We start from the raw sequence: 108,740 nt of genomic DNA on the forward strand, positions 1-108,740 counted from the left end.
ACAGACAGAATATTGTATGCATAATAAATAAATAAAAAAAAATATGTGTGAAGCCCTTGTCGTGAATAGAACCTAACATATTGAAAGAAATCTTTTTTTTTTTTTCCCCAGACAGGTTTCTCTGTGTAGCCCTGGCTGTCTAGGAACTCCCTCTGTTGACCAGGCAGGCCTTGAACTCAGAGAGATCCTCCTGTCCCTGCCTCTCGAGTGCTGGGATTAAATGTGTGTGTCCCCACTGCCCAGCTGAAAGGAATTTTAAAAAAGAATTACTGAAAAAAGGAGAAATCTCCTTCAATATGGGAACAATCTCTCTAACATCTGGGATTACTGAAGGGGGTGGTTGAATGGCCGCACAGAAGCAGAGTTGTGTCTCGAATGTAAACACTAACAGCAGAACCCAGATTTACTCCTGGTTCATTTTTCATAACTGACCAGCCATTCACTACGTCCCACCCACTGCATATGCTCTGTACAAGAGTTGATCTTCTTAGACCTGGGTTGTTGAGAGTAGCAGTGAAAAGGGCACCATATCACATGGTTGAAAACAAGGGGAGGCTGCCATCCAGCACCTCTTTCCCCATAGAGAAAGTAGAGCACTGCTACAGAGTCACGCCATTGTGGAAGATGGTTCTAAGTTCACCTTTTTATATACATTGGGAAGAAGGAACATGAATGATATAAATCTCATTCCTGTTAAAAATCCCCCACTAAGATAACATTAGGAATCATGGCCTTTGTAAGATATCTAGGTCATAAAGTCTTTGAGAATGAAGTTAATGACCTCAGAAAAGAGACTTCCCCACCAAGCTGGGGGTGTAGCTCAGAGGCAGACTACTTGTTCAGTTGCATGGGATTCTGGGCTCAGTATCCAATACCAAAATAAGAAGAGAGAAAAGACAAAGAAGAAAGAAGAAAGGGAGGAATCTAGGAAGGGAGAAAGAGAGAACAAGGAAGGAAGGAAGGAAGGGAGGGACAGAGGTAGGAAGGAAGGGAGGGAGGGAGGGAGGGAGGGAGGGAGGGAGGGAGGGAGGGAGGGAGGGAGGGAGGGAGGGAGGGAGGTAGAGGAGAAGGAAGAGAGGGCCCAGAAGGTTGCCTTGCCTTTCTATCATGCGGAAGTGTACCCACAGTTAGGAGTCACCTATAGGTGACATGGCTGTATCTTCTTGCAGTGCTTTTAAGAATCAAATGAATGAAGAAAGTGTGGAATATACACATATTAGAGTACTACTCAGCGGTAAAAAACAATGACATCGTGAATTTGGCATGCAAATGGATGGAAATAGATAACACTATCCTGAGCTAGGTATCCCAGACTAAAAAGAGGAACATGGGATCTACTCACTCATAATTGGTTTCTAGCCATAAATAAAGGACATTGAGCATATAATTTGTGATCCTAGAGAAGCTAAATAAGAAAGTGAACCCAAAGAAAAACATATAGTCATCCGCCTAGATAGGGGAAGTAGACAAGATTGCTGGGAAAAAACTGGGAACTTGAAGAACCTTCATCTGGGGATGGATCGAGATAGAGACAGCGACCCAATTTGGAGCAACGGTCTGAGCTCTTAAGGTCCAAATGAGGAGCAGAAGGAGGGAGAACATGAGCAAGGAAGTCAGGACCACGAGGGGTGCACCCACCCACTGTGACAGTGGAACTGATCTATTGGGAGCCCACTAAGGCCAGCTGGACTGGGATGAATAATCATGTGTTGAAACTGGACTCTCTGAAAATGGCGAACAATGAAGGCTGATGAGAACACAAGGACAATGGCACTAGTTTCGATCATAATACATGAACTGGCTTTGTGGGAGCTTAGCCTGTTTGGATGCTCACCTTCCTGGACCTAGATAGAAGTGGAAGGACCTTGGTCTTCCCGCAGGTCAGGGAATTTGGACAATTCTTCAGTATCGAGAGGGAGGGGGAATGGAGTGGGGGGAGAAAAAGAGGAGTGGGGATAGGGGGAGGGAGTGGGGGGGCAATATATCGGAGAAGGGGGAGGGAAATGGGAAACGGGAAGGAAGCAGAAATTTTAATTAAAAAAGAATAAAATAAAAAAAAGAAGTGAAAAAAAAAGAATCAAATTAATGGAGAAATGAGCTCTTCCTACAAGAATTAGTCACATAAAGATTGAACTGAATGGAACTGCATTGCCAAGGTAAAACAATGAGACTCAAGGATGCTAATACACACCCATATGTTTTTCACCAAGTACAGAGGGAATGTGAACCGGATACTGATCTGACCAAGGTAGAGCGCCTTACAGAGTGGGTGTGAACCGGATACTGATCCAACCAAGGTAGAGCCCTTTACAGAAGTGGGTGTGAACTGAATACTGATCCAACCAAGGTAGAGTCACTTACAGAGTGGGTGTGAACCAGATACTGATCCAAGCAAGGTAGAGCCCCTTACAGAAGTACTGAGGTCAGCAATTTCCAACACAAGTCTCACAATATAAGCAATTTTTATCTGTGACCTTACTCATTTCAGTTTGTACAAAGGTGGAAATAAAGAGAATTGAGAACACATGCTCTTCTTGCTGGAAAGCAATCTTTCCATCTGTTCATGTTGGGATTTGTTCGCTATTGTGGTCATGTTGAAGGGTGGGGCTTTTTAAGAAGAGATTAAAATCCTCGGGTGTGAAGCTCAGTAACATGCACAAAGCCCGTGTCAAATTCCCATTGTAAACAAAATTTTAAAAAGCAATTAGGTCATTAAAAGTGATTAATGCAGTTTTGCAGGCTCAGGAACTGGGCCATTTCACTGGAGTGTGTTATTATGAAATGTGAACTCTCCTCCTGTTCTGCCTCTCCCACGTGTCCTCTTGCCTCCCACTTTTCTCTGAAACAAACACTTGAGGTTGTGCTGGCCGACTGTGAAAAGACCTACTTCCTGAGCTAGATGTTAGGAACATCCTTAGAACAAGGAAACTATTTAAATGAACAATCCATACCAGGTGTATCTCTTCAGTAACTTAGTAAGTTGGATATGGGACACTCTATAAATCCACTTTTAAGTCAAGTCATGACTAGTGACAGGTGCCTATCAGAAGGCCAGTTTCTAGTACTTGGGTATTTTTGGCAAAAATCAACAGTATACTAACTTGAATATAGTTTTATTATTTAATTATGAACTGAGAAGCAGACAAAACATATATACATGGCTTTGATTACTTAACACAGTTGACTTAAAGTTTCAGATTACAGAGATATTCACATAAAAATATTCTATAGCTACAAAGTAATAGCTGTAAGCTGGGGACGATAAGAATCAATACTTGTCACTTGGGCACTTATGGTTAATGACTCTAAACTGATTTGGTTAAAAAATACCACGGTGATCATGCTGTGATTCCAAGTTAGTTATTTTGCTGGCTGTGGGGAATTTCATCCCCACACCCTCGACTGTGTGTGTGTGTGTGTGTGTGTGCCTGCATGTGTGTTTGGATTTGAAAACAGATGGAGTACATTTGTGTCATGGGAGTATTTTAATGCAAAATCATGATGACGTCTCTTTCAGTCACAGAAAGCAGGATACCTCAAGCTATTTTGTATCGTTGTGGAGCATATGCCCTCACAAACTCCAACACCATCTGCTTATGTGCCAGCGACTTGAAGGTCCAAGTTTCTAAGTGGATCCCCTTGAAACACAAAGAGGCTCCCAGCCCTGGGTCTTCACAGACCTTCCAAGGGTTTCTGCATCATGGAGGGTCCTCTGTCTCAGCAGTCATAGACCATATGTGTGTTTATGGGAGCATTATCCCGGGCATCTTCTCTTCACCTCTCTCCTCAACTGACCGCTCCTCAATGAGTTATAAAAAGCCACACAAATCCTACCATACTTTCTCTCTTACCGGGGATGCGGAAAGGGGTTGGGAGAACTGTTGCTGAGTGATACCCAAAAAGGTGATGGGATGAGAAACAAGCTGCTAAGATTCATCAGAGCCTGACTACAAGGGAAAGAAAGAACAAGTCTGCATTCTCCACCCTGGCATTCTCAAGGCCATACAAAACCCAAGCCTATGTAAGACAGGTGATATCAACCCAAGGCAGTAGAACTTGACAGTGTTCAGAATCCCATGTGTCTTACTTCTGAAGGACTAATCCTAGAGGTACTGGTGTCTAGAGTTAAAGGTGTGGAAGGAAGGGTGCACGGGCCCTAATCGTGTGGCAATGGTTTTCACCATGAATAGGACTACACTTGAGTGTGCTCTGGTTCATCTTCACCAGTTCAGCAGTCTGTCTTCCAGGAATCTGCTTTGATCGAAATTCCCTCCTTCATCTGTAAGAAAGAAAAACAAACTTAAAGTGAACTCTCACATTCTTGGTTTTAGAGAGAGGAACAGAAGAAGCTCAAGAAAAAGATAGTTGACTCCTAAAGTGAAATCAATTCAATGGTCTATGCTATTAACAATTCTACTACAAATTGGCTTTTGATTTGTTTGGCTTTAAGATTTCACCCTTTCACATCAGAACACAGCTGGTCACTCACAGTTGATACCCAGTGTCTATGCATCTGGGGATGTACTTGAACTCCTGATCCTCCTGCCCCACTTCTCAAGCGCTGAGATCACAGCAATACTGTACAATACTGGGGATTGAACCCCAGGGCCTCGTGCGTGCTAGGCAAACACTCTACCATGTGAGCTACATCCCAGCCCCCAAGATCCAAATCTCTACAACAAATGAAAGTACAATGGGGCAAGTTTAGCAGAAGTGTAAAGAGTTTGTGTGTCTTGCCCTGATTAGCATGTCTCCAGTCTAAACACCTGCCTTCATAGCCATTCACTTGCATCAAGGTGGTGTGGCCTATGTTTCCTGGTGATATGTCTCTTGCAGGGGAAGGATGATACTGGGACATACTTGAAAATACTCATTCATCCTGTGATTTCTTCTGGGCAAGCAATGAGACCAAAGGTAAAGGCACTTGCTTGCTGGATGGGAATGCAAAAATATCAGGTCTAATCATAAAGATTAGAGAGTATCAAGATCATGGTACACTAAATATAAAGTAGAAGGGATGGACCCTGAAGTAGGGTAGAGAGGAGTGGCTGAGGCAGAATGCATGCCCTAGATTTTACTTTCCCCAAGATTGTAAATAATGTACTTCTCTCTAGAGGGAAGGAAAGTGTGGATACATGGACACACAGATGTATGAATGGACACACTGATACATAGATACACATACACCGAAGGGATAGGGGTGGATCAGGAAAACATCCCAGTGCAAACTCCACTGGAATTTAATTTTACGATGTAAGAGCCTTCCAGATGATACATAGAGACTCCGCAATAAAAATATTACAGATTAGTGATTGATATATCATATGGGAATCCAAAATGCCTCCATTATTTAGATTAATAAAGCTTTGCTTTTTTAGTTAATCTCTAGAGACAAGTTGCTCAGAGCATGTCAATCCGTTAGGGCTTGTGAGGTGACATAGCTCATAAGGGCGCTTGAGGTCAAGCCTGACAACCTGATTTCAATTCCTGGAACCAACATGGTGGAAGAGAGAACTGATTCCAAAGTTATCCTCTGACCATCGTGTATACAATGTGGTCAGAATGTACCTCACACCTAAGTAAATATGTGAAAAGACCCATTTCAATAATTAACACATTTACGTGTTTCTCCCAAACACTTGAAATGGGGACCTGGAATGGCATTCCTCCTCTCCCTTAAAATGAACTCTCCTTTCTCTGTTGTAGCCTGGTGGCTGGCTCTGTCCATCTTCCCAACACTCACTCTTACTGTCCACCCATTGCCATCCTTTCTTAGTTCTTTTCCTAAGGACCTCGAGACTTGGTTATTGTTTTGCACCTTGAAGTTAAAGCCAGTCATCTGGACAGAGCATCCTCTGTATATTATCCAGCCTCTTCTCACTTTTCCCATGCCCAAGTGATGATGTCTACTCGAAAACAAAACAAAACAAAACAAAACAAACAAACAAACAAAAAAGAGTTTTCCAGTAGCTATGAAGCCAATCTGTAGACCAAGCTGGCCTCAGACTCACAGAGATCCACTTGCTTCTGCCTCCCGAGTGCTGAAATTAAAGGCATGCACCACCATTGCCCAGCAATGATGTCAACTTTTAATAATAGGATTGGAAACGAAGAGATGGGCTCAGTCATAAGGAGCTGAGTTTAGATTCTCAGAACTCACAGAAAAAGCCAAACATGATGACACATACCAGTAACCCCAATGGTAGTATGTGGAGACAGACAGATCCCTGGAAGCTCACTAACCTGCTAGGGAGCTGAATCAGTGAGTTCCAGACTCAGTGAGAGACCTGTCTTAAAGACTAAGGTGGAGGGTGATTTACAAGACATCTAATGACAACATCTAGTCCTCACATATATGTACACACTTCTGTACACACGCATACACATACTACATATACACACACTCACTACACACCTAATTACAATGGATCCCTAGAGTTGTGGGACCATGCCTATGTCAGGGTCACACAGCTCATCAAAGCTGACAGAACAAGTGTGTACACCCAGTCTGTGAACTTCCAAAGACCTAGCTGATCCATTATTACCAACCCGGTTCTGCCAGTACTTCTTCACGATAGAGGGGTTGAAGATGACATCCACTCCTGACTTAGAAGAAGCTAGACAGGGAGGTGCCGATGACACAGGCCTACAGTCAAAGCTGGCCCTGTCTGTTGGGGTAAGCCATATCTACCTCTGCATACAAAAGTGAAAAGGGATTGGCGATCAGTACTTTCATTTGGTTTAATTTTGCATAGTGAGAAATTGAACTTTGATTATTTCACATTTTTAGGCTTTAGTTATAAAACAATAAAGCTGATTAGAGCTCCTTCAGTTTTAACTATTGGGTGGAGGCAGGAGGATAAGAGGTTCAAGGACAGCTTTTGCTACATAGGGAATCTGAGGCCAGCCTGGAGTACATAAGACACCATATTTAAAAGCAAACCAACAAATAAATGTCACTAAATAACAGGTAAAGGGTCATGAAATCCATATACTACTCCCCACTCTCATCAAGGTCATATTTTTGTATTTTTGGAACTAATTCTACTGGGAAGCACATTGGCTTTATTGAACATGCATTTCTGCAGGTCTAGGCAGAGGCTCAGTAGTTCTTAGTCCAGAACTGAAAGAGGTCACCACATCTGTACCTTCTTGTGGTTTCTGCAAGGAAGCCAGCAACAGGGCTGTAGCCTCTGGGAGAGTCAGCAGTTGAAGATCCGGGTTTCGTCTTTCTGGAGAAACAGAAATGTATGCAGCCTTGGTATTCATATGAACACCCCAGCATTAAATTTCATGCCCATTCAATGTTGTGAACAAATAGTACTCAGATATTTGCGTTCACTGAACCTACATGTAAATGGAGCTTGCTCTGCAGTGTGAGATTAGGAAGGCCTCTGTGAGGCCAACCCTTGATCTGTGAGCAGGGTACACTGCATATTGAGTTTTGAAGATGAAGTAGTCATTTATACAGCATTTTATTTAGTGCTGTCCTCTGTGTGTGTGTGTTGTGTGTGTGAGTGCGTGCATGCTTGCACATGCATGTGCCCACACTCATGTGGAAGTCAGAGGATAACTCTGGGGAGTCTCCTCTCTCCTTCCGTATATGCATCCTCGGAGGGACTAGATTTAGGTAGTAAAGCTTGGTGGCAGGTGACTGCTGCTGCTGAAGTCTCGTTGGCTTCATGACGATCTTCATAAATTGAGATATCATATGTCTCTTGGAAATGGCTTCCAGTTGTTTTTGCTGTGTTTACATTCAGGGATGGAAGAGGAATGTATACCTTATGCTAGGGAGTGTGGGCGGTGGTGGCGCATGCTTTAATCCCAGCACTTGGAAGGCAGAGGCAGGCGGTCTGTGAGTTTGAGTTGAGGCCAGCCTGGTCTACAAGAGTTAGTTCCAGTCTCGGGTACTAAAGCTACAGAGAAACCCTGTCTCATAAAACAAAAACAAAACAAAACAACAACAACAAAAACAACAAAAAAGGAAGACAGGGTAGGAGCATCTGTACTTCCCTTCTTCGGGGCTTAGAAGGGGTTGAAGTTTCTCTCTCATGGCTTAAAGCAGTTGCCTGAGCCAAAGATTCAGGTATGATTCCACTGGAGCCTGAGCTTCTTACTTTACTTCTCCCGAATCAGTTTTAGATAAACATCTGCCCTCTTGGCCACTTATAAGGTAATTAGCTGACTGAAGATACATTTGCTAAATATTCAGAGCTATTTCAAATTCCTCAGGTTACACGCACTATAGGTGTACGGTGTCAGACTCTATCTCAAATTTAAGTTGCCAGATGACGTACTCCCAATTTGATGCAGACATCAAGTTTAACTGAAAGTAACAGAAAGAGAAGCATATTTACCCTCACAAAATAAGATTAATCACACTGCAGACTTGAGGAACATGAAACAAAAACTTGTAAAGTGTCTGCTAGGGTTATGTTCAGCGGTGTTGAAGAATTCTCAAAATCAGTATAGCTTTTATTCTTAGAATTTGCATACAACATTTTACTAAAATCAATTTTTCTTCTTTCTAAACTGCAACGACATTAAGTTCATCAAGAAAAAAAGTCCCTGACTCTCTTTTTCCTTTCTCTTTCTTCTTTCTTTCTTTCTTTCTTTCTTTCTTTCTTTCTTTCTTTCTTTCTTTCCATCCTTCCTTTCCTTCCTTCCTTCCTTCCTTCCTTCCTTCTTTCTTTCTTTTTTTTTTTTGAGGATTTCATATATCATGAATACTGCTTCATTTCCACCCTCTCTCTGTCCCCCTACTCTGTCTGTGCCCCCTCTCAAATTCATGACCTTTTCTTTAGTCATTATTGTTGCCTGCCTATTCTCTCTCTCTCTCTCTCTCTCTCTCTCTCTCTCTCTCTCTCTCTCTCTCTCTCTCTCTCTCTCTCTCATATGCAGGTATCTAGTGTTACTCAGTGTACAAATATTTCGGGCTGACCACTCGAGATTGGATAGCTTAACCTGAACTTGTCCCTAGAAAATAACTGATCCTCCCTCAGTCCTTCATACCTGGTTCTATTTTTAATGACTTAGCTCATTATGTTTGGTTTAATTTTTTTTTGGTCACTGTTTCTAGTAATTTAAGGAGGAGATACATTTGAAACTTCTAAGTAATTCTTTAATAGTAATTGGTGTTTACGAGGAAAAAAGAGCAAGGGTCTTAGATCCATAAAAACCCGGGTGGGCCTCATGAACCAGGACAATCTTTCTGCCGTCTGCACGGCAGCCCCAGCTTCCTGCTTGGGGGCGGGGGAGAGCAGGTAGGGCGCCCCCCACCACCCTTCGGGCTCAGGGCTCACCCACCTGGAGGCGGCCGGTCAGCGAGCTCCTTCCTGCGGCCCTGATCGGAGATGAAGCGACGGCCCTCTGTGGGGGAGACACCGGCTGAGCGCTGACGGCCAGCGCTCCTGGCCAGCAGAGGCCGCAGGTGGCGGCTTGGGAGGCGACCCTGCCTTGGAGAGTAGCCCCGGGAGGGTTCGAACATCCCTCTCCCCCCACCCCGCACAATTCCTAATTTTTGTTTTCCTCAAGTTCATCGGTCGCTTCTCCAGCCCCAGATACCTTGTTTGCAAAAAACCAAAGCAAAAACATCAAACAACAAAAACCAAAACCACCAAGGACAAAAACCAGTAGTTTTTTCAGTTAACCAACCAATGCCCCTTCCCTTATTTCCCTTTCTCCTCCCCTTCCCTTTGCTTTTCTTTCCCCATTCTTGAACCCCTCTCCTCCACTTTCTTCCCCCCCCTCCCTCTCCCTCCTTCCACCCTCCTTAACAGGATCTTCCTTTGACTTGAAACCTTCTATGTAGCCCAAGCTGGCTTCACAGTCGCCGTGGTTCTCCTGCCTTAGCTTCGAGAGTGCTGTGGTTACCGCTGTGAGCCCCGACACCGGGATCCTCTCTAGTGGAATCTCTCTGGATATCAGGAAATCTTTCTCGTTCCCGCCTGCCCTCGCCTACCATTTCTGGATTGTCTGAGATCCCAACTATTTACTGGAGCCAACTGTAACACTATCTCCCCAGGCTCCTGCTCGGTGGCTTCCGGGATTCCCCCCCCGGGTGCCTCCCATCACCTCGGTGAAGAGAATGAAGAGTTTGGGACTCACGAGCGCCCTTCAGGTAGAGCATAGCTTGGGGGGTCCAGTTCCTTCTCTCAAAGAGTCTCTGCAGCCCAGAGGGGAGAGAAAAGCAGTTAAGGAAGGGTAGTGGAATGGAAAGGAAGAAAAAGCCAAGACGCCAGCACAGCTCCCGCCAAAGCTGTCTTCTCTGCATGCAATGCGATTACCTGCGGAGCGCCGCTGGAGTTTCCCAGGACAGACAGCACCAGGAGAAGGGCCAAGGCTGTCATCACCAGGCTGCTGGGGCCCTACAAGAAACACCACCCAAACAGGTCCATCATAATTGCGCCGGATTTTCTGCCTTCTCCTCAAACCAGACAATAAACTCTCCACTCTAGTATATGATCCTACCTTCTAGATAATCCACAGAGAGTAACTTTAAAAACTAGGAATATATGATTTTCATAACTTCACCCAAATTAAGAACTGGGGAATGTTATTTTACTCATCAAAGCCAAACGGTTTCACCAAAGGCATATTTTTCAAATATCCTGTCGCTAGAATGCTCATTAAATATAACCTAGATATAAAGGAACGCTTCTCAGAACAAGTGTTTGTGGCTTACCTTCATGTTCTGGCCTTTTCCAGAGCCCCTCAATCGCTGTCCCTCTGCCTGCGAGTCTGCTAACCCTGTTGCAACCTGGGGCTTTTTAAAACTCTTAGTATGAGTCTGTACAAGGAAGAGGAGACTAAGGGGGTGAGACTGTCAGTCTTAGGAACCAAGCGGATTGATGACTCCTCTGGGGAGATCTAGTTGGCAGAAATAGGACAATGATTGATGAGCGGATATTATTTGTTTAGGAACTGACCACACCAGCCAGGAGACATTCTGACTGGACCAGCATCATAAGCTTTGTTTTCCCTGTTAGCCGCCCAAAGCATTCTGTCATCATCATTATTAATGAAAACAGATGGATAATGTAGGGAGCTATGTCTGAAGATGAATCACCCCAGTGAACATGAAAAGGTTAGGGAACCTCAGAGGAACTGGGCATCAGCCATTCACTCAAATATCTGTCTAGTCAATGATTTAACAAATATGTGTTAAATGTCCACCTCCTCCTTTAAGCCAAGCCTCCCCCTTGGTCCTAAGCTAATCCTCTAGTGGGGGGGACAGCCTCTAAGCTATTGACAAACAGTGCTGAGGTTAGTAAGTAAAGGCAGGCAAGATGACATTAAGGGGAAGTACCTGGGCTACTTTAGAGGGACTGAAAGTCAAAGGGGATTAGAAAAGTAATATTATAAGGGATTTGCAATTGGTATTCTGGTTACTCACTACAGACAAATGAAAAGGAAGGGAGAGACAGCAAGCAGCTTGGTTTCTATGAGGCGGAGAAGGCAGTAACACTGTAGGGGCACAGGGAAGGGGGCTTGGCACTGGTTAGCACATCTGAAAATGTGGTCACAGACGAAAGTCTGTGATGGTAGGCTTGAGTGGCAAGGAATGGAGAGCTAGAAATGATTCTAAAGGTGTAAGATACAGGGTTCGTGGGAAAATGAGAGCTTGAGAAAATAAATCAGTGATGGAGGTGGGTCATCTTTCTATCTGTTGTTTCATTGGTTAAGTAATAAAGAAACTGTCTTGGCCCCTTTAATAGGGCAGCAAATTAGGTAGGCGGAGTAGACAGAACAGAATGCTGGGAGAAAAAAGCTGAGTCAGTGAGTCGCCATGATTCTCCCACTCCAGACAGACGCAGGTTAAGATCTTTCCTGGTAAGCCAGCTTGTGGTACTACTCAGAATATTAGAAATGGGTTAGATCAATATGTAAGAGCTAGCCAATAAGAGGCTGGACCTAATGGGCCAGGCAGTGATTAAAAGAATACAGTTTCTATGTAATTATTTCGGGGCATAAGCTAAGCCATGCGGGCGGCTGGGTGCCGGGGACGCAGCCCTGCCGCTCTTATTACAACAGAGTGGCGCCCAGCGTGCTAATGAACTCCACGTCAAACCTGAGAGGGCTTAAAAAGGAGAGAGAGAAAATTTAAGACAGCTTTTTGCTGTTTATGGGTTGCGTGCTGCAAAGAAATTGTCCTGACTCAGCAGCAGGAAAAAACTGACTGTTTTAAAATGCCGGCTTTCTGGGCTGTGCCGCCATTGCGATCTCTGTCTGACTCCTGCGGGAGACAGAGCTTTTGAATGGAGCATTTGGAGTAAATTGCTATGGCTTGCTTGATGGCAATATGGACTGCTGTGTGCCTGTAACTGCGTGTGGCTCAGGGGCACCAAATGGCTCTGAGGCAGGAGCGGCTCAACTCCGCCATGCTGAACTGTGCTGGTCTCAGGCAGGAACTACCGTAGAACTACCATAATTACCATAATAACAGCGCAGTTAAGGTTTAAACTGAGCAGGACACAGGCAGTACCGTAATACCTCTAAATGTTGCAACTTAGGTTTTTAAGAAGCGCTTAACATTTTATAAATGCTCCTGGATAGTAAAAACATTACAGATTCACAATAGAACAGATTTCAGACATAGAAGATCTATAAATGAGTCACAGTGTTGGATGAGTGTACGTAGGCTTGAGAGAAAAAAAATAGAGAAAAAATAAAGTTAATGCCCTTAAAAAAGGGGGGATAAAGTCCTTAAAGAGACAGAGTACAGATAGTTATAGATTAAAAGAAATAAAGAAAAATAAGCCACGTAGAAATGGAAAATTCACAGAGAGTCTGGATTCTTTGTATTATTGTGTTTTCTTTAAAATTTTTGACTGTAAAGGAGCTAACTGCAGAGAGACATTTCATTATATGGGCTGCCAAGCTAAACCAAAATGGATACAAGGGTATTATGATTTCAGAATATGGGTCTAAGGATATGATACTTTGGAGAGGGTCTTCTTTTGTTTTCACAGAGGATGAGACTCTGTGGATTGCGTCTATACCAATATGGTATGATAGACCACGCCCTCCTGAAAGGTTGCTGTGAACACCTTCAAAAAATTACTTCACTCAACTGACAACTGAGATGACCCTGGCACACAGGTTATACCATGAAAGACCTAGTCAACGACGCCCCCATTCAGCAGGAAGCAGTTTGGAGAGAAAAACTGTGCCCATGTTCCCAAATATGGTTTATAAATGTTCTTTTACATTTAAAGGGGGATATGATATAGATATAAATAATTTACATTGGTATGGATTATAAGGTCAATTTTGTTATGTGTATATGTATCTCTGATCTTGATTAAGGTATTGTGATTGTGTAGTTCATTTAAAAATGTAACGTATAATTAAGAAATATAGGTTGTTAGTGGATAATCATCGATAATAGTCAAGCTTGTAGTCATGTTAGTTAGATTTTCTAGATATATAGAGATATATTTCAATTAGATAGGCATTCTTCATATCTTTCAAAGACTACAGAACATGGCATTTAATGTTTTAATAACTTAGGGCTTTTCATGACAATGAGACACGTCTGCTCCTGGCAGTACCAATCTACTTCAAGAGGAAGATGGGCATTGAAGAGGCTCCTTATGGAGTATGATAGCCATTTGGGCAAGAAACTGCTCTTGCCTGGACTGTTGCATAAACTAGACACAGAGAACCCGCAGAAAAAGGACTGCTAAACTTGCCTAAAGGTGAGATGATCTTTCGGGGTTCCTGATTCATGAAAGAGTCTGCGAGACATTCTACAGGACACAGCAGTAAATGACTGAACTGTCTTTAAAATTTCCTCCTTCATGGAAGAGTCTGCTGGATACTATGGGCCTGAAGGCCAAAGACGGATGCCCCAACGGTACAAAAGAACTTTGGGTGACTGTCCAGGCAGCGAGATGTCTCTGTCATTTCTAGAGTTTGAAGTTTCTTATTTCTTGTTTACTTAGGTAATATTATATCCTTCTGGAGTCTTTGATGGAGTTGAAGAATGGATAGATAATTATAGTTTTCCTTAGTTATGATAAAAGATAAAATAGATATAAATATTTTAACTGTAATTCTTGCTTGATAACTGTTTTGTTATATATAATTTTACTATGTCAAAATGAACGCCTTTCTTTTTTGTTTAAACAGAAAAAGGGGAAATGATGGAGGTGGGTCATCTTTCTATCTGTTGTTTCATTGGTTAAGTAATAAAGAAACTGTCTTGGCCCCTTTAATAGGGCAGCAAATTAGGTAGGCGGAGTAGACAGAACAGAATGCTGGGAGAAAAAAGCTGAGTCAGTGAGTCGCCATGATTCTCCCACTCCAGACAGACGCAGGTTAAGATCTTTCCTGGTAAGCCAGCTTGTGGTACTACTCAGAATATTAGAAATGGGTTAGATCAATATGTAAGAGCTAGCCAATAAGAGGCTGGACCTAATGGGCCAGGCAGTGATTAAAAGAATACAGTTTCTATGTAATTATTTCGGGGCATAAGCTAAGCCATGCGGGCGGCTGGGTGCCGGGGACGCAGCCCTGCCGCTCTTATTACAACAAATCAGCAAGGGTAAGGCTTAGATTCTTGCCTTAAGCATGGATAAATGAAACAGTTTATAGGAAGCAACAGAGGCTTCCTAAGGAAACAAACTATGAACATGCAGAAACCAAAATAAGTATTTGACATCCAAGTAGGAATGCAAAATAGGTGACTGTAAATGCCAGACTTGGGAGCCCAGCAAAGAGGCCATTAACTTAGCTTATGCCTTTCTAAACACTATAGGAACTGTAAGAATTCTTCAAAAGGGGGGGGGGGGGAGACTGGGCGTGAATGAACTATCAACAATAGGAAATGACAGAGCTGTGGAAACAGGTGTTCAGAAACTCAACATGTAAAAATCCAGAAAAAGAGGAGGGAGAGCAATCAGGAAAAAGGAGTCCTTTCGGAGGCCTGATGTCAAGCAGGTCAGAGAGTGTGTAGTGATAGTGAGAGAACAAGTGACGGGCGACATGGCTCAGCAGGTCAAGGGCTTGCTCCACGTCTAATTAATAACTTCACTTTTAGCCCTAGGACTCACATGGTGAAAGGAGAGAACAGAGAACAGGTTCCTGTAAAATCTCCTCTGACTGCATACATGGTGTTCTACACACACACACACACACACAAATGCAGTTTAAAATTTGATAGCTCAAGCTAGATGATGCGATAGCCAAAGATTTGAAATTGTGATGGTGTCTGAAGGTAGAGGAAAAATTGGAATGGGTTAAATACCAACTAAAATATAAGGAAATCAAAACAATCATTAATAACTTGCTAAAAAGTCACATTTTGGGGAGGAGAAATGGCGAGTCAGCGTGTTCTAAGCTGTGGGTTGTGGAATTATGATGATTGGATGGTGGAGTTTTTCTTCTGCGTAGATAGCAAATGCCTCCCTACCTTTGTAGATTTCTGCACCCCCAGACTTCTCTAGCATGCACATGTGTTTGATGGAGCCTTTGGCTGGGACAGAAGGCGCCCCTGGCACAGTGTGCATAGATGTAGGTTCTAGAGTGATTGTGACGGTGTTAGTGGTGAATTCGAGAGCTCAGGTCTGGGGTGTGATGATCTTTCCTTCATGTTTTCTTGTTTAGAGCAGTTAGATTTGTCATTATCTGCTGATAACAATCATTTGTAAGACATAGAAGATAATCAGAGCACAGAGCATAAAGATAAGAGAAAAAAGTAAAGAAATGTGTTGTAGAATATTTGTTTCCCTGTGTGGAAACATGTCACTGTGTTTGGTTTAATAAAAAGCTGAATGGCCAATAGTCAGGCAGGAGAGATAAGCAGGAATTCCAGGCAAAGAGAGAAAGAGGAGGAGGAATCTAGGCTCGGATTACAGCAGAGAAACTCTGAAGTCAGACATACAGTACAGAGCAGAGGCAACTGGGCCACATGGCAGAACACAGATGAATAGAAACAAGGTAATTTGAATTATAAGAGCTAGTTGGAGACAAGCCTAAGCTAAAGACTGGCAGACGCCTGAGACTCTGTGTCTGTCCTAGTCAGGGTTTCTAATGCTGGGAAGAGACACCATGATCACGGTAACTCTTAGAAAGAATATTTACTCGAGGTTTACTCGAGGTGGCAGCTTACAGTTCAGAGGTATACTCAACTATCATGGCAGGAAGCATGGTAGCTGGACATATGGCAGTGTGCAGGCAGACATGTTGCTGGAGAATTCTACATCTATATCCAAAGGCCACAGGAATTGAACTGAGATAATTGGCATATCTTGAACATATACAAGACCACAAAGTCAGCCTTTGCTGACTTACTTCCTCCAACAAGGCCACACATCCTAATAATGAGTGGCATGATTTTTCAAACCGCTTTGGTAGCTCTTTTTTTTTTTTTTCAAACCACCATATTCTACTCCCTGGTCCCCAAAAGTTTGTAATCATAGTAATATTATAATGTAAAAATTCATTCAGTCCAATTTCAAAAGACCCAATAGTCTATAACTGTCTCAAACTTATTTAAAAGTCTAAAGTTTAAAGTCTGTTCTGAGATTCATGTGATCTCTTAACTGTAATCCCCTATAAAACCAAAATCAAAAAGTAGATCATATTCTTCCAACATATAATGGCACAGAATATACATTACCATTCCAGAATGGAGGGAAGAGAGCATAGTAAGGAAACACTGGGTCAAAGAAAGACCAAAAATGAACAGGACAAACTCCAAACTCTGCATCTCCATGTCTGATGTCAAAATGCTTTTCAGATCTCCAACTCCTTTCAGTTTTGTTGACTATAACACACTTCTTTCTCTCGGGCTGGTTCCATTCTCTGTTAGCAGCTCTCCACAGCAGGTATCCCGTGACTCTGGCATCTCTAACATCTTGGGGACTCCAAGGTAATCCAGGCTTCTCCTTCACAGCTTCACTCAATGGACTCTCCAGGCTTTCATAAGGACATCTCTGGCATATGCCTGGCCTCAGCAACTTTTTTTCAGCCTTGGAGGCAAATTTCATAGCCCCCTTCGTCTATTCTTAACTCTAGAATCATATGATCCAAGCTGCCAAGTTCTGCTGTTCACTGGACCTGGAACATGCCCGCCTCATTCAATAACATCTTTACCAACTTCCTGTTTTTGATGGCTTCCTTCACAGATTGGCTGTTCTGAAATTGGATCTGTAGACCAGGCTGGCCTCAAACTCAGAGATCTGCCAGCCTCTGTCTCTCATGCACTGGGATTAAAGACATTCACCACTACACCCAGCTCTAAGCTTTTCTTTAATTCCTTTTCACAAGTTGAAAACTAAGCAGGGTAGAATTTTGCTTTGAGGTCACCACTCCCTGTACGCCATTTGTTAATCTGTTTATCTCCTTGAATACAGAACTTAGCTCTATTCCACTTCCTGGTGCTCTTTTCTAGTCAAAATTTACATTTTGTATTTTCCCTGCTCAGCTTTTTCCTTTTTATTATACCTCTTCATTAGAGTTAAGACTAGTAACCATATAACAGTCTATCCTAGGCTTTTTTGAGATTTCTTCTGTCAAGGGATTACTCTAAAACTCTTCACTTTAACCTCAGACAAAGTTTTCATACAAGGGCAAAAAACAGCCACATTTTTCACCAAAATATCACAAGATCAGTTTGTAGGCAACATACTCAAGTTCTTGACCACTGAAACCTCTTGATCCAGCCCCCACCCCCAGTTCAAGTCACCCAGCACCAGTGTTTTCCATGCTCCTACTGGTATGGCCCATTAGGCAACAGTAAAAAGATTCCCATGCTTTCCTAACCCAAACTCCCAAAGTCCAAATTTCTCTAATCAATAGCATGGTCAGGCTTTTCACAGCAATACCCTACTTCTGTCTTAGTTAAGAGTTTCTATTGCTGTGAAGAAAAATCATGACTGCGGTAACGCTTACAAATGAAACATTTAGTTGAGATGGTAGCTTACAGTTTCAGAGGTTTAGTCCATTACCATCATGGTGAGGAATACGGTGACATGCAGGTAGACGTGTTGCTGGGGAGCCGAGGATTCTACATCCTGATCCAAAGGCAACAGAAATGAACTGAGATATTGGATGTGGTTTGAGCATATATGAGACCTCAAAGTCACCCCCACAGTGACACATTTCCTTCAGCAAGACCATACCTATCCCAACAAAGCTACACCTCGTAACAGTGCCACTTCCTTTGGGAGCCATTTTCTTTTAAGCTACCAGTGTCTAATACATAGAACCTTCAGAAATGTGGGTCAAAAATAAAACTTTTCATTCAGTAAGCTGTATCATCTTCATCATTCATTACAATGACAGAGAGCTGACTACCACAGACAGGTAGTGTGTAGGTGGCAGAAATTCATTATTTAGCTCTACAGGGTAGAAAGTCAGCACGGTGAGGTTCCAGTGAGAGCTTTCTCTGCTGTGTCCTTATATGCTGGAAGAGGAAAACAAATTCCTGTGACCTGTTATAAGGTCCCATTGTGTGTGTGTATGTGGGGGGGGGGGGTGTAAGATGTTCTGTGTACTGTGAATATGTGTTGTTCTCGTTGGCTAATAAAGCTGCTTCAGCCTATGGCGAGGCAGGATAGAGCCAGGTGGGAAATCCAAGCAGATATACAAGAAGGGTGGAGTCTGGGAGACTCCAGCCAGCTGCCAAGGAAGCAAGACATGTAAAAAGAATGAGATACAGGGAAACCCTGTCTCACGCCCCCCCCCCCCCCCCGCAACAAAAATGAGATAACACCACAGCCACATGGCAATACACAGTTTAACAAAAACAAAAGGGGAATTATTTTGACTTACAGTTCAAACTTCCTCCATCATAGTGAGTGAGGAAGCCAAGGTGGTGGAAGCTGAGAGCAGCTGGTCATGTGACATCTACAGAGATTCGCAGCTGGTCACATGATATCCATGGAGATGAGAGCAGCTGGTCACATTTCATCCAGAAGAGCAAAGAACAATGAACACTTCTGCTCACCTCACCTTTATTCACAGCCCAGGATTGGAGCCCAAGGAATGGTTCCACCCACACGGCGTTTCCCACCCTGATAAACCTGATCGAGATAATCCCCTCCAGTGTGGCCCCAATGGATAAATCTACATCAGAGCTCGAGCACCCAAGGCATGGGGGACATCTGGGAAGAGGGACTGGACAGACTGTAAGAGCCAGAGTACCGTGAAGTCTGCTGTGAACAGTCTCTCCAAGAAAAGGCTGCACAAACAAGACTGCAACAACACAGGATCAATGGATGTACTAACATGAAAGGGGGACATTTACAAGGTCCCACCTCTAGACAAAGGATGACAGGTAACTAATGACTGCTGGGAGAAGAATTAGTCTTTCCCAAGCGTGATCCTCCTTATTGGTTGTCCAATCCAGAGTGATTAGCCTGGAAACCATTTACACCACACAACAAAAATGGACTCAGCAGATTGTATTTATATATATTTGTGATACAATGCATGTGTACATAGCAAACATAATCAAAGAAAAAGAGGTTATGACTTTTGAGGGGAACATGCAAGGGGTTTGAGAGAGGGCAGTTTGGAAAGGCTGGAGGGAGGAAAGGGTGGGACAAGTGATATAATTCCATTTCAATTAAAAATACTTCTTAAAAAAAGGAACAACAATAAGAAGGTAACCTTTCACGGCGTGCCAAGGGTTCTGAACCTCACTCATCAAGCTGACAGCTGATCATTCATCATAGCTAGTGGGACTGGAAAATAGAAGTTTATATGTAGGGATTTGTGGACGTCTCCTCCCGTCAGAGCAGCTAGAGCTGCTGAAGCGGTGGCTTGTACCCATTGCCTTAGGGGATAGATTACATGAAGCACTAGGGGCCAGGGAGCCAGCGTAGTGGCTACAGCAAAGCTTGGCAAATTTGAGGGTCTTTAAGGTGAAAAATTGTCTTCTGACTTATATATGTATGCTGTGGCCCATGTACTCTCTCTCTCCCCCACTTCTTTCTCCTCCCCCTCCCCCTCCCCCCCCCTCTCTCTCTCTCACACACACACACACACACAGACACAAACACACACGTAAAGAAATGTAATAAAACATCTTTTAAAAAACCACATGAACGTTTTAGAAAGAAGAACAGGAAAAAGAAATCACGAAGATCACCAAGAGAAACTCCCAGTCCGAGGAAGATTAAGCACACCCTCAGTTTATCTGGTGAATCGGTACTTCCGGTCCAAGGATAAGTACACTCTCCTCAGTATGTCTGGTGAATAGGTAAGTAGGCGTCTTACGTCAAAGCTGCCATTTTCCATTTTGTTGAACAAATGAAGGGAATGACTCTGACAAGTTATCGATATCAGTCTCATCACGACAGCATGCCAGATGCGGCTCTGAAAGGCTGGCAGAGGGCACCACCTCCAGGAAGATACTGCTGTCAAATCACAGGCTTTAAAGACAGAGGCTCTTCTGAACCAAGAGAGGGGGCCCCACTGTTTGGCTCAAAATATGGCAGGTCAGATTACTGAACTTTCTTCTGCTGACAGTATGCACAGGCAGGTTGTCAAACAGGCTCTTATGCCTTCTTTAAAGGAATATTCATTAGAGAACATTTTTGCCTTTGCCACTAACATACCTTGGATTTTGAAGCTTGGCTGTAGGATGCCCAGATTCCATTTGAGAAACAACCATCGGGCACTGTTTAAAGCGACATCCCTCAAGTTACATATACTTGAATTGACTGGATGCCCAGCTGAGGGCGGTGTCGGTACCGGTGCCAGTACCAGTGCTTACACAGTCGCTGAAATCAGAGCTGCCTCACAGGCTCAAGCACACGGGAAGAGGCGCTCAGTTCAGTTTTTCATGAAGAAGGCTCCTCACCTAGGCCTAGCAGCAACAGGATTATAACCTGAACCTTACACCTCTGTGTAAACGCCAGGATTTACAGGTGTGTGCCACCATGCTGAGCTAGACTTCGTTAGACCCTTTGGAATCAGAGCTAAGACAAAGCACTACTGGCCACACTGTAACCAGGGCTGTGTACCTATTGCACTTCTGCCCCGATCTACTGCTGTTGAGAGCTGCCACTCCTATCAGCCTACCCGACGATGAACGGGGCTCACTGGCCCCTTTAGTCATGAGTCATTTGGCAACATGTGGATTGACAGTTATGGGCTAATTTAAATTGCAAGAGCTAGTTACGAACAAGCCTAAGTTCTCAGCTGAGCTTTCGTAATTAATATCTGTGTGTAATTTGGGAGCTGGCTGGCAGAACAAGAAGTCTGTCTACAACCAATCATCTATCAGTCATGACAATGTTACATTATTTAGTCTAGGCTGGCCATGAAGTCCTGGCAATCCTATTTCAGCCTCCCAAGTTGTGAGATAGATACTTAACAGACTCAAGATGTCCATTTACCAGTGACAATAAACTACAATTAATATTGAATATGGGACTTAGTAAATACTTAGCAGGTTAGGGGTGCACTGACCCATTTTTATTTTTATTTTTGCTTTTAACAGAATTTATGATGAAATTACTATGGATGAACATTCACTTCATCCAGGTCACAAGTATTCAAGGGTAATAAATTTCTTTTCCAGAATAAAATATTTTGAATTCTGGAATTAAAGGCAGCAACCGCAATGGATTTCCCTCAAGAGCTCAGCTACACATACTGATAGAAAACCTACAGTGAGCTTGTTACAGTGAGTAGCAGTGACAGTTCTGACTCTTGAGGCTTACAACAAAAAGAAATGAAAGAACTGTCTTCCAATACCCATCCCCTCACCCTACAATAAACCTATTTCTTGAAGAGCAAACAAAATCATATTTTGAGGGAAACTCCCCAAATTAATGCTGATAGCATTTTTTTTTTGTCCTCCAAAGATACTGTGATGTCACTGGGATCAACTAGGAGATACCTGTGGGCAGGCTTGTGAGGTAATCTCCTCAAGGTTTGACTAAAGCAGGAAAACCTTCCAAGAATGATATAATCAGCTGGGCCAGATGGTTGCCAGGAACCAAGTCTGGATCCTCTGCAAGAGCTCCAAACCCCTGGGCCCTCTCTCCATCCACTTAATATTCTTTTATACATATTAATAGTTTCCAAATGTGTTTTTGCTAATTTAGTTGTTGTATGACTGTATTTAAGCAATTTAGAAATTAAAATGTCAAGGCCATTTGACAGACAAACTTGCACTTAGGCCCAATTTTTTAAAGAATGTAGATTATTTAATAATGCTATTTATTTTTCCCCGAGACAGGGTTTCTCTGTAGCTTTGGAGCCTGTCCCGGAATTCCCTTTGTAGACCAGGCTGGCCTCGAACTCACAGAGATCGGCCTGCCTCTGCCTCCCAAGTGCTGGGATTAAAGGCATGCGCTATTTAAGTTTTAAAATTTCAAAGATAAACTTGACCACCAATGAATAGAAAAGTACCCTTTTATTGAGGTAAGACAAGTGTATTTACAATACGCCATTGTTAGAGTATATAATTTGACCATGAGACTTCTAAAGCAGCTGAATTCCAGAGAACTGTAAGGGGAAACATTGCAGGCATGTTTCTGTTACAGAAGGTACATTTGAACATGACAGAAACACTTAAGGCTGAGTACTGGAACTTTTCCTCCATCTGGGGAATAATCAAAGGGTTTTGTTTTGTTTTTGTCACAAAGACGGAGGCTGATTTTAGAAGGGGTGGGTGAGGGAACCCTCAACAAGAGGGCTTACAGAAGTCAAAAGGCTGGTTTTTTAAAAACAGAGCCTCTTCAAGGTTCTGACTAAGAAGTGCAGTTTTGGTGAGCATTCCAGTTCCACTGCAGACTGACCTGAAACGGAAAGCCATCCCAGCCCTCTGCCTTACCAGAGCTTCTCACATCTTCTCAGGTTCAGTGTTTTCTAAAACCAGAACGCTGAAAGGGGATGTTTGCTGTAGTGCAAAAACCACTTTGATAGGGTCATGTCTACGTAGATTTAAATGGCAGACTCCTAACAGTGACACCTATAGCCACTGTAAATCACATAGGCAAAGCATGTAAGTCTACAGGGCACCCCACACAAGTTAGTTCTCAAAGCATAGCATTGAATTCCAGGAAGGTGACTTTTTGATGAACATCAGACAACGCCAGGTCTTTTATTATATCCCATGAGCTATTGAGGTAGGATTCTCCACTTATCGAGCTTTCACAGGTTACACCATAAGGTCAGATGCCAAGTACCAAACACGACAGTAATCCACAAGAATGAACCATCTCACTACAAACCAGTCCTTCCTTCTGCAGACCGGCAAGGCTGGGGATTCTCCTGGCACCAAGAAATTTAAAAACAACAAACATTGTAACTGTAATGTCTTGTAGAAATGGTTTGTAAATAAATACAATTTCAATTATGATTTTCTGCATCAAAAAGCTTTGAGACTGCTAAAAATAAATAGTGCAATCATTAGTGGTAAGATAAGTAGTAGTGCGTCTGAGGAAGTGCTCCCATGTCCAACAGGAAAACTACTGCCCTGGGGAAGGAAGGAAACCATGGTTGCTCCTCTTGGCAGACTAGCAACAGAAGGGAATGAATGACAAGATTGCCCCAAGTCAGCATCACACATCTGAGGAACCATGGCGAGTTTAGTTATGATGTAATAGTTTTTGCATGTCACTGGGGGCATCTTCTCTCCTAACTCAAGATGGAGAACATTGCAGGAAGCAGATGAGGTGCATGCTCATTTTTGGATGTTACAATAAAGCTGAAAATCATGTTACAACAAGAGGAAAATCACAATGAAATAAACAGCACTCTTCACAGTCACAGAATCAAGCTCTTGACATGCTACAGACTTTCAGTGTCACAAGGTATGGAACCAAGGTGGGAAACTGTGAGCACATGTCCTAAGAACACAGCAGGAGGAACTACAGCATGACATGGGAGCATCTGCTGTGCATCACTTAAGATCTCAAAATCTGACCCCAACACCCTCGATAGAGACTACTCCAGTTAGAATGCCGTGCTTGGCGTCTGCGTGCAGCAGATTGTATGAACACACCCAGGCCACACTCAAGAGATCTGCGCATCCAGAGTGTTGTAGAGTCAAGAAAGCACTTGGTCAGCTATGACTGAAGAAGTAACAGCTCAGAATGACCTCTGCGTATCCCCAAAAGGAATATCTTTTAGTTTTGGATTTTTATCTGGCTCCAAAATATAAAGATTCAAAAGGATCATAAAAGTTTTATTTTCATGTTTACAAAAAAAGTGATTCACACATGAAATTGGGCTTTCCCTGGGCTGATACATGGAGACGACATAATCTAATCCAATTCAGGCATCATTATTGGTGACCCAGCACACCTAGAAACAGCTGGGCCATCAAAATAGACATTATAAAAAAAAAAAATCAAATGCCTATCTGTGTTCCTGAATCTTCTAAAACAAAGAAAAGTAACAGACACCATGGTTCTCTATAAATGGCTGTTTCCCACATTGCAGCAAAACTAAGAAACAGCCTTCAAGTCACTAAGCATTGTCAAGGCTTCATCCTCTCCAGCCACGGATCTCAGATAGCCTGACCACAAGCCTGCTGTCACTGCTTCTTCGGTAACTGTTGGAACTTTGAAGGGTGTATGTTTTAGACTTCTGGAAGGATTTTACAAGCTAGTTTGTGAAACTTAACTTTGTGCTGGATATTCTTCAAAGGGTTTTATAAATAGTATAGCATTTAAAGTCTTCAGTTCCCTCGCTGTTATACCATATTGTTGCTTTCTCCAACTTTATCTACAAACTGTAAGGAGAAGAAAGACAAAATTAAAGGGAGCTCAGGCATCGTATAGCTGAATCAACACTAAATGCTGGTTAAAAACATCCAACTTTATAAGACTCGCGGGAAGTCAAGGCATGACTGATAGTGGTTAACTGGATGGTGTCCACCACCATCTTCTTAGGTGTGTATAAAATTGACTTTTCTAAAAGTTGCTTTTGCATGACATGTGATACACAAGAATTTAAGGGTGAAACATGAAAAATGCCACACAATGAATAAAGTAACGTATAAAATGACACTGACACTGCTAGCTCAACGAAAAGACTGAAATGCCAGCCACTCATGCATTAATGAACCCAATAAGATATTTCCACTGACCATTCCTGTGGATCTTCTGGGCCTATGTGGTCTTTGGACAAACAGATTTAACTCAATTAAGTTCAGTAATAAACAACAACTATCAACTAAAATATGTTAAATGAGCATTCTGGACATCATACTGAAGGGGGCAAAGACACTGAGACATTCAGTGTTGCCAACATAAATTTATAACTGTCAAATATGAACTTCAACGAACAGTCATGTAAATGGTTATTGACTTCAGTTACTTCATCCCAAATAGAAACAGTTTGTCTTTGGCATCCCAGATGGTGATGTACAGCTTGCAACAGTGTATATAATCATGGCAATGCTGCAAGGTAGGGCTCTGCCCAGTTCTAGCCAGCAGGGTCTTTGTACTCACTTTCCACATCTGTTGCCTAGGTACTGACTAGAGACCCCTACTGTGCTGGTTGAGCAATTACACAATTACTACCGAACTCATAACCATGGACACAATAAGCTACAACTACAGGTCTTAGTAAATTCAAATGCCATTCTCTATATAAACAATATTAAACTGAGTTTGGTAATAAGGATAAATGGAGCCGGGGTCCACTCCACCCCAAGCAAGGTACCAACCTTTGAAATGATTGTAAACAGGTGTCTGACAGTATTTGTGGATTCACTAGAACCATATATTTCAGTGGTTAAAAAAAATTAGTCTGTGCCAGGGTGCTCTGCCTCTAAGACTGACCTGGTATGGAAAGGACTGGCCTTACAGTGGTGTTCGTTTTCCTGGAAGTACTCGTTAGCTGAGAACTTGGCCAACATTGTGGCCCACCCTGCAGACCAATGGGCTTAACTACTTTTGTACTTCAACCTAGTTGTTTCTTTCCATATTTTAGGTTTACTTAGTTTTCAGACTAAGAAGATGGCTAAAAAGAAGTCATTTAGAGTTGTCATGAGAAAGACTAGGTCTCTGGGGTCAGTTAAATATTATTATCCTTCATTCAGAGACTTGGGAAAAATGGTTGGCATTTCTATTATGAATGGCAGATGTTATGCTGGACCCCAGGGAAGCATGACTAGTAGCCATCTATCTATTTCTACTGAAGGACTCTGATCACAGCTCTGGAGCTTTCCTCTTAATGATTAAATCAGGTAAATGCTACGATAGAGGTGTGTATAGGGAAGGCATGCAAAGCCATCCTGAGTCTGCCATAGGGAGTTGGGAAGGCAGGTAAATCCTGAGAGGGTTTGGAGATCCCACAATAGATGGAGCCTCAGATGTGTCCACAGAATGCACCCTGAATGCAGGAAGGGTTTCACTTATCAATCAGAGTAACACCAAAAATAGAAAATAATACTGAAAATAGCATGTTCAAGCAAAATGTCAGGTTTCACAGATCTATAAACGATTAATTTCTGGTTTTCACGGGAACCAGAATCCATATGACACAATCATCTATATCATAATGACTTAATCACATCAATGAGTCAAGCTCCAAGTAAAAAGGCATCACAATCTATTTATTCAGTCGGATGTATTGCTAAACATTGAATACATACCGATCTGATTCCAGGTAGATTTAGGAGGGATCCTAGGACAGGCACTCTTCTGATAAAGCCAACGACCACAGGAAAGAAGCCCCTGGGAGGCAGAAAACAAGGTTGTTAGACTTCAGTGCTTTCTACCAGGAGGACCCGCCAGCCAGGGGAAACAGCAACTTCAGTCACCAGTTACAACAAATGCAGCTAACAATTTGATTACTGCTAAAATGGTGCCCAGAGTACAATGGGACTTGGCTGTGCTGTGATCAGACCATGGGCTTTCTGTTCCACCGCTGAAGACGGGTGTTGGGGAAGGGGGTAAGCAGAAGAAATGAGCTGCTGAGACTGTATGCACAAAACCATCAATCCAACACCAACAGAACACCTAGCAGAGGGTACTTCTCTCAGCTTGCCAGTTTTTGGTGTGGATACACGCCCACAGAAGCGACAAAGCCTCTAATTAGCTTATCTGTGAGTCAGTGAGGACACTTCTAAGCTGAACAGTTTAAGAACACACAAGAAATAACATGTACCTGGTTCTTAAAATGAGTTCACAGGGACGAGAATACAAGACAGAGGTCAGGAGCTGCCAGTTTCATCTCTGAGCCCACAGGAAGGGAACTGAACACAACCCAGAGGAAGAGCTCTTACAGTCCAACTAGGCACATGTTTCAGAGATATACTTTCTTAGCAGTATTAAGTTCAAATGGATGTTTTTAAAAGTATCTTTAAAAACACAAACGTGACTTCACACGTTGCTGAGGGTTTCATGTATTTGGAGAAAGAACAACAAACACTCTTAGCTCTAGATCTCAAGCCAAGACCCTCTCAGAAAAAACAAAACTCAGCAGAAGCACAAGGGTTTTACCAGAAGCCCCTTTAAACCACGAAGCTAAGGTATTAGTGCAATTCACCAATACAACAATGACAGTCCTTCTATAATGGCATCAAGGGCCAACCTGGGCCATTTAACTTCACTGCTGGAGACTGCAGCTGCCAGCACCCACTCAGTCTCTCACGTTCTCAACTTTTCTTTTGTAAGATGCATTTACCGAGAGCCGCCCTTCCTTCCTTGGCCCAGTGACTCTTACTCTTAACTCCTCTCTGCCCTCTTTTTCTTTTTCCCACTTCAATGGCAGCAGTTAGTGTTTAACTGCCTAACTTTATACTGGGTACCAAGTCTGAGCTCTTTAACTATTTTTCCTGCCTCCAGTTGTTCTTTCTGAAATGCACCCTCAAATTTTTCTTGTATTGATGCGTTTTTGGGCACGTGGCACATACTATGACATATGTGGAGCTCAGACCACAACTTATAGGAGTAAGTTCTCTAACTCTGCCATGTAGGTCCTCGGCATCCAACTCAGCTCTGTCTTCAGGCTTAGTGTCAAACACCTTTAGCCACTGGGTGATCTCACTGTACATATCATTCTGACCATAGAGCAGTCTCCCTAAAGATGCCTATCTGGCTCAACTCATTTCTGGCTTAAAAATCTTTGTGTCCCTGCCTCTCTGTTGCAGACATGGCTCCTTAGTGTAGCATGATTAATACAAACCCAGAGACAGATACTGAGGTTCAACCTGAAAGTCAGAAAAGTAAAACAGCCAGTCACCGGCTCTTACCTCTATCTCAGTCTGAAATGCGAATCCTGCCTCCAGGAATCTCAGAATGAGAATGACAGAGTTGTCTCCTACCGTTTTATAATCCTCTCTAGGGCTGGGATTAAAGCTGTGCACCACTACTGCCGGTTTCTATGGCAAACTAGTGTGGCCACCGGGATTAAAGGTGTGTGTCACCACTGCCTGGTCTATAAGGCTGATCAGTGGAGCTGTTTTACTCTCTGATCTTCAGGCAAGCTTTATTTATTAAAATACAAATGAAGTATCACTACACTTCCCCTTTTTGTCTTAAATAACAAAACATCTTAGTCTAAATCTGACAATAAGCAATTCGTTCAGAAAGGTTTGTAGCCAAAGAGTGCTGTAATTAATACAGTTTTCGTGTGATTATTCAGGTTTGGGCGACTGTGAAATAAATGGGCAGTCTGTCTGCAGGCCCAGTCCATGGTGGATAGTGCGATTCCTGGGCCGCTGGTCCTGGGTTCTATAAGAAGGTGCATTGAGCAAGCCAAGGAAAGCAAGCCAGAAAGCAGCTCCCCTCCATGGTTTCTGCACCAGCTCCTGTTTCTGGGATCCTGCTCTGCTTTGAGTTCCTGTCTTGACCTCCTTCAGTGATGAACAGCAATGCTGTAGTATAAGCCTAATAATAAACCCTTCCCGCCCAACTTGATCTTTAGTCATGGTCTTTCATCGTAGCCACAGAACCCTAACTAAGACAAACTGGTACCAGGAGTGGGTACCTGATCATATGTTTGAGAGGATTGTGAAAGGACCCAAGTCCTTAGGAAGAATCCAGATGATCATGAGTAGATCCCAGATATTAGACAGTTGGAATTCTGTTTTGCTTTGATTTGATTGTAACTGTGCTAATTTTTTTCCCTCTTGAAGAAAGAAGGTATTTTATTAGAGCCCACAGTTGGGAGACTTGGATTTTAAAACACTTTGTATTTTTAAAGAGATTGGCTATTTTAAAGGAACTTTATATATTTTAAATATGTTTGAATTTATAAAGACTGTGGGACTTTTAAAGTTATTTAAGATCTTGGAGATGAGTAAGAAAGAACAGTGACGTGTTTGTGTGTCAAGCTGACAAGGGGTCAGTGGTGCTGGGTGGTTCTGTGTGTCAACTTGCCACAAGCTAGAGTCTATTACCTTACCCAGGCAGTCATTTACATTTTGGAAACATTTTTTATATTGGCTGACCTAAATTAAAAAACTCAGTCTACACAGCAGTCATTCAGGAAGTGATCTCTCATGTTAGCCCAACTACCCAGAGCTCTGCAATAGTTACCCGACACACTGGCTCATTAAAAGAGAAGAAAATAATGGCCTACCTGAACAAAAGAAAGAATCCATAAATTTCGAAGATCATGCCTATCAAAGGCCAACCAATAAGAACCACGAACACACCACCCAGGAAAAATCCAGTGGCCTTCACTTTTTGTTTTTGGAAGAAGAATCTGAATGTTCTTTCTAGACCAATTACAAAAGCCAAGCCAGCCACAAACAGAACCTAGGAGAGAAAGACAACGCAACACAGAAAATGGGTTAAACACCTCATAAAGTGAAGAGCAAGGGGATGAAGCAGTTTGCTTGACATCTGCTATGTCCACTGCCAGAGTCCTGGGTGTACGCCCTGTGACAAAGCCAGGCGAGGGGCGCACATGCTGGAAGTCCTGGCTATCTTCACTGGCCTCATTCTTTGTCTAATCCCATGCAATGGAGAAAGATGATGAAATGGGACAGAGGGACGCCCATCTGCAGCAATTCCTTAGCTTTGCTGGGTAGGCAAGGAAATGGCTCAGTCAAGCAGATAGCTGGTAAGGCCTGGATGGCCAGCTTGTTTTAATTTGCTACTGAATGTAGTCCTCGATTCTGCAAGTCACCTTGGGGTGTAGGGGTTTCTATGGGTGGGTGATTTGGGTGGTGGCTATGCAGAGGATCAGTGCAAAGCCAGGGAGAAGAGCCCAGCAGCAGAAGACACATACACATGGATAAGAAATAGTGTATGAAATACTTCCCCCCACTAGCTTTCCTCAGGAAAAGTACTCTTTACCAATACACACCAGGCCCACCTGTTAAGTACCACATTCCTAGACAACAGCGCTATTTACACAACCAGATGAAAATATTAACTTTGCTATCCTTTCTCTTTTCTATTAAAGTAGGCCACAGACTCCAAAATCATCTCAACATTGTTCAGTAACTTTTCTACCTTCTCACAAGAGGCATTCCTTCCTCCTGGAACCTGACACATCGATAGGGAGTACACAGCAAGCAAGCAAAGTGCATCCTTCTACTGAAGTCAGGAACACCTCAAACAAGTACTCAAAGTTACATTGATGTATTCACTTGTTTACCTGCATGTGGGCAGTGTGTGGAGGTTAGAGGAAGGTATCTTCAAGGAGTTCATTCTCTTCTTCTATCATGTAGGTTCCAGGGATAGGTTGGTGGCAAGCCCTTTTACCCACTGAACCACGTCATGACAAAAGATGTACTTTAAAAGTTTTTAGGTTATTAAAAATTTGCTTATTCGATTTAATCACATGCACAGTGTGACTAAATTGAAAATAGTTTGGTAAATTTACTAGACAAGACGTTAGCAAGTCATCTTTCTCTTCTTTACTTTTTGAGATAGCACCTTGCTCTGTAGCACCAGGCTAGCTTTAAACTTGTGGCAATCTTCCTGCCTTGGTTTTCTACACGCTGAGCTTACAGGTCTGAGCCACCATGCCTGGCTAGATCTTCTGACTCCAATTCCTATTCAGGGGTAGCAGTCACTTAACTTTAATCCAATGTAAATCACACCACAAACACTTAAGAGTGATTGATCAAGTAAGAACCTTTTAAGTTAATCTTCCATTCACACAAAAAGCTGATGGGGTTCACTGCTGTTGCAAACAGTGAACCTAACAGTCAAGCAAGAAGTCACTAACAGATAAAACTGTTTGATGAATTTAAAAACTTACATTTCCAATAGCCAGCAGTGCTTTGTCAAAAAAGAGAATCATTCCAAAGAACAGGAAAAACACTCCAAATCCTGTTAAGCCCATGCCGATTTCTGCAACACAAAGCACACGATTAAGGCAGGGGGAAATCAGGTCCCTGACAATCCCACAAACCCAGTACAAAATCCCCCAGGTCCCAACCCTGCAGGTCAGCTTCTTGATGGCATCACAATGTCTAACAAAGTAATGTAGCATCTGACGTGGGATTCCCCTTTGTATGCTGTGAATACCATTAGTTAATAAAGAAACTGTCTTGGGCCTGTGCAGGGAATAGAGGTAGGTGGGGAAAACTAAACTGGAGGCTGGGAGAAAGGAGGTGAAGTCAGAGAGAAGCCATGGAGTCACCACCGGAGACAGATGTGCTGAAACTTTGCTGGTAGACCACAACCTTGTGGTGATGCCAATTAATGGAGTCGGGTTAAATTAATATGTAAGATTTAGCCAATAAGAAGCTAGAGCTAATGGGCCAAACAGTAATTTGAATAATACAGTTTCTGTGTGATTATTTTGGTCCTGGGTGGCCCGGATGAACAAGCAGTCTGCTGCTACAAGCACCAGCTAGATATATGGCCAAGTCTAAAGCAGGAACAAAATAACATTTCCAATTCTTTTTTTAAATATTTATTTATTAATTATGTGTACAATATTCTGTCTCCGTGTATGCCTGCAGGCCAGAAGAGGGCACCAGATCTCATTACAGATGGTTGTGAGCCACCACATGGTTGCTGGGAATTGAACTCCGGACCTTTAGGAAGAGCAGGTAATGCTCTTAACCGCTGAGCCATCTCTCCAGCCCAAAATTTCCAATTCTTAAGCAGGAGACAGGAAAGACAGGTCTAGACTCAACCTTCGCAGATATATATATATGCGTCTATATGGCTTAACTATTTGTCTTCCACAAACATTACACTACCAATGTTTACACGCTTAAGACTAGAACCTGAAATTACAACCTAGCCCATGTCTTTTACTTGTTCACGTAGAAACTAAGTCTTGTTGATCAACTACTAGAGACCAAGGGGTGCTCTAGGTGCTGAATACAGTGGTAGACACAGTATAATCAAGGTCTACCCTACATATAAAATGCTTTATTGACTTTACATTTTCTAGGTCCAATATTTGAAACTCTTGTTACTGCTACAAAGCAAAATTTGTCCATCACTTCTCAGTCATCCTGCTTTAGTTGTTAGAGGCTAACTGGCAACCTCCCTCCTTCTGCCCCCAAGAACTGCTGTCTGTATTGGTGATTTCTGACTCATTATGTATTATTTTCCCTTCAGCTCTAAATAGCTAAATTTCAGGCCAGTCACACACACACACACACACACACACACACACACACACACACACTTAAGACTGAACCACACCAAGGGTCTGATGAGCCAATACTTTATAAATGTTACCTCTCTCTACATCTCCATGGCCTCATTTTTAAAATCATATCTTTCATATTCTTTCTAAAATTAGCCTCAAAGAATTTATAAGTCCATCTACCATCATTCTAGTTTAAATGTACTTCAGATGCAAATACTAAAATTCCAGGCTAATGCTTTCTTGCTCAAACATTTTAGGAGAATTTACTAAAACTAGAAGCCAGTGAAATTCTACTAAGCAATGAGTAGATAGGGGCAAATCATAATAGCCAAATTATGCAAACTGTGACTACCTTCTTATGTTCATAAATTATCTTCATAACTACAAAAAATCGAAGATGTTTGTCTATGGACGAGGAAACCAAGCTGGTAAAGTGACTGCTGTGCAAGCATAAGGATCTGAGTTCAGATCCCAGCACCCACCTACAAAGCTGGACATGCTTCCTGCCTGAGATTCCAGCAGTGGGGAAGGAGACAGGAGGATTGTGAAGCTCACAGGCAGGCTAGCTAAGTCAGTGAGCTTAGTTCAGTGAGAGACCTTGTCATTCACACACACACACACACACACACACACTCACAGGCAGGCTAAGTCAGTGAGCTTGGTTCAGTGAGAGACCTTGTCATCCACACACACACACACACACACACACACACACACACACGGAGAATGATTGCAGAAGGCATCCAATGTCAATTTGGCCACAACTATGCATGCACACACAAAGTAAAAGTGTTCCCCAATTTAAAAATCAAGAAGGAAATCAAATGGAAATATGGTGGCTATGCACTGAGAACTTGACAGGAATAAGGCACCGTGAGGTGTTTCCCACGGCCCACAAGCAATGCAATCCTCCCAGTATCACAGGAATGTAGGCACAATCACATCACTTTAGGGAGGGAGGAAGATGGAGAATTTACGCTTCCCCAAATCTAACTATGGTTAAGTATCTGAATCAGGTCTATTTTAACCATTATATTTAAATATTTGTACCCACAGTTTAAGAACCTATTTATTAAACGCAAGGGTACAGGACTGCACAGAACGATGTAACTGACCTAAGTGTAATTTCAGTCTAGGACAGCCCAGTCGGTACTACAACTATTCAGTCAGAGAGGGACGAAGCTGCCCCATGGCTCATCATAGTGCATTCGCAGGCCTGGTGACTCTGTCAACAGAGAATCAATGGCTCATGCTTCCCACAAGCACTGACCACTGACTGCAAATCTAGTCTTCTCACTCCACGATCCTACTACAGCCCAGACCAACCACCAGAGGGGCAGCTGCCTGTGGAATCTTTGCCAAAGGAGCACTAGCACAATGCTGCCAGGAACACCCCACTGAGATGGGTCAAAAATCCTCACCACACCTTTTCTCATCTCCAGATTTTGTCCCTGTCCTTATCAATCCATAAGTTCTCTAAGTCAAAACGCCTATATGATGCAACCATCTTCCTGCCAGGATCACACTTGGGAAAACATAATATCCAATCTCGATGGGATGTTAGAATCTTGAAAATCTAAGGTGACTAGAGTAATGAGGAGGGGTGAAGCAGAAAGAGGTCATGTTCGCTAAAAATCTTCAGAAAGTGAACAGTTTTGGTAGAAAAAAGGTAGAAAAATGAAGATGGAGCCGGGACACAGCTCAACTGGTCCACTGAACACTTGTCCAGTATGCTCTGATCTCTGGGGCCACAAAAAAGGCAAGACGGCAAACCTCATCGGAATGATGAGATAGGCAGAAAGGGATGCTAAAATAAAACAGGCTACAAAGTATAGTACATACCAACACTAATAAGGAAACCCTTTACCTGTAGAGACAGGCAGGGTCGCTCATGCTTGTAATCTCAGAACTTTAGAGGCTGAGGCAGAAGGATTACAAGTTAGAAGCCAGCTCGAACACAAAGAGCGAAAGGCCAGCCTTATTTGCATACATAGTGTGATCCTGATTCCTGACACAGAAAACTAAAACACCGCTCCCAACAAAAGTCAACGCTCTGACTGAGGGCAAAGGGACCTTAAAATTGGCAAACTCGGTTGGAACTTAAACGGGCAGAAAACTCAAGTCCGTCCTTGCAAGGGAATTTGGGGGCAGGTTGCTAACAGCAGCGTCGGGAGGAAAATCATCACCGCTCCCTACGCCCGCCAGCCACCCCAGCCTCGCAGGAGCCCGAGTGCAGGCGGACGGTCCTCTTCCCGCCGCCCCGGAAACTTTGTCCGCCGGCGGCTCCACTCGAGCCGCGGCAGGCCGACCGTCCTCTGGTCGGGGCCCCCTCTTCCCTCCCTCCCTCTGTCCCGCAGGCCGCCGCCCCACGCCGCGCTCGCTCCATTCATTGCGGGGCGGAGCACAGGCTGCGGCGGGAGCGCGGCCGACGCGGGGCCCCGGCAGCGCTTACTCTGCGTGTCCGTGAGGGAGATCATGGCGGCGGCGGCGGCGAGGACCGCGGTGCCTCGGGGCCCACGCTGCGAAGCCTAATCCGTAGGAGAGCCACGGGGACGCCGCCCGGGCCCGAGCCGCCACGTCTTCCGGAAACACGCAGCCGCCGCCGCCGGGCCGCAAGGCCGCGCGCCATTGGCTGCAGCCAGACCAATAGGACGGGCTCTTGTTGGGATGTGCGCCGGGGCGCCGCGCCATGCCGCCAATTAGAGAGGCGCTGGCTTGTGATTGGTGGAGGGGGCCGATCCGGAAGGGTGGGCGCTGGGGACTGGTGGCGGGAAGGGGTTTGACCGCCGAGCGGCTGACGGGTGCGGAGGCGCCGAGCCCCGAGCGTGTGGCCGCAGGTGTCTGTGGCGCGGGTGGGAGCCCGCAGTCGTCGCTGCCGCCGCTTTTAGCAGCCCTGACTGCCGCTGCACGCGCTTCTATCTCCTGGTGGAGGACGCGGGGCGGAGAGACGCGCTCCGGGTTAGCTTGCGTTTTTCTCCCGCATTGATGACTGCGGCTTTTGACGGACGGGCCTTTTCATCTCTTAACTAGTTCTTGGATATATTTTGTGCTGAGAGATCTTTTTTTGCCAGGTTACGTAATTGGGCAAGGGACAGGTTTTTGGTAACGAAGTCCATCAAAGGATTGTTTGAAATAATGGGAGGAAATGGACGTAGATCGAACCACTCCTAGCGAAGAGTTTGCAGTTTGGAAAAGGCATTTTGCTTCAGTGAATAGAGTCGATCTCTGCTCTGACCTTACAGTTCGTGGACGGACCTTATCTCTCTAGGAAGTGGTAAGGAGATGCCGGTATTTATGAGGAAATAGTCTTGATTTACACTCATCCTTAAATGCCCGTTAGTGATGTGTGGCCATTCCATACCATTTACTCAAGGCTCAGCCTCTCTTAACAGCTTTTGCACAGGAACGATGTGATTTGATAAAGCAAACAGCCAAGTTAGAATAGAGGGGTGCAGAATCTGTCTTTGGAGTGCACCCTTAGATTTAGCAAGATCTAAAATTAAGCAAAATATAACATGCTCTGTGTGTGTGTGTGTAATGGTGACAGATTGTCATTGTGCAAAAAGTTGTTCATGACAGTTCGGGGAAGTGCATATTCAGGTTTAAGTTTTAACCATTAAAATTTAATATAACTCATGTTTCTCTCATATTTAACTGTACAGATTCTTTTGAACCAATAGAATACTAACTGCAACCCCACCCTCTCTCTGCCAGTGAGCAAAATTTTCAGAGAAGCAGAGTAAGCTCTCTGTAGCAGAGAGGGGTTCCTGAAAATGACCTGCTTAGAGTACTAGTTTCTCTTAAGGGTGAATTTAGTGGTAATTCTCTAAAGCAAGTGCTCAGTAAAATGCTAAGTGATTGGTTTATTTATGTTTTTACTTAGTCTGATGTTTGAATCTATCCAACTTCTTATTTGTATGATAAGTCCTGCCAGGTATGGCTGTGCATGCCTTTAGTTCCAGCACCAGGGAGCCAAGTTAACCCAGGACTCATGGCCTCTGTGAATTGAGGTCATGAGTCCTGCCATCCCGGGTTTTAAGGCAGGGTACAGACAGGCTTAGAGGAACAGTGTGTCATGTTGCTAAGGTCCACATCAACCTGGTGGCAGATCTATCTAATATTTGGCCTTTTTTGGCTATATTACTTTGCAACTGTAGACTTGTTGGCTTTCTATTTGACACCATCATCTATAGGATTTTAAAAAGCCATTTGTGCTTTTTAACTTTTTGCACAGAATAGTGACAGATTGTCATGGACTGAGCATTGTTCATTGTACTGGGTTGGTTTGTATTTTGTTTTGTGGTGCTGGAGATTCAACCGTGAACTTAACACCATGAGTTCATGTCTTGGTGAACCCAAAACCAAAGCAAACAGAGCCAAGACATGACAGAGTGGAGAAAGATTTATTGCCTCCAGGAGGCAGGGAGAACAGGGGTGTTGTTTTGAAAATGATGCTCTCCAGGGACAAAGGAAGGATTAGGGATTGCTTAGGGAGGCCTGATCGTACTCATATGGGGCAGGAGAGCTGGGAAGGACACATTCCTGCACATAAGTTTTTGCGGGTAGGAAAGAAGATTTTGGAAGTGTGTTGCAGAGGAATCCGCCCCTGAAAAATGCCTGCCTTGCCTACTCACTAATGCTTGTGCCAAGCCCAGCAAGACTGCTGTTAGAAAATGTTACCATATTTGTTCTTTCACTTTCAGAAGGTCACTCGGCTCTCCAGCTCAGTCTTAGAATGGCGTCTGCCTCAGGTTAGTGGATGCAAATGTTCTTTGTATGTTACTGTGTCCTACTTTAATTTGCTCTTTGATTTAAAAAAAAGTCTGAAGAATTCTGATTCTAGAAATAGTTTTTAGAAGCTGTTTTATTTAAATGCACAACAGAATTTCCCATTTCAGTATTAGTAAGCAAACAGGTCACTAATGGTCAGTCATTCACACTGGGCTACCGACACTGCTGTCTATCTCCAGAACCTTCTTACCACCCCAGACTGAATGCTGGTCCACACAGCACCTCACACTTCCTTTCCAACCCTGGAGAGTTACTGTTCTCCTTTCTCTCTGAACTTGACGTTTGTCGAACCTCATATGGCATTATGCCTTCAAGATAATGTATGTTAAGGTATTTTTGCTTTTTAAGGCCTATAGTGTTCCTTTGTATGTAGGTGCTATATTTTGTTTGCTCATTCATCTGTTGAGGAATAGTTATTTATTTGCCAAACTTGACAACTATGAGTAATTCTAATATGGTATTTTGTATAGGATCGTCTTAAGTTCCTCTTCACAATGTGTGTGTGTGTGTGGTAAATATGGGTGTATATGTGCCACAGCATTTGTGGAGAGGGCAGAGGGCAATATTCTGGAATCAGTTCTTTTTCCACTGTGGATTCAAGGGCTAGAACTCAGGCCATCAGGCAGGTACACAAGCATTACCATTGAGCCACCTCACTGGCTCTCTCCAGTTGTTTTGAGTGTGTACCTAGAATTGGGCCTGCTGCATCAAATGATAATCCCATGGTTAATGTTCTGAGGAGCTGGTGCTGTTTTGCACAGTGGCTGCGTTGTTTATGTTCCCATCAGCAGTGCATAAGGGCTCTGAGAGTGTTTTTGACTGATGTCTAAGAGACTGAGAACAGGAAAAGAAGAAAATATAACCCCATATGCTCTAGTTAATATGAATGCTGTTGGCATCAGTTTTATTAGTTTTCAATCAAATTTGTAACGATTTGTACTGTTTTGGAATGTGATTTGAAAAAGCAAATATGGAGTACAGATGTGGTACTAAATAATTTCCGTAGCTTATTCCATGTTTAATGCTCTCCATCCATTTGATAATAGGAACCGTGCCACATTGAACATACTGGAATCTAAAGCTCTGTGTGGCTCTCAGAGTAGTTCCACAAGTTCCCACAAGCAGTCTCTCCGTTATCAACCTCACCCAGGTTAGCTGTTTCCCATTATTGCAGGTTTCACGTGATCAGACTGCTGTGATAGTGAGGTCTTGCTCTTGGTTTGATTGACTGTGACCCACTGGCAGGGACAGGGAGCTTATACTAGGAAGGATCTCCAGTCATTTCTGTGGTGGAGTGGTTATGGCCTTTGTTGCATCCTATCCTACAATCTGGAAAACAGGACTCGGTTCTCTTTAGGAAACACTCAGAAGGATTTTTCTTCTGTATAAGACACACCTGCCCCACAAACCAGCATACAACATTACAGTTTGCCTAAGTGTAAACATGGAAATATAACCAGCCAAGTTTTGGCTTTGTCTCAGGACTCTGCAGGTTAGTGATCAGTGGCAATAATTTGTTTAGGTCCTTACTCAAGTAGTCTTCAGTTCATGGTGAAGATGAGACTATCAGGTGCTGCTGAGCAGAGGTTTAGTGTGGTCGTGGTTGGATTCCATGTCTTACTCTACTTACCCAGACTTAAGCTCTCCCAATGAGGTATGATTTAAAACTAATGAAATAGTGGAGCAGATTCATTTTAAGAACTTACTCTGCTTTCTCTACTGTTCTACCCGTCTGTTGTTCTGTATTTGAAAGACCCTTTGAAGATGCCTTTGGTTTGTTGTTTTGTGTTTGATGGGAGGAAACCTCTTTGTGAATTTCAGCTCGGGACATTGCTAGAACATCCACACATGAACCACAAGCTTAGGAACACTGGCATGTGACCCACTCACCTCCACATGCTCTTTTTTTTTTCATTTTTTAATTGATATTTATTGAGCTATACATTTTTCTCTGCTCCCCTCCCTGCCTCTCCCCTCCCCCCTTCAGCCCTCCCCCAAGGTCCCCATGTTCCCAATTTACTCAGGAGATCTTGTCTTTTTCTACTTTGTACTTCCCCTGTGGATTAGATCTATGTAAGTTTCTCTTAGTGACTGCATTGTTGTCTAAGTTCTCTGGGATTGTGGTTTGTAGGCTGGCTTTCTTTGCTTTATGTTTAAAAACCACCTATGAATGGGTACATGTGATAATTGTATTTCTGTATCAGAGTTACCTCACTCAAAATAATGTTTTCTAGCTCCATCCATTTTCCTGCAAAATTCAAGCTGTCATTATTTTTTTCTGTTGTGTAGTACTCCATTGTGTAAATGTACCACATTTTTCTTATCCATTCTTTGATCGAGGGGAATTTAGGTTGTTTCCAGGTTCTGGCTATGACAGACAATGCTGCTATGAACATAGTTGAGCACATGTCCTTGTGGCACGATTGAGCATCCTTTGGATATATACCCAAAAGCTGTATTACTGGGTTTTGAGGAAGGTTGTTTGCTAATTTTCTGAGAAATAGCCACACTGACATCCAAACGGGCTGTACCAGTTTGCATTCCCACCAGCAATGCAGAAGTGTTCCCTTTACCCCACAACCTCTCCAGCGTAAGTTGTCATCGGTGTTTTTGATCTAGGCCATTGTTAGAGGTGTAAGATGGAATTTCAGAGTTGTTTTGATTTGCATTTCTCTGATGACTAAGGATGTTGAACATTTCCTTAAGTGTCTTTCAGCCATTTTAGATTCCTCTGTTGAGGTCTGTACTCCATTTTTTTTTTTTTTAAATTGGATTATGTGTTCTTTTGATGGCCAATTTGAGTTGTTTGTATATTTTGGAGATCAGACCTCTGTCTAATGTGGGGTTAGTGAAGATCTTTTTCCATTCGGTAGGCTGTCATTTTGTCTTGTTAACCATGTCCTTTGCTTTACAGAAGCTTTGCAGTTTCAGGAGGTTCCATTTATTAATTGTTTCTCTCAGTGTCTGTGCTGCTGGGGTTATATTTAGGAAGTGGTTCCCTGTGCCAATGCATTCAAGTATACTTCTCACTTTCTCTTCTATAAGGTTCGGTGTGGCTGGCTTTAGGTTAAGGTCTTTGATCCATTTAGACTTGAGTTTTGTGCATGGTGATAGATGTGGGTCTATTTTCATTCTTCTACATATTGATATCCAGTTATGCCAGCACCACTCGTTTTTTCCATTTGATATTTTTTGCTTCTTTGTCAAAAATCAGGTGTTCGAAAGATGTGTGGATTGATATCCAGTCTTCTATTCGGTTCCATTGGTCCTCCTGTCTATTCTTATGCCAATACTAGGCTGTTTGCAGTACTGTAGCTCTGTAGTAGAGTTTGAAGTCAGGGATTGTGATGCCTTCAGAAATTTTTTTATTGTACAGAATAGTTTTGGCTATTCTGGTTTTTTTGCTTTTCCATATGAAGTTGAGTACTGTTCTTTTGAGGTCTTTGAAGAATTTTGCTAGGATTTTGCTGGGCATTGCCTTGAATCTGTAGATTGTTTTTGGTAAGATTGCCATTTTTACTAAGTTAATTCTGCCTACCCAAGAACATGGGAGATCTTTTCACTTTCTGGTGTCTTCAATTTCTTTCTTCAAAGATTTAAAATTCTTGTCATACAAGTCTTGTCGCGGCCGCCTCGTCCAGCAAGGAAGACGCAACACCGGAGCTCTTCTTGCAACAGTTTTATTCAGGACTTTACTCACAGCAATCTTTCTCCTTCTCCTTCTCTTTCTCTCTCTCCCTCTCTCTCCGGGCAAACCTCTCCCAGCCCTTAAATAGGCACGGGCTGCCAACCCCGGATTGCCACGTGGGCAGTGTCCATAGGTCCACGCATATGCAAGCAGCTGACGATCATTGCGTGATAATAGCATAAGTCAGGCCTTAGCCATATAAGGAGTTGATTATTATAGAGAGCACTCGCTTTCGGGATCGCGGAGGGCAGAAGCCAGCACCATCAGGTGTGGCTCCACACAGCTCTCTACACATCACCATCAGGTGTGACTCCACACGGCTCTCTACAAGGTCTTCCACTTGTTTGGTTAGAGTTACTCCGAGATGTTTTATGCTACTTGTGGCTATTATGAAAGATGTTGTTTCTCTGATTTCTTTTTCAGTCCTTTTATCATCTGTGTACAGGAGGGCTACTGATTTTTTTGAGTTAATCTTGTATCTTGAATAGATATGGAGAGAATGGACAACCTTGTCTTGTTCCTGATTTCAGTGGAATTGCTAAGAGTTTCTCTCCATTTAGTTTGATGTTGGCTGTTAGTTTGCTGTATATTGCCTTTATTATGTTTAGGTATGTTCCTTGTATTTCTGCTCTCTCCAAGACCTTTATCATGAAGGGATGTTGTATTTTGTCAAAAGCTTTTTTGGCATCTAATGAGATGATCATGTGGTTTTTATTTTTCAGCTTGTTTATATGGTGGATTACGTTGACAGATTTTAGTATTTTGAACCATCCCTGCATTTCTGGGATGAAGCCAACTTGATCATGGTGGATGATGGTTCTGATGTGTTCTTGGATTCGATTTGCCAGTATTTTATTCTCCACATTCTCTTGAGATGAAGTAGCAGCAGTATGCCCACCTTCTGCTCTTGTCCTTGTTTTCCACTGTGGCATGCTGCAGTCATTGCCCTGAGCACTTTGCTCTCACCTCCTGTACCTGCACTGTATGGACTAGCTTTAGAAATAGTATCATTTTAGGAGTGTCTCAATACCCAGATTTCCTTACATTCTCTGTCCATCAGGATTTTGTGTACAGGTCGCCAGTGCTGACTTTGTTTTGTGTCTTGACACTAACACCTGGACAGCACAGAATTTGATCAGAGAAGCGGAAGTGCCATGTCTGTTGAAAGGGGTTCACTGCACTGATTAAACCCTCTCTGTGTTATCTGTGTGTCTTATACTAGGTCTGAGGTGGCTGAATGACAGGCAGAATGAGAAGAGGCCTAGAACATGGGAAAGCAAAGGCAAACTGCTGTCTGAAGATTGACTGCTAGTTCTTATCCTGTGACTCGCCCCATGGATTTCATGCAGTTTGGAAGCGGGGGAGACTGTCAGAGAGCTGCTGTACTTTTGTACACAGCCTGGCTGAAGGCTAAGAGAACTGATGGAGGTTGGGTTCTGGACTCCCTGCAGGTCCTGCTGTTTTCCTGAGGTTATCTCGTAGCTGTTCCATGTCAGGAAGGTGACCAGCCCTGATCTGACACTCATCTAGATATGTAGATATGGGAAAGAGGGTCTCCAGAACTGCTCAGTGACGGGGATGCTGGGCAGTGTAGTTGTACCCTGGCTAAGGTAGCACAGCACCACTTGGCCTCTGTCTTACTAAACTTGCAAATGAAGGCAATGGTGCAATTGTGCTTCTGCATGCTGAAATTCTCCCTTGTACCGCCTCCCAGAGAGAGCACTGATTTGTCTTCATTTTCTGAGTCACATCCTCTTGGTTAACTTGAGACTCATAGCCTGATGTAGGAGGCTAGCTGCTGTTAACCATTTTTATGTTAGGATTTTGGAACCAAGAAATCAAAAATAGAAAGCCTTAAGTTTGACCAGTAGGCAAGTCACAAAGTGAAGGAGAAAGACATTGTATGTGTAGTAGGGAAGGGGCCTGCTTTTGGTCCCGGCCACCCAGCTAGCTTAACCCCTGAAATAACCACACAGAAATTGTATTTAATTAATTGTACTAATTAAATTAGTGCTTGGCCCATAAGCTCTAGCCTCTTATTGGCTAACTCTCACATATTAGTTTAACCCATCTCCACTAATGTGTATCGCCACTTGACTGTGGCTTACTGGCATGAGTCTAACCAGCGTCCATCTCAGGCAGGAGAATCATGGCGTCTGCCACACTGCCCTTCTTCCCAGCATCCAGTTCTCTTTTCCACGCCTAAGTTCTGCCATATCAAAAGGCCAAGGCAGTTTCTTTATTAAACCAATGAAAGTATCACAAATACAGAAGGACTTCCTACACCAGTATGCATGGCTTGTTCTTGGTGGTCAGAGTTGGCGTTTTAGTATTGCTGTCTCCAACTTCGTACTTGGGCTGTTTATGGTCTGTTTCTAGGCAAAGACATTTGGTGTGCTTATTGGAGCCAACATTGTCACTTTGTAACAGCTTTATCACAGGAATACGTGGGAATGGTGGAGGTGTCCCAGTGGACCCCTGTTCTAGACACACTCCTAATTCCTGTAATGTGATAGTGACTCGCCTTCCCCTTAGTGCTCAGGGTCACTTTCCCCAGCCAGCTCAGCTGCCCTTGTCTGTTGATTTTCTAGTGTGCAAGTGAGGACCTTGGGCTTCCGGGTTTTGGAACACTGCTCGCTTCCTTGGCACCTAGTGCCTCAAGACCAGCAGCATCCGAAATTTTTCAACTAGTGGCTCAGTCAGCGTCGGAGTTGGAGGGGACACGCTTCCTAAGACTGAGATTTGAGGCTACAGCAGAGGAGACAGTATTCACTGGCGTGGAACTGACCATGTCTCCCTCAGCGTGTGTCTGTGTGTCTGTGTGTGTGTGTGTGTGTGTGTGTGAGAGAGAGAGAGAGAGAGAGAGAGAGAGAGAGAGAGAGAACTCCATCCTTTAAAGAAAGGGTAGGGGGACTGCTCCAGCCTTTACACTATTGTTACCCAGCTGGCACTAAACTGATTTTTTTAAATGTCTTTTGCTATTCTCTCAGTCCAGCTACTTCTAAACATTGAGGGCATGATTTGACTAGTAAGGTCCCGAGAACTGTGTGAGCTGTGGTTAGAGATATTTGGTGTAAAATGTGAATATAGTACACAAGGCGTTTTCTACATTTATGTATGGAGGATTTCACAGAAGCATCTGGAAAGGCAAGCCCACATGCAGAGCAAGTGTACACAGTGAGACACTTCCATCATAGACGGTTCCAGTGTCTTGTCAGTCTGCTGCTAGGCATCTGGTCTTGTCAGAATGGTGCCGAGGAGGAGACCCAGTGAGTGTGTGCCGTCTGAAGACCGAATAGTGACCTTGTATAACAGGTTAGTCTCAGAGAGTGGATGTTGGTGCTGTAGCACAGTTTGTTCTTACCCTTGTACAAGAATGGTTTTGTCCATCTGATGAATTCGTGTCGTTTTTGTTTGTTTGTGGGCGTTGCCACAGGACATAAGTGTCTTCCCAGTTGGGGCCATGTGGAGTTCCTATGCAGTCCTCCCAGACCCCGTACCACTTTTTTTAGGATTCTTCTTGCCCAGCCCTAACTATCCCTCCAGTTTGTCACTGGCAGTGGACCGTATGGATCTGTATGAGCATCGCCTGTGGATCTCAAACTAGAGTCACCTCCTTATTGTTCCTCAGGGCCCCCTGCAATATTCAGACTCGATTTTAGACAGTGCCAGTGTGTCACACAGAATCTTCTTCAAGTTGAACCTGTGTTGATTTTCTTCCTCAGTCTAATGAGAATCTAAGAGTAAGGAGCTCCTTGAGAGGTCACGGGTTCATGAGGTTGATAAGGCGGAAAGATAGTCTTGTATTCCTTGTTCTTGCCTTCACTGCCTTCACTTACAAACCTGTTTGAGCTCACTTTTTCACATACCACCTTGGTTGTAGTGCTGGCGGTCTGCCTTATGAATCAGTGTACTAACTAATAAGAAGCACAGGTCACACGGTAGCTTAGTTTCTCCGAGGAGGCCACATTGATTTCAGAAGGAAGGTAAAAACATCTGTAAAAAAATGTGTGGCAGCCAGGTATGATGGCACACACCTGTAGTTCCATACTCAGGAGGCTGAGCGAGGAGGATTGTAAGTTCAAGTCTAGCCTGGGTTAGTCAGTGAGACCCTGTTTCAGAATGCAGAGAGGATTTGGGCTGTAGATCGGAGTAGAGTGCTTGTGTGGTACAGCCGAAGTCCTAGGGGCAGCACTGCAATGATAAGATAGCAGTCACAACAGTAAGATAATATGTGTAATTGTGGGAGGTAGGTAGGTAGCAGTTCCTGGTTAGCTGTGCCAACAGTGAGGAAGGGAGATGGGTATGAGGCATAGGAAGGTCTAGCTGCATTCAGACCTGCATGGATGGGCTGCTTCCTATAGGATAAACTGGAACTTAGGAGGAGGACAGCGTGGGACTCATCTGATGCTCACTGGGACTCGCATCAGTGTGCTGTCGTGTCCAGGATGCTGTGTCTTGCTGAAGAGCCAAGGCTTCAGCCACGCCAGGTTGCAAACAGACCTACCCCAAATTTCCAGGAACACAGAAGTTGCAGGCCACTTGCTGTTCCACGAACATTCAGCAGGTACCGCAGGAGCTGACTTCTGACCCATGGCAACAAGGGCAGCTGTTAGCACCTGTGGGCCCCAACATAGATAACTATTTTCCCTAACTGGACTGGTATGGAGGTGCAAGGAATAACTAGACACAGCTTACATGGTCATCACTGAAGGGCATCTCAAGGTTCTCATCTCCTGAAGATCTCCCCGCATTTATTATCCAAACAGCTTTTATACCAACACATAAACTGAGCGGGGGGGGGGGGGTGGGTGGGAGATTCACCAGACCTGTCTCCTAGGTAACCAGGTGAATGGCGTTTTGTCACGTCTGCATCTACCTGTCTGCTGTGTATGCTAGTTGTCATGTAGGCTTGAATCAGCATCTCTATAAGGCATACTCCAAATTACAAAGAAAGGAGCAACAACATCCTGACCCTTTGTTAGGGCAGTGACAGCCTGTCTGCAGGGCTACATGACCACCTCAGGTGGGGCCTGTGGCTTTAGAGCCTGGCTGCCACACCATATAGAAATATGGGCCTCCAGGCAGCCAGGGTTCCTGACAAGATTCAGGAGCGCCTGACCCTATGCCTGCCGTCCCAGTGTGCATCTGATGACTGCTTCATTTCTTCCGTTCAGATCATGACAACAAGATTTCATCCCAGGAAGAGGCACTAAACTACACTGATTGCTTGGGCAGATGTGAGCCCATTACCTTTAAAATTTGCCTTGCTTCATTGATGTTGTATCAAAGAGAGTTTCGCTGTTACTCGGTCAATACTTGACTTTAATATGGAGCTTCACACAGAGACTTCATAAGTTCGTCACCATGGTATTGTAGAGCTGGTTCTCAGAGCACTGGTTTTCATTTTGCATATTCCCTTGTCAAGTTGTGATTGTCAGGTTGCTATCATGCCCCTGCATCAGCTGAGACATGAAGCTTTCATGAAGTAATAGTTCTGTCACCAGGTGGCTTGCTTGGAGAGATTTAGGAGATTGTTGGACCAGTTCTGTGTGACATAGTAAGAACGGCAGCCATCATTTGTTGCATGTTTAGCCTCTGACTAGGTCCCTGTCCTGAACGTCTTGTGTGTTTTCCCTCTAACTCCTCCTGGCAGTGCTTAGGTCTTAATGATTGGATGTTATGGGCCTTCAGTGGACGGGAAGATTGAGGTGTTGGCTAGGGTTTTGCCGGCATCACTTAGCAGGGAAGCGGACTAATCCCAGGTCTCTGTGGCGTTTGAACACATTCTCAGCCCTCTGCTCTTCTACTTGTAGGCTTGTACTTTAGACAGTGAGGAGTTTGCAGAAACCAATAGGGAAGCTTACACCGTTCATTCTGTTTTGTCTCTCTGTCCCCAGCTCTAACAGAGGAACTGGAATCTGTAAGCAATGAGCTCCATGCGATTGACATCCAGATTCAAGAACTTACAGAGAGGCAGCAAGAGCTCCTTCAGAGAAAGTCCGTCCTGGCAAAGAAGCTCAAGCAGTGCTTAGAGGGCTCCGACGCCGAGGCGAGCGGCAGCTGTGACTCCTCACCAACCTCATGGAATAAAGAAGGTTTGCCAGCCTTGTGCCTTCTGACTGCTTTAATCTAGAGTCCCATAAGTCCATGTGGGGCAGTCTGTTGCGCCAAGTGTCACAGGGAATCTGCCAGGTGAAGTGGTGAATGGACGTTTAAAAGAAATCCCACACTAGCCCAGAATTGAGAAATAGACAGTTGTTTATTTAGGGGTAAACTCACAAATCAGAATCCTCCGCTTGACTGGTTGAATCACGCTATCCAAAATGAGCAGCCGGCGGAAAAGAGCAAGGGGAAGGAAAAAGGGGTGTCTGCTTAGCTTATATAGGATAAGAGGCCACACCCCAGTAGGTGGGTAATTACAAGCTGTAAATCTTCCTACAGCACCAGTCTGTACCAGGAGATGCAGTGTCAGGCAGACCATTCTTTATCCAGGGCCTGTGATACAATTGGGGTGTTCTCTGCGTGTGGTTTCAGTAGTAATCAGTGTCTACAAAGTGAATGGGATATCAGCTCAGTTTTTAAGCATTAACTAAAACAAAGATAAAAGTTAGCCAAACCCTGGCCACAGTGAACAAGTCTTCTCCCCACACCCCTTTTTTGGAGAAAGTCTCTACATAGCGATAACTGTCCCGGAACTTATTGTGTAGATCAAACTGACCTTGAACTCAGAGATCTGACTGCCTCTGCCTCCTAAGTGCTGGAATTAAATGCACAGAACAAACCATTGTTTATTTAAAATCATGAATGAAGAGCTAGAGAGATGGCTCCGTGGTTAAGATCACTGATTGCTGGGTTTGGTTCCATGTCTGCATGGTGCTTACAACCATCTGTAACTGCAGTCCCAGCGTATCTAACACCTTCTGGTCTCTGAAGGCATCAAGCACTGACATGGTACACAGGCATATTTGCAGGTAAACACCCATACGTATAATGTAAATAATTAAAAATGTCATATAAAACTTTTACTAACTTTGATGGCATATTTCTAGAAATTACAATTTGTGTGTGTGTGTGTGTGTGTGTGTGTGTATTATTTTCTGGTACTGGTGTCTAAATGTAAGATTTATATCCAAATTCCAGAGTTTTGTTAATTTCATTCATGCTTGACACATCAGGGTACTGTGAACTCCCTAGTCACCATTCAGATGGCCTTCCACATGCCTGCCTGAGCACCACCCTCCTCCATGTGGGCTAATTTCAGCTACTGGCAAGTGTTTAATTGGTTTCTGATATAATAACCATATGATAGTCAATATGCTTTTGTTTTGACTACTTAGTTACATTAATCACAAAATTATTATAAATATTTGGTGGTTCATAGAGGTTAAATATGTATGTTTGTGTGATTTGTATTCTAGTAGCTTTGTGAAAAAAGTGGACATTTACATTCATATCTTGTATACAGTCCTGATCATTCTAATCTGTTTAGCCTATTTTTCTCTTTCTAGATTTCCCGTGGTCTGGGAAGGTTAAAGATGTGCTGAAAAATGTTTTTAAACTGCAGAAGTTCAGACCCCTGCAGCTGGAAACCATCAATGTCACCATGGATAGAAAGGACATCTTTCTGGTCATGCCCACAGGAGGTGGGAAGAGCTTGTGCTACCAGCTGCCAGCACTGTGCTCAGAGGGTGAGTACAATAGGTGACTGATATTGGACATAATGTCTCATTAGACTGTCTTTGCTTCATTTGTCTGTTAATATCAGTCATCTACTAACATGGGTACACTGGGAGAAAGAACTTGTTTGAGGATGGGGAGAGATGCTGATGTGGTTGTTGAGATATGGACTTCATGATGCATACAGACATGCAGGTGGGCTGTGTGAGATCACTTGGGGCCAGATGAGCTAGGCTGCCATGTGCAGATGTGCCTGGCGCCACTAGAGTGAACCATGCCCTCTCAAGTGGCATATGGAGGGAGGAGGGCTCCAAGTGCCACCCTGAAGTTGAAAGAAAGAGGAACTTGAAGAAAGCTGAGGAGTAACCAGGTGCAGGAGGATGTCATCAGGAGAACGTGCTGGGATTAGCCTAGGGACAGGAGAGCTTGCAGGCGAGAATTGTGGTGTCTGTGATGTTTGCCTGCAGAAGGTCACCTAACAGTAGGACCTAAAAGTTAAAGGTTAAAGGCCAGAACTAGTCCTTGACCTTGGGTAGGAATTCAGGCAGAGGCTGGCAGAGGCTGCCTTGGGGCACAGACAGCAAGTGTGAGTGAGGCTGAGTGGCTGGGAAGCCAAGCTTCCGAGGGTGGGGTACTCTGGAAAGAATGGCTACTAGGGAAGAAGAGAAAGGTAGTAGTCTGTCTGATGTGCTCTAGCAAACTCTCTTAGGCTGGATATAAATAGTTAAAGTTCTGGAGTCTATGGAGGCCAAGGTCAAGGCAACAGCACATTTGATGTCTAGAATGGACCTGTCCCTTAGGTGTGATCCTTTCTTGCTTTGTCCTCACATCATAGGGACAATCCCTTCATTCTTGTTTATCAGAACGTTGATTCCAGACCTCAGCCTTCCTGACTTACCCTCTTCCCCAAAGGCTGTGCTTTTCAACACCATCACAGTGTGTGTTCGGTTCCAATAAGGCTTTCACAGGTCATCAGTAGTCAGACCACCGCAGGTGTTGAGGATTTCTGAACGATGAAGACTGTGTTTAACTGACGGGTGCATGTGCCTCATGAGGGAGAAGGAGCAAGTGTGGGAGAGAGGGAAACTGATGGGGAAAAGCCCCTTCAGGTCCTAATGCGAGTAAATGTATTTGAGTCTGTCTCTCCTCTGCCAGACTGCTGTGAGGAACAGAGTAGAAATGCAGAGTTGTGTCATGTCAGCATCGTATAGCAGCTTACAGACGAAGCTTGTTTAGTCACTGCTGCTCTCTGCTACGCTCTCAGGCTGACTTGATCTGATAGGAAAGGTGAATCCCACATGTGCCTCCTATTTGGAGCAGCATGACTGTGTTCCTTTGGCCAGTTTGGGATGATTTTTTCTCTGATACAGTAGTTTAGTATTAGGCCTGGCATGTGTTATTTCATTGAGATTTACTATATTAGTTGTTAAAGAGGGTAACAAATTCATAATAGTAAAATCTGTGTTTCTATGGAATTGAAGAAAGGTAGAGATTTCTGTTATCTTAAAAAATACTTATTTTAGTTTTTATGTGTTTGTGTGTGTATGTCTGTATACACATGCATGAGGAAGTCCTCTGAGCTCAGAAGAGACATTGGATCTCTTGGAACTAGAGATACAGATAGTTGTGTGCTGTTGGACAATGGTCTGTACCCTCTCGCTTGTATTTTAAATAAACGTTGATTGACCTAGTATCCCAGGCTTCTTATTAGCTCTTATAACATCTATTAGTCCATAATTCTTGTCTGTGTTAGCTACGTGGCTTGGCACCTTTTTTGGTGAGGCAGTCACATCTTGCTTGTACTGTGTCTGACTTCCTCTCTCTCTGGGTGAGGACTGCAGACTGAAACTTCCCTTTTCCCAGAATTCTCGTTGCTCAGCCTCTACTTCCTGCCTGGTCATTGCCCACCTATACTTCCTGCCTGGCTCCTGGACAATCAGCATTTATTTAAAATACAAGTGACAGGGTACAGACCATTGTCCCACAGTGGTTGTGAAGTACCATGTGCTGGGAATTGAACCTGGTGCTGGGTGACACTCGGCTCTTAACTGCTGAGCCATCATTCCAGTCCAATGTTTTATCTTATGATTTATTTGTTTGGCTTACATTCATCTTATTTTGTCATTTATTTTGCCCATCACCCTGCTTTATGAAGCTAAGAAATAGTTATGCTGATAAATCTGCGTCAGCAGCTGCCTGAATAGTAGGTCGGGTTCAAAGGTACAGAAAGTGAGTAGTGCCGCCCATTGTGGAAGGAGTGTGAGGTTGAAAGTAGCTTTTGTTTTTTCTCTTTTAGGTTTTACACTCGTGATTTGCCCACTCATCTCTCTTATGGAAGATCAGCTGATGGTTTTAAAACAGTTGGGAATTTCAGCTACTATGTTGAATGCTTCTAGTTCTAAGGTGTGTGGGTATGGTGTGGGTCTTTAGATATAAACCCTTAACTGATTTGGGTCTCAGCTGTGTCTGAGCTACCTCTAAGTTACAAGCCCCGAATCAGGAGTCTCAGTCTTCTGCTCACGAGCTAGTTCTGGACACAGTCTGGTTTTGCATGCCCCAGTCATTTAAAATGCCCTTTATACTTACCAAGATGGGGGAGGAAAACAACAACCAAACAACCATGAAAACAGCAGTGTTCTGTGACATGTGAAGTCACAGAGATTTTAGGTTCAATGTTCGTAAGTAAACTCGTGTTGGAACCAGCAAGCTCATTCTCTCACACTGCTTCACACGTGCTCATTCTCTAATGCACTGCTTCACGCATGCTCATTCTCTCACACTGCTTCACACGTGCTCATTCTCTTATGCACTGCTTCACGTGTGCTCATTCTCTCACACTGCTTCACGCGTGCTCATTCTCTCACACTGCTTCACGCGTGCTCATTCTCTCACACTGCTTCACGCGTGCTCATTCTCTCACACTGCTTCACGCGTGCTCATTCTCTCACACTGCTTCACGCGTGCTCATTCTCTCACACTGCTTCACGCGTGCTCATTCTCTCACACTGCTTCACGCGTGATCATTCTCTCACACTGCTTCACGCGTGCTCATTCTCTCACACTGCTTCACGTGTGATCATTCTCTTATGCACTGCTTCACGCGTGCTCATTCTCTCACACTGCTTCACGCGTGATCATTCTCACACTGCTTCACGCGTGCTCATTCTCTCACACTGCTTCACGCGTGCTCATTCTCTCACACTGCTTCACATGTGATCATTCTCTCACACTGCTTCACGCGTGCTCATTCTCTCACACTGCTTCACGCGTGCTCATTCTCTCACACTGCTTCACGTGTGATCATTCTCTTATGCACTGCTTCACGCATGCTCATTCTCTCACACTGCTTCACACGTGCTCATTCTCTTATGCACTGCTTCACGCGTGCTCATTCTCTCACACTGCTTCACGCGTGCTCATTCTCTCACACTGCTTCATGCGTGCTCATTCTCTCACACTGCTTCACGTGTGATCATTCTCTTATGCACTGCTTCACGCGTGCTCATTCTCTCACACTGCTTCACGCGTGATCATTCTCTCACACTGCTTCACGCGTGATCATTCTCTCACACTGCTTCATGTGTGATCATTCTCTCACACTGCTTCACGTGTGATCATTCTCTCACACTGCTTCACGCGTGCTCATTCACTGCTTCACTCGTGCTCATTCTCTCACACTGCTTCACGTGTGATCATTCTCTCACACTGCTTCACGCGTGCTCATTCTCTCACACTGCTTCACTCGTGTAGCAGTTCAGAGTTGAGTGTGCATGGAGAATCGCAGTCCACGTGACAGACTCCTCCTGTCTAGCACTTCATAGGAAACATTTGCTAACATGTTTTGTGTTATGTACTATAAAAGAGCAAGGAGGGACTGGGACATGGTTCTGTGGGGACAGTGAGAGCAGCTTGAATTTAATTCCTGGACCTGTGTAAAACTAGTCATCGAGGCTCCCACATGTAGTCCTGGAGCTGGGGAGGTGGAGACAGGAGGATTCCTGGAGCTGGCTGGCTGACTAAGCCTAGTCTAATCAATGAGCTCAAGGTTTAGTGAGAGACTGTCTTAAAAAATAAAATGGGGAGTGTAGAAGTGGAAACTTCACTCTGACTTCTGATGTTGGCAATGTGTAAATGTCTACACATGCATACACCACACACACCCCCACACACAGCAGAACCTTTAATCTAGTTTAATACAGAAAATGAGTTACAACACATATGTGTGTGATGGACCATCTTACCCTAATCTGCAAGGACAGACCACTTCCAAGCTGTTGTTTGTAAATTCTATTCTCAAACTCTTTAAGAATACATAAATTAGTGTCAGTAGTAAAAAATGGAAAACAATGTTGCTGTATAGTTGCCATTCTTTATCTATACTCTTAACCCCTTGATTTAGTCATATGAACAAAGCCAAGGCCTCATGTTTCAACTGGAAAGTTTTGAGTGTATACTGCTCTTGTTTTGTCTTTCACTTTTGTGTGTCAGTGGAGTAGGGCATGAGCATGCCACAGTGCACACGTACGTGGAGGTCAGAAGACAGCTTGCAGGAGTCACTCTCCTGCTACCGCTTGTTTCTGGAGGATCAAACTCAGGTTCTCAGGTTTGGCACAGACTCCTTTGCTGCTGAGCCGTCTTGCTCAGCATACCTCATGCATACCTCTACTGAAGAGAAGAGAAAGTGAGTGCAACACTGACTGCGTTCTGTCTAGAGTATTAATACTATAGAGTGTGTAGCGGTGAGTGGACCCAAGAGTCTCTATTTAAGTAGGTGTTTGATAACTCCATTAAAATAGCTATAATTTAAAAATAAATACTTTTGTTCTTGGGTGTCTAATTACAAATGTAGTGAGTGAACTTGTAAAACCTACCGTGATGGCTACAGCTATTGTATTTGGTTCATATTTTGGCTCTATTAACAATTTAAAATTGTACACTTTCCTTATTGGAGCATCTTGTCACATTCATGTTTCCTCCTCTTATTTGCCAAGTGACTGGTTTTTATTTCAGCCATCTGGAGCAAGTGAGTCACTAGAATACTGTTTGCCCAGCTGCTACTTAGAGATGTGGCTTCAGTTTTAATGAGCCAGCATCTGCTTCAGGAAGAGCCCCAGACTGTTGCTTTTCAGCAGCGAGCACCCATTTTCACTTAGTGTCCTGGTCCACCAGTCTCATCTACAATGCTTGTGTCTGTTTTGTCTTTAATAGGAGCATGTGAAATGGGTTCACGCTGAAATGGTGAGTAGAAACTCCCAGTTAAAGCTGATTTATGTGACTCCAGAGAAAATTGCAAAAAGCAAGATGTTCATGTCAAGACTAGAGAAAGCCTACGAAGCTGGAAGGCTGACTCGCATCGCAGTGGATGAAGTGCACTGTTGCAGTCAGTGGGGACATGATTTCAGGCCTGGTATGCATCTTTGCACTGGTTCTCGCTCAGTTCGGCATAGCGCCTGCTCTGTTGAAATTCTCCCCTCTTGTGGTGGGTACTTGTTTCCTCAGCCTCATTGCTGCAGCCTCCCACCTTAGCCTGCGAGATAACCGCTTTCTGGCCCATGCAACATCTCTAGCATTCCAGACCCCATCTTCATTTTTCCCTGTTTATTGAGGAATTTGCAGCATTTTAAAAGTATTCTCATTTTTCTGGGTTTTTCAGTATCCCACCCAGCTTGGAGCAATTGAAATTGATGAGACATTTTAGTAGCACTTCAGCTGTCAAACCTGTAGTCATCCTAGAGAAAGTTACTCATCATTATCTTCTTAAAAAAATCTTGGCTAAGGAGGTAGTTCAGTGGTGAAGTGTAGTGTGGAGGCTGCTTGTTGGTTCCCGGCTGCTCAGCAGCTCTGAAATAATTACACAGAAACTATTAATTAAATCACTGCTTCGCCCATTAGCTTTGGCTTCTTATTGGCTAACTCTTACATATTAACTTATTTCTCTTTGTGTATTGCCACGTGGCTGTGGCTTACTGGCTAAAGTTCTGGTGTCTGTCTCCGGCGGGGCTCCTGGGTAGGACTTACTGGCAGGTACACTACTGGAGAGCCCCCCCCCACCCAGTAATTGTTTACTTACATGACGTCACAGAGAGACCTCTTCCATCATGCGAGTTTCTGAAACCTGAACCTCCCAGAAATGTTTCATTCAAGAGGAACTATCTGCATAACACCTGCTTTTAACAGGGCATTAATTTGACCTCTGTAAAGAAATTATTATTATTTATGAAGAAAACGCAGTAAAACCTCTGAATTCAAGAAGAGTGGCAGGTCCTGCAAACTTAGTTATAGCTGACTCTGCAAGTAAAACTGGGAGCCTGTGCTCACCTGTGTGCTGTTCAGGGTCTGATTGACTCTCATTCTCCGAGGGTTCAGAGAGAGATAGACCATGTCATCTTTTTCAGATTATAAGGCACTCGGCATCTTGAAGCGCCAGTTTCCCAACACCTCACTGATTGGGCTGACCGCAACAGCAACCAGCCATGTTTTGAAGGATGCACAGAAAATCCTGTGTGTGGATAAGTGTTTGATTTTCACAGCATCTTTCAATCGGCCAAATCTTTATTATGAGGTATACAGAGGCTACACTTCTTCATTGTGCTTTCTTACATGATGACAGTATAAGCATTTTAATGTCAAGAAGTAATTATTAGGACATTCATTGGTGCTTTAGTTTATCTCTGTCTTGTGCAGCGTAATTCACATTAGGCCAAACAGAAAATAATACCGCATTAAGTGATACTGTCTTTTATAAACAGTTTGAGCAAATGGGGGTATATTTGTTAGATTCTTTCTTGTAAAATGCTTGAGAACAAGGAGGGTGTAAAACCAAGAGCCCAACTGACATCCATGTAACTAAGTAACAGAAACATACATACATACTAATGAGTTTGCCAGTATTTCCCATGTGGGTTTTATCTGATACTTACTCTTGAAGGTAAGATATCCCAGTGGCTTTCTGATTATTTTCAAGTTGTGTTAAGGACAGATTTTTGTTTTCATTTTCATTGCTTTCATACTGTGCTTCATGTTTTTATTAAAGCATCAGGCAATAGAACAGCATCCATCTTCACAAGTTACCTGCTGTTTCTATGCTTCCTCATCTCTGACAAACCAGAGACTGAAAATGAAGAAGAGAGGGTGGGCAGAGGCAGGAATGGGTCAGATGGGTGCATCCTGTGAGGCCAGGAAGGGATACTTCCCGTGAGGGACTCACACCTCAGAGGCTGTAAGCAGGCACAACTCGGGTGGCACTGGTGAATCCACTTCTTAATGAGACTGCTTTTCTAGGTTCGACAAAAGCCCTCGAATGCTGATGACTTTATTGAGGACATTGTAAAGCTCATTAATGGACGGTACAAAGGGCAATCAGGTAATGTTAAAAACAAATCAGCTTGGGGGCTGAGAGTCCGTTTATGAAATGGCATAAATCCCTCCAGTGATGCATGACTGATACCTGAAAATCAAATCCATCCATTTGGTCACTAGCTGTGTGTGGCATCCTTGCCACAGTGGGAGTCAAAGCTGCCTGCCTTGCCTGCTGTGGAATAGGTCCAGTGACAGTGTTGTTGACACGTTAGCATCTGTCCTGTACCTTCCTGAGTGAGCAGCAGTGTTCTGGAGAGAGAGAACACACAGTACCTTGCAGGAAGGGCCATGTACATACTTACCAGGTAAAGCAAGGTGAAGTTAGGAACATCTGTCCTGCGTCTCAGAGCAAAGGACTACAGCCCAGCGGCTCTCTGTCCTCTGGTTAGGAGAACGTAATGGTGTCTGGGAAAAGGAGTTCCTGAGTCAAGTCTGAGAGAGGCTGCAGCTGTCTGTCCCTCTCAGAGGGCCTGCCTACACACGGACTGTTACCCTCGCCCCAAGATGCAAAAAAAGGTGCTTTAGCCAAATGGGCAGATTCTTCAATTTCCCAGCGTCTCACAGAGTTTAAGAAGTGCTGTGTAGTGGGGATAAAGTTGCAGAGACACCCTCTTTTGGTCATGGGAACCCTGGCTGGTGGTGCAGGGTTCATTTCTGCTTAAGGCAAGCATCAAACGTTGATTATACCCAACAGTTAGTATGTGCACAGGGGCTTGGGGCCTTTCTGCCTTGGGACAAATCACTGTCTTGAGCATGGTTCAGATTAACTAAGAATGTGCTGTGCTGTAGTGGGGAGCTGCGGGCTGCGCTCCTGCCACCCAGCTCCCGGCCGCTTGGCTAGCTTATGCCCCGAAATAACAACACACAAACTGTATTCTTTTAAACACTGCTTGGCCCATTTCTATTAATGTGTGTCGCACCTTGAGGTGCGCTTACCAGGAAGATTCTAGCCTACGTCCATCCTGGGTCGGAGGTTCACCCGTCTGTTCTGAAGAGCAGTGGCATGGTGTCTGCCCTGGGGAGCAGCTGCATGGCATCTGGCTCTGAGAGGAGCTGCCCTGCATCTGAGCTCACTTCCTCTTCCTCCCAGCATTCTGTTCTGTTTACTCCACCCACCTATGTTCTAACCTATGAGGACCAAGCAGTTTCTTTTTCAATTAACCAGTGACCTTCCTCCATCACTGCATACGAACCTAACACTCGGCCATGTTTTACTGCAGGAATCATATACTGTTTTTCTCAGAAAGACTCTGAACAAGTTACCATTAGTTTACAAAAATTGGGAATTCATGCGGGAACTTACCATGCCAATATGGAACCCGAAGATAAGACCAAGGTTCATACTCGGTGGTCAGCCAATGAACTTCAGGTTAAGTATATGTATTTTCTATGAAAGCCTAACTCACCTTTAACAATAGTTAAATGACTCAGTTAACTAACCAAGTATTAATACATTTTAGGTGGTAGTGGCTACAGTTGCATTTGGCATGGGAATTGATAAGCCAGATGTGAGGTTCGTCATCCACCATTCAATGAGCAAATCCATGGAGAATTACTACCAAGAGAGTGGCCGTGCCGGTATGTAAGGCTCTAATCTAGAAATAATCTCACGGAAAGTTGGCAAAGGACATGCTTAAGCATTCTGAGTTTTCAATGCTTGTTTTTAGGTAGTAATTTTTAGAACGAGTTTTTTAAAATCCAGATTTATACTTACTTACACACCTGTTGGAATATTAAAAATGGCTTATTATGTGTTGTAAACTATTGTGCTGTTCATGTCGACCACTTGGAGTTTTAATTAGTAGGTTCACATGTACAACCTATAACTGAACTGTTCGTGAACATTTGTTTTTATATATTAATAAGCTGATTTTTGATGATCCTCTTTGTAGTCATTTCAAACCCTCAGGGTAGCTCTTACAGATATCTAAAAATGTCTAGCTGTATTGTGAAGCTCTGTCAGCAATTGACGTATACTTTTGCATGTTACGGATTTTTGAAAGCAATGATGCAAACTGAGGATTCCTCAAAGCACAGGTCGCGATGACTCGAGAGCAGACTGTATTCTGTATTACGGCTTTGGAGACATATTCAGGATCAGCTCGATGGTGGTCATGGAGAATGTAGGGCAGCAGAAGTTGTACGAGATGGTGTCATACTGCCAGAATATAAGCAAGTGAGCCACGTGCCTTCCTGTATGTAGCATGTCATATGTCGTGTGGTCGTCGAGTACCTACTGAATGCACCACTGTTAGCACAGAACACTGTAAAGGCAGAGACCTGGACCCCTGACTGCCCTCCTCTAAGAAAAGAGGCTCTGTCAGTTTTTGAGGTCCTCCTCAAGGCCAGTCTAGTGAAGGCTATGAATGAAGAGTTTTTCCTTTGGATCTGGTGTGTAGTTGCCTATAGAGATTACGGAAAGGCGTGTGGGAAGATAGGCATTGGGGAGGTAAGTTCAGGCATGTCCATTCACCCTGGTGATGAGTCACTGAATAAGCCAGGGTGGGATCAAGTTTCTCATTAGGAAATACGTGACAGTCTCTGCTTACAGCACTCAGCTTCCTTGGGGCCCAGGGCTTTGAACATCCTGTGTCTTTAATACTTGTCACAAAAGAGCTCAGAAGTGTCCAAGTAAACAGTGACCTGCCAGTGATAAAAACCGCATTTACTTTCCAACTGATGCTGCAGTGGTCACAGGGAAAGAGAAAGTGAGAATTTCTTTGTCATAGAAGACTCCTATGAAGACTGTTTTCAGATTTAGCCTAAAATATAAGAAACTACTTCATTATCAAAACATTCTCCTCAAAGTGAGACCGGTGACTTTTGAAGTGATGGTTGTCAGCTGGGAAAGTAGGAGTCTCTTGACACTCCCTGGGTGGGTCCATTGTAGACACAGGTCTGTAAGTGGACAAAGAGGTCAGTTGTGATGGGAGAAGCCACAGTTGATGGCTCTGAAGGCAGACGGGACCAGGAACCAAGGAGTGTGGGCAAGCTCTAGACAGTGTTAAAGGCTGAGGTTAGGGCTTCCAGAAGCATCCACTTTGACTTTGACCTTGTGAGACTTTTATACAAAGGGGAGATAACACACTTGCACTGCCCTAGCCACCACATCTGGGGCTGTTGTGACAGCAGGCCAGCCAGCAACACATGTGCTCCTCTGGAGCAGGTCCTGAGAGCTTGAGTGCATGAGTGATTCTCCCTCTCGTGTGTCTGCAGGTGCCGTCGTGTGTTGATAGCACAACATTTCGATGAAGTGTGGAATGCAGACGCCTGTAACAAAATGTGTGACAGCTGCTGCAAAGACATTTGTAAGCTTGCTATTTACTTAGACTCTTAGAGCCTCAATGCAGCACATTTGTAAGCTTGCTATTTACTTAGACTCTTAGAGCCTCGATGCAGCACATTTGTAAGCTTGCTATTTACTTAGACTCTTAGAGCCTCAATGCAGCACGGGCTGCATGTGGGAAGGGATAGTCCTTCCAAATAGAATTAAAAGACAAACTATGACTAGAATTTTCTAGATTCAAAAATGATACAAAGGTAAGTCAAATGTATATGCACACATATTGTATTACTATACTGAGGACATCAAGGTTTTAAGAAATAAGGAAAAATTAGAATTCCTCTGCATAGAAATTCTGTAACATAAGAAAAGGCTAATGTCATGACAGTCTGTAGAACTGCATAGTCTCTGTTCTGATACAATGCATGCAGGAACTTGTGTCCTGGTGCTGTATCCTTGAAAAGCTGGACCTAGCAGTTCTCCTGGGAGGACCCTGGGTTCTGATGCTTCAGTAGGTAGAGTTCTCTGCACTTTTAACTTGACAGCTACAGACACTAATTTGCCAGTTCACAAGACTGTCTTATAGAGGCCAAACTCATGTGAACCCTATGTGTAAGTCAGGATGCTAGTCTAGTATTTGAGGACTTCTATCCAGAACATTCCCTCGGAGCTCAGACTGGCTTTCAGAGTGTGGTGTAATTGCAGCATCAGATAAGAAAGAGCAGGCTTTCTCCTGCAGGGCACACCTCCCAGTGATGTCTGCAGCATACTGCAGCCTTTGACAGCCAGGTCACCTTTACATTGCCATGATCCCTACATGGCTTTTAGGAGTAGAATTTATTCTATGATAAAGCCTAAGGAACATCGTGGTCTTAATTCTGAGCATGCGAAAAGAAGTTTGTGTAAAGGGCTCACAGTGTAACTTCAGCTGTTCCCATTGTTCTCTGTCCTCGCAGTGACTGAGAAAAGGAATGTAACACAGCACTGCCGAGACCTGGTCAAGATCCTGAAGCAGGCAGAGGCACTGAATGAAAAGCTCACTCCACTGAAGCTCATCGATTCTTGGATGGGAAAGGGAGCAGCCAAGTTGAGAGTGGCTGGCGTTGTTGCCCCGGTCCTTCCCCGAGAAGACCTGGAGAAAATCATCGCACATGCTCTCCTGCAGCAGTATCTCAAGTACACAGCCATTTGTCTTCTGTGTCTTCATGTTTCTTCCCTTGACTCCTAACTGGAGCAGAGTCAGCAACTGCAGTTATTTGATGTGAACTCTTAAGCATATAGAAAACAAGTTACCTAATAATCTTAGACCTAGATTATGAAGTCAGAAAAGTTAAAAAAACAAAAAAATGCCCCCCCCCCCCGAAAGCCCAACTTATTTTCCCTAAGGATTATATTTGTGTTGTAGTGTATTTTTTTAAAACTATACTCTTCTAAAAGTGTTTCCTATGGCTCCTTCAAGTTTTCTGCTTGGCTCCTTTCTTTTACAGAGAAGACTACAGTTTCACAGCTTACGCCACCATCTCGTATCTGAAAGTGGGACCCAGAGCTAGTCTTCTCAGCAGCGACGCCCATGCTGTTACCATGCAAGTGAGGAAGTCCACACAGAGCGGCGCCAGGGTAACTCTTCATTTTCAGTGTGCCTTAAGTCTCTGGGCTGCTTTCCTCAAGGTCTCTACTAGGTTTGGTTGGACACAAATGTTATCAGTTTTCTTCCTGGGTTTTGATTTTGGACAGATAAGTAGTGGAGGGCTTTAGACTGGCGCATTGTAGAGTCAGAGTGCTGCAGCCACTTAAAATGTGAGGGCTGCAGATTAAAGTTTAATTCTGTGAAATGCTTCCCTGATAATACTGGGTGGGATCCTCTGGTTAAGTCTCTGCTGGGTTCAGCAAGATGGCTTAGTGATAAAAGTCCTTTCTGCTGTCCCTGTCAGCCTGAACTTCATCCCTGGAACTGATTCCTGTGAGCCGGCCTCTAATGGAGGAGACATTCTCTTACTCCTGTGTGCTGTTCTCTGACCCCCATGGTGTGCATATATGTACACAATAAATAAATAATCAATTTTTAAAAAACATAAAGTGTGTCCTCCAGAGGTTGCTAGCCACTGTTGAGTCTATGCTGCAGCAGCCTCAGGTAACTGCATGTCCTCTCCAGGGTTTTTTTGTTTGTTTTAATTTACAATATCCCTGTTTTATTTAAGACAGTTGCCCATATGTAGATAGGAACTGACTGATACACAGGGGGAATTCTGAGACTGGAAGGCTCACAAGAAAGCTGATCAGCAGAGCCTTCCTTAACAGGTGCTGCTTTGTCATTCTGCTGCAGGCTGTATCATCTGGAGCGTTGGAGCATGCTGAGGAGAAAGGGGATGTCCAAAAGTCCACAAACAGGCTTCAGCCGTCTGGGGCTAAGAAAAGGAAGCTGGATGATGCCTGAGTGTCACTTAATCTTGCACAAAATAACTGTTTACGTTATTTATGTCTAGATCATTTTTATGCTTAATTTTTGAAACAATTTTGTATTTTATACATATAAAGTTATATATTCAGAGCTTATCTGAAGATATTCAGGATCATTTGAAAATTTGAGATCAGGAATTATATTTTATAGTATACAATAATGAAAAAAAATACATCTTTTATGCAAAGTTGTCTAAGTGTGACATATTTGAGATCAAGTCCATGTAACTGTCATAAGCTCATTTGCCTTGCTGTGACTAGCTAGTTTTCTGGTGTGACTCCCTTTAAAGCAATACTATTCTGACATAGGCTCACCCTTCCAAGATGGTGCCATTTTAGGCTGAGCAATGTAGATGATGTCTGACTGGAAGAACTGCTGTTTTAGCTCAGATGAAAACAGTCACCAGTACCAAGGGTGTCAGCAAGAAGGCCCACCATGTTCTAAGTAAATCAAGACAACAAGCCTCCTGAAGCCCTGGCCTTACTCTGATGTTCAGGCAAAGAAGGATCTGGTACACAGGTGCATTTGTGTGAATCAAGGTTTATTGTCAACGCTGTATTAGGAATGTTCACCTGCTAATTAGTCATTAAACTGAGTTCACTGTGAAAGTTTGGTGACTCCTTCCAACCAGGAATCTAGCTTCTGCATTCTTGATTTGTGGGGCCATTCACTTGCTGCAGGCGTTAGTTTTTCCAATTTGTTTCTTTTCTCCTTATTTTGAACTTACTATTCCTGAAGAAATTCTAATGTCAGTCAAAATAATCCTCTATGTCGATATCTGGATCTAGGAGATCCTCTCCGTATGATGAAAGGTCCATCTGGTTTAAAATTAAATTTTCAAATGTTTCCTCTAAATCAGTTTCACCAATTAAGACAGCTCCCATCATGCGTCCATTCTGCATGACGACTTTGACATACTCTTGTCCTCTGGTGCACCTCAGCATTAACTCGTGATCTGAGCCTAGGCCTTGTGCATTGTATTTTCCCAGCAGCACAACCTGCATGAGGATGAAAAGGTCATTTTTTGGAGTAGCTCCTTCCAACTCCCCACAAATAACATAATATCCAGTTATCTGGGTCAAGTAGCTTAAACAGAAAAAACAAAAAACTATTTTGTAGTCTCGCAGTGGGAGGGGCCCAAAGAAAGTATTTGAATAGCATGAACATACTCTGTATTATTATAACATTGTCACACAGCCTACAGTCACATTAAAAATGTCATCATTAATATTTTAACACTGAAAGTAGAAAATATATGTGGATGATAATGCTACCCAGTCTTTAAAAACGTTGTAGGTGTCTACACACACAGACACACACACACACAAAGTGAACCACATTTTCCTGGAGTCATGGCTTAAAGATTTACTATGCAACTGAACCAGACCCTTCCTCAAAAGTGTAGGTGTGTTTTCTCTTTTAAGTCTAGTTTAGGAAAGAGACCTGTCTCAGAAGGAAGAGAACTAAGAATGGCAAACATCTGTCAGAGCTCCTGTTTCTTTCCTGATATGTGTGTGTGTGTGATTGCATCATGGGTGTGCAAGCACCATGGGGGCCAGAAGAGGGTGTTAGACCTCCTGGAACTGGAGTTATAGGTGGTCATCTGAAGTGGGAGCAGAGAACTGAACTCACATCTTCTCAAGATAGAAAACTGCTAAGCCATCTTTCCAGTCCCCAAAATAGCATTTTTGATAACATAGTTTAAACCATAATTATTCGAGAAAAGAGCCACAGTTGCCATACTTTCAAGCAAAAAGGGTATTCTTACCTTATAGTTAAAGAATTTTGTGACATGAGCAAACAGTTCAAAGCTGAAATCCATGTCGCTAGACTGTCCCAAACCAGCTGCAGCCATGCACTTGGCTGCATACCAGCCCATCTGCCGTGCCTGGGTCCATAGTCTCATCTGCAATAGTGGGAACGGTACTTCATACTACTTTTGGTTATCATCTGAATAAAACGTATCATACATGTGTGTGCATGTGTATGGGCACATTCGCGAGCATGAATGTGAATGCACGCATGCCATGTGCATGTATGAATGTCAGTGGACACCTTGAGTCCCTGCTTGCTTTCCACTCTGAGGAGGGGTCTGACTCTCAATAGGCATGCTGGGTTATAGTAGCTTATGATGACTCCAGCTTTTACACAGTCTGTGAACTCAAACTCTGGCCTCCAGGCGTGTGTAACAAGAGCTTTTATACCCACTCTACTCCATCTTCCCCACAGTTTTAGTCTTAGAAATTCCCTTATGTGCACTTCCAGTGACTTTGTTCTAGATCGTGTGAACACCAGTCAACATGACTGTATCACAAACACATCATAATAAATTAACAGTTTTATGCCGGGCCATATCCAGAGCCATCCTGTCGGCCGTGGGTTGAATACACCTGACAGGAATTCATTGAACCTGAAATTCCCCTAAGTCTGCATTGTGGGTGATATAAAGCTAATTGTTTTTCATGCAAATCAGAATGTAGAAATATGAAATTCACTCAGAATAAGGGATATCTGCTTATTTTGAGCTGTTGTTCCCTTGTATCAGATTATGACTAAAAGTTATAATTTGTCCTGGAGGGGTCAAGCAGAAAAGAAAGGTAACCCCACAACTCTTTCTAATTAAAAACATTTCTATCTACTGCAATAAGAAATGACTTTAAAGTGGGAATCTGTTACTCATCCACAAACCACCAGTGATGGCTTCCAGCTAAAGAGGAGAAAAGCTGGAACAGAAACTTGGGCTCACTGGTAGCAATTGCTTTATTTTTATAGGGAATCGCATAGACCCATGGTCATAGGTGCAGGCTCACCTGCTGCCAGACTGGGCTCGGCTGCCAGCATGCAGTACAGATGTCTCCAGCAGCATAGATGTCAGGAAGTGACGTGCGCATCTGGTCATCCACTTTCAGGCCACCATCTTCTCCTAGATCAAACTAAACAGTCTGTCATTAGCATTAGGATGACAAAAACAGGAAGTTTAAGCAAGTCAAGCCTGGGCGTGTTAACCAACCTCTGATCAGAAAGATAAAAGCAGCCACAGAGTGTAGACACCTGGCCAGAATGTCCAGGGATTCTCTTCTATCTGGGACCTCAGTAAGTCCCAGAATTTTAATAACAAAAATATTCAATAGTCATGTTTATCCCAACTCTAATCAGAGGAACATTTTTTAGCAATTCTAATGCTAAAATGCTAATGTAACAATCTGTAAGGTTTACTCTGAGAATTCATACAGGGCAGTCTCCCATCTGCCTGTTGGACATTACATCTTTAGATAATACTTAAGCTGGATTGTAAGTATTTAGGGATGCTAAGTAGAAAATACTGTAAATCAAGTCAGACATAAGCCACAGAGTTGCTGCCATCTTAGGTTACAGTTAACTAAAATGATGCCTGAAAAGTAGATATGATAAAGATTAGGAAGTGGACAGAATTCACCTTACATTGTTTCCGTGGAGGAAAGGGTGTACATTTGGCGTGACTCCCGTAGCACTGACAAGGAAATCACAGCCGTAGATCTTCCCATTGGTTAGTTCCACATACACAGGCCACACTTCTTAAAAGAAAAAGAAGAGAATTCAGTTCTCAAGAGTCATCTTGCAGTTACTCTCAATATCGTGTGAACGGAACAGAAACAGAAAGGGCAGGCGGCTTTAGGACACCTCTTGACTACAGAGGTCCTCTGGGACAGCTGAGTGCAATGACATTGTTTTGTGTTTGGCAGCTTCAAAAGCACAGTGCTCTAGGGGACTAAACACAGTCCTTTGGACGTGGGCAGAGACATTAGCAGTAAATTTAAACTGATAATCACTTTCTAAATTAATTGTGAAGCAATTTGATTAGTATTTCATGTCACTCAGCATTTAATCCCGCTCTTCTTGATGTTTCTCCTCACTGTCCACAACCCCACTCTACCATTCTTTTTCCTAGAAAAGACTAGAAGATTCTAGAACATTAGCCGCCTAACTGCAGTGTTGATAATTCAAAGACTGCCTGGAGGAATTCTTAAGTGGTGTAGAATGAGACCAGGAATCTGCACTTAGTTCCAAACACACAATTTTAAATTTGATTTAAAAGTTATGTTACTTACAGTTGTGTTACTTATGAAAGCTTCTATTTTGTTTTGGTCTGTGATATACTGACTAACTCACTAGGTCAGGTTATAATGGTCCGAATACTGTGAACCCAAATAAAATGGAAAGCCTCATAACATGGAATTTATTAGAAAATTTAACCAAGAGCAATGAAATAAGGGCCTGAAGTTAACTAATAGTTTTTTTTTTTTAACCACTTTTTATATGAAAATGTGAGTTTAAAATGTAACACCAGGCAGTGGTGGTGCATGCCTTCAATACTACCACTAGGGGGGGCAGAGGCATGTACATCTCTGAGTTTGAGACCAGTTTGGTCTACAGAGTGAATTCCAGGACAGCCAGGGAGGCACAGAGAAACCCTGTCTCAAAAATTATATATATATTTATCATGATTAATTTAAGGAGTAATATTTTTTCTTTTACCTTTATCAACTGTAACTGACTTATGCTGATCCTTTGGAAAAGTCAAGGGCTTTTTCTTCATAATCTTAAACTCCTCTTGAAGGTAGATTTTCTTGACTTCACATTTGGTTTCAATGTGAATACTGTGTGAAAACTGGACAAAATGAATACTGGTCAGCACAATCCAGGCAGTGCCTGCTGACACACAGATATCGTAGTAATAAGTATGGCACGCTGATGCTCCCAAATACGCCTCTCAGAGTCTGTGTGCAAAGGTGAGCAGAATCCACCCAGCACTTGAAATGCCAAGCATGACGTGGCAAGTGGATGAGGCAATCTGGAAATCCACGAAATTCTACAGGTTTTACTGCGTTGTGGCCAGCACGCCTCCTTCACGCCAGGGAGGCAGCAGGCAGCAGTGTTCGCTGAAGGACTCTTAAATGGATGGTAAAACTGCAAACTTAGAAGTCCCAGGAATTCTGGAGAAAATAATTTCACACTATTCTTATCCCTAATTAGACTCCATTTAGCCAGCTCCCCTTCTACTCACCAAAGCCTGAAAAGGTTTCAGTGCAAATACAGACACATTTATATTCTTGGAATATTTGAATGACAGCAATTTTGTAACTTAAAAAATTGAAAGTATCTATTAAGTAAAAGCAAGTTACCTACTTACTCAATGAAAATATGACGTATTTGTTTTGCCTCCACCTAGTAACCCTTGTAAGCACTTTGTAATGGTGCTGCAAACATCAAAGGGACCTTTAGCAGAAAACTGAGAACTGTGATTTATCCTTGTAGTTTGCAAGTAGACATCTCCAGCTCTGCAGTTAGAGGGAAATATTCGCTATTTTGGGTGGGCATCTGGAACAGTGGGTTTGAAGACCTTTCCTACATAGTACACTTAAACTCAGGTGACCCAGAGATTTGGTGTTTGGGTGAGTGGCATTGGTTGATAGAAACATACCTCTTCTGTTCCTTTCAGATCCAAGTCTCCGTGCCAGTCTGGTCCGAGGGCACTGCCCACGTTTTCAACTTTAGCTTTGGTTCTGTTTTCCTTTCTCGCTCCTAAAAAATGAACTCAGATGATTTTAAAATGGCTGGACATCTCTGGAGCCTTTGGGCAACGTCCTGATTCTTAGGCAGACATGCAGCATGGTGGCACGTCTCTGTATTTGCTGCTTTGTTCATTGAGTGTTCTGTGACAGTGACAGAATGGGTGACCTTTCACTTACACTGTGTCAGCACCCAGTGTGTCTCAAGGTTACACACTTGCCAATGTAAGAGTGTGAAAATTAGCTATTAGAGTCTAAACGCCATCAATCTGTAGCCTCTCCAAAACTTAGAAAATTCACTTAGAATTTTATGAGCCCAAAGCTTGTTTGAAGTCTATTAAATAAACTAGTGGGTATTGTTCTCAGTGGATTATTTAGAAAGTAGTCTTGGGCATTGCTCAGTTGTAGCAACTGTTTGACAAGATGCAAATGGCCTGGTTAATTCACTTAATTTAAAATGCCTATGCGTATTAAATATCTATTTTTTATTTTAAAATAACTAAGGAAAAGTTGTTTAGATTTTGTTTTGAGATTGGATCTTACTTCATAGCCCTGACTAGCCCAGAACGCACAGAGAGCCTGCTACTGACTCTTGTGTGCTGAGATTAAAGACGTATGCCATCATACCCTTTGTACATTTCTTTTTATTTTTGCTGTGTGTGGGGATGCTTTGCCTGCATGTATGTCTACCACTTGTGCTCTTGGTTCCCTTGGTGGCCTGAAGGAGGTTCTGGATCCCTCAGAACTAGGGTTACAGATGTTGTGGGCATCTTTGTGAGTGCCGGGAGACTTGGATCTCCCAAAAGAGCAGCAGTGTTCTTAACTAATGAGCCATCTCTCCAGCCCCCAATATATTGTCTAATCTGAAAATTTCATATGGGACAGTATGAGCAAGGAAGTCAAGACCATGAGGGGTTCACCCACTGACACAGTGTGCTTGAGCTAATGGGAGCTCACCAACTCCAACTGGACTGGGAATGACCAAGCATGAAATCAAACTAGTCCCTCTGAATGTGGTTGACAGCTGGGGCAGACTGACAGGCCAGTGATAAATGGCACTGGGATTTGTCTCTACTGCATGTACTGGCTTTTTGAGATCCTATTCTCTTTGGATGTATACCTTGCTCAACCTAGATGTAGTAGGGAGGGCCTTGGACTTTCCACAGGGCAGAGGATTGGAGAGGGGTAGGGGAGGGTGTGTGCAAGAAGTGGGAAGGGAATGAGGGGGAGGGAAGTGGGAATTTGGTATTTTTTTTAAAGTAATAAAATAATAAAAAAATAAAAAAAGCATAGAAGTAAATATCCATGTTCCTGCCTCCTAAATACTGTTTACTGAATTTTCTTATAGTTAAAAATTAGTTTCATCCATGAGTGAAACAAGCCAGATATTGCACTTACCTTCAACGGTGTATATGGTTCTTCTATGAGCAATTTTAGGCTCTGATTTTTCAGACATGAGCTTTGAAATCAAAAACTCTGCTGCGCCTGCATCAAAGAAAGTATTCCCAATGGCTTTATCCTTTATGGCCCAAATCACTTCACAGCCTTCAATTTCATACCTAGGAAGAATGTTACAATTTCCTGTAGAAAAGCTCGGGGAAAAAAAATCTCTGCAAGCAAATACTGACTGTCCTGTGCAGCAGAAGTAAAAGACACAGACTATAATGGGGAGTGTAGTTCACTTTAAGGATAGTAAGAGTTTAGCTGGGCAGTGGCGCACGCCTTTAATCCCAGCACTCAGGAGGCAGAGGCAGGTGGATCTCTGTGAGTTCGAGGCCAGCCTGGTCTACAAGAGCTAGTTCCAGGATAGGCTCCAAAACTACAGAGAAACCCCGTCTAAAAAAACAAACAAACAAAACAAGTTAAAAGTTAAAAGTTAAAAATTAAAGTAGAATACATACTAAAGCAAGTTTCTCAACTTTACTGAAAGAACCCAGTGATGACATGTACTGAATACCACGTAACATACATCAGAATGACTGTCCTCTCGGTGTTCAGTGGACAGCACAGCCATAGAAATGGACTCCAAGGGTCCTAGGGTACTTTCTGGCTGTGACGTATGTATGTATGTATGTATGTATGTATGTATGTATGTATGTATGTATGTATGCCTGTATGTACGTTATATATGTATGAACGGATGATGTGACCTAAGGGCACTGAAAACACTGCTTCATCTGGTGACTTTCCTAGATGCTCATGTAAGAAGATTGGAAGGAGGTTTGCATGTAACATCTTCAAGCAGTTATAAAGAACTACCACCTGCTTTAAATTCTCTCACCCAGACCATATAGCTAAAGAGATCCTGATCAGAAAAAGACAAGGAATGTAAAGGGAAAAACACAGGCCTTTGTAAAGCGAGCTGGCCTCTTACTGTTCACCTGCTAACCAAGCTCCCGGCACCTTATTTATCTAGGTTTGGACACTAAGAATGCTGAGTGCATTCCACCCACTCCCTGATGAACATCATCATTCAGATAATCAGGAAAATTTGCAGAGACTTTCTGCTATTCAGTAAACTGTTACGGTAAAACTAATGTATATGTGGACAATCTTAAACAAACTGGATACACAGCCCTCCTACCACAGAACAAACTGGATACACAGTCCTCATACCACAGAACACTTGGATTTTACAACAAAGAGTATAATGTATTCTTTTTTTTTTTTTTTTTGGTTTTTCGAGACAGGGTTTCTCTGTGGTTTTGGAGCCTGTCCTGGAACTAGCTCTTGTAGACCAGGCTGGTTTCGAACTCACAGAGATCCGCCTGCCTCTGCCTCCCGAGTGCTGGGATTAAAGGCGTGCGCCACCACCGCCCGGCGAGTATAATGTATTCTTTAACATTTAAAACTTCCATTGCCCTTGCATGTGAATCATGTATGTGGGTGCATGTGTCAAAGCATGCATGTGAAGTTGGTACAAGTTTATGGAGTCCATTCTCTTAAAAATGTTTATTGTCGTGTGTCTGTGTATAAGCATATGCATTATAGTGTGTATGTGGAGGTCAGAAGACAACACTGGAATGAGCTCTTCCATCTTTATATGGATGGGTTTGGGGGCTGTACCTGCTAATAAGCCATCTTGTTACCCCAATTTTCCCCATTGTTGTGGTATAAAATACTGCCATCTTTATTTGTAGGCTGGAAGGATGACTTTTCAAGATGAATTAACAGTGAGATGATAGACAAAGGTTTAGTGCATGCAACTCCACAATACCTGAAGTCACATTCTGATACATGGGTAAGACTCCATTGCCCCAACCAGGCCAATGAACATTCATAGTCACCAAGTTTCTGATTACTGGGAGAACATCTGAGTTGGTCCTTCCCAGGCTGTATAGCATTGTTCATCAGAAGAAAGCAGTGAACATACTTGCGGGTAACATTTCATATCTCACATTTAAGCATGCTTATGAAATGCTTTTCTTTTTATAATTTGGAAATCTTTGTATTTCATTCATACTTCTTTCTAGAAGTAATGCCACAGCATACAACAATGTGGCATAGCATCCCCATGACTGACTAGCAGGCCACATTACATCTGTAATCATGAGAAACTCCTGGGCTAGCTCTCCCCCAAGAGTACCTACTAATCCACTCCCCGTAACGCTAACAGGGCTCTCAGCGAGATACCAAAGCATGGTGCCATCACACACGGAGCTACTTCCACTTTAGAAACCACTCTGCAGAAATACATTCCAGGTATTATGACTTTATGAAATTATGGAAATTATTTGTTGTGTGTCTTTGGAAGGGACAGCATCAAACTGCCTTTGGAAGATCAGCAGGGCAGTAACTGAGAGAAAGGCATACTGAGAGGACAGCATTGGCCTCTGGAGTATGGAATAGCACAGAACAGAAGGGGTTGCCTGTCACTTTTCATCGTGACTAATGACTCAGATCACAGAATCAGGAGCAACATGGTAAGAGACCTTCCTCCAGCTACCAGAGCTTGTCAGATACAAAACTGTAAGTTAACTCAAGTAATAATCACCAGTCTTCAAATGACGTCAAGAAAGAGTTAGATGCTGTGAGATTATGAGCAGGAAAAAGATTTCTAATGTAAGTTGCAGTAATGATACCCATTGGATGCTTCTGGAAGTATCTAGAAGAACATGTGCGACCCCCCTTCACCTCTCTGCTCAGCTCAGCTTCTGGGTGGACTCTAGTTTCCCTGCATAGCACAACTGCCACAGTCATCCGAGGGACGGCCACCGTCGCGCGCAGGTACCCAGTGGGTGACTGTCCTCTAAAGGACAGGTACACCCGAGGGATCACTACCCTCGCGCACAGGTGCCCACTGGGGTGGCTGTCCTCTAAAGGACAGGTAAGCCAGGCTGGCAGTTGGTATGGAATTCTTGAATACTTGAGATTTCCTAGTTTAGACTCAAATTTCTTTTAATTCCAAGCAGAACTGCTGAGGAAACTGAGTCTGTTATGCAGCTTTCAGAGGAACACTTCTGTGTCTATGGAACTTGAAGTATCTTAAGATGAAAACATTTGTATTAATGTGTTCTCAAATATTTCTCCAGATCAAAAATCCAGAGCTGGGAATAACACACATTCTAATCAGCATGACAAATGCTGGGTTTTGTCACCTGGACAGGTGATGCGTGAGTAATGCATGGTGGGTAGCAGAGATTACTAATGGTACGCACATGTAGATTATTAGACAGTGCCCACTCACAGAACACATCATGAGTCAGACCAGCCAGGTCAAACACATCCTACACCCTGCATATTTAGAGGAATATTTCTGCAACTTGAGTTAGACAGAGTTAAATAGTAAAGTGGGTTTTCTCTTCGAAAACATATGGGAAAGTATGTATATTTCTCTTGACATTCAGATGTGTTTTCTCGTCTGCCCAAAGCATCATCGTTCTCACAATAGCCGTGGTATCAGAGAAACACTTACACCAGCTCAAGCGCAATGCCACCATTCCCGACGATCATTATCCTCTTGGCTTTTGTAAGCTGTTTCTGAAATTCCTGTTAGGAAGAAATAGACAGCATTTTGATAAAGTAGAGGCATCACTGAAAATATTCTAAACATGGGTGTTTTACAGTTTACAGTGGGACAACAAAATAAAATGTACTCCCCTGTCTCAGGACACTTCCTCCCAATTAGCATTATGGCCTCTCTTGCTTCCAGGTGGCCATGACTGCAGCACCTCTTGCCTTTGTGTTACCGTGGACCTCGGCAAGAGATGCTGTCTGCATCACCTCATCCTCGCGCTTGACTCCACCTGTCAGAAGCAGACACAGTACAGGCCTCCCTGCAGTCCCCCACTTCTACAGCTCCAGGACTGAGACTCACGGCACATGGATTAGGACTCACTGGCTTAGCAGCTCCTAACAAGATGACCTGGGATGAGCTATTTAACTTTCTATGTCCCATGGTGTACACTACAAAGAGTAAAAGAGTCCCTGTCCCTCCCAGTGTTTGTGTCAGGATGATGGGACACATATGGGGCATGACATATACAAAGCTTAAGAGTAGCAGGGAGAGAATTCCTAGCATTAATTCAAGAAATGTTATAATTTTATGACAATGCCTCTTCCCCTATGATTGAGATGAACTCAGAGTAGCCTGTGGTCCTCCCGGCACTTCACAAATACAGGTGTCTCTTGCTTTAGAGTGACTTCAGAACAAAGAATTCATTTGTCCGTTCTAAGTAACTACCACCATTAACTTCACTTAAAAACATACATCACTGACTAAAACTGGCTTAAATTCTACAAGACAAAACCCTGAAGTTTTAATTTGCTGTTCATAAAGGGTCAGGTCTTATAGAAGCTCTATAAAGAACACAGACACAGAGATAAAAAGCACACATTTAAACCATACATGGATATAACCAGAGGCTGCTCATTCCTATCCTGGCCACCCAGACCCGAATAATCATATAGAAACTATATTAATTACAACACTGTTTGGCCTATTAGCTCAGGCTTCTTATTAAATAACTCTTACATCTTAAATTAACCTATTTCTATTAATCTATGTATCACCACAAGGCTGTGGCCTACTGGTAAGGTTCAGGGGTGCCTGCCTCTTTTCAGCAGTTACATGGCATCTCTGTGACTCTGCCTACTCTGTCTATATATCTCTTCCAGCCTGGCTCTACTTTGCCCTGCCATAAGCCAAAGCAGCTTTATTTATTAACCAATAAAAGCAACACATATACAGAAGTACTTCCCACATCACATGGGTACTGATTAGTCACCCTAGAATAACCATACTTGGGGTACACTGAGTGATTACTCTAGAATAATCATACTCGGGGTGCACTGAGTGATTACTCTAGAATAATCATACTCGGGGTGCACTGAGTGATTACTCTAGAATAACCATACTCGGGGAGCACTGAGTGGTTACCCTAGAATAACCATACTCGGGGAGCACTGAGTGGTTACCCTAGAATAACCATACTCGGGGTGCACTGAGTTGTTACTGTAGAATAACCATACTCGGGGAGCACTGAGTGGTTACCCTAAAATAAGCAGCCTGGAGAAAATCCTTAGCCACTTTATAAAGAATATGGATCATATAAATACAGTGCAATCACATCCTTGCTGGGTGTGGAGATGAAACCAGAGAGCTTCTTGGTAACAAGAGTTGATAAGCCCTGTCATAGTGAAAAAAAATTTTTTGCTGTGCTTCATGGAAAGTTAGCTTTACAGGAGGGTTTGCTTCTTACAGGGCAGAGCAACAAGCCAAGCAAATTCTGAATTACAGTTACAAAGATCTTAGAAATATTATTATTAATTTTTTTGGGAAATTACTGGGAAATCTGGAAAAATTATTGTTATACTGTTTAGCTGCAAATCTCATATTCCCAGTACAGAATGATGAACGTGTGTTGATGCAATGTGTAATGCCCAGCACGGTCTTAGTATCTTTGAGTGTCACAGCCAAAAGAGCAGGGAGTCAGTTTTAGCTAAAACCATGTAATCGTTAGCCAAAGTGAAGCTGGCAACAGTAAAATACAACCATTCTGTGGCCTCTGAATGGTGGGTAGGAACTGCCTCTCGGAGACAGTGTGGCGTCAACATCAGTGAAGCAAGGCCATTCACAAGGGACCCTCTTTCCCTTTCGTAGACCCGCCCTTAAGACAAGACATCACCTGAGCACTGTCGGTATCACGGATTCCTAACACGTATGGATTTCCCTCACAGATCAACTTTGGCTTAGCTCCAGCACACAGACAGAGTTTCTTATACACATGTTGACGGCCATCTTCTGTGACGATACACTGTGAACACAGGGCAAGAAAGGCAAAAGCAAACAGTTGAGACAAAAGAACACATGGGCGGCTGATGCTCAGTGACAGTGTGCGGGATTCCCCTCTGTGTGCTGTGATTACCATTGATAGATAAAGTGTGTGGGATTTCCCTCTGTGTGCTGTGATTATCATTGATAAATAAAGGAACTATAACAGAGCTATAGGAAAACAGAGCTAGGTGGGGAAAACTAAGCTGAATGCTGGGAGAAAGGAGGCAGAGTTAGAGAGAAGCCATGGAGCTGCCGCTGGAGACACACACGCTGAAACTTTGCTGGTAAGTCACGACCTCGTGGAGATGCACAGACTAATGGAAATAGGTTAAATTAAGATGTAAGAGTTAGCCAATAAGAAGCTAGAGCTAATGGGCCAAGTGTGATTTAATTAATGCAGTTCTTATGTGATTATTTCAGTTCTGGGCAGCCAGGATGAACAAGCAGCTCCTTTCAACAACAGTGATTACAAGGTAATTGAGGGGGTGTACATTCTCTAGTGTAATGAGCACTGGTCATAATCCATGCCGAGAGTCTGATGGAAACTAGCTTTCCTCCTCTGGAACAAAGGTTTGCATTAACAGAATCTCTCGATTATGCTGACTTCAAATTAAAATGATCATCCTCCCCCCCTGGGACAAGCTTCATTGAACATGTATATGTATGTATGTATGTGTATATGTGTGTGTATGTATATGTGTAATATATATATATATATATATATATATATATATATGATCTTGAAGGAAGTTACTAGAAGACCTTGTGATCCTAATCATATCACACTTTAATAATCTTAACATCTGCTATGGGTTCAAATGAGTAGTGTATGTTGAAGTTATAATTTGTCTTTTTAAAAATAAAATATTAAAAATAAAATAAAATGGTATTTTATCATTAAATGTAATAGCTTTGCTTGTATTTAGTAGCTTTACTACTGAGGATTTGACATGTGCTCATCTTTTTAAAAAGTGCTTTTGCTGTGTTTTTGAGACAGGGTCTCCTACAGATCAAGATGACCTCTACTTTCTTGTGTACCTGAGGATGACCTTGAAGTGCTAATTTTCCTCCGAAGTGCTCAGGTCCATAGATGTGCACCAGGCACGGACACAGAATTCTTTTAGTCCAAATGAAAAACATTTCAACTACGCTTGAAAAATAATACATCCTGGCTTCAAAGTTATTTTTTATTAATGTTATCAACATCAGTGAGTCTATAGGTACATAGTAAATCAGCTGATTTTGTTCCTTAATGTGGAATGAAAATCCATGTATAATGAGTATCCTTTAGAAAGCAAATAAGTGGTAAGTAGTAGTCACTGTGAAACATGGACTGTGAGTGAATGCACATCTGAGTCTGATGTGCGGTTTGTAGTCTGGCAATGCTATCACTCACTCCACAATGAGGCTTTATTTTACCTACACTACTTTTCACAAATCTGTAACCCAACAATCCAACAGTGTAGTTCAATTTACACAGAAACTTCAGAGCAGGCTCCCTTCAGAATCTGGACAGAATTTGGTCTGACAAAGAGAAGGCAGAGGCACTGACTAAGGTTTAAACTGATTCACATTTAAATGGTTTAAAATACTAAACCTTTTTATTAGCTATTAATAACTTTTTGGACACAGACAAAAAAGTCCCAGCTGGCACGGTCATGACACATCTGTTGCCTCGGGACTGAATGGTGAGACAAGAGAATCAGGTTCAAGGACAGCTGTAGTAGGAGCTGCGGGCTGCGCTCCGCACGGTTGGCTTTACCCGAAATAATTACACGGAAACTGTGTTCTTTTAATCACTGCCTGGCCCATTAGTTCCAGCCTCTTATTGGCTAGCTCTTACATATTGATCTAACCCATTTCTAATATTCTGTGTAGCACCACGAGCTGGCTTACCAGGAAAGATCTTAACCTGCGTCTGTCTGGAGTGGGAGAATCATGGCGACTGGCTGACTCGGCTTCTTTCTCCCAGCATTCTGTTCTGTCTACTCCACCTACTTAATTTTTTGTCCTATCAGGGCCAAGGCAGTCTCTTTATTTAACCAATGAAATTAACACAAAACAGAAGACTCTCCCCCCTCATTTCCCCTTTTTCTGTTTAAACAAAAAAGAAAGGCTTTCACTTTAACATAGTAAGATTACATATAACAAAACAGTTATCAAGCAAGAATTACAGTTACAATATTTATATCTATTTTATCTTTTATCATAACTAAGGAAAACTATAACTATCTATCCATTCTTCAACTCGATCAAAGACTCCAGAAGGATATAATATTACCTAAGCAAACAAGAAATAAGAAACTCTAGAAATGACAGAGACAACTCGCTGCCTGGACAGTAACCCAAAGTTCCTCTGTACCGGTGGGGCATCCATCTTCAGCCTACAGGCCATAGTATCCAGCAGACATTTCCATGAAGCAGGAAATTTCAAAGACAGTTCATTCACTATCTGCTGTGTCCTGCAGAATGTCTCGCAGACTCTTTCATGAGTCAGGAACCCCGAAAGACCATCTCACCTTTAGGCAAGTTCAGCAGTCCTCTCTCTGTGGGTTCTCTATGTCCAGTTTATGCAACAGTCCAGGCAAGAGCAGTTTCTTGCCCAAATGGCTATCAAACTCCATAAGGAGCCTCTTCAATACCCATCTTCCTCTCGAAGTAGATTGGTGCTGCCAGGAGCAGACGTGTCTCATTGTCATGAAAAACCCTAAGTTATTAAAACATTAAATGCCATATTCTGTAGTCTTTGAAAGATATGAAGAAGGCCTATCTAATTGAAATATATCTCTATATACCTATAAAATCTAACATGACTACAAGCCTAACTATTATCGATGATTATCCATTAATAACCTATATTTCCTAATTATATATTACATTCTTAAATGAACTACTCAATCACAATATCTTAATCAAGATTAGAAATATGCATATACATATAACAAAACTGACCTTAAAATCCATACCAATGCAAATTATTCATATCTATATCATATCCCCCTTTAAATGTAAAAGAACATTTATAAACAGTATTTGGGAATATGGGCACAGTTATTTCTCTCCAAACTGCTTCCTGCTGAATGGGGGCGCTGTTATTTAGGTCTTTTATGGTATAACCTGTGTGCTAGATTCATCTCAGTTGGCAGTTGAGTGAAGTAATTTTTTGAGGGTGTTCACAGCAACCTTTCAGGAGGACGTGGTCTATCATACCATACTGGGATAGAAACAATCCACAGGGTCTCATCCTCTGTGAAAACAAGTCATATCAGGGCCAAGGCAGTCTCTTTATTTAACCAATGAAATTAATACAAAACAGAAGACTCTCCCCCATCAGACAGCTTGACCTGTATGAGACCAAAGTCAGCATTCCCATATACCAACAGCTTACATACAAGAGATGGAGACCAGAATCACACTTGGGAGGCTTCTGGGCGTCACTGGGTGTTGTAACCACAAGGAAATCTGTATTAATTAAATTGCTGCCTGGCCCATTAGCTCTAGCCTCTTATTGGCTAACTCTCACATCCTGATTAACCCATTTCTATTAATGTGTATCGCCACTTGACTGTGGCTTACCGTCATGAGTCTAACCAGCGACCGTTTCAGAGAGCCATAGCATCTGCCACACTGCCTTCTTCCTCCCAGCATCCAGTTCTGTCTTCCCCGCCTATCTATGTTCTGCCCTATTAAAAGGCCAACGCAGTTTCTTTATTTGACCAATGAAAGCAACACATAGAAGGAAGAACATCCAACACCATTTCCCTTTTTTCTGTTTAAACAAAAAGGAAGGTTTTAACTTTAACATAGTAAAATTGCATACAACAAAACAGTTATCAAGCAAGAATTACAGTCACAATATTTATATCTATTTTATCTTTTATCATAACAATGAAAAACTATAACTATCCATTCTTCAACTCCATCAAAGACTCCAGAAGGATATAATATTACCTAAGCAAACAAGAAGTAAGCAACTTCCGAAACTCTAGAAATGATAGAGACATCTTGCTGCCTGGACAGTCACCCCAAGTTTTTCTGTACCATTGGGGCATCTATCTTTGCCCTTCAGGTCCATATTATCCAGCAAACATTTCCATGAAGCAGGAAATTTCAAAGACAGTTCAGTCACTTTCTTCTGTGTCCTACAGAATGTCTCGCAGACTCTTTCATGAAGCAGGAACCCCGAAGGACCATCTCACCTTTAGGCAAGTTCAGCAGTCCTCTCTCTGTGGGTTCTTTCTGTCCAGTTTATGCAACAGTCCAGGCAAGAGCAGTTTCTTGCCCAAATGGCTAACCAACTCCATAAGGAGCCTCTTCGATGCCCATCTTCCTCTTGGAGTAGATTGGTGCTGCCAGGAGCAGATGTGTCTCATTGTTATGAAAAACCCTAAGTCATTAAAACATTTTAAATGCCATATTCTGTAGTCTTTGAAAGATATGAAGAATGTCTATCTAACTGAAATACATCTACAAAATCTAACTAACATGACTACAAGCTTGATTATTATCGATGATTATCCATTAACAACATATATTTCCTAATTATACATTATATTTTTAAATGAACTACACAATCACAATACCTTAATCAAGATCAGAAATACATATACATATAACAAGATTAACCTTAAATTTCTATCAACAAAGCAAAATTTATACCAATGTTAATTATTCATATCTATATCAACTGGGAGATGTTCAGATTTCTAAGTGCCCTGTTTACTACACCTTTGACTGCTCACTTCCACTTGTAAAAGTAACTGAGCTATTTATTCTTTGAACTCTGTGCTACTGTGGTGGTTTGAATATAACTCACCTCCATTAGCTCACACAGAGTAGCACTATTGGGAGGTGTGGCTTTGTTGGAGTAGGCAGCGCGCTAAAGGAAGTGTGTCACTGTAGGGGTGGGCTTTGAGGTCTCCTTTGCTCAAGCTATGTTAAGTGTGGTACAAAGTTGTTTCTGTTGCCAGATGATCAAGATGTAGAATTCTCAGCTCCTTCACAAGCACCATGTCTGTCTGTAAGCTGCCATGTCCCACCATGATAACAATGGACTAAAACCCCCCAAACTACTAAATGTTTTCCTTTGTAAGAGTCACTATGGTCATGGTGTCTCTTTATAACATTTGAATCCCTAACTAAGACATCTGCAGTAACAAATAGTTCTTACTGTTACTTGTATAGAACTTGGGTTCTTTTTCATGAAACTAGGCACTTTTCCTGTTTTTAATAAATCATGTTTTACTAATAACTTAGAGCTTACAGAAACAACGGCAAACCCCTCTCTCCATCCTTCCTAAAGCCCACTGAGGATACAGCATCCCTGAGACACCTCATGTGCTCTTACGTCTGTGGGGGAAAAGCATCCGGAGGGTTTTGTGGAGTAGTTCAAACTTGTAACATGTCCCAATTATACTGTCCCTGTAGACGAGGTCCTCCATCATTTTGGGCAACTGCAACTAGATTGTAATTGGTTGTTAGGTAAGAGCTACTTGCTACACCTCAGTTTGACTTCAACATTATTCTCAGATATATCTTACTTAAAATTCTGTATTGTCCACACATCTACAATGTCATATGACTATAAAATAAGCCTGACATCACTCAATCTTATTTACCTATGCTTGCTTACCAGCCTCCTTTTCCACACCCTCATCCTTTTGACGAATCCACATCCCCCTTTCCTTTCTTCAGGCTGCAGTTCTTAGAGTGCCTTTTATAAGACCAGCGCTCACCCCTGAGCTATGGAGCCAGCCACTAGAATGTCCTTCTCTACCTGTAAGACTCTTAACTTGCCATCTTCAAGACACCAAGCTCAAGCAGGTCACCCTCTGTGAAGTCTTACTAGAGCTCAGATCTGAGCTTTGATGGTAATTTCATGACTTGTCTCTTGCACACTATTATAATATAATCACTTACTATTAATGTCTACACTCCCCATGACACTGACAGCTCATAGGAGCAAGTGTGTTACTCCCGCTGTACACCAGGACCTTGTGCTGTACCCAGGACACAGTGGGCATTCTACAGCTATCAGCAGAACCTGCGGTGCCACACTTCCTTATCAGAGAATTTTTCCCAGAGGGTATACTCTCTAATAATGGGGATCAATTCTACTAGCCTCTACAATTTAGGGGCTTAAACAATGGTAATGACGGAGGTATGCTTAAAAGAAATGTGACAAAACCTGGAATTTAATGTTAGGAAAAATCACTTAACAAGAAAAAGTCTTACATGTTCTTCACTCTTCAGCTGTCTTACTCCCGACTCTATGACCTTAATGTTGGGAAAGCGATTTTCCAACACAGTACTTGGCTGTTCTTCAACATCAAATTCTTCCAATACTTTAGAGACCTTTATGGGATCAAACAAGAATACACATTTAAAGAAGGTATTTCCTTTGTCCTATACAAGTACTATTTCATATTCACAAACACGAAGGTTAGCCCACTGCATTGAGGGCACCTATGTCCCTCAAAGACCCACAAGTTAAAGGCCTGGTGGTCTCGGTAGGAGGTGGTGGCTAATGCAGGGATGTCAGCCCTTAGACGACGGTATTGCAACCTCAATGCCTCCTCTCTATCTCAGCCTATATGAAGTAGGCAACTTTGATCTACCACACACTTCAACTGTGACACTCAGCCTTCTCACAATCTGGAAAACAATGATCCACCTAATCATAGACTGACCCCTCTTTCATCCATGGCACTGACTACCCGTAGGAGCAAGTGTGTTACTCCCATTGTACGCCAGGACCTTGTGCTGTACCCAGGACACAGTGGGCATTCTATAACTACTGACAGAACCTGAAGTGCCACACTTCCTAGTAGAACATTTGGTAGCGGATGATACTCTCAGACATTCTGTCATGGGGACAGCTTGTAGTATTAGGAGCGGAGGGCCTTTTGTTCCATCACCCGGCTAGCTTATACCCGAAATAACCACATGGAAATTGTATTAATTTAATTACTGCTTGGCCCATTATCTCTAGCCTCTTAATGGCTAACTCTTACATATTCATTTAACCCATCTCCATTAATGTGTATTGCCACTTGACTGGCTCAGCATCATGTGCCCTGAGCTCAACTGTCCTGTCACTACTGTGCTGTGGTTTCGTTGTTGCTGTTTGTTTGGTTTTTTGTTTTTGTTTGTTTGCCTCTAAAAATGTCAGCTAACACAACTTACTTTACTGGTGTTTAAGTGAACAGTCAATGTATTTTTTTAATGTATTCTGGCTTCTCCGCTCTCTTTACCAGGTAACTTTTTTGGTCATCTTTAAACTCTTCTTCCCCTTTCTTTAAAACAATCACTATCTCTTTGGATTCCCTCTGTCCTTTCCTGCTTAGATTCTTGTAGAGTATTTTATCCTCTGTCCAAACCCTTTACTTCTCTGCTGCCCTATCTTCACCCACAAACAAATCTGCAAACATGTAGAGATCAACCTCCCTAGTTTGTGTGACGGACCACAGGTCAGTGCTGGAACCTGGCTGCAAACATTGCATGAAAATCTGATCGTATGAGTTGTAATTTCAAGCCTGTCTTCAGGAGCTTTTTACATCCTTCTGAGTTAACAAGGACCCCAGAGACATATGTGAACCATACACAGTGTTATTTACCTTATTAGAGATAAAAGTTAAGAAAAACTTCAGAATTTCCTAATTCAATTAAAAAAAACTGTATCTAATATACATTGAACACACAAAATTTTAATGGAAAAAGCTTCAGATTCCCAAAACACAACAAATTCAATGAAAGGGCAGTGTTTTACATCTCGAAAGCATTGATTGATCCACAATTTTTCTCACCTGTTTGAAGTTTGTAACTGCTTTGATAACAGGAGAGGCTGTTACCAGGAGAATGTCTTCTTCAGGAAAGGTAACAGCCAGCTGAATTTTAAAGAGAAATGACAGAATAAAAAAAATATTTTCAGCTATTACTGAATTGATGTCAGTATGGTGATAATGCTGTCTAACTAATAAAACTTCAGTGTTTCACATGTGAAAATCAGTTATTCTGAGTTCAGAATGGTGCAGTATTGGTACTGTTAAACTCTGACAGTGCTAAAATAAACAATCTACTCATGTTAAAGGTGGACAAAGACCTGGATAAGCAAAATCACTACAGTAGTCTTTGGTTGACTCATTTCACATACTAGTTTAAAGTTATATGTCTATTACAAACTGCCTGTTTTCATTTATTTTAATGTTTTTACTTTGACTTCACCGAGGATAAAATTAAAACAAGTCTCTGATATTACACAGAATCTTGGCATGAGTTTTCCAAAGCTTTGGCACTCTGAAACCAGTCCGAGAGGGAAAGACAAAGCCATGTTAACATTAGCTTAAGAAAGCGCAAAGACTTAAGGTGCTGCTGTTTTATTATCTCCACTTCTTCCTCACTGTGGAGGGGGAACACTTGTTCATCTTGGACTCTACTTCTCTGCCTATTCCTCACAGCCCATAAAGCTGAGTAACATGTAACAATTAACACGCCCTCAGGACACGTAAGCGTCCTTTGTCTCAGCTTAATTGGACTTCCTCTATTTGACAATACTGTCTCTCCCCCATCTTTGTTTACTTTTCATATTCTGCCTTCTATCTGTAGTTCCACTGCTGGATCAGGTCCTCAAAACTATCCTACCGAGAACCATCTACAAGTTAGGCTGTAGGCTCATACAGCTGTCAACCGGTTGCCACTGTCCCAAACACTAGCTAATTAACACTCGCTTTCATGTGAACACTTTCCGCCACTGCTCAAAACCATTTGTTTGGAGATTTTTGTTGAACTCTCGGCATGCCATAGAGCCCTATAAGGTCTGAACCCAGGCAGTCTTCCTTGCTTGTCTCTCCTGAGCTTCAAATTAATTATGTCATGCTCTTCTCCACTGCAGGTTACACCGTGGTATATGCTATTCTTCTCTATCTGCTAAAACCGTATTATGTTGCCTAGAATAAGAACTCTTGATGGGTAAACAGAAGATGACCTCCAAAGATTAAAACCTCAACGTATTTAAATTTCTTCTATTTCTTGTGACTAAAGTGGTTAGTTACAGCAACAAAATAATCTAGCCCTTTTTGTAATACGACTCATCCGATTCACTTGCTTTGAAAGACTCTAAATGCATTTGTAAGCCCCCTCAACCCTAAGAAAATGTAGAAAAATCTAAAGTCATTTCTGATGACTCTCAGTACTTCCCCACCTCCCCTGGGAACCAAGGACATAACAGCTATGTATGCACGTACTGAGATGTTGGAAACTTTCCATCTCCCTGAATAGGGGCATGATAACCCTTAGGCGAATGTGGATTCAGGAACAACAGGTAGTACCGCAAGCCAACATCAGAAGGGCCTCGCAGCCCTGATAGCATCTCTCTTCTAGGGATGCCCTGTTCTAGTCATCACGTGCTGTGTCCAGGGTAAAGCTTCTGGTTTAAAAATGGAAAAAAAGTTAAGCTGAGTCACTTTAAAAAAATGTGCTTATAAAAACCTACAGATTGTTGGTTTCTATATTTCTTACTATGCAGTGTGCCCATAAAAAATTAAATTCCCAACTCTGTTTAGATGGATACAGGAATACACTGTCTTCAAGAACTATTGCTGTAAAAGCCCCGTGACCCCGGGCCAGGGCCATGTAAACAGCCCAGCTGAGCTTCTAATCCAGCCCATGTTTAGATCTAAATTTGATACCTGACTACTCGCAATGCTCGTGATGAGGTGGGGGCCCCGAGTTGCCCCACATGACAAAGATCTGCTGAATCCTCTCACTCCACTACAATGGCAAAGAGGGTGTTACTGAGTGATGAGGTTGAGTTAAAATGGCCCTTTTAACTCTTTATAATGTTTAGGCTATTTAAAAACATGGCAAAGATTCTCATTTATTATTGATATAAAAGAGGTACATTTTAGGTTGTTTTCAGATTCTGTCTATAATAAAATAATTTTGTTATGTAAAGTAGGCCCAAAAGGGATATTGCTAAGTTTTAAGGTAATATGTTACCTAATTCTGAAAATTCATCATACTAATGTTCAAAATAGCTGTATCAGTGTGTATTTTTACCAAAAATGAAGGATTTTTATTTCACATTCTCTTAAGCATAAATTGTCAAACAATATTTTTAATCTTGGTCATTTTTACAGGGATAAGATAAAATCTCAGAGTTGTTTAATTTGCATTTCCTCAATGATTAAGGATGTTATATTTAAACAAATTTTAAATATCTTTCAGTCATTTTAAGTTCATCTGTTGGAGTTTACAGTTTAGGTCTGTAACATAATTTCACTAGATTATTTGTTCTTATAAAAAATAAGTTCCTAAGTTCCTTATATGTTTTTATGTTCTGTTGATTATATCCTTTGCTATACAAAAAGCTTCTCGGTTCTGCAGATCCTGTTTATTGATTGTTTCTCTCAATGTCTATGCCACTGAGGCCATGTTTAAAAATATATTTAAAACTTTTTTCTTCTATGAGGTTCAATATTGTTGGTTTTATGTTAAGGTCTTTGATTTGTTTGGATTTCAGTTTTGTGCATAGAGATAAATATGGATCTATTTTCATTCTTCTATGTCTAATTAATTCTAAAAGGGAGAAACTGACAGTCAAAATGTCGGGCTCATGGTAAATTTTAGGGGCAAGGCACCCCACTGATTCGGCCAAGGTAAAAGAGGTTCTCCAGGGGCCAATTAAAATCTGTGTTTCTTAAATGTTTAATGGAGGTTTACAGGCATTTTACCCAACCTCTAAAGGTCAGCAGGTAACGATAGCCATGGCCGTCATAAGACAGTCAACATCAGATATAAGAAAAAAGTTACAACAAGTAAATAGGCTACAAGATGATAACTTACAAAATTTAAATAAAAGACAAAAAAATATTAAATAAAAAACAAAAAAAATTAAAAAAAGACAAAAAAAGAGAGGCAAAAAACAAACAAACAAAAAAGACAAAAAGCAAAAAAAAAAAAAAGAGAGACAAAAGACAAATGATCTGGGCCAATAGCCTCCCTTCAGGGATGTCGGCCCTACCAGAAAGCTAAACTTGTGGCTTTAATACAAGCTCTACAGATGACAGAAAAAACGTCTATACTGACAGCAGGTATGCTTTTGCCACCACCCATATACGCAAAACAATATACAGACAAAGAGGACTGTTGACATCTACAAAAATTTTAAGCCTCCAGGAGGCCACACATTTGCCAAAAAAAAAAAAATAATAATAATAACCATCATACATTAACCAGGACTGAGACACCCAATATAATGGCTAAAAAGATCATTAAAAAAAATCATCCTAAGGTTTGGGATGCCCAAAATAATTGTGTCTCATAATAGACCTGCCTTTGTTGCCCAGGTAAATCAATATGTGGCCAATTAAAGATTAAATTATACTTACCAACCCCAAAACTCAGGTCAGATAGATAAGATAAATAAAATTCTAAAAAAAAATTTTTACAAATTAACAAAATTGGCCCTAGAGACCGGCAAAATAACTGGATAGACCTCCCTCCCTCTGTCCTGTTTTGGGTTCAAAACACCTTGAGGCGATTTAAACTCACTTCTTATAAAATCCTATATGAGAGCTGCCACTGCTCACTAAGGCAAATGAGGTATATAATCCTGATGCTGTTCTTCTCAGACTGTTATAATCCTGATGACACCCACCGCTCTCAAAGTAGACAACATTGCAGCCTGGATCCATACATCTCATGCAAAGCCAACACCTCTACAGGACGACTCAAGACCCTCCGGATAAAAGCTTCAGCACACCGAGAGCTAAACAAAGGACTCTTAAAAAAAATACCAAACAAACTCTCTGGGACTCTTATCCTATTACCCAAGTTTTAGTACTGACACACCAATATCAGGCTCTCAAGAGAGACCTCAGAAAATCCCAAGATTGGGATTTGACAAAACAAGAGGAGGGAATGAAAGACTCTAAATGCATTTGTAAGCCCCCTCAACCCTAAGAAAATGTAGAAAAATCTAAAGTCATTTCTGATGACTCTCAGTACTTCCCCACCTCCCCTGGGAACCAAGGACATAACAGCTATGTATACACGTACTGAGATGTTGAAAACTTTCCATCTCCCTGAATAGGGTCATAATAACCCTTAGGTGTTGACTCAGTTACTGATGTTTTGAACTTAGTCCCTGAGAAGGGGCAAAATGACCTTCAAAAGTTTCCCTTTACTTCATCTAATCTGACAATCACTCTCCAGCTAATTATTGGTAATAGCCTTTTTAAATAAGCCAATCCAATAAGTTAAAAAACAACTTACGGTCCCCCCCCCTCCATGTCTCTATGGCTTTTTACTTTAAAAGATGGGCTGTAACAGCTGTGGATGTCCTTCATATCCCAAACCTGAGGGACCCTGTCATGACAGAATAAAAATCCTCTTGCTGTTTACATCCACACGAGTGGTCTCGACTGATCCTTGGGTAGGGGTTCTCTCCAGAAAAAAGACATCCTTCGGGGGTCTTTCAGCTTATCGTAGTCAGAAATTCTACATTTGTATGCCTTTGACCCAAACTTTTGCTGGAGATGAAAGCTTATCTTGGGAGTTCAAGGTACTATGTTAGAATTACTTTATTAACTAAGGACTTGGCACCTACCAAGAAACTAAATTTCATGTGTGAAGGAAATATGACAAGTGGGTGGATTTTCTGTCCAAATACCAAAGCCTCTTGCCGGTTTGCGTACCATTCCGCCTGGAATCTGGCTTGGCTCTGGCTTCCCAGTTAAACATGCACTTCCCACTCCTGCGGTTTGTCCGGGCCCTCGCAGACCAGGGACCGAAGGCTCCAGGAGCCCCGAGCGCAGCATCCCACCCATTTGGCCCCTAGCGCTCCAGGAGCTCCCAGCGCTCCATCAGCCTGGAGCACAGCATCCCTCTCACTTGGCCCCTAGCTCTCCCCGAGCCCCGAGCGCAGCATCCCGCCCACTTGGCCCCTAGCGCTCCATCAGCCCCGAGCGCAGCAGTATCCCGCTCACTTCAGCTCCCAGCGCTCCAGCAGCTCGGAGCGCAGCATCCCGCCCACTTCGGCCCCTAGCGCTCCAGCAGCCCGCACAGCCGCACAGCGGAGGGGCGTGGCAAAGGCCGGAAGACCGACCACCGAAGGGGATCAACCGCAACCTCCAATTCTCCAGCCTGCGGAGTCCGGAAGGGGCGGAGCTCGCGCCCACAAACCTGCTCGGCACACGTGACGCCGGCGATGCCACCTCCCACCACCACGAACGGCCCCACCGATCGCGCGGCCTCCATGTTCCCGGGAGGTTGGCGACCGACGGGGTACCGGCGACCTGTGACCTGCGAGCCTTCGTCCACCCGGAAGGGAAGCTGCCCGCATAGTCACTTCCGGCGCCTGGTCCATGGACTCTGGACTACGGATGCCCGGAAGCTTCATACTTATTCCATTTGAGTATTTACCGCGTAACTTGTATTTGGAAGCTTGGACGTGTCGCAGCCTTCCCGGGTTTTATAACTGTCACTACACCCACATCTTAAATTTTCTGTGGTAGAAGCTGCCTTTGAGGATCTTCATGCAACCCTCTCTTCTCATTCTGTAGGGGAAGAACTCTTAGCTTCTGTAATCGTCTCGATTGCCTCCCTGCACCTAGCAATGGGAGATTTTCTTTTGAGGAAGCATGATTCTTTATGACAATCAAATACTATCGAGTTGTTCAGTAAGAAGTTAGCCTCCAATTCTGAATTTTGAGTTCAGTTAAGATGTGAAGTAAAATAGAGTTGTTTGCCACCTTATCCAATGGACATTTCAGCCCCCCTCCCCCCCGCCAAAAAAGATACAATTTTTTGTTTGGTGTTCATTTATATGAGGAATGCCTTTGAGAAATGGCTGATTTATTTTCAGGTTTTTCTTTGTAGTATTCTCTGTTACCTTGCTTTTTATCTTTGTGGTTTCATGGCTTATCTAGATAGGAATCTTACTGTTATATTGAGGTATTTCTCAGTTGACTCAGTCCAATACTGCTTGTTATTGATGCCCTTTGATTCTTTAACCTCTGAAGATAGCCATTCTGCATAATAGGAAAACTTGCATATCTAATTATAGATATTTACTGCTTCTCCCAGTCCTTGTTCTTTACCCAGTTAAATGTGCACAGCTCGCTGCTAGCTTCTGTTTCTAGTTTAGACAGCCTGCTGGCAGGAAATAGTGCATTCTGTTTGCTTGGCTCTCACCTCCATCTTTTTACAGAACATTTACTGCTTTCAGCTTTGACCGACACTTAGCTCCCGGTGCCCGTTGCTTTCTTTCCTCTCTCAGCATATGCTTTCTGCAACTCCCTCTTCCTCATTGAGGAAATAACTTTAATAACCTTAAATTAGCATAAGGAGTTGTCTCTATGTAGTCCAGAAATATCTTGCGGTCTTCTGAATTTTGACCTACCCAATTTTATTTCATCCCAACTCCACCAGCATCATAAGACCCTTAATTCTAACCCAGCAATTGTTGAGCACAAAGTTACAGAAACATAAGGTATATGAAAACAAAAGCAATATGTTATGAATAGCTCATATGAAGAAACATCCCTTCCAATGTAAGACAACATACAATTTGACAAAGAAGTCACAGTTAAACATCTTTCTGACCTACACTTTTTTTGTTTCACTTCTGTTTTACTCATCAACATAAATAGAAATATTAACCAATGTTCAAACTGCATTCATTTATCAGTTGCTATTATGCTCTACCTAGAACACAAATAAAAAAACAACAACAACAACAAAAGACGGTGAAGGGAAGGGATGCTCAAGAATAAAAAAGGAATAAATGGATTTTTTTGAAATTTACAATAAAATAGCAAAAAGTATTGTATTTTATATATATGGTCTTTATAGGCACTGCACACACATGATACACAGACACACATATTCAGGAAAAACACTCATTTACAAAACTAATTTAAAAATGTATACTTCTATGCTGCTAAAGACAATTCCTCAGTTTTTAAGAAATTTTATTGTATGTGTGTGTGTGTGTGTGATGGATGCTTTGTCTGCATGTATGTATGTGTAGCATGTGTGTGCAATGCCAGCAGAGGCCATGAGAGGGCATTTGCTTGCCAAGTACTGCAGTTACAGATTGTTATGAGCTGCCATGTGGGTTCTAGGAATAGAATCTGAGTCCTCTGGAAAAGCAGTCAGTGCTCTAAGCCACTGATCCATTCTCCAGACCTTCCTGGCTTTCTCAAGAATTCTATACAACGTGTCTGTACAAGTGTGTGAGGATCATCGGTCAATGCCTGCTATAATCTTTGATCACTGTCCGTCATAATTTTTGAGAAAGGATCTCTCATTGAATCAAGGACTCACCAATTCAGCTTAACTGATGCTTTAGTGATCGGCCTGTCTTCCCCAACCCTGAGTTTGCAGGAGTGTACTGTTCCACCCAGATTTGGGGCTCTGGGGGTCCATACTTACGTCCTCAAGCTTGCATGGCAAGTACAGTATCAACGGAGCCATCTCTGCAGTTCATAGTCTCACACCCACCTCCTCCCTAGGCTCAGGGGTCACTGTGAAAAGCGGGAAAAGTCAAACACAGTGAATGCCTGTGCAGAAAGTTTGTGTTAGAGACATAACAGAGCAGTTGCACAGCGAACTCACAGAGATCATGACAACATGAAATGGGAAGGTGTACAAGAAGTTCAACCCCCTAGTGGAGGAATTGTCAATAACTGATAGTTGTTAAGAGCAAAGTTAGCTTTCTCTAAGAGTAAGGTTCTATGGTGATATTTAAGATAACCATCAGTCTGACTACAGGGCAAGGCCAGTTCAGGCACCCTCTCCTCAATTGCTTAGGGTCTTAACTAGGGTCATCCTTGCGGAGGCCTGGGAATTTCTCTAGAGCCAGGTTTCTTGCTAACCCCAGAATGACTCCCTCAATCAAGATATCTCTTTCCTGTTCTCATCTCTGTCCTTCCTCCATCTTGACTATCCCATTCCCTCAAGTTCTTCTCACCCCTCCCCTTCTTCCCTCCTCTTCCTCTTCAACTCTCCCTTCTCCCCCCACACTCCCAATTTTGTCAGGTGATTTTATCTATTTCAACTTTCCAGGTAGATATACACATATGTTTTTTTGGGAAGGGTGTTCACCTTATTACTTAGCTTCTCTAGGATCATGAGCTATAGGCTCAATATCCTGTGTTTATAGCTAGTATCCAACCAGAGGGTGATGATGTAGGATTCCTCTCTGTATGCTGTGAATACTGTTCATTAGTAAAGAAACTGTCTTGGGCCTGCGCAGAGCAGAATAAAGGTAGACAGGAAAAACTAAACTGAATGCTGGGAAAAAGAAGGCAGAGTCAGGAGATACCATGTAGCCACCAGAGGGGAAAGACACAAGTTGTCAGCTGGAAACTTGTCAGTAGGCCACAACCCTCATGGTAAAATATAAAATAATGGAAATGGGTTAATTCTAGATGTAAGAGCTAGCTAGCAATATACTTAAGTGATTAGCCAAGCAGTGATTTAATTAGTATAGTTTCTGTGTGATTATTTCGGGAGTCTGGGCGGCCAGGAAATGAACAAGTGGCCTCCAACTACAGGCAGGGACCCACACAGGAGCACTGGACTGAGCTCCCAAAGTCCAGTTGAAGAGTGAGAGGAATGAGAATATGAGCAAAGAGGTCAAGACCATGGTGGGTTCACCCACTGAAACAGTCTACCTGAGCTAATGGGAGCTCACAAACACCAGTCAGGCTGGAAAGGAACAAGCATAGGACCTAACTAATCCCTCTGAATGTGGCTGACAGTTGTATGACTGGGGAAGACTGAGGGGCCACTAGCGGTGGCACCAGGATTTATTCCTACTGCTTGTACTGGCTTTTTGGGAACCTATTCTCTTTGGATGGATACTTTGCTCAGCCTAGATATAGTAAGGAGGGCCTTGGACATTCCCCAAAGCAATGTGCCTTACCCTCTCTGAGAATTGGAATGGTGTGGGGTGGGAAGGTATGTGGAGGGAATGGGAGGAGAGTAGGGAGTGTAAACTTGGATTGGTATCTATAATGAAAAGAAATTGTTTGTTTTCTTTTTTTAAAAAAAATAAAAACATTTTAAAAAAATAAAAGAGTATGGTTCATTGTAGGTCTAACATGACACAGTATGTGGCTGCACACCCAGGAATACATAAGTAGTCCTGATGGAACTAATGAGGTGGATGGATCTGGGTCCATATAGGGGGAGGGGTGAATATGATCAAAACATGTTGTATAGAATTCTTAAAGAATTAATAAAAATAGGCATTATAGAGCCTCCATGGGCACCACATGCCTGTGGTGCACAGACATTCATGTATGCAAAATACTCCTATCCCTAAGAATGAATAAATATTAAAAAATGAGAGTATTGTGGCTCTCAGCACACTGGTGCCTATGACATACGTGGACAACACAGTGGAGCTGTCCCTGAAGATGTAGGTATGGGAGATCCGACCCTGAGGACATGAGGGCAGGAAAGCTGGCCCTGCCCTTTGCTCATCACTGCAGGGGGTGAACTTGCCAGGGCAATGCTGGAGAGCTCACCATGGTAGTGAGGACAGAGGAGAGCTAGCATACTGACCAACCCTGAAATTGCCCACACCCAGAAACAGGATTATGGGTTGGCCCAGCCCTATTTCACCTGATCTGTGTTCTGCTGGATCACGTGAAGGGACCAGTCTTGCAGACCCAAAGCTGCAGGATTTTCACAACACAGGGCAACAGCAGGCTAACCAAGAGGAGCTCCATCTACAGGTACCAGAAACCAGAGACCTTGAACCAGACCAACGACTCTCTGCAATGAACACTTGAAAGTAAAGATACATGGACTGAAGTGTTTACTGAGTGACTCTCTATGTCACAATACAGCTTCCATGATGAGACGCCCTCTACTTTTCTTTTTTCTTTTTGCTCAGATTTTATCTGGGGCAGGAGGCTACAAGGGCAGAGGGCAGATAAGCCAGGATATGAAATGAATGGGATTGAGATGCATGATGTGAAAGGCACAAAGAATAAATAAAAAGAAAGTTAAATATATGTGTGTGAGAGAGGAATAAATGAGAACAAAAAGATATAATAACATTTTAATACTAAATACTTTGTATTACTCTGTATAATAGCTCAAAAATCAGTAAAGTGGCAGAGGCAGGCGGATCTCTGTGAGTTCGAGACCAGCCTGGTCTACAAGAGCTAGTTCCAGGACAGGCTCCAAAACCACAGAGAAACCCTGTCTCGAAAAAACTAAAAAAAAAAAAAAAAAAAAAAAAAAAAAAAAAAAAAAAAAAAAAATCAGTAAAGTGAAATCTATAGTCTAAAAAAGTAAAATAGAAAAAGAGGTAGATAATAGCAAAAATTTTATAATCAATATAAATTTTAACACAAAAAATACATGCAAGGATATATATGTACTGTGAACATATTGTGTGTTCATAAATTTTATAGAGCGAGGCCTGAGTCTTCTCACCCGGGAGGAGGCATGCAGGTCCGGACCGCTCTGGAGGTCCTGAGACAACTAGAAGGATGCTTTGCATGTCCTTGCACCACACCACTGAGTTTGTTCCCATGGGCCTGCCGGTCACTTAAACAGGAAAGCCCCCCTCAGAATGGCTGTTTGAATTCATAGAAAACCAACATAAGCGGTAGGTTGGCTCAGTGGTTCCTCTGGTCACTCTGGGCCTTTATGATATTCCACAGACCTTGTAATAAACTCCACCCATCCTCTGCACTACGTGCTTTGTTCTCTTGATGGAGACCACAGGGCCTAGAACAAAGGGAAACCAGAGCAAGACTCAGGTAACAGTGTTCTATACATGAATATTTCCTCAAGTTCACATAGACAGATACTAAGCTTTAGGTTATTTCTCATTTTTAACTGTTGAAAATTGTGCTGATATAATTATGACAACTTCATACAAGCTCAAGTCATCTAAGAGGAGGGAAACTTGATTAAGAAAATGCCTCCATAAGATTGGGCTGTAGGTAAGCCTGTAGGACATTTTCTTCAGAGGTTATTGATGGGAGGATGCAGCTCACTGTGGGTGGTGCCATCCCTGGGCTGGTGGTTCTGGTTCTGTAAGAAAACAGGGTGAGTAAACCATGGAGACTAAGCCAGTAAGCAGCACCCGGGCATCAGCCCTTGCCTCCAGGTTCTCGACCTGCTTGAGTTCCTGTCCTGACTTTCTTTGAGGATAAGCAGTGCTGTGGAAGTGTAAGTCCAATAAGCCTTTTCCTCCCGATCCTGCTGTTGGTCACGGTATTTCATCCTAAAAATAGTAGTCCTAAGAAACAAAAATATTTTCAGGGTTTTGTGAGACATTTGAGTTTTAGGTATCGAGAATTATCAAATCAGTTCCAATACAACAGCGTTTATTAACGCTGAGAATGCCAGACCCAAAGCAATAAGATAAAGCAATATTCTTATTTTATAACAAGCACTCGGAATTTGATTTTTCTAAAAGCAACAAAACCACTGCTCACTTGAGCTCATTGGGTAGCGCCTGATGTTTCTCTGCCTGATTTCTGAGTCTGTTTTCTTTGGGTCAAGCTTTTCCTTGTTCTATATGCTTTATTAGTCACTCAAGGAATTTCTGTCCATCTAGCATCTCAGTTTCCTTCAAAACTGGAGGCATAACAATAAGTCATTGTTAAAACTTCAGCCCCTTTGGATTCTAGGAATGGCAAAAATCTGGTGAGATAAACTATCCTCAGATAAGTGTATCCTTGATGGTGTGTGAGCTGCACCCTGGAGCAGATCTCACCCTTAGGAACCAGGTTGCTTCTGTTAATTGATGTGGGAGTCCCCTCTGTGTGCTGTAATTACCATTAATGAATAAAGAAACCACCTTGGCCTGTTAATAGGGCAGAACTTTGGTAGGCAGGGAAGACAGAACTGAATGCTGGGAGGAAGAAGGGCGGAGTCAGATAAAAGCCATGGATCTGTGGCCAGAGGCAGAAATACTGAATTTTTTCTCATAGACCATGACCTTGTGGTGATACACAGATTAATAGAAATGGGTTAAATTAAGATGTAAAAAGTTAGAGCTAATGGGCAAAGCAGTGATTTAGTTAATACAGTTTATCTGTGATTCTTTTGTAAATAAGCTAGCTGAGTGGCTGGGAAGAACAAGTGGCCTTGCTCCTAAAGATTGGCACCAAACGTGGGGTGAACAAGCCGGTCCCTCCTTCTCCTATAGTTAATCTTCAGATTCTCCAGAGAAAAAATTAATTCCACTATTTTGAGCCAAATTTGAAGTAAGCTTTAATTAAATACTGCACAGCAAGATGAACTCTCACCAGGTCCACTCTGGGGTTCCAGGGAATAGCCTGGCAGTCATGTTTTGCAGAGACTTAAAAAGGCAAAATCTATACTTCAATATATTTCTCATGAGGTCCAATCAGGGACAAGCATACATCCTGACATATTTCCTGTCTATGTACCTCCTACCCTCATCCATCCAGTGCAAACACTCGTTTGGAAGAATGAAAACTTGTTATTTCCCAAGAACTACAGCTCCCAACACTCCAGAAAGTTATATCGTCCTTGGGCAAGTGGGGCTGACTGGTTAATGTTGACTCTTTCCCCTCAAGTCAGAGTGTAGGAAACTTCTAGTTTCCTTGCAGAAGCTTTCAGACCATGATCAGTCAGGCCACACTTTGCCCATGATTGCTAAGTTCATACATCTCTAACCCTTGCCCTGCTTCTTCCTACAAGTAAACGTTCAAACTGACCTTGAACCCCTGATCCTCCAGGCTCCACCCCCCAGTGCTGGGATTACAGGTATGCATCCACACCTCTGGTTTTATGGAACTCAACGTTGTGTGGATATACGTGAGCTCTAGCCTCAGCCCCTACATACCCCATTTTTAGCTAAGGTTCTGACTGATGGGCCATTTCCTATGAGCCAGGAAATAGGGGTAAGTCTTTGTTCCACAGGTACCATAACTTCTGGCTCATTTTCTGCCTCCTCCTCTCTCTCTGGAATGTGCCTGTGAAATTAGGGCAGAGCAACCAGAAGATTTAAATACATAGATGAAGTCACTGAAGGGTCTAAAATAAGAATATAAAAATGTAGATTCCAGAAATAAGAATGTAGAAATAAAGAAATATAAAGTTGTAAGCCTAGGAGAATGAAAACAGACAATCAGCAGCTTTCTCAAAAGCTTAAGGATTAACCATTAACAGTGGGTTACTCTGCTTTACAACCCATATCTCTATTTATAAGACCAATGCATCTCTCTGCAAACTGAGAGCTAGCCTACGAATATGAACTGAATCAACTTATAGGAGATAGATATATGACCTCTGGGTTACACATTATCCCTGCCAATTGAAACTGGCAGCATCGAAGGGGAGCACACAGGGCTTCAGTAAACACTACATGGAAACACCAAGGAAGACAATAGGTTAAGTACAAATACTAGTTTAACTGAGATACTTTGTTAATGAAGATTTTAAAGTAAGGCAATCTGTATCTGAGTTTTACCTTGACATTGTAAAAATTCCTTTGTTCAGACCTAATGCTTGGTGCCCTTACTATAAAAAGTTGGGTTCAGAAACTGACCTTTGTCACAGCCTTACAAAATCCATCTCTGGCTGTGGTCTCAGCTAGTTAATAAGCTTTATGTACCCCGTGGATATTTTTTTAATTTAATTTTATTTTTTTAATTTTTCCCTGAAATATGGCTTCTGGAATAAAGTTTGCTTCTGGTTTATTAGCCTTTGGTGGTCTGTCCCCATCTTTGTGCAAACCCTGGACCCAACACCAGTATTATGTTAATGGTATGGAGGGAAAGGTGTGATGACCTTGATGACATGAACTTGATTCTTTACAGCACTCCATGACTGTACTGGTAGTTAATTGCTCCTATGAATCTAGCACAAATGGCTCCTTCAGTGGACGTATCCTGAGGGAAGGTGTGGCACATTTTTGAGACATAAATCCCACTCTTCCACACTTTCTATATTGAGATTACTCAGCATGATTGAAGAGTCTGTCACTATGAAGATTTTCACACAGAGGAAAGCAAAGAATGGCTATATAGTAGGTTAAAAATTGCCCAAGTTAAATTTTCACATTTTATGGAACTGCAACATTCCAACCCCTTGGAGAGCTATGACTCTGTCATTGAAGTGTGAGGACAGTCGTAGGTGGTAAGCAAATGAATTAGAGTGGCTACACTCCAATGCAACCTTCAGCTCTCAGGAGATAGAGGCAGGAGGTTCTTCAGTTCCAGGGCAAAATCCCATCTCAAAAAACAGGCAGATGGACATTTGTCTTCCTTTCCTTTCTTTTCCTTTCCTTTTCTTCCCTTCTCTTCCTTCCCCTCCCTCTCTCCCTCCCTCCCTTCCTCCCTCCTTCTCTTCCTTCTTTCCTTCCTTCCTTCCTTCCTTCCTTCCTTCCTTCCTTCCTTCCTTCCTTCCTTCCTTCCTTCCTTCTTTCTTTCTTTCTTTCTTTCTTTCTTTCTTTCTTTCTTTCTTTCTTTCCTTTACAAGGCTGTCCTGGAAATTGCTATGTAGCCATGACTGAGGTTGGCTTCTGATTCTACTCTCCCACCTCTGAAAGTTCTGGGTTACATACATGGATCTTAATACCTTAAAAAAATTAATGCTGGGGTTCAGGACTTTGTACATGTTGAGTGAGTACTATACCCACTGGTCTGTATCCCCAGTCCCCAACATGACTTTCTCTGAACCCAAGTTCCCTCTACCCACTTTTCCTTACAGGAAGCATTTTGAAAGCTACAGTAGAGTATCAGAGACAGATACAACTGTACAAGCAAGGCCCTGAGTGGTTTCCTCACACCAGTTCCTACTTTGTCTTTAATAGCCATGTTCACCTTCCCCCTTCCATGCCCTCATAACCACTGATCTGTTTTATATTTTTGTAATTCTGCTACACAATATTATAGAAATAGAATTAGGTAACTAAATAATCTTTTGGAATTGCATTTTTCAGTTCCCTTCATCATTTAGAGATCTCAGTTTGGCATGCCTCGATTTGTTAAACCTGTTTGAGATGGCTTTCTCTGATGCTCCTTCAGGAAAAGAATGGATGGCCAGCACTCAGAGTCAGGACTATGGAATCAGTCTCATCTCTGGCTTCCTTGGTAGTTCAGTGATGGATTGAATCTCTTGCTTATTCCTGGGGAAGGACTCTGCTCCCAGGTGGTCCCCTCAGTGGGAGTTGCCTTGGTACTGCTGGGAGATGCTGAAGGTCTTGCTTCAAGGCTTCTGTTGACTTGCGTATGTGATGTAGGATGTTCTGTACATGTGTTGCTTTTTATTAGTTGATGAATAAATTTGTTTTGGTGAATGGCTTAGCAGAGTAAAGCCAGGTGGGAAATCCGAACAGAGAGATACAGAGAGTCAAAGAGATGTCATGTAGCTGCAGAAGGAGACAGATGCCTGAATCTTTCTGGTAGACCACAGCCTCATGGTGAAACACAGATTAACAGAAAGGAGTTAATTTAAGATTTAAAAGCTAGCTAGGAATATGCCTAAGATATTGGCCAAGCAGTGTTGCAATAATTACACTTTCTGTGTGATTTTTTTTCAGGTGTGGGCAGCTGGGAAACAAATGAGCAGTCACTGCCTACACCCATGGAAACAAAGAAGCAGTGCATCGTTGCTGTGTGGTGTGGAAGGCCGGGCTTCTCCTGTGAAGCTAGGTGGGTGGCAGGCAAGGCAGTTAATTCTGACTCCTGTTTTTTCCTTCTGTGATACCATCACAAGGAGAATTATTTTGGGGGAGGGATGAGCCTGGGATCTTTACTTCACCTCTGTTGACATCACTCACATTTCTTTGGTATTTAGCTAGAAAAAAAAGAGGCAAATGTCTCCAACTTTCCTGTCTGGCCAGGTTGCCCCTCCCCTGATCCTCCAGCTAAGGAGAACAAAGATGTTTTTGTTATGTTTTTTTTTTCCTGTGCTCAATTTTATTTTTGGATTCCCGGTTTCTCCAGCAAAACTGGTTATACAAGAGAAAGAAAACAAAACTCAACGAAAGAAATTAGGGCGCTTCCAGGGCCTGACATGTCCGCAGCCACCTATCAATTTATCTTGCAGAGACAAAGCACTGTGCATTTCATGTGATTTTTCTGGACCACAGAGTACTAGTCTTACATGTTTTAAAGGTCATTTAAAGACATAAAAACTGTCCTTGCCTTACAAGTCACAGAAACAAAGATTATGGGCCAAACATGGCCCACAAGCTGGTAGTTTACTTAATACACCATTGTTTCAGTGAGGGTTTCTATTGCTGTGAAGCGACACCATGACCATAGCAACTCTTATAAAGAAAAACATTTAATTGGAACTGGCTTACAGTTTCAGAGATTTAGTCCATTATTGTCATAGTAAGAAGCATAGCAGCCTGCAGGAAGACATGATGTGGGAGAAGGAACTGAAAGTTCTGTCTTGATCCACAGACAGCAGAAGGAGACCACACTGGGCATAGCTTCAGCATATGAGACCTCAAAGCCCACCCTTACAATGACACACTTCCTCCAACAGGGCTGCACCTATTCCAACAAAGCCACACCTCCCAGTAGTAGCATTCCCTATGTGGTCATTTTGTTTCAAACCATCATGGCCATCTAGACTAGTACTGCCCTCAGTGGAACTCCTCTCACCCCTTAGGAGGTTTTATGTAAGACTTTTATAGTCTGTGTCTGAGGTCTCTAGAATCTGAAAAATCTTTGTTTTCTCATGTTAATTATCTCCTCTGATTCCCACTCAAAATGTTTGCTTTTCCACTGCCTGTCGAGATTGTCGCTGGACTGCACACTATATGGGTAGAGTTTCCTTCTGTCTCCACTGACAACCAGAACATGGACTTAGAACCTTCCTCTGGAGATTTGGCCCTGTGAAGGAGCCCTTTCATAGCTTCCTGTTGCTCTTCCTGGGCTAAGGCATTAAATCTAAATGCTTCGTAAGATTGCTCTCATGTTAGAGTAATCAGAGGTGGCCTGTGATGAGGGCAGGGCTGTACAGCTTGAACCTTTCCTTCCTTCTGTGGAGACCCACAGTGTACAGAAAAGCACACTTTCTTGGAAGAAGCTGTATGTCCCATAGTGTGAGATTTCGTGGTGCCCTCATTTGATGTGAACTAGAACCAAGGTCAGTATCTTATTTTACAGGTTTATCTGTGACCCGTACGTGGCATTACCAACACCCATGGTAAGGTCTAAAGTGTTTCTGCTATTTTCTCAAAAATCCTAGTAAACTTGGCATTAGTCTTTTAAAAAAGCATTTCTTTCTATTTTTGATTTATGAACATGTTTCTGTCTATGCATGCAGGTGTCTTTGAAGGTCAGAAGAGGGTGTCGGATATCGGGGGAGATGGAGTTACAACAACTGGGAGCTGTTGAGTGTGAGTGCTCGGACTCGATTCCCATCCTCTTCAAGGACAGCTAGTGTTCTTTCCTGCTGAGCCGTCTTTACAGTTCCAGTGTTAAATCATTCAGATTTAATCTCTTTGTAATGCCACATCCTCTCGTATACTTATTTTGTCATTGTATGTTATTAATGTGATATGGTTTTCATTTATTTTATCTTGTTTTAAATTAACCTTTTACAGATATTGAACAAGTCAAATCATTTTCACAAGACTTAAAACAACATAAAATCCTGCTCCTTAGACACAACTACTTTCACAGCTTCTTGCGTTACTGCTCCCTTTTTTGTTGTAAAAGGATAAAAGCTAGAAGGGATTCTGCTCTTTTTAAAAGATGCTCTTGTGCCGGGCGGTGGTGGTGCACACCTTTAATTCCAGCACTCAGGAGGCAGAGGCAGGCAGATCTCTGTGAGTTTGAGCCCAGCCTAGTCTACAGAGCGAGTTCCAGGGCAGGTTCCAAAGCCACACAGAGAAACCTTGTCTCGAAAAACCAAAACAAATAACAAAGAAACAAACAAAAGATATTTTCTTAACTCGTCCACTATACAGAAGTCATTTTCCCACATACCAACACATACACAATGCAATATTCCTTTATTTCGGATCTCCATTTGAGACATGACCTTGCTGTATAACCCCTGCTGGCCTGGGAACTTGCTATGTAGCTCTGCCTGGCCTGAGAATTTGTGTAGATCTGCCTGTTTTTTTCCCTCCTGCCTCTACCTTTTGAGTTTTGATATTAATCAAGAGCCTACACTGGATTTTTAAAAACTCCTTTTTGACACATTCAATGCAATTATAATTCTAAGATCAGTGTTCAGAGTTTACATGTATTCCTCCTTTCCCCAAGTCTCCAGACAGTCTTTATGTTGGCTTACTCCCTCATTTGTGAGGAGTTTTTCAGTGCCGAATGGATATACAAGACCCTCGTTCAAAGTTTGAAGGGGTACACACATCTGGCTACACTTTGTATGTAGTAGGGGTAAGAAACCACACAGAATCTCAACTCGGAGCAAGAGGCAACTACACCATCTTACAATCTACCTTGTTTTATGTCATGGGCAGGATGGTGGCCTTTGATACATGTGTATTCAAAGAGTGTTGCGGGAGGTCCTTCCGCTCCTCCAGCCAATAGCCGCTGAGATACCAGCCCGTTGGGGCGTGGTCTCTCTCCCTTTAAAAAAGCGGCCACTTCCCTCCTTGTTCTCTCTTACTTCCTGCTCCGCTTCCGGAGACTAGACTCCTTCCTGATTGCACAGAGGGCTGCTGTCTGGGACGGTTATCTGTAAGTTTTTTCCCCTTTAAATAAATACCACCCTATTAATCATAATTCCAAACTGGTGTGGAATTGTTTGTGACTTACGCCTTCAAAGGAGGAAGCATTATCTCTGATTCAAAAAAAGAAAAAAAAATGAGGGTAGCTAGCTAGAACAAAGAAACAGGAAGAACAGGTTGCTTGTAATCAGGTGGCATTTATTATCAGAGATAGTTTCCAGATGACAACAACCTTTTGTCATTCAGTCAGTTTGTCATAGGATAATGACTGTATTAAAAAAAAACTCTCAGAATAATGACTATTAAAACAAATAATCTGGTATCCTAACTACTGAGAGCCCTATCCAAGAAGTTATCACAGAGGTTTCTAGACCTTCCCTATGGAAAGCATTGACCAGTAAGTCCTTGGTGTATCTCCCTAAAGCATTCTGAATGTGCACAGGAAGCATCAGGTAAGACAGGGCAGAAAGAATATAAGTATCAAAGGACAGAGAAGAAAATCATAAACTGCTATCTTCTCTACATGGCTTGGCTGTTGAACATGCAAACTCACAGCAGCCGTGGTCACCTACAGAAGGTGTGCACAAAATAAAACCAGTTAAACTTTCTAGCATGGACCCAGGAGAAGCTCCTGGGCTTCCCTTCCTGCGTGAAGGATATTGGCAGTTGATGGCATCTGGGGAAGCAAGAGTCACTTTTCTTTAGAAGTGTGGACATTGGAAGGTTCCCCATGCCTCAATGATGACAGCCCCTGACATGTGCATATGGCCAGCATTAAATAAATATAAAAGAGGACATGAAGTTAGGAGAGAAATGCAATGGAGGTTCCTGGAGGAGTTGAAGGGAGAAATGAAGAATAGATATGATCAAGCTATATTGTGTGTATATATGAAATTTTCAAAGAATAAGTTGTATGATATTTTTATTAATTCTTTGAGAGTTTCATGAGTGTTTTGATCATATTTACACCCTGCCCTAACTCTTTGCAGGTTTGTCTCCCCATCCATACCCACACTACTTGTCTCTGTTTTGTTTTTCCCCAAGACTTGTTTTTGTAGTTTTAATTCTATAACAGATTTTTTGAGTTTGATGGTGGAAAAGTACATAAAATTTGCAAAATTTAATGTGAAGCTTCATAGATTCTGTTTTGAATGACAATTATAATTTATGTACGTTCATTAAGTTGTGTAGAATTCGGATCCAGTTAATTTTGGTGTCTAATGATTTTATTTATTTGCAAGTTTGTATTTTAAATTAATAAAGTTTATTTTAAGAAAAGAGACCAATTTGCGCTGCCCAAATACTCTTGGATGTGTGGTCATCCAATGGAGTGTGGTCAACTTACCAGGGACTACACTCTTAGAGAAAAACCGTCTCTTCTAGTAGCTAGCAGCTGCCCAATAACTCCGTGGCTAGAGGTGGGACTTCATGCCCAACTCTACTCTCCATGTTGAAATTTAATCTGGATTGGACTTGCATAGGATTGTGCACACTGTTGTAATGACTGCTGAGTTCACGTGTAGCTGCCCTACTGTAGATGAAAGATGCCGTTTCCTTGTAGTCAATCACTGTCGCTGGCTGTTACACTCTTTCCACCTCCTCTTCTGCAATGAGCCTTAAGCTTTGGTGTGTGTGTTTGAGGGGGTAGGTGCAGTATATATGTTCCCTTTAGAGCTCAGCATTCTGCCATCTCTTTTATTCTCTGCATCTTGGTCAGTTGTGGATCTCTGTGCTAAACACAATTTACTGCAAACAGGAGCTTCTCATATGAAGGATGAAAGATGTGGGTATAATGACAACTCATTAGGAGTTGGTTTGACAATACAACAGTAGTGAGTAGATTCTCCCCTAGGGTCTATGACCTGTCTAGACATAGTTTCTCAGCCCAGTGATGAAACCAGGGATGAGTTTCATCTTGTGGAGAGTACCTCAAATCCAGTCAGAAGGTGGTTGGTTACTCCCATGATCTTCATGCCACTATTGCACCAGTGGAGTTACCTTGCCAGGCCAGTCAATATTGTAACTCACAGGGTTCACAGTTGGGTGTAATTGGTGATGATTTGTTTCTCCCAGTAGCATGCATAGCACCTTCTAGCACTATGAAAGACAGTTACACATGGGAAAGTGAAAAGTCAATTTATATTTCTTTGTGGATAAGATCCTATATGTGAAAGACCCTAACGATGCCACCAGAAAATGCCTACAGCCGATAAAAATAATATTTTTTTTTGAAAAAAAAATCCAACTATAGGAAAAATCCAAAGCAAAACCGTAAAAATTGAATCAGGTCATTTCCGTGCTTCGTAGTCTCGGAACTTGATTCAGATGATGCGGTGCTGAGTGTCACTTGGCCTGTGCTCACTGCTCCCATTTCTTGTCTCTTGGCTCCTTGGTGAGTCTCCTTCACCAACAGTGCCTTTCTTGTCAGACGTAGATGCTTGCTTCCTTCTCCCTCAGCCTTTGCACTCACAGCTCCACACACTTGGAAGGCGCTGTCTCTAGATGTCTAAGTGCCCAAGTCTCTTTATACTCATTTAGTACAAGCATTGTTTGCTCACAAACCTTCCCAAAACACTGCACAGCGTGAACTCCTCAGTCCCATTTCACAGGTCATTTTGTTCAATCCTTTCATCAGATCTTTAGGGGAAATATTGTCAGAAGTTGACAATGTTTCAGAGGAAGGAACACGGTAAGAGGAGAGCATCAGGCAGAGGAAGACCTAATTTTGGGGGCAGAGGTAATCTTTTTAGAGTTCCTTTTGAAGAGAGATGTCATATACGAATTCACATCCTGTCACCACCTTTTCTTGGGCATGGTCCTCCAAGGTTTTGCAGTTCTAAGAGGTGATTTGCCAAAATTACAACAGAAGAAGGAAAGAGCACATGCAATTCTCTACAAGGTTATTTAAAAGCATTCACTGCCCCTTTTGCTAATTAAATGGCAGCTATTTTATTCAGTTACCCAGAAGGAACACAGTGTAGAATCCTGAACCCAAACTAAACACTCATCAAACGTTTACAAGGTGTGTGATGTTGGGACCATCAGGGCCTATCTATACTCAGTCCTCTGCAAAGGTGGAACCATGACAGTAGCCACTTCTTGACAGTGAGAAGATTGAAAAAAGCAGTTAGCACTCATGGGCTCCTTTTCTGACTGAGCACAGAAGCATTCAGGAAATGTTAACTTTCAGACCAGAGAAGAGAAAACAGTCCAGCCTATGGAGAGAGGTGAAAGGTAGAAAATCGCAAGTCTACTCTGGGTGAGGTGACTGGAGAGATCAGTTAGCTTCCCACTCTGGAAGCAGTGCCCAGCTTCATCCATGGAGGTTGATGCTGTGCAGGCATTTGGGGAGTCTGATTTTCTGGAAATGATGGAAGAAGGGAAATGGTGAGAGATCTTAGAGCAGCAGCTGAGGAATGGGAATGGTGACATATGAGACCAAAGGAAACTGGAAATGTGGTGTGGGAGAATTGTCTGTAATCTGTCAATCATGTTATAAATTAACGCTGATTGGCCAGGCAGGAAATATAGGCGGGAAAATCAGACAGGAAGTAGAAATGATGTAATGAGAGCAGGAGAATTCTGGGAAGGAGGAAGTTGATTCCTCCTACTTCTGTCCAGACCACCGAAGCAGCAGGATGTGAGCTGCCCCACTGAAAAAAGGTACTGAGCCACGTGGCTAACATAGATCAGAAAAATGGGTTAATCAAGATGTGAGAGTTAGCTGGTGAAAGGCTAGAGCTAATGGGCCAATCAGCTTTATAATTTATGGAGACCTATGTGTGATTTTCTTTAGGGCTAAACAGTTGTGGGGTACTGGGCAGGACAAAAACCCCAACAAACAAGCTGGCCCCCTCCATGTTACAGAAACAGTTTCCATCTGATTTGCTTACATGTCCTCATGCAAGAGACTTGCTCAACTATGTTCATAGCAGCTTTATTTGTAAAGACAGAACCTGGAAACAACCGAGATGCCCCTCAACTGGGGAATGGATTAAGAAAGTATAATACATTTACACAACAGAGTGTTATTCAGCTGTAAAAAAAAAAAAAAAAAAAACAACACCAGGAAATTTGCAGACAAATGGATGGAACTAGAAAAAATCATCCTGACTGAGGTATCCCAAGAAAGACAAACATGGTATGTACTCACTCAGAAGTTGATATTAACTGTAAAATAAGGGATAGATGTGCTAAAATCCACAGACTCAGAGAGACTAGGTAACAAGGAGGGTCCATGGGGGGACTCCCGAATCTCCCTGGGAAGGAGAAATAGAAGAGATTTCATGAGTGAACTGAGGGCTGGTGGGATGGGAACATGACCGATCAGGTTGTGGAGGGAGTGAAGATGAAGAAGGAGGTACTGAAGGAGACTATTGGAAAAGGAGGGCATTTCATTCATGGTCAGGTAAAAACTTGGTGGAAGGGAATATCCCAGGAATCTACAAGGATGACCCCAGCTAAGACTCTTAGCAATAGCAGATACGTAGTCTGAATTGGCCATCTTCTGTGGTCAGATTGGTGCCTAGCCCAATTGTCATCACAGAGACTTTATCCAGGAATTGATGGAAACAGATGCAGACTCTGCCAAACATTAGGCAGAGTTCATTGAATTCTGCAGAAGAGGGCAAGAAAGGATTGTAGAAGCCACAGGGGTCAAGGACATGACAAGAACCTTTCAGAATCAACTTATCTGGGCTCATAGAAGTCCACAGATATTGAACCAACAACCAGGGCGCCTGCATGACCTAGGCACTCTGCATATATCCATGAGTTGTGTAGCTTGGTCCTCTTGTGGAACTTCTAACAGTGGGAAAAGGAGCTGTCTCCAACGCCTTTATGGACTTTTGTGACAGTACTCCTCATAATGGGTAGCCCAGTCTTAATAAGTGGGGAGGTACTTAGTCTTACTGCAATTTGATATGCCAGGTTTTGTTAACACTCAGAGACCTGCTCTTTCCTAAACAGAGACAGAGGAGGAGTAGATTGGGGGATGGGAACAGAGAGGAGTGGTGGGCTGGAAGGAGAGGAGGGAGGGAATGTAAATAAAATAAACAAATCTGTCTATCTGTCTCTCTATCTGTCTCTCTATCTGTCTCTCTATCTCTATCTATCTATCTATCTATCTATCTATCTATCTATCTATCATCTATCTATCTCCTTGTGCAAACATGTGCGTATATCCACTTCTCTCAGCTTTTAAATATATTTATTAAAAAGGTGTAGCAAAAATATTCTCCCTAATTTCTTACTTATTTTCTTTCTCCCTTCAGCCAGAACAAACAATGCTCACAGATAGGCTCATTGATGGTGTTGTTTGTTAATATCTCTAGCACTCAGACAAACGTTTGGCCTTAGGTAAGTACTCAGCAAATTTGTGTTAAATGTATGATCTCAGCAATCCATGGAGGTGGCTTTAAATTGAAAAACAGAAGCTGGTCAAAACACATCTGTATTCCTAGGACACGGCAGGCAGAGGCAGGGAGATCAGAAATTCCGAGCCAGCCTCAGCTACATCGTGATCTCAGAGCCAGAACTTGTCCTCAAAAATAAAAATAAAAATAGGGGCTGGATAAATGGCTCAGTAGTTGAGAATGCTTGCTGCACAGTCTCAGGGATCAAAACTGTGACTGCAGTGCTCACATAAGAAGCCATTGTCCAAGGTCCTCCCCCCTCCATCCAGATCTAGGAAGGTGAGCATCCAAACCGGCTAGGCTCCCACAAAGCCAGTACGTGCAGTAGGATCAAAACTCTGTGCCCTTGTCCTTGGCTTCTCAGCAGCCCCCATTGTCCACCATATTCAGTGAGTCCGGTTTTATCCCATGTATTTTCAGTTTTTTTTTTTCTTCTCTTTGGACTGGAGAGGGAGGGGGAGGGGAGTGGAGAGCGGGAAGTGGGGGGAGGGGAAGGGGAAAAGGAGGCGGGGAGGAGGCAGAAATTTTTAATTAAAAAAAAAGAAAAAAAAAAAGAAGCCATTGTCCCCGAGACTTCTTCAGTTCCAACATTGATGCAGGCAGAGATAGGTCACCGGGACTTGTAGGCTTCCAACTTAGCCCAGAAATGTAAACTCCAGGTTCAGAGAGAGCTGCTGCTTCCAAGGAATGGGTGGAGAGTGGCAGAGGAGGACACCAGTGATCTCTTCTGGCCATGCACATGCAGAAGTCTGTATCCCTCCTCACCAACATGTACATTCATGCACATGTGTACACACACATACACACACACAGGCACACACATCATACACACATACATACACACACATACCACACCACACAACCACACACACAGAATACCAACAGACATATACACAGCTCACAAACACTTACTACACAAGCACACACACACACCATACCACACCATACACCACACAAGCACACAAATCTTTTAAGAAAACTAAAACACAGGCTAATTAGCTAGCTCCAAATGACGAATAGTCAGTATTAGAGCTGGAATGTCAAGCCTTTAAACAACCTGTAGCACGTCATATTTCTCACCTTAAGATAGCAATCTACTGTTATTTCCTCCTAAATTTCCCTGGAGTGTGACTATCTTGTGGACTGACCCAGGCTCTAATCCAACCTAGCTAGAAAGATCCCTGGTTTACTAATCTGTGAGTGCTAATGCTCTCAGGATAACCTGATGTTCACAAACATCAGCAGCATCCCGAGAAATGAGTGTCTGCCTGCATCCACTCAGTCCTTCCATTTATTCCTAGTAAGCTTGCCTTCCTTAGCCTCTCCAGCTACACTGAAACTGAGCATTTGTTTAATGCACATCCTTTTCACTGTATTATCAATGCTTTCTTTACTCATGTCAAGGTATGCCACAGGCTTTCAAGGAGTCTAGAAGAGGGCATCAGATCCTTGGGCGGTGGAGTCATAGGAGGTTGTGAGGTGCCCAGTGTGGCTGCTGGGAACCCAACTTGGAGCCTCTGAAAGAGCAACAAGTACACTTAACTACTAAGTGAATGAGGTTGAAGACATGACTGTTCCTAGGTATGGTTGAGGAGAAGGCTTATTGTAGATATGAGGGGGAGAAGAACCAGAGGCATTTGGAAGGGTCAAGACTGAACAGGGCTATGGTGGGAGCAGTGAGACAGGAAGAAGAAAGGAGCCCAGTGGACTAAGAGACCAAGAACAAAGAGACCAAGAGGACACAGAGCCAAAACAGCTGAGTTATATAGGGATCAGAGAAGCTGGGGGAAGGAAAGTGAAGCTCAGGCCTAGGTTGGAAAGTTAGGGTTGGGAGGAACCACAGGTACTGAATGAACCTTTGTCTTAGGGTTCTTTGGGGACCTGACGCCAAGCATCTCTTCACTATCTTCATTTTTTTTTCATTTTATACATTTGTTATACGTTTGTGTGTGTCTGTCCCTGTTCATGTGAGTGTGGGCATGTCTTCTCGAGGATGCAGGGGCCGGTTTTAGGTGCAATTTCTCAGGCACCTTGGTTTTTGAGATGGCTCTTTCATCAAGTAGGCGAGACTGGTTCTACAGCCAGTA

General features: G+C 42.7%; 4 protein-coding genes across 10 annotated transcripts; 1 reads left to right on the forward strand and 3 right to left on the reverse strand.

Moving 5' to 3' along the window:
* Window positions 1–3,106: 3,106 nt before the first annotated feature.
* On the reverse strand, window positions 3,107–10,986 carry Spx (spexin hormone). Its single transcript, XM_057779201.1, has 6 exons — window positions 10,685–10,986; window positions 10,287–10,367; window positions 10,108–10,165; window positions 9,307–9,369; window positions 7,149–7,232; window positions 3,107–4,279 (listed from the first exon to the last, which is right to left on the reverse strand). Exons 1-6 carry the CDS (start codon window positions 10,688–10,690, stop codon window positions 4,221–4,223), a joined length of 351 nt encoding a protein of 116 aa, XP_057635184.1. The 5' UTR covers window positions 10,691–10,986; the 3' UTR covers window positions 3,107–4,220.
* Window positions 10,987–24,127: 13,141 nt separating this feature from the next.
* Golt1b (golgi transport 1B) lies at window positions 24,128–35,087 on the reverse strand. Of its 2 annotated transcripts, XM_057789865.1 has the most exons (6): window positions 34,946–35,080; window positions 31,141–31,232; window positions 29,506–29,684; window positions 26,573–26,654; window positions 25,061–25,091; window positions 24,128–24,703 (listed from the first exon to the last, which is right to left on the reverse strand). In XM_057789865.1, exons 1-5 carry the CDS (start codon window positions 34,968–34,970, stop codon window positions 25,083–25,085), a joined length of 387 nt encoding a protein of 128 aa, XP_057645848.1. In that variant the 5' UTR covers window positions 34,971–35,080; the 3' UTR covers window positions 24,128–24,703; window positions 25,061–25,082. The 2 variants fall into 2 exon arrangements, with proteins under 2 accessions (XP_057645848.1, XP_057645840.1); XM_057789857.1 differs by lacking the exon at window positions 25,061–25,091 and having other exon boundaries at window positions 34,946–35,087.
* Window positions 35,088–35,272: 185 nt separating this feature from the next.
* Window positions 35,273–62,286, forward strand: Recql (RecQ like helicase). 3 transcript variants are annotated; one of them, XM_057762958.1, is made up of 16 exons: window positions 35,756–35,767; window positions 37,197–37,244; window positions 42,195–42,400; window positions 46,873–47,070; window positions 48,484–48,663; window positions 50,949–51,055; window positions 53,861–54,059; window positions 55,048–55,214; window positions 55,934–56,015; window positions 57,232–57,380; window positions 57,472–57,589; window positions 58,049–58,187; window positions 59,228–59,319; window positions 60,251–60,470; window positions 60,782–60,911; window positions 61,618–62,286. In XM_057762958.1, exons 3-16 carry the CDS (start codon window positions 42,307–42,309, stop codon window positions 61,726–61,728), a joined length of 1,986 nt encoding a protein of 661 aa, XP_057618941.1. In that variant the 5' UTR covers window positions 35,756–35,767; window positions 37,197–37,244; window positions 42,195–42,306; the 3' UTR covers window positions 61,729–62,286. The 3 variants fall into 3 exon arrangements, with proteins under 3 accessions (XP_057618948.1, XP_057618956.1, XP_057618941.1); XM_057762965.1 differs by lacking the exon at window positions 42,195–42,400 and having other exon boundaries at window positions 35,273–35,767; XM_057762973.1 differs by lacking the exons at window positions 35,756–35,767; window positions 42,195–42,400 and adding an exon at window positions 35,273–35,451.
* A 190-nt stretch (window positions 62,287–62,476) lies between these two features.
* On the reverse strand, window positions 62,477–87,886 carry Pyroxd1 (pyridine nucleotide-disulphide oxidoreductase domain 1). Of its 4 annotated transcripts, none has more exons than XM_057762991.1 (12): window positions 87,760–87,886; window positions 82,383–82,463; window positions 80,812–80,931; window positions 74,429–74,557; window positions 72,217–72,290; window positions 68,700–68,860; window positions 67,214–67,314; window positions 66,268–66,400; window positions 65,194–65,306; window positions 64,563–64,685; window positions 63,521–63,658; window positions 62,477–62,750 (listed from the first exon to the last, which is right to left on the reverse strand). In XM_057762991.1, exons 1-12 carry the CDS (start codon window positions 87,832–87,834, stop codon window positions 62,502–62,504), a joined length of 1,497 nt encoding a protein of 498 aa, XP_057618974.1. In that variant the 5' UTR covers window positions 87,835–87,886; the 3' UTR covers window positions 62,477–62,501. The 4 variants fall into 4 exon arrangements, with proteins under 4 accessions (XP_057618974.1, XP_057618967.1, XP_057618984.1 ...); XM_057762984.1 differs by lacking the exon at window positions 87,760–87,886 and adding an exon at window positions 87,273–87,553; XM_057763001.1 differs by lacking the exon at window positions 87,760–87,886 and adding an exon at window positions 87,185–87,312.
* Window positions 87,887–108,740: the final 20,854 nt, after the last annotated feature.

Source organism: Chionomys nivalis, chromosome 1, assembly GCF_950005125.1.
Source record: "Chionomys nivalis chromosome 1, mChiNiv1.1, whole genome shotgun sequence".
In the NCBI taxonomy this organism is placed as follows: Eukaryota; Metazoa; Chordata; class Mammalia; order Rodentia; family Cricetidae; genus Chionomys; species Chionomys nivalis.

Coding starts and splice junctions, on each gene's coding strand:
- Pyroxd1 (XM_057762984.1), bottom strand. CDS start 87,404: ATGGGTGGGATGCTGCGCTCGGGGCTCCTGGAGCCTTCGGTCCCTGGT. Junction 82,464..87,272: donor GCCAGATTCCAGGCGGAATG/GTACGCAAACCG, acceptor TTTAAAATTCAG/CTGGCTGTTACCTTTCCTGA. Junction 62,751..63,520: donor CAAAATTCTTTAACTATAAG/GTAAGAATACCC, acceptor ATCCTCATGCAG/GTTGTGCTGCTGGGAAAATA.
- Recql (XM_057762958.1), top strand. CDS start 42,307: ATGGATTTCATGCAGTTTGGAAGCGGGGGAGACTGTCAGAGAGCTGCT. Junction 55,215..55,933: donor GGCCAAATCTTTATTATGAG/GTATACAGAGGC, acceptor CTGCTTTTCTAG/GTTCGACAAAAGCCCTCGAA. Junction 60,471..60,781: donor CTCCTGCAGCAGTATCTCAA/GTACACAGCCAT, acceptor TTTCTTTTACAG/AGAAGACTACAGTTTCACAG.
- Spx (XM_057779201.1), bottom strand. Junction 10,166..10,286: donor ACTCCAGCGGCGCTCCGCAG/GTAATCGCATTG, acceptor TCTGGGCTGCAG/AGACTCTTTGAGAGAAGGAA. Junction 4,280..7,148: donor CTTGCAGAAACCACAAGAAG/GTACAGATGTGG, acceptor TCTTTCTTACAG/ATGAAGGAGGGAATTTCGAT.
- Golt1b (XM_057789857.1), bottom strand. CDS start 34,970: ATGATCTCCCTCACGGACACGCAGA. Junction 31,233..34,945: donor CTCCCTCACGGACACGCAGA/GTAAGCGCTGCC, acceptor TTTGTGTTGCAG/AAATCGGCATGGGCTTAACA. Junction 29,685..31,140: donor CACTGCTGGCTATTGGAAAT/GTAAGTTTTTAA, acceptor TTTCTCTCCTAG/GTTCTGTTTGTGGCTGGCTT.